This window comes from Akebia trifoliata, chromosome 10 (genome assembly GCF_017979445.1).
Source record: "Akebia trifoliata isolate Shusen 1 chromosome 10, ASM1797944v1, whole genome shotgun sequence".
In the NCBI taxonomy this organism is placed as follows: Eukaryota; Viridiplantae; Streptophyta; class Magnoliopsida; order Ranunculales; family Lardizabalaceae; genus Akebia; species Akebia trifoliata.
This window is the reverse complement of record NC_141384.1, coordinates 503,615-647,427: the sequence shown is the minus strand read 5'-3', so window position 1 is coordinate 647,427 and position 143,813 is coordinate 503,615. Positions and strand designations below refer to the sequence as shown.

At 34.1% G+C, this 143,813-nt stretch overlaps 11 protein-coding genes and 4 pseudogenes across 20 annotated transcripts in view; 8 read left to right on the top strand and 7 right to left on the bottom strand.

Moving 5' to 3' along the window:
* Nucleotides 1-2,844, top strand: part of LOC147392565 (putative polygalacturonase At1g80170) — a 3,499-nt gene extending 655 nt beyond the window's left edge. The window contains exons 4-10 of the mRNA XM_086456395.1: nt 1-100; nt 344-367; nt 564-771; nt 886-967; nt 2,050-2,158; nt 2,398-2,527; nt 2,618-2,844. The exon at nt 1-100 is cut by the window's left edge and continues 71 nt beyond it. Of these exons, the coding sequence (XP_086312521.1) occupies nt 1-100; nt 344-367; nt 564-771; nt 886-967; nt 2,050-2,158; nt 2,398-2,527; nt 2,618-2,844 (880 nt within the window). The remainder of the gene's footprint in view (nt 101-343; nt 368-563; nt 772-885; nt 968-2,049; nt 2,159-2,397; nt 2,528-2,617) is intronic.
* An 856-nt stretch (nt 2,845-3,700) lies between these two features.
* LOC147392564 (putative sugar phosphate/phosphate translocator At5g25400 pseudogene) lies at nt 3,701-5,173 on the bottom strand (annotated as a pseudogene).
* Nucleotides 5,174-11,007: 5,834 nt separating this feature from the next.
* On the top strand, nt 11,008-15,308 carry LOC147392563 (tRNA ligase 1-like; annotated as a pseudogene). Its single transcript, XR_015182232.1, has 11 exons — nt 11,008-11,039; nt 11,442-11,513; nt 11,900-11,964; nt 12,516-12,613; nt 12,732-12,803; nt 12,896-12,970; nt 13,085-13,156; nt 13,240-13,316; nt 14,226-14,306; nt 14,738-14,840; nt 14,993-15,308. The product of XR_015182232.1 is annotated as a tRNA ligase 1-like (transcript).
* Nucleotides 15,309-19,061: 3,753 nt separating this feature from the next.
* Nucleotides 19,062-27,453, bottom strand: LOC147392562 (putative polygalacturonase At3g15720). Its single transcript, XM_086456394.1, has 9 exons — nt 27,324-27,453; nt 24,590-24,724; nt 24,339-24,485; nt 22,751-22,777; nt 21,043-21,250; nt 20,852-20,933; nt 19,785-19,893; nt 19,569-19,685; nt 19,062-19,310 (listed from the first exon to the last, which is right to left on the bottom strand). Exons 1-9 carry the CDS (start codon nt 27,438-27,440, stop codon nt 19,062-19,064), a joined length of 1,191 nt encoding a protein of 396 aa, XP_086312520.1. The 5' UTR covers nt 27,441-27,453.
* Nucleotides 27,454-36,491: 9,038 nt separating this feature from the next.
* LOC147392561 (putative polygalacturonase At3g15720) lies at nt 36,492-41,249 on the bottom strand. Its single transcript, XM_086456196.1, has 9 exons — nt 41,120-41,249; nt 40,298-40,432; nt 40,007-40,153; nt 39,232-39,258; nt 38,042-38,249; nt 37,846-37,927; nt 37,212-37,320; nt 37,008-37,124; nt 36,492-36,830 (listed from the first exon to the last, which is right to left on the bottom strand). The coding sequence occupies exons 1-9, from the start codon at nt 41,234-41,236 to the stop codon at nt 36,603-36,605; spliced, it is 1,170 nt and encodes a 389-aa protein (XP_086312322.1). The 5' UTR covers nt 41,237-41,249; the 3' UTR covers nt 36,492-36,602.
* Nucleotides 41,250-49,026: 7,777 nt separating this feature from the next.
* On the bottom strand, nt 49,027-57,777 carry LOC147392560 (putative polygalacturonase At3g15720). The gene is made up of 12 exons (XM_086456195.1): nt 57,718-57,777; nt 57,554-57,612; nt 56,149-56,223; nt 54,716-54,853; nt 52,537-52,671; nt 52,285-52,431; nt 51,883-51,906; nt 51,327-51,534; nt 51,146-51,227; nt 50,491-50,599; nt 50,282-50,395; nt 49,027-49,362 (listed from the first exon to the last, which is right to left on the bottom strand). The coding sequence occupies exons 3-12, from the start codon at nt 56,155-56,157 to the stop codon at nt 49,135-49,137; spliced, it is 1,194 nt and encodes a 397-aa protein (XP_086312321.1). The 5' UTR covers nt 56,158-56,223; nt 57,554-57,612; nt 57,718-57,777; the 3' UTR covers nt 49,027-49,134.
* A 4,051-nt stretch (nt 57,778-61,828) lies between these two features.
* On the top strand, nt 61,829-66,178 carry LOC147392559 (uncharacterized). 4 transcript variants are annotated; one of them, XM_086457037.1, is made up of 8 exons: nt 61,829-62,020; nt 62,259-62,371; nt 63,813-63,884; nt 64,078-64,203; nt 64,558-64,603; nt 64,907-64,994; nt 65,383-65,440; nt 65,567-66,173. In XM_086457037.1, the coding sequence occupies exons 1-8, from the start codon at nt 61,951-61,953 to the stop codon at nt 65,615-65,617; spliced, it is 624 nt and encodes a 207-aa protein (XP_086313163.1). In that variant the 5' UTR covers nt 61,829-61,950; the 3' UTR covers nt 65,618-66,173. The 4 variants fall into 4 exon arrangements, 3 of the variants coding, with proteins under 3 accessions (XP_086313163.1, XP_086313164.1, XP_086313165.1); XR_015182419.1 differs by having other exon boundaries at nt 61,833-62,020; nt 64,078-64,127; nt 65,567-66,177; XM_086457038.1 differs by having other exon boundaries at nt 61,834-61,991; nt 65,567-66,178.
* A 3,150-nt stretch (nt 66,179-69,328) lies between these two features.
* Nucleotides 69,329-71,791, top strand: LOC147392558 (pentatricopeptide repeat-containing protein At4g21065 pseudogene; annotated as a pseudogene).
* Nucleotides 71,792-72,148: 357 nt separating this feature from the next.
* LOC147392557 (chaperone protein dnaJ 49 pseudogene) lies at nt 72,149-75,044 on the bottom strand (annotated as a pseudogene). Its single transcript, XR_015182174.1, has 3 exons — nt 74,894-75,044; nt 73,585-74,759; nt 72,149-72,501 (listed from the first exon to the last, which is right to left on the bottom strand). The product of XR_015182174.1 is annotated as a chaperone protein dnaJ 49 pseudogene (transcript).
* A 2,751-nt stretch (nt 75,045-77,795) lies between these two features.
* Nucleotides 77,796-82,224, top strand: LOC147392556 (Pentatricopeptide repeat (PPR) superfamily protein). The gene is made up of 3 exons (XM_086456388.1): nt 77,796-80,635; nt 80,721-80,800; nt 81,115-82,224. The coding sequence occupies exon 1, from the start codon at nt 77,878-77,880 to the stop codon at nt 80,365-80,367; it is 2,490 nt and encodes an 829-aa protein (XP_086312514.1). The 5' UTR covers nt 77,796-77,877; the 3' UTR covers nt 80,368-80,635; nt 80,721-80,800; nt 81,115-82,224.
* On the bottom strand, nt 81,841-83,277 carry LOC147392555 (EG45-like domain containing protein). Its single transcript, XM_086456389.1, has 3 exons — nt 83,138-83,277; nt 82,123-82,402; nt 81,841-81,980 (listed from the first exon to the last, which is right to left on the bottom strand). Exons 1-3 carry the CDS (start codon nt 83,241-83,243, stop codon nt 81,974-81,976), a joined length of 393 nt encoding a protein of 130 aa, XP_086312515.1. The 5' UTR covers nt 83,244-83,277; the 3' UTR covers nt 81,841-81,973.
* Nucleotides 83,278-94,812: 11,535 nt separating this feature from the next.
* On the top strand, nt 94,813-105,657 carry EMB1187 (Protein kinase superfamily protein). Of its 2 annotated transcripts, none has more exons than XR_015182062.1 (11): nt 94,813-95,017; nt 95,494-95,585; nt 95,979-96,085; nt 96,547-96,652; nt 97,164-97,286; nt 100,443-100,534; nt 102,214-102,298; nt 102,899-103,004; nt 103,114-103,180; nt 103,328-103,859; nt 105,155-105,247. XR_015182062.1 is itself a non-coding variant. In XM_086455767.1 (11 exons), exons 1-11 carry the CDS (start codon nt 94,884-94,886, stop codon nt 105,466-105,468), a joined length of 1,134 nt encoding a protein of 377 aa, XP_086311893.1. In that variant the 5' UTR covers nt 94,814-94,883; the 3' UTR covers nt 105,469-105,657. The 2 variants fall into 2 exon arrangements, 1 of the variants encoding a protein (XP_086311893.1); XM_086455767.1 differs by lacking the exon at nt 103,328-103,859 and adding an exon at nt 105,340-105,657 and having other exon boundaries at nt 94,814-95,017.
* A 5,363-nt stretch (nt 105,658-111,020) lies between these two features.
* On the bottom strand, nt 111,021-117,544 carry LOC147392553 (Pectin lyase-like superfamily protein). The gene is made up of 10 exons (XM_086456390.1): nt 117,470-117,544; nt 117,146-117,379; nt 116,226-116,357; nt 115,932-116,102; nt 115,818-115,838; nt 115,455-115,662; nt 114,213-114,294; nt 114,026-114,134; nt 113,824-113,940; nt 111,021-113,094 (listed from the first exon to the last, which is right to left on the bottom strand). The coding sequence occupies exons 1-10, from the start codon at nt 117,542-117,544 to the stop codon at nt 112,807-112,809; spliced, it is 1,437 nt and encodes a 478-aa protein (XP_086312516.1). The 3' UTR covers nt 111,021-112,806.
* Nucleotides 117,545-123,120: 5,576 nt separating this feature from the next.
* On the top strand, nt 123,121-124,772 carry LOC147392552 (uncharacterized). 2 transcript variants are annotated; one of them, XM_086456344.1, is made up of 3 exons: nt 123,121-123,265; nt 123,820-124,114; nt 124,527-124,766. In XM_086456344.1, the coding sequence occupies exons 2-3, from the start codon at nt 123,843-123,845 to the stop codon at nt 124,591-124,593; spliced, it is 339 nt and encodes a 112-aa protein (XP_086312470.1). In that variant the 5' UTR covers nt 123,121-123,265; nt 123,820-123,842; the 3' UTR covers nt 124,594-124,766. The 2 variants fall into 2 exon arrangements, with proteins under 2 accessions (XP_086312470.1, XP_086312471.1); XM_086456345.1 differs by having other exon boundaries at nt 123,163-123,265; nt 123,823-124,114; nt 124,527-124,772.
* Nucleotides 124,773-130,060: 5,288 nt separating this feature from the next.
* Nucleotides 130,061-135,886, top strand: LOC147392551 (pre-mRNA-processing factor 19-like). 3 transcript variants are annotated; one of them, XM_086454996.1, is made up of 10 exons: nt 132,645-132,721; nt 133,108-133,167; nt 133,348-133,586; nt 134,299-134,403; nt 134,498-134,614; nt 134,744-134,821; nt 134,902-134,998; nt 135,138-135,189; nt 135,364-135,433; nt 135,558-135,878. In XM_086454996.1, the coding sequence occupies exons 3-9, from the start codon at nt 133,515-133,517 to the stop codon at nt 135,395-135,397; spliced, it is 555 nt and encodes a 184-aa protein (XP_086311122.1). In that variant the 5' UTR covers nt 132,645-132,721; nt 133,108-133,167; nt 133,348-133,514; the 3' UTR covers nt 135,398-135,433; nt 135,558-135,878. The 3 variants fall into 3 exon arrangements, with proteins under 3 accessions (XP_086311124.1, XP_086311122.1, XP_086311123.1); XM_086454997.1 differs by having other exon boundaries at nt 132,647-132,721; nt 133,395-133,586; XM_086454998.1 differs by lacking the exons at nt 133,348-133,586; nt 134,299-134,403; nt 134,498-134,614 and adding exons at nt 130,061-130,835; nt 131,917-131,978 and having other exon boundaries at nt 132,647-132,721; nt 135,558-135,886.
* The last annotated feature ends 7,927 nt before the right edge of the window (nt 135,887-143,813 follow it).

Sequence of the window (143,813 nt, the reverse complement as noted above, 5' to 3'; positions counted from 1 at the left end):
ATTCAACAATGTTTCTGGGCTCACTGTTATTGGTCCTGGCACTATCGATGGACAAGGTTGGAATTGGTGGAACCAATCATGCAGATACAATAATAATAAGGTACTCAAAATTCTAATAAAGATTAAAACAATTCTTTCTTATGGCTAGTAATATCTGAAAAGATTGATCTGTAATGAAGATGATCATGTTATTTGTTCTTTATCAAGATTTTTAATCCAAGGTCTTGTATGAAAACTTAAAAAGAAATGTTTTTTAAGTAGAAGATTTTCAAGGTTGAGTGTACTTTAAAGTTGAAATCTTCTAATGCGGTTTTTTTTTTTTTTTTTTGTTTTAATTTTGCAGGGATGCACCACAATAGCACCAACTGTAAGTACTTAATTTACCACTTTTTACCCTTCTTCAAAAAAAAGAAAAGAAAAAAAAAAGAGTGAATTAGTATTGTTAATTATCAAATTTTGACCTTTTTGACATTTTATTTTTCGAAAGCCTAGGAATTGATATTGTTGCAGTGGATCAATTGAACTTCCATATTTTTTGATTTTTTTTTTTATAAAATCGGTAGGCAATCAAGTTCATTTCCTGCTACGATTGTACGCTCGAACGTGTGAGCTTCATCAACAGCGCCAACACTCATATCCTCATACAGGGGAGTAATCGGGTTCGTGTTGCTAATTTGAGTATCAATTCTCCTGAAACAAGCCCTAATACAGATGGTATTCATATCGATGGATCTACAAATGTGGTCATCCACGATTTAGACATAAAAAGTGGTAAATTTTTACGTTCTTTTACCTTCCAAACATTCCGAATTGTCCATATTATTCCTTAGAAATGAAAATTCAGTGTTTTGACCAATCTTATATCATATTAATTATAATTAACAGGTGATGACTGTGTTTCCATTGGAGATCATACTTCAAGAATTTTGATTCATAACATTAACTGTGGACCTGGTCATGGTGTAAGGTGGGCATATTTATATCAATAATATAGAATTTGTCTAATAGAATTATTAACACACAGTGATGAACCATGGCAAACGATTTATGTTGACATAGGTCCCTATACGTTCCCTGACGTGGCATGGGGTAGAACCACATATCTTTTTCATCGGGATACACAATTGCACTTCCCCATAAATATGTGTGGTTGTGTATCTTGCGGGAAAATAACTATGGCTTTAGCACATGCCACATCAGGGGGCTTATGGGGGTTCAGAAAATCATTATTCATGATATATATATAGGGTCCCGTTCGCCACCCTTAGTTTTACCACACACTTTAACAAACGCATTTTGTCTTACATGGGTTAGAAGTTTCGGAATGAGCTGATTTTTGGTGAGGATGATCTCTATGGTGAGGAGATCATCCTCACCAAAAATCAGCTCATTCCAAAACTTCTAACCCCATCAAAAATGGTTTACAAAAAATGGACGGTCCACAATTTTTCAACGTGTAAACATAGGGCTAAACATTTCGGAATGGGCTGATTTTTGGGGAGGATGATCTTCTAATCATAGAGATCATTCTCACCAAAAATCAGCCCATTCCAAAACTTATAACCCATGTAGGACAAAAAACGTTTGTTAAAGTGTGTGGTAAAACTTAGGGTGCTGAACATTTCCCATATATATATATATATATATATGGGTCCCGTTCAGCAACAAACATTTTGGCAAAACATTTTTCAAAACATGGGTTAGAGGTTTTGAATGGGCTGATTTTTGGTGAGGATGATCTCTATGGTGAGGAGATCATCCTCACCAAAAATCAGCCCATTCCAAAACTTCTAACCCCAGTTTACAAGTTGAAAAATCGTGGACCGTCCATTTTTTGTAAATCATTTTTGATGGGGTTAGAAGTTTTGGAATGGGCTGATTTTTGGTGATGATGATCTCCTTACCGTAGAGATCATCCTCACCAAAAATCAGCCCATTCCAAAACCTCTAACCCATGTTTTGAAAAATGTTTTGCCAAAATGTTTGTTGCTGAACATTTCCCTATATATATATATGATGGTGAGATATATATTTTTCCTCTGTGAACAGTGTTGGAAGCTTAGGTAGGGGAGGATCTTATGCACAAGTAGAGGACATCAGCGTGAACAACGTGAATTTCCATGGATCAACAAATGGAGTTCGGATCAAGACATGGCAGGTATGAACTCAACATCATCATCATAGAACTGGTTATGTTTTTACATTTTCAAGGACAAGTTCATGTTCGATATAATCATTTTTAGTTTTTCTAAGCATCTGTATCACCATTCTCATCTTTACTTGGTTCAATGTACTAATGTGGTGCTTATTGATTGCCCAATATTCAATTCTATCAATACTAGTTAAATCTTATTATATCGATAACATCCATTTTTTTTGTTTGTTTGTTATATATAGGGCGCATCTGGTTATGCTCGTAATATCACGTTTGAGAATATCAACTTCACTTCTGTAGAAAACCCGATAATCATTGATCAATATTACTGCAGCAAAGACGTTCCTGGCAGCTGCGACAAGAAGGTAACATGTATAACCCCTTACATGTACGTCGAAAAATTCTCACATAAAAGACCGAAGTATCTGAATTTGTTTTTGTTTTTTCTGAAGGGAAAGCAAGTTAGCGCAGTTCAAATAAGCAATGTGACATATAGGCATGCATTTGGCACGTCGAGCACCACTGTTGCCATTAGACTTGACTGCAGCCAATCTGTTGCCTGCACTGGAATTCTAATGGACACAATAAAACTGACTTCATCCCAAGTTGTGACATCAAACTGTATCAATGCCCAAGGAACAACTAAAGGGGTCGTCGAACCACACGTTTCATGTTTGGTTGCACAATAAATTTCAAGAGTAGCCTTTCAATGTATGTTGCGAAGAATCTGCACCATAGATGATAAGCTTATCCCCTCTCTGCAGTTATTTAAAAGAATAAAGTGACAAAATTACAAATCAAATTTATCATCTTGTTCCTTTGCATAGTAACAGTGATGCCGATAGTCGAATATTTCTTACTAGAGCAATAATGTTTCTTTGCAGAATTTCAAGTAATTATCCTTCCCTGCTCCAGCATATGAAACCCATCTTGGGCACCATCCTCTGCTTTGTGCAACTAAGAATAATATAATTTTCAAGACTTTATCGGATCTCTAAGCCGTGTTAAATAACCAAAAAAGTCCAAGAAAACCAAATCAATCCAAATCTTAAGAGAAAGATGATCAATATCCTAGAACAATATTTTTTTTCTTAGAGTTACTAATTCAAATGATACGTGATCAATCCTTACAAACACTCAATATTCATGCTTCTTTTATAGCTAAGTAACAAAATTTGATCCATCATATACAATCGAACACATCCGACATAATGGATTTTTAAGAAACTGAAATGCAAATAGTAGTGTGAGAGAACTATTTTTCATAGTCACCTACTTAAATTCTACAATGGGTCGTTACAGAAGGATTAAGTATTCTTGTTCTTGAGCTCCACCGTTGCACCATTTTGAATTCATTTTCTCGAGATCATTTGTTTTTCAAGATAATAATATTTACTCAACTCCCAACAAAACAGCTTAAGAAGATCATATATTAGACCACCATACATCATCGTTAGAGAAGCAGTCCATTGCATTATTTTTCCTATCAACGACATGAAATTAACACAATTTACAGTACAAGAAGAGAAGATAATTCGAACAAGATGAACAAACAGAGCTAAATAGATAATCATCTAAATTTCCCACAAGTGCATAATCATACAATTAAAAAGAAGCGAAGAAATCCGGATGGACTTCAGGATTCTTTCTACTAACATACCAAGAATGGAAAAATTAGCAATAGATATTAGAAAATCATACCCAAATCGAAATCTCGCCTAATTTAAACCAGCAAAATAAACTGAGACAACCCATTTCCTTTTCTCCTCCTATAGGATCCCATTCTTCCATCAAATTTTCTTTTTTTGTTCAAATTTCACCTAAAAATCCCCCTAATTCCATTCTCGGATCAAGTCTGCGAAGCAGTCTTCCCACCTAATCCCTCCCCCCCTTCTCTTTCCTCCAACAACCTCCCAGCTTCCTCATCCACCTGTAGAGTCTTCTTCTGCGCTTCCTTCGCCTTAAGCGCCTTTAATTTCACCGAATTATAATAACAAACACCCAAGAATGCAAGCCCATAACCAATCAAATTTACAGGGGTCACTGTATCTCTAATCACAGACCAAGAAAACCCAATCAGCAACCAATCCTTCACAACCCCAGCAACATTCATAGTTAACGCCGAAGTCTTCCCAACAAGCAAAAACACCGCAAGATTCAACGCAAATGCACAGAAAGAATTCGTCCCAAATATCACCCAATCAAAATTAAAACTTGTTCTCTCCTTCAACAAAGGGAATTCGACAAAAACCCATGGAACAAACAAGAACACCAAACAACACGGCGCGACATAATAAAGAGATGTAATCGGATTAAACGAAATACCCTTTGAAGTAAGCAAGATCTGAATCAAAACCAATCGAGTCGCCTCGAAAACAACCGCACTTAATTGCAGAATTACACCCCAAGAATCAAATTTTGATTCACCATAAGCAGCAATTGCGACACCAATCGAAATCGAAACCATATTCGCCATTGATTCAGCTTTAAAGGTTTCTTTCTTGAAGAGCACACTAAGGGAGTAGACAGCGACTGGCATTAGGGCTTTGAGCATTTGAATGAAGGAAACAGAGAGGTAGATATAGGCTGAGTTTGAGAACCAGAGGCTTAGGGAGTAGAGTGCTCCGATGGGTAGGACGGATGAGATATAGAGATCACGTGACATGGTGACTGGTTCGACGAGATTGAAGACTCGAACGAGGAGGAAAGCGAGGGAAGAACAGAAGGCCATGTGAATCATTGTTAGAGAGATGGGGAAAGGCCAATTGTACATCTTTTTGTCTAAAATGTATTTGTTGTAGACTATTACAGTGAAGCTTAAGAAGATCCAGATACCTACGTAGGCGTACGATAGCATGATCTTCTTCACTACGTTCTCGCTCAGAGAACCTACTTTCGCCATTTTCGTTTTCTCTGTGAAAGAAATGGAGGGGATGCGCAGGTTAAGGAGGGATAGATCTGGGGTGGGAATAATAGAAGGTGAGGTGTCGGTTGTGTCTCTGAGTTCTTCTTTGTTATGAAGAAGAAAAAAGGTCAGATGGGAAAAGACTATTGTAACCTTTAATGATGATTGACGTCTTAAATGGAAAATACTAGTTCAAACAGCATTTGATTTCAGATCGTCAAACGTTCGTAGGAGATGGAGTTCCTCTAGATTCCAATATCCACAACCTAGATCTTAGTCATCTTTGTTGAACTGCTATTGGCACCCTAACTTTTACTTATTATATCCTAATTTTTAAATTACTTATCATATTCCAAAAGTTTGGTTCAAGTTATTACCTCAACAAGACAAACCATTGAAGCACATTTCAAACAACTTCAACAGTTATCTACAATTAGGATTAAGTTGATGTAAAATCCAAAATTCAGAAATCTAAAACAATAAAAATAAAAAGAAAAAAAGTTTCTATTGACAATGCAACTTTTACTTATTTTCAACCATTGACTTATATTCTTGGGTGAATCTCTCTGTCTTGCGATGGATATGACGAAATTTTGATTTATATATACTATTGATTGTAATTTCCAAAATATGCTTTTATAATGAATTTGTTGATAAAATACTAGTGATTTTGCCTTATCAGTGATTTTATTGATAATTTATCAATAAATCCGTTAATTATAAAAATGATAAATTCATTGGTATTAAGAATTAAATTGAATAGCGTACTAAAATCAAAATTTGAACATAAGTTGTGCATGTTTTAAGAAAAATCTCTGTATTTTTTATTTTAATTTTAATTGAGGTGTATATATATATTATCGTGTGAAACTCTTGGTGGTAATCTATGACATGAGATTTATCTCCACGATTACAATTTTGTAGAGGCACATTAATTAAACCCAATAAATTAAAAATAGAAGAAAAAGGAAAGTGATTTTAATGGAATTTGTTGCAAATATTAATTACATCCTTAGATTCTTTGAATCGATTTATTAGAACTTCAATCATATTTTAAATTATGTACCTCATTCTCTTTTGTATATAAATAATCATTTAATACACCAACTGCAATAATAAATTATTAATCAATAATTATACCTATGGGCACATTATTGAAGGATCGATTTCCATCAAAACAACATGCATAGACCATGACAGATGGTCGTCGTCTCCAAAACAAAACTGAAGCCAATTTTTAATAAAAGGGTCTAGTTGATCATAAACATATATAATTCAAATTTTAGTCTGAAATACAATCTATGGCCTTAGAGCTAATTGGGCTAAGCAAGCCCATAAACACAGCTATGGCTTATGGGATATTAAATTGGAATGTGAGTTTGACATCCGAAAGAGAGATAATAATTCAAAATTCATTAGATATTATTAATAGATATTTCAATCATAATGGGACCCTTCTCGTGTATCATAGTTTTGTTACTTAGCAAAAGGTTACTAAAGTTAATTTCCCGCAGCAGGACACGTGGAGTGAGAATTAAAGCTCAGTTTTGTCGGCAATAATTTTCTGTTACAGAGAAAGAAAACTTTTAATTTGTTGCAGGACACATGGCGAGAAGTTGGTGGAGAGTCAGTTTGGATCTTGGGATCGAATAGGGGATTGGTGGGCCGGCAGAAACGATTTTGTTTGGTCCTATTGTTTGGGTGTTTGCAAGAGGAAAGGGTTCCTTGCTCGTTACATGACACGTGATGTTTTGAATTAGGGGTCTCAATGGGTCGGTTTCGGTTTTGATTCCTATGAATATTAGAACTATAACCACTATATTTTATCGGTTTTGATTCTTGTCGATTCCAGTTCCGATTTTAAAATAAGTAGAATCGAAATCGAAATCGCAAAAAATCACGGGTATCTGTCGATTCCAATTCTCCATAATAGAATGAGAAAAATTATTTCAAAATCATTATATAAAAAAATTTCTTTTAAAAAATAATATCTTATTTGTAAAATATCAACTTAATAATAATTTGTTCTACTAAAAAGAAGATTTAATGATTTTTATTTACAAAAATTAAAATTTATCTATTTTATAAGTAGTAATTTAAAAAGAAATGACCTATTTTAAGCTCAAATATTTAGTTTATATGAAATTTGAAGAACTTTATATCATATATATTAATTTTAAAATATAGGATAACTTTCAATCATATATAATGTAAAAATAAATGATAAAATAAATCGGTTCGTGGTACTCGCGAGTACCCATTGGATAGAACCTAATGGTTCTAGTTCTTATCGGTTTCGTTTTATATTAGACCGGGCTCTAATTGGTTCCAATAAAAAGGGAACCGGAGTTAGGGTTTTTAGTTTCGGTTCCGGGTAAATTTAGAAAAGACACGTGTAATCCAATAAAGGTAATTTCTTCAAAATTTTGAAGTTGGTTGCCCGCTTAAAGTGTTTTTTTTTTCCCCCTTTGCAAGAGTAGTTTGAGAGTTAAGACTTGAAATGAAAGTTGGCTTCAAATGAGGGTGGAGGCCCATCATCAAACCAACGACTGAGATGGGAAAATGTTCCTTAGAGATGTCCAATTGAAATAGATTCTTAATAAAGAAACATTGATCCCTAGGAAACCTACTCCTGTTCCTTGATGGCACTTCTGCCCTAGCCTATCGAGTCGGTTTTTCACTATTTTAAACAGTTTTTGGGTATTATCCGCCCCGATTATATATATTAGAACTATTATCAATAAGTGTCACCTATCTAAGTGGTAAGATGTGTGGAAAAGTATTTTTTACATCTAAAATTCAAATCTCTACCCATGGTTCTTTTACTCACAAACATTAAAAAGTGTGCGGGACTTCGAAAAACTATTAGGGGCGGGGATAGGTCATAAAAATCAAACCCAAGTTAGGGTCAGGACAAGCTCAGGGCAAATAAAGATAATCGGGACTGTGGATGGGTTTAATTAATCCTAGCCCAAACTCGCACCGTTGCTATATGCCTATATCTCAGTTGTATAAAACTGCAATTAACTTGGGCAGGTTGAAGAGTAAACCCAGGCTCAACCCAAGCGATATAACTCTCAACCCGACCATCAGGCCTGAGCTCACTAACTTGAGTTCAACCCAAACTTGATCTTCTAAAATAGGGTTGAGTTCGGGTTAGTGAACCTAAGTAATTTTGGAGGGTTGGACGGATTGGTTTGTTGAACATCCCTAATTTTATTTTAATCAATAAATAAATTTTATGTCTTACAAAAAATAAAACATAAAAAAAAAAAATCACTAATAAATAAAATCACATACAACACTACGTGAAAACCTCAAAATTTGACATAAAAAATTGTTGGGTATGGCCCGACAAATTTTTGAGTCCAAATTCGATGGCCACAAGACCATGAATTTCATGTTTTTTCCCATTAAACCCCGATTGGGACTCTCCTTCTCTCACTCTGTGTCGCTCTCGATCTCATCTTTCTCTGTCTTTGATCTTTTTCTATCCTTCCCTTGATCTCATCTCACCCTCTGATCGCTTGATCCACCTTTCTCTCTCTTTGTCTTTGATTTTTCAAATTGATCTCTCTGTGTCTCTGATTTGTCAAAGTGATTTTTCGATCTCTCAACATAGGAATGATGGAGAGAAGAAGCGATTAACCTCTTGGAAATTTCTCTGTTGATTTTTAAGGTGAGTTTATCTCTTTGGTTGGTGGATCCATAACACTATTTTGATTGTTGAAGATGAGATCTAGGATTTTTGATTCCACAAAATATATTAATTGTAGTCTTCTATTTCCCAAATGTGTTAATTTTGCACGATGAAACAAAATCTAAGAACAAATAAAAATTTGATTATAAATCCCAATGATTTTATAGATCTGAATATTGTTTTGGTTTATTTCCTAAATATTGTTCTACATTTTTGGGAAAACATGCTTGTGCTGCCCTTAACCAATGTTTCAGAGGTTCTTGCTGTTACAGGGGGACAAAAATATTTAATCAATGTGGGAAGAACAATCTTCATTGATTGAATATTCTTGTCCCTGATCCAATAGATATCACTTGTCAAATCAATTTCGAGCTGAAACCAAATTCATCATAGAAAGCTTTGGACTTCTTTGATATTTCCTGAAGGAACACAACACCCAGGTTAGTAATTTTTTCTCCCATAAAGGAATCGGTAGCATTAGACTTGATGGTCATTGATCAATTACTTGCCTCATTTCTCTTTAGTAGATTTCAATGTAAAATGCCTTTCTAACCAATATTTTGTTAATTCCCAATAAAGAACATAATTTCATCTATCTTAATTCCTTTTAACTTTGAAAATGCTTGGAAGATGGAATTAAGCATTATCATCTTCTCAAATATATTATTACTCCTCTCCATTGTTGTAGAGCTAGATGATCAAAAGTGGAAAATTGAATGGCTTATAATAAATAATGCACAATGATGTTCTAAGGTTATTAATTCTATTCATTAAAATATTAAAATTTTCATTAACATAGATGAAGGATTTGCAATGGAAGAAATTGCAAGGTTGAGATATTTATTAGCCTGTCTAGAATTTTCCATCATTGTAGTGCTAGGGCAACAATTGCAACATTGAACTTTTCAAATTTATGGTTCATCTTGCATCCTTGTAATGATTTCTATAGCATGTGTGGTTTGGTTATAGTTCATTCCTTTGTTCTTTGATAGTGTAAAACTTCCATTGAGGACATGTAGTTGGTGTCTACCTCCATGGCTCCATAATGGATATGATAAGCTGTGTTTTATATGTTTTGCTAAGTTGGCACGGGTCTTTATTTGGACTTTAGGGAAATATTGGTTACAAATCAGATAGATTGTTTATCTTTTATCGGCTTTGTCTTTGATGGTGGCAGTCTCAAAGTCTTCCTCAATCAAAGATTCTGTTGGTAGGGCTGCACACTACGTCATATTGCGTTTTTTGCGACATCGTAATTGCGCTAAAAATGACTGTTTAAGGCTGTCGTTAATTGCGACAGTTTTAATCTGTCGTTTAACCGTCGTTTCTACGGAATAAGTAAAAGTTGGGGTGCCAATAGCCATTCTAAAAGAGAGAGAAAAATGACTCTCTGTCTCTACGGTCTCTCGTTCACTCTCTCTCTCTCGTCTTCGACTCTCGTTCACTCCTCCTCGCTCTCGTTCACTCACTCTCTCTTTCGTCCTCGACTCTCGTTCACTCGTCCTCGCTCTCTCGTTCTCTCACACTCTATGTATGTACCTGTCTCTCGCACGCACTCTCTCTCCACAACATTTCAGATCTAGGGTTTGTGGATCCTTGTCCTTTCATTCGAATCCTTGTTGGAAATCTAACTCTGAAGATCCCCATAGCTTTGAAACCTCCTCGATCTGGCGTTCACCCTTCAAGTTCTCCATGTTTTTGCAAGATCAAACTCAAGAACTTTCCTCATAAAACGGTTACAATCCCTCTGATTCATCCGGAGACTCAGATCCTTAATGGTCAAGTTCAAATCCTATCCAAGGGAATAGAAGGCAGCCTGTGTTTACTTGCAAGTTCGGTTTCAGAAACTCCATCGACCGAAATCAGATCTCAAGGTTAGTTAGGGTTTCTTTCTGTTTCTTCATGTTTTTGTTATAATTTTTGGATTTGGAACCTTTGAAAGTGAATAAACATCTATTTCAAGTGTCAAGATTTCGATTTGATGCATTTCAAGTGGAAAATCTCTTAGATGCTATGTTTTTCAATCCAGGGCATGGTTGTTAGTTGTTACATCTGAAAAACTCAAACTAGATTTACATGTTAGTTTCTGACTTAATAATCTAATCAAAATAACTTAAAATCTTATTGTATTGTGATGATGTTCATAGGTTTTCTGTTTGATGTTTTCACTTTTCAGTATGTAATGCACAAATATTATACCTTGTGACGTCTGGTTACTTTTCAGGGCTCTGAGCAATCTGGTTCTTAATGGAGGAGGAGATCATCGCTGATTGTTTCTGGTAGTTTTCTGCTGTCAGTCAGTTTATATCAATTTCTGCTTTTATTTTTTCTTTGATTTGCCCTTAGAGATTTGGTTCCTTGAATTTTCTTTTCCTGGAAGACTTCTGCTGAGAACATTTTTCTTAAACCTGCAACCTGATGGCGGATTTCTACCTATACATCCAAACAACCTTCCCTGGTGTATCCTTGTTACCATGGTAGATATATGGTCTATCTTGTCTGATCTTGATTGCTGAGAAAGGATAAACGGGAAACTATATGAATAAAAAATATACAAAGTGACAGTGGATATTGTGGTGGTGTTTTTTTTTTTTTTTTTTTTCAGTTTTTATTCTGACCACCTTTTTCTCCAGGATGTGAGCTCAGTTATTTATTTTGTACATTTTTGTTCTTATTGATAGGCTAAGGACTGTTGACACCACTGATAAGGAGCAGAAGAAGACCTTCATGCATTCAGATCAATCAGACATTAGGTATGCTGCCCAATTACACTTCCCAAATGTCAAAGATAACTGTTTCAAAATATAGGACATTTTCATGGGTTGGTTGGATTTTCTCCATGTTCTTATTGACTTTGTTCATTTGGTTTAAATGTAGGACATTTCTCCTAATAAAGACTAATAAACTTTTGTAGTAACTAAAGTACCAAACTATAGAAGTTTGCAAAGATTTTTTAAATACTAACTATATTCTTAATATCATCCTTCACTTTTAGATTCGGAGTAATGGATTTGTGATTTTTTACTTCCAAATCCTGTTTCATGAATTTCTAGTAAGTTTTAAGGTGCATAAATTGTGCAGAAATATAGGCCCAGAGGGATGGAGATTGAGACAACGACATTTTGAGGCTGTGACATCCCTTGTTCGATCATGTCGGAAGTTCTTCCCATCAGGCGCTGCATCTGAGATATGGTCTGAGTTCAAGTAATTATTCTAACTTCAATTCTGTTTCAGGCATGAATTAGTTTGAGGTAATTTTATTGACTGGGAGTGTTTCTTACCAGTGTTTTTTACTCGATACTTAAATATGTTTGAGGTAAGTGTATAAATTGCATAAAGAATGTATTGATGTTTACTATCATTGCTTTTGGTGCATGTGAAAACTATAATATGAAATGTTTTTTAATCTGAAGTATATTTTAAGGAGGCCTTTTGTGCTTTCTTAGATATTTCCATGGTTATAGGTATGAAAAATATACGAGTAGGACTAGACAGGGTAATGGAAAATTGTGATGTCTGATCATAGATGATGTGATGTGAGTGTTATGAGATATCAAGATTACTATCCAAATGACTAAGAAGACATTATTTCTCTCTTCCCCTCCCTTCTGTCAAATTTCAAAAACATTGTGGGCATGAGATTGTTATGTTACTCAATTATTAAGAAGTTTTACTTGCTAAAATCATTTATGGGAATGTATTCTATTTAACTATTATACTAGTTATCTTATTTCCTCTGAATGCATTCATGACAGGAAAATATTGGCAGAAGGTTGCTGATGAACGCAGAAGAAAACCATATGCCATAACCCTTGCTGACAAAAATGCACCAAATGAAGAAGTCTGGAGGCAGGTAACATTTTGCTTCTCCTGTGAATTTGCATGTGTTGATTGGTACCAAAAGATTGGTGATGGCCATTTTTTTCTTTTCATCTGAGTTTCCTTCTGATGGACACTTTCTGATCATGCAGATTGAAAACATGTGTCGGAGCACAAGGGCTTCAGCTGTTCCAGTGGTTCCTAATTCTGAAGGTTCGTGCACTGTAAATATAACCTTTTGTTGTATTTAAGTTTTTCCTCAGTTGAGTATTAATTATACTTGTTTGGCTTTGTGATAATCGTTTGAAATGTGCAGAACTGAATCAAATCTGTTCTCTCTCGATTATTAGTTGTTTTCATGTTTCTTGTACTTCAGCGAGTTAATCACCCGGTATTTGCATTTGTCTTGCTGCTTTTGTGTTCAATCTAAGCAGCCACTTCTGCACACAAAATGTAGCTGATCAATTTCTAATACTTGATTTTTTGCTGCTGTACATTTTTGAAGGGAAATCTTGACAAGACATCTCCAAATGCTGGTTACGTCCTGCTAATGTTTTGCCACCTTTATGAGGGAAAGGTACGCGCCATTGCTGTTACATAGTGTGTATGCACATCCCTTAAAGCATCTTCTTTACTTTTTCTGTTTTACCCAATTTTCAGGATCGTAGAGAATTCGAGAGTGAATTGATTGAACATTTTGGAAGTCTCGTCAAGATGCCATTGCTTAAGTCTGACAGGTCAGGATCCTGTACTCTGTGTAAGATGCAAGCTCTGATTAAATGGCTATTTTTTCCAATGAGGGGTGTTTCGTAGATCAGAGAGAATGTAATTCAATTTCTTTATCATTGACTAAGAAGATGAAACATGTATCAATATGGTGGGTGTAGATGCACCAATATTGCTATAATTTCTGTTCTCTCGTATTTATGTTGGATTGTTCTCCGAACCAAAATAAAATAGTGTGTGCTTATATTTTATTGTAGACACATAATATTTTGTAATAAATTTCCTTCAAAATAAAGTTGTATTAGTAAAAAGTTGCCCCTCCCCCCAAACCCCACAAAATAAAATAAATAAAACTTATTAGATGTTAAACTCCTAATTGAAGGTGAGGTAAAAATGAATTGCTTGTCTAAACTTCTTTACTGGTGTTCTCCCGAGAAACCATAGTCTGATAGTCATCAAGACAATATAAGAGCTGCAATTGACAAAGTAAGACTTGCAGCAACCAATGAGGTATGCATGATCTTGTTTTTGTTCCTCAGTAAAACTCTGGAAATGATGATGATGAAACATGATAAAAGAGCTGGTATTTGTTGGTGCGTATAATGAGGCTTCGCTGATGGTGGCAATATTGACGGTGATGATAAGGATATATTTGTGATGTGATGATGACTATGTTATTGAATGTTATTACTGATAGTGTATACACGCATGTGTTCATGCGTGCAGAATTTTAGTTATTGCTTTCTTGAACTATTTACATGAATTTCTTTAATTATTAGCTTATTCTCCGAGGTTATTATGAACAAACCATAGAACACCATTTTACACAAGTATTTCCCCTGTTATCCACATGCAATTATTTTCTTCCTTCCTTCATTGTATATTTGTATCATTGATTATTAATTTTTTTGCATCAGCAGGAGTCCTCTACCAGGTCCTGTGAAATCTATATTAGAGGAGGGGATAAATTTGTATAAGCTTCACACAAACAGGCATGGAAGGTAGATGAAAATTTTTACGTAGTCCCTCGTGCTTATGGTTGCAAAATGGAATTTTAAGAAACAGAGTCTATGGTACTTTGGTACTTCACTATATTCAGAGTATCTTTGTCGACAAATATGATAATCACCAAAAATGTAGAAATGGTGATCTATCTTCTGGAATTTATGTCCAGACACTTCTTTTTGATTTGTTACTAGGATTGAATATATCTGGATATGGTTTTATTTAGTGTTGGTAAATGAACAAGGCAAATCAATCTAATTTATTAAACCCATAGTTTAACTGTTTGTCACTAGATACATCTGTTTACAGTACTATGTACTGACGGCTGTGTTGGTTTTCAGATTTCAACTTAATGTACGTAACAGGCCTTCCATTATGTCTTAATTGATATTTTGTATTTTTCACGTGTCCCAAATATTGATCTTAGATCGGAGCCTTCCAAAGGATCATATTCGGAAGACTGGGACAAATGGGAAAAGCGATTCCGAGAGGTTTTATCTGGAAACGCCGAGTTTCTTAATTCTATTCAGGTCAATATCTATATTTTGTTGCCTTCCTGTTTTATTTTTGTTGGAAATATTTGATTATGATGCTCGAGTATTGTAGTTTGGTCAACCGTAAGTGTTGAGGATTTATTCCAGTGCCCACAATATACTTTCACTCAACTGTGTCTCTTCTCCAGGTGCCATTTGATTGTGCTGTCGGACAAGTGTTGAAGCAGAAGTGTTGCAAAAGGTTGATGGAATAGGAATTTGATTCGAAAGAGTGGTGATACAAGTTTACCTCTAATGGATTGTATATCGGTCTAATATTTCAGAATTAGTCTTTGTGATTTTTAGTTTGAACGATTTGAAATAGGAGTAGGAGATGATTAATGATTTTTAGTTAGATTTATAAAAGTTGAAGATGAGGGGTATTTGGGTCTTTTCATATTGTTAGTTGGGGTCTAGGTCATCAATGTCAAAACATAGGAGTATCTCCAATATTCAGTAACATGTGAAGGGGGGTAAGTGTAAAATGTTTTTTTTTCTTAAAAAATACCCTATAGCGACGGTCGTTGACCGTCGCTATATCTTTATTTTACAGTCGTTTTTTCCGACTGTCTTGGACAGTCGTTTTAAAAAACCACTCCTTTTAAAACGATTCTTTTTGCGACTGTAGGGGCAGTCGTTTTTTGCGCATTATGACGTAGTGGCAGAAGATCTAGCTTTATGATGTCTCTTCCTTTATTGAAGGTGTTGTTGAAAGATCTATCTTTATGAGAACTTTTCATCGATCAAAGGTGCCGTGGTGGAGAACGGTCTGCATTTATGATGTTTTCTTCATCAAGTTTTGTTGTTTGACTTTGAAGTTTTGTCAAATAAATCGAACATTCATTTGATTATTCTTGGAGTCTACGGTGACCTCTACCTTTTTTTCTTCTTCTTTCTGATATACATTCTAGCACCAACGGAGTATGGAGTAATATCTACTCTTCCATATTAGCAAGGTAATGATACAATCTCTGCTGAATCTCAACTTGTACGCTTTGTCATCCGACCTTTTGCCTTGTTGCATGGTAGGTCAAAAAATCTCTTATAAAATATATATATTTTTTTGTTTTGGAGGGGAGATTGCACAGGGCTTTTACCTGGGTTCTCCTCTCCTCTGTTGTGTGTGTTTTGCTTCTACTTTTACTTATATTATATTTTTGAATTGTGCATCAACAAGTAATAGGTTGTTTGTGATAATAATGCTATATGAAGAATTGGCAAAGCATGATAAGCACTATTTATTTCATAAAAGGGAAAAAAAAAGTAAATTACATTCAAAACTAGTTCAGATTCATTTAATTATACATTTTTTAGATATATATTTGAACAATTTAATATTTTAATTCACATGTTTAGTACACTTGATATTCATGGTTACTACCTCAATCTTGAAGTACTTGGTTAATCCTACATATCGACTAAAGAATTTATACTTTTCAACACACTCGTCACATATACATGTTTTCTATCATTTGGTTGAGATATTTTACGTATCCTCAGCACAAACATAATCCCTTCTATTATTATATCTATTAACTAACTTCATAAGAGGCTGAAGGGTATACACTTGCAGAAACAACCAAATTGGCACTTTTTTTAAATCCTGTATAGGTGTTCTGCCAGGCATTGCCAGCTAGGCATCTTTGCTAGATTGGACTCTCGAGGGAATGCAGTATTGTATTTGTTTATTTAAATTGGGTTATTTTATTTTGCATCATTTGATTTTTGCCTCTATGAGGGATCCTAATGTCATGGTGTTCCTATGTGGATTGCGTGACTTTATTGAAGTTTTTTTCCTTTATAGTCTGATGTAGATGATGTATATTAAAAGTTCTATGTAGTTTATTTACTTGGTTTGTGCCTCCATCTCTCCGTAAAGGATGTGTCAAGCCCCACAGAAGTTTCCCAATATGTAACATGGTGCTGTCGGGTGGTATTGTTTTTTCAATTGAAGCTTTAAGTCCAGCTCAAAGGTGTTGTTGATGCACCGAAGATCCTTCTATGATATATATATATGGCATTGACAACATACATATGGAGTAACATTCATTCTTTCATTTTAAAGAGGTCCTCTCGTTCAACTCGACGAAATAAAAGACGAGGTACCTCCAATTTTTTACCCATTCATCATCACTAAACCCTTGTCCTGAAATTTTTTTTTTTTTTTTTGGGGGGGGGGGGGGAGGCGGGGGATTCTTCCTTTGAATTGGTTAAATTTTATGATTCTTTATTAGATGTTATAATGTTGATATATGCATTTTTCTGTGCACAATTGTCTTTTGCATTTCTTTTTGTGCACAGTAGTTGTGGCATTGTTTGTTTCATTTAAGAACAGGGGCACTTGGCATGATTCTTGCTTATACAAGTAGTTTAATATTATTAACTGATAAACTTAATTGTAAGCTTCAAAGATGTTTCTATATGATTCAAGAAATAGGAAAGAAAGGCGCACAAGAATGTAAATTGTTTTATTATTTTACTAACATAAATTTTGTTGTGGATAAAGTAATTAGTGAGAAGTATGTTAGGTTGGGGATTAGGATATGGTTTAAAAAAGAATCAAATGTAGGGGACCATGTACTTTGATTGTTCATTTCTTTTAACATGATTTTGGTTATGCTTGTTAATTCAATTCTTCATCCCAAAACTCTTTTCGACGAGGGAGAGGAAAGGAAGGACATTGAATGAAGTTTCTCTCGATTCCTCCTTGTATGTAGTTGGTCACTTTTATTTTTTAATTCTTCTATCTTTTCAAACCCAAGAAAATATTTCTAGTGTATTTGTGATAGATATATGACAATGTAATTTCAATAAATTTACAGCAACGAATTGTAGGAATTGAAAAATGTTCCTTTTTATTTTCCCTATAAATGTCATTCAATTAGGTCCATAGGCACTCTTGTGAAAAGGTGTTTATTGTTCTAAAGGGGAGTGGTACCCTTTTTCTTGCCTCAAGTTCGCATGTGAAATACCCCGGAAAGCCACTTGAATATCCTATCTTTTCTAATAGCACATGTCATATCCCTATTAACGACATTCATCAAGTAAACGTCAATTTTTTTAGGGCTTGGAATCTTCGATGTTAAATGTTTTAGATATTCAATCCATCTGGTACTCCGATTATGTCAAGTTTTTCAATCCTGCCCTTTTGATGTTCTTTCCATAATTATTTTCTTACACTTTCCACAATATTTTTTGGGTGTTTCTTTTTCTTCTTGTTTGATCTTTTCTAGGTTTTTGTAGCAACATGGAATGTAGGAGGAAAACCACCTCATAGGGGATTGAATCTTGACCATCTTCTTCAAGTAGAAAAAGAATCAGACATATATATTTTGGGGTTAGAATTTTTTTTCTCTCTCAAAATTCATCTATAAATTTATATATTATATTATGATTCTTTTCTCCTTTTAAAAAAAGTTATTTTTTTTTTCTCATTTGTTGATAATTTTACGTGACAAATATTTTCTTGTAGATTTTTTTTTTTTTTTTTGCAAGATGAAGTGTTGATTGCATGGTTTAGACATAAGGGCATGCTGTCGGATATATTCCTAGAGTCAAGTTCAAAGTTGTGAAGGTTTCGAGTGTGTCTCTCTTGGCTCTCTTCAAAGAGAAGAAGGAGAAGCCAAGATCTTAATTTCGTGGTAAGGTTGCCCTTCCCCATTAAATGTCCTTTTAGATGCACTTTATTTGAGGATGCTTGTAGACCTACAGGGAAGACTAAATTTTGTAAACTAGTCTAAAATTTGCAATTATTATATTGAACATTGGGTTTATTATCATTTTTTATGCAAAAACAAGCTACGGTTTCCTCTATCCAAATATTATATTTTGTTTTATGATTTTTTTTATTATTACTATTTCATTTGTTATGATTGGTGAATTAGCTAGAGAACCGTCTTATTGTTTGTTAAACCTCCATGCTTGACCATCATAGACTATGGATTTCATTTTTTTTTTTTTTGAAGCTCATCCTCCAATAAATTGACAGTTAAGGGCCATCAAAAAAAAAAATTATACAAGAAAATATTTGACAAGCATATTTGACAGGTTGGTTCGTCAAATTTTGAGAAATTTGACGGACTAAGACCATCAAATATGGGCATTTTTCACATAGTGCAACCTCCAAATCCATTATTCAGATAATATTTACACAAGCCATAAAGATTAGACTCATGATAAGACTTAGTAGAGATGCACTCGTATAAATACAGACTACAACTAGAACAGCATGAATCTGAAGGACTTCAGGCAAGGCACAATGGGATTGGCGTTCTTAGATCTTCCTTTGGCATTGATGCAACTGGAATAAGTCTTACTTCCTGGAGCTTCCGGTTGTATGTTGATCTCTTCCATAATAATGTTGGTGCAACCTACGGTTTGGCTACATTTCAGATTGATTGCGTTGTCCGTGACTGAAGTTCCATGCACTCCAATGTACGTAATGTCACTCACTTTAACCGCCGACGTCTTTACCATTGTCATCAAAGAGAAATTTGTCAGTGGATGAGATTATATCCAATGTTTAAAATCTCGTTTTGATACAACATTTTGATAAAGAAAAAAAAAATGAAACATTTCAAGACGATTCGAAACATTCCATATTTCAGGATTAACTAGTATTTCATTTCTTCTATCTTGATTGAAATCAGAATATTTTATACAAACATTTAAAAATGGCAAGAAATTTTGAATCATGAATTTATCAAAATAGTTCATTTTTCTTACATGATTTTTGCAACTGTGGTAGCCGTTACAGTAGTACTGGTCGATGATTATGGGGTTTTTGACTGCTGTAAGTTTGATTTGCTCAAATATGATCTTCTTAGCGTAACCCGAGCCCCCCTAGACACGAACAAATATCAAAGCCAATAATTATCATGTAATAATGTAAATTGTGAGGGTAATATTGCCAAGTTAAAGGGAAAAAAATTAAAATTTTACCTGCCATGTCTTGATCCGTACTCCGTTCGTCGTTCTACTGAAATTGCAATTTTTTATGTGTATGTTTTCAGCTGTTGCATAATCTCCATTGGCTCCTAAGCTTCCCACACTACAACATTAAAATTAATAATAATAAATAAAATATGACCCAATATATATATTGGCTTCAAAATGTATGATTGAGTTTAACATTTTAATTTTGTTCACTTGATTCTAAGGTTGTCAATGGATTGAATTGGACCTTATAAACTTAATGGATTGGGTCCATATCGGATAAAATTCAATTTGAAAAATATGTACAAATATTGATATTCAAATGAAACTTTGCATGGACCAAATTGTCTCACGACGCTCTGATCCCAGCTCACGTACTATTTTAATTGGTGTACAAACCAATCCTTTAAAACATGAGTCATGGTAATCTGATGCCCTCTTCTAACATGCACTCTCATCACAGAACTGTAGATCATTTGCCTCGGGATACACAAGGAAACGATTCATGATTTTACGTATTCTGAGGCAAATGATCTACAATTCTGTGATGGGAACGTAGTGGGGCGCTAGAAAATTATTATTCTAGAAACATATAATAGTCCCAAATGACGAAGAGTCAACATCATGGTGCCAAACCTTCCCAATGTGAACTCTTGGGAACAACAACTTTTACCCAAAAATGCTTGATCTAGATCTTAAGGACCTGTGTGGATACATCTTTTCATGCAAGAGTAGAAGTATAATCTCTCCGCGCAAAAGTAAAAACTTATCCAAATGTTTGCTAGTTTTCCGTAGGAGCATAGCTGTCAAGAAGCTCTCCAAATGTAGTGTAAGTTAATTGTATACAAATAAAACAGACTTTGGGCTTGATTTGATACATTAACATTCTTTTTCAACAGCAATTATCTCATGTGGTTATCCTTTTATTTTATCCCAAAAAATATTGTTGAAGAGAGTAGAAGGAAAAAAATCAATTAAGAAAATAATTTCCAAAATTTTGGTAAACTTAAATTTCTTGAGAAATTTACCGAGCGACACTTTTTTGTGCAATGTAGTTCGAAGTTGTAACAAACCTTATCCCGTGACCTGGCCCACAATTGACACGTGTAATGTTAATGTTGGAGGAGCCATCATTAATTGCAATACAGTCATCACCTACACATCAAAAGGAAGAATGAAATAAAATTACCCAATTTCATAGAGAATGAGGGAAGGATAAAATGGTGATAATGAAAATAAAGTAAGGTTAGAACCGTCAATTTACCAGTTCCAATGAAAGAATCTTCGATGTGAACGTTTGTAGATTTGGCGATATCAATGCCGTCGGTATTTGGACTGTTTTCAGGGGCTGTGATGGTAAGGTAAGAGAGCGTTGAGCCGTTGCAGTTGTTTATGGAGATGTGATTTTGTTGACTATTTATGAACTTCATTTCACTTAGATGAAGGCCGTTACATCCGTTAAATAGTAGTGCCTGGCCATATCACAACAACGTTTTCTTGAAAAAATCAACTTTTGGAAAGAAAAATAAAAACAAGGGATAGAAAAAATGATTTTTTTTTTTGTTGAAAATGTTCATCCATTTTGATTGGATTTCCAAAAATATTTGCCCGAAAAAAATAAGTAATTTTTTTTCCTAACAACAATGCTAGAGTGACTGTATGGGACACTTTGTCGACAATGAACTGATGTGGAGGTGTGCTTAGGACCATAAATATTTTTACTCGTATCAAATTGTGCTTAGTATCTGGGAAAAAAAATTTTATAATTGACCCATGTAAACATATGTAAAAAACAATGGTTTTTCGAAATATGGGTTAGAGGTTTTGGATTGAGCTGATTTTTTGTGAGGATGGTCTCTACAATAAGAAGATCATCCTCACAAAAAATCAGTTCAATCTGAAACTTCTAAATCCATCAAAAGTGGTTTACAAGTTATTGATAAAAAAAATCAGCGGTTCACATTCTAAATCACTTTTGATAGGGTTAGAAGTTTCAGATTGGACTGATATTTTTTAGGAAAATCTTCTCATCATCACAAAAAATCGACTTAATCCAAAACTTCTAACCCATATTTTAAAATTTTATTATTATTACATTATTTTTACATATGTCCCATGATCTATCCCCACATATATATATGGGGAGAGTTTGGAAACCCTAAAGAGAGCCAAACATTTTTCAAAACATGGGTTAGAAGTTTTGAAATGGGCTGATTTTTTGTGAGGATAATTTTTTTGATGAAAAAATCGTCCTCACCAAAAATCAGCTCATTCCGAAACTTCTAATCCTAATTCATAAGTTGAAGAATTGTGGATCGCTCAATTTTTGTAAATCACTTTTGATAGGGTTAGACATTTCAGAATGGTCTGATTTTTGGTGAGGATGATCTTTTCATCATAGAGATCATCCTCACAAAAAATCAATCAATTTTGAAACTTCTAACCCATGTTTTGAAAAATGTTTGGCTCTCTTTAAGGTCTCTGAATGCCACCCTATATATATATGATCCCTACCATTAAAAAAAAAATCCAACTCTTAGGATTTATACATATCCCTATGACGATTGGATCATGTATTTTTTTCATGGATGATCTGACACATGAAAGGGAATTAATTTTGCGAAATTTGGTAACTTGAATTTTAGTATAATTGAAAAGATTGCAATACCCTTACCTAATAATTGGCTCTAAAAACTTTATCAAAATTAAATAATAAAAATGATTTTCATATAGTGGAATATATCATGGGTAATATGAGTAATTAACTCATATTGAGATAAGGCTATGATGATTATGATGATGCCGACCACTGATATTAAACTTGTTAGATAGAAATGAGGAAGAAAAGTAAATAATTGATGGATGTAAAAGTCATCATTAAAGATTAGAAGAAGGGAAAGTGTATTTAAAAAAAAAAAAAGTCTTAAAAATATAAACTAGTGTTGCCTAAGTAATGGATATGATATACTTACAGTCGGACGCGGGCATCCATCTTTTCCCTGAAAATGAAAAGATGATGTTAGAATTAGCGGAAAAAAAAAATAGTAAAAAAGACTAAGTAGAATTTCAAGATAAATAATTTAAACCCTTTAAAAATGTTAATTTTATTGAAATCCTTGAGCAAGATGCTTATCGAGTTAAATAATAAAAATAATCCTGAAAAATATATTTTCTACGATGAAATTGTATAAGCCAAATGTAGAAAACAAACTCAATATTGCGAAAGATCTTATATTTTTCTAGTTAAAGAATTAACAATTCCTACTAACCCTAAATATAAATTATTCTAGTAAGTCTCCCTATCACATAATTTGGCAAATTGTGATGAGATACATTAATAGTGATTCAAAGAATCAAATGCACCTTTATATACTACACCCTGTGCTCTAACGTAATTTTTGAAGAAGCATGATAAAATCTTAAAATAATTCATGATAATATATCCTATTGTAACATGAAAGCCTTTGGAGGCCCTAAAGAGAACCAAACATTTTTCAAAACATGAGTTGGAAGTTTTGGAATTGACTGATTTTTTGTGAGAATGATCTCTATGATGAAATATCATTCTCACTAAAAATCAGCTCATTTTAAAACTTCTCCTAATTTACAAATAGAAGAATTATGGATCGTCCGATTTTTATAAATCACTTTTGAAAGGGTTAGAAGTTTCAGAATGATCTGATTTTTGGTGAGGATGATCTCCTCATCATAAAGATCACCCTCACAAAAAATCAGTCAATTCCGAAACTTCTAACCCATGTTGAAAAATATTTGACATAATGTTTGACTCTCTTTAGGGTCTCCGAACACTATATATATATATATATATATATATAGGGTCCCGTTCAGCACCCTAAGCTTTACCACACACTTTAACAAACGTGTTTTGTCTTACATGGGTTAGAAGTTTTGGAATGGCTGATTTTTGGTGAGGATGATCTCTATGGTGAGGAGATCATCCTCACCAAAAATCAGCTCATTCCAAAACTTCTAACCCCATCAAAAATGGTTTACAAAAAATGGACGGTCCACGATTTTTCAACGTGTAAACATGGGGCTAAACAATTCGGAATGGGCTGATTTTTGGGGAGGATGATCTTCTAATCATAGAGATCATCCTCACCAAAAATCAGCCCATTCCAAAACTTCTAACCCATGTAGGACAAAAAACGTTTGTTAAAGTGTGTGGTAAAACTTAGGGTGCTGAACATTTCCCATATATATATATATATATATATATATATATATATATATATAATATATATATATATATATAGATATATATATATATATATAGAGAGAGAGAGAGAGAGAGAGAGAGAGAGAGAGAGATCATTCTCACAAAAAAAAAAAAACGAGCCCATTCCAAAACTTCTAACTCATGTAGGGCAAATAGTATGGTACCGATCATTTTTCCATACGGGGCATGTTTGGCACTGAACATTTTCTTATCTATATGTATATAAATATCTTGCTTTGGTGTACCAAATACACCTTGTTACAATAGAATCTTATTCTTCGACTAATCCTGATATTAAGGAGAACATATAGTTTACTCACACAAGTTGACCACCATTCTTGACCCTGACCATTGATTAGTCCGTTGCCATCGATGGTTAACCCATTCACATACGAGAATTCAAGCCATTTAGTCTTGTTCAGTGTACTCCATGCCGAGTATATTGGTGCAACTATCGTCCCTAAAACCTGTAAACTCCAGCGTAAAATGAAATCTATTTAAATTCAATAATAAAGCGACTTATGTATATCTATCAAATTTTAGGGGAAACAGGTATTAATTAATTAATTACCCGAAAATGAACATTTGCAGATTTGCAAGGGCCTGAGAAGGTCACGGGCTTTAATAAGAACTTCTTCCTTGGTACTAAGAGGAATGCCTTTGGTGAATTTGCACCACATGTGGCTCCCCACGCTTTTAGAAAGGCCTTTAGATGAGTCATAACAGAAATATTATAGCTTAGCTTGAAGAAAACTAAAATTAAAATCATGCATATATGTACATATATACCTTCTACAAAGGTGGTTCGGATTTTCGTTGTTAAAAGAAAAGTTAAAAAGATTAATTTTCTCAGGCGATGGTGTATATACAATCAAGTTAATTAATGGATCCATTAATTCTAAGATAGAGTTTGGTCCAAATGAGAATTAGATAAGATGACTCACCGTGATTTAGCTTGTGGACTCGAGTATGCATTCTGAGTTATGATATAATAATAAAAAATATATAATAATTGAAATATTTATTCAAAATGTAAAAAAAAATTAAAGAAATATTTTTCTCATTACTAGGCAAAAAATAATTAAAAATTTAATTAAATAATAATTATCACTACAGTAAAATAGGGCTATAGCGACGGCCGTGACCATCAATAGGGGAAAATACCTTCGTAAAAGAACATATATACTAGCAACTTCTCCTCCTCTAGAGTAAACTTCCCTCTTCTAAGCCATGCACTCCCTCCCCCCACCAGCTCAAAAGAACATATATATTAAGAGATAAAGAGAACATGGTTTTAAATGATTGTTTTTTGTGTCTCTTTTCCTTTACGAATGATACAAATATGACTTAGAGTGGATGGTGAAAAGAGTAGACGAACAATGTTAAATCATTGGATGATCATAGAAGGAAGCTAAGTCCAATATCTAACATTCAAATAACTATATGGAACATGAGACTTGATTTCTCTCAGGAATTTGAAATTGAATTCAAATATGAACAAGCCATGTGATAATTAAAATCCAAGCATGTTCGATATCTTCTGAAAGTCTAACATATACCAGATTAACTTTCAATATATGAACACATCATATTCAAATAAACTAATCAAAGATGATTTGCATGGAAACTTGGCGTAAGATGAGTAGTTCCCATAATCAATTACATTGTTCTCCAACTCTAGTGTTACCCGAAACTGTTAAAACCATATGGAGATGGGATGTGGAAAATCCACTAATCTTTCACTTAATTATGATAATTTAGTTTACAGATCCTATAAGTTCTAGTACTACCCCTAACTTATCTCCCAAAGCCCAAGGATTATCCATTTCAACCATGAAATTGAATTTTTAAATATTTCTATAAAACATATAAGAAACATATTTTTCATTTCTATGAAAAAAAAAAAAAAAAAAAAGTACTAACATTTTTCATTTATATAATTTTTATAAAGTTTTCCTTTTTGGAAAACCATGTATTTGGGTTTTTTGAAATTGGATGAATCAAATATCTATAGAACAAGTCTTACTTTTAGAACTTTTTTTTGGGAAAAAAAATCAGTCTCTCTCTCTCTCTCTCTCTAGGTATTTTTGAGGATAAAAAGAAAAAAAAAATTATTTTACTTTCGAGGTTAACAACAGAGGAAGGTTTTTTCGAGGTTAAATCCTAAGGGAAGCATTAGAGCTCGATTAGGGTGTAAGATATGCTTAATTGATTGTAAATTTACATTGATTGACTATTATAAGCTAATCTCCAATTCATAACAAATCCAGAGCTCCAGCTTAATATCCATCAAAAATAAATTAATAAATAGAAATATACGGCTTGAATTAGAAAAAAATTACAGATTCTAGGGTTTCAAATCAAATAAAAATCACAAATTAAATCACTCGAATCAATAAAAAAACTAAAGAACTATGGTTTATCATGATGAGATTGAAGAAAACTAATGTTTCTTCTTAAGGACTTACAAATTTGAAATTTTGTTATAGATCTTCTATCATTATTTTCCCTTTGACTTAAATCGTTCTCAAAATCAACGAAAGAGAACGAGATCTCTCTATCGCCCATTTATTTTCTTCTTTTGGTGAAACAAAGATCAAAAATCAACTTTAAAATCGAATATGAGACATGAGTAGGGTTTTGTGAGAATGGGAGAAGACAATTTTGAAATCAACTATGATGAGTAAACGAGGATGGGAGAAGCTTTAAAATCGAAGCTTTGGAGAAATCGGTGGTGAGAGATTGATTTATAGTGAAATATTTAAGGAAACCAGAGATGAAAAATCGATTTACAATCGAAGATTAAGAGAAATAGAAGAGTTAGGATTTGAGTGAGCGTCGAGAGAGAGGAAGAGCTTTTCTTCCTTACTTCCAGAGAAACTCTTAACAAATGTGGGAAGACGAAAAAGAGATCAATTAAAAAACACGATTTAAAAGCACCATATAGCGACGGTCACATTTTTCTGTTGCTACAGAAGGATATAACAACGGTTTAAACGTGACCGTCACGTAAGTCATATGGAAGTGATTTCTTGTAGTGAATAATTGTTAGCTTTCACGATAAACTCAATTGGACGACCACCTTCTCCCTTGGGCTTACATCCATAACTCAATTGGTTGACATAATACAATGAAACTTTGAGGTGGTGGGTTTAAGTCTAACAGCTTACCTACCTAATAAAAAAAATCAGAAAGAAGAAAAAAAATTAAAAAGAGAGAAACTCTTCAATTGTATTGGCCAATTTTTGAGTTCACTCAATTGAGTTTTATACACACATGCACAGCAAAATTTGTGAAGGATTTACTTGGGAATCATCAGTTTTGCCATCTCCAACAGCTCCAAAATCAACCACGTTGTGAACTTTGTAAGCCTTGACATCTATTCCCCGACTCCACAAAGTTGGAGCTAACAATAAGATCATGAAAATGGTAACAAACTCCTGCATAAGAGTGCCAAACAGTTGGAAAGACAAGTGAGTGAGTTGAGAGAGGAAGCAGAAGATTAGCGACCATGTATCTGAAACACATTTCTTACCATCTATGAAACCAATATTGTAAATCTTTGAGGTAACTAACGTCCTTTTGTCCCTGTATTATATACAATAATAATTTACCATATTTGGTCTTTATCCAAAAACAAATGCCCGAGGTTAATTTATCCATTTCCTTACCAAAACCAAAACCAAAACTTACCAAAAACAAATGGGAACATAAATGCCATATCTTTTTTTTTTTTTAATGAAGAAGGGTAATTATTTTGGTCTTTTACATTTTTTTACCTAAAAAATTTTCACAATAAAAAAAAAAAGGATAGATTAAAAAGAAATCTTTGAGAACTATATTTTAGCCAAGCCATTAAAAATGTACAATATTGTCTGCATTCTTCTTTGGGATATTTCATCAAAGAAATCTGTTCGTTAAAACAGTTGAAACAATTTTTTTTTTTTTTAAGTACAAGATTATAAAGGTAATCTTTAAATTTATATCCAATGATAGGAATATGTCTTGATGTCTCATTATATCAAAAGTGGTTCACAAACTAACAGTAAAAAAAATAACGGTTCATATATAAATGATACAAAGACGTCACATGGATGAAAATTGATCATAATTCTCAATAGCATCAACAAATAACCTAAACAAATTTTCCCATCAAGGTAGATATTAGGATTTCTAATCACATAGGCTGAGTTATTATTAAGATTTGGATCGTGGATCTCAACAATTCATGTTCAAGTGTCAAGATCAATGATTGATAATCATTAATACAGAACGTTGTTGCAACCTATGTTTCGGCTACAATTCAGACTGATCGCTCCCCCCTTGATCAAAGTTCCATGCACTCCATGTACGTAATGTCGATAACTTTAACTGCCGATGTCTTTACATTATCATAAAAGAGCAAATCATCAGTGGATAGATGTAAATTCTTTTCTACATGTGCAAGAAAATCGTTAGAACTATTGGTTGAACATGGCATTATATACAATGTTTAAATCTCGTTTTCGTTCAATATTTTTGTTAGGGAAAAATAAACTATATTGATATATATAATCATGCGGTTCAAAGTTCCACCCCATTTACCTGCCACGTCTTGATTCTCACTCCTTTCATGTTCCGGTGAAATTGCAATTTTACATTTATCTCTTCCACTGCTGCATTAGTTCCATGGACTCCTAAGCTTCCCACATTGCAATATTAAAAATAATAATAAATAAATAAAGAATAAAATCCAATATATATATTCATTTGAAAATGTATAACCCTAAGGAGTTGGTCTAGTGGCAAGTCGAGGCTTAATAAGCTCCTCAAGAAGGGTAGGTCAAGTGTTCGAAACCCCATGAAGCGATGAATTCCTTGGGGCCACCCTCTAGGTCTGATTGATCCTCGGCTCAACTAATTGCATGAAGGACGTTTCAAGGGGGCGGTGCATGTGACCTGAGATTAATCTCATCCAAAGGGCGAGGAGACCCACGATATGCAATAATAATAATAATAATTTAAAATGTATGATTCATGAGTTAAACATTTGAATTTTGTTCATGATATAAAGATATCAATTCAATAACGAGATTGATTCTAAAGCCGTCAATGGATTGAATTGGATATGATAATAGATTGGGTCCATATCGGGTTAAATTCAATTTGGAAAATATGTATAAATATCGATAGATATTCAAACGACATTCTAATTAGGGTTGTACAAAATACTTGAAACCTGAACCAAAAAATGGGGTCGGATTCGAATTGACTCTGAATGCACTTGGATCAGATTGAAGTTCTGAATCCAGAACTGAATTGCTAAAAACCCATAATTAAAATAAAATAAAAGAAAAAGAAAAAGAAAAATAGAAAATTGAAATTGCCCCCAACCCTTAGAAACCAGACCGAACACTACGTGAAAACCGAAAATTTTGACAAGAAAATTCAACGGGATAGGACCCATGAATTTTAGAAATCAAATTTCGATGGCCCAAGGCTAACAGATATTTTTATACCCCTAGATTCAATGACTTGGAGTCATTAAATTTTTCGATCATCCATTAATTTGACAGTTTTGATTCGTTGAGAAAAAAAAAAAAAAAAAATTCAACAATGAAAAATTTGATGGAAAAAAAAAGACTTAGTCCGTCAAATTTTATGAATTCGACAGCCTTGGGACGCAAATATAGGCTTTTTTCATATTGTGGAATCGAAGTTAAACTTGGAACCAAACCGCTAAAAACCCAAAAATTCAAAACAAAATTAAAATCCCCCACCTTCATTTCTTTTTAGTTATACAATTGGAAACATAATATCTATTTTATACCAATAAATAGTTACCAATACAAAAAAGTTTTGTATCTATATAAAAAAAAACACAACTAAGTTGCTACAATTTTGTGTTATGAGGTGGAATAAATGTCCCCTCAACTGGACTTTTGTGGGTGGACAAATGTTTCCTCGACCGACACTACACCTTTTATCTTTCCTCTTCACTCCCTCTAATTTTATTAAATCTACTCTTTAACCTCACTTTATTATTTTTCATTTTTTACCTCTTAACCTCATTTGATTTTAATAATATATGTCCAATTTTATTTTATCCTGCTCTTACCCCCTTAACCCCCCAAAGAGAATTCCTGGTTTGTATTGTTAACAACAAAAGTAAGTATATATTGTAATAAATAGTTACCAAATGGAAGGAAAAACAAATCTATCTTCATATTTTATACTTTATATAATAGGCAACAATAATAAATAATTACCAATCAGGAAGATTTATTTCTATCTTTATTTTTATATTGCATAGAATAGGCAACAACAAAATAACTAATTTTCAAATGACTATTTTAATATTAACTATAAATAGTTATCAAATAGAAAAAAGGTCTATCTTTATATTTTATCGTTTATAAATAGGCAAAAGAATAATTAATTTATGGTAATAAATCATTACCAGTAAAAAATAATTACTTCTATCATTTATATTTTAAAATACTTAATATAATAGACAACAAAAGAATAACTATTTTTGGTAAAAAATTATCACCAATCAGAAAAAAATAATAAATACTGAAATAATAAAAGAAAAGTATATTTTAGAGGCTTTTTCAAATATGTGTTTTTAATGGAACCGAACCAGAAGAAAATCTGAAATTTCCAAGTTCGATTTGGTTTCGGTTTTATGTTGTGTAAAAACTAGGGGTGCAACTTGGTTTGGTTCAAACCGAGAACCGAACCAAACCAAACCAATAGCTTTGGGGTGACTTGGTTCTGTTTTGAACAAGTTGTGGTTCAGTTCTGGGTTACAATAATGGAGAACCGATCAATTTGGTTCGGTTCTTAGATCAACTTGTATATAACTGAACCAAATTGAGAACCGAACCCCTATAATTATTATGAATTATTTTAAGAGTTAGGACATACATTAGTATTTTTTGTGAATAAACTAATGACTTTTTTATGGATAGATTAGTGATTATTGTATGCAATTTTATTTTTATTATGTGTTTGTTTTTTCATTAAAAAATATTACTTACAATTTATAGAACATTGGCAATCCGAAGAATCGAACCAAATCGACTTTTGTTCGGTTTGGTTCTAATGGAATTTGGTTCAGTTCTGGTTCTCGTTTAGTGGAACCAACTTATGTCAGTTCTGTTCCAATTTGACCTCAAACCGAACCAAGTTGCACCCTTAGTAAAAACCCAGATTGAATCCGAACCCAAAAATTCAGTTCGTTCCAGGTAAACCCTAATTTACATGCCTATAACCCTCACCTTCCTAATGTCAACTCTTGGTAAAGATCTATTAGCCTTTACTCATAAAAATAAAGCTTAATTCATATCCTAAGTTAATTGTATTCAAATTGAACATATTTTGGATTTGAGTTGATCCATTGACACTCGTTAATTCAACGAATAAGCTTTGCTTTTGAAAATTGCTTGCCACGAGCAAACTCTAGTTTATATATATGGGTGGTGTTCGGGGACCCTAAAGAAAACCAAACGATGTGCCAAACATTTTTTCAATCTATTGGTTAGAAGTTTGGAATGGGCTGATTTTTTGTGAGAGTGATCTCTATGATAAAAAGATCATCCTTACCAAAAATCAGCTAATTCCGAAACGTCTAACCCCATCAAAAGTAATTTACAAAAGTAGGACAGTCCACGGTTCTTTCACTTGTAAATTAGGGTTAGAAGTTTCAGAATGAGCTGATTTTTGGTGAGAATGATCTCTTAATAATAGAAATCATCCTAACAAAAAATCAGTTAATTACAAAACTTCTAACCCCTATTTTGAAAAATGTTTGACTCTCTTTAGGGCCTTTGAACGTTTTCCTATAAATATATATTGAGGAAATGGGTTAATTATTTACTTGAACGTGAACATTAATTTGAGGATATGCAAGGGCCCGAGAAGGTCACGGGCTTCAACAAGAACATCTTCCTTGATATTACAAGTGATGGAATGTGTGAATTATCTCTACACATGGCTCCCCACGCACTTAGAAAGGCCTTTAGGTAGTCATATATAACAGAAAATATTAGGGCTTAATTCGAAGAAAACTGACATTAAAGTCATGCAAATATGTAATATTTTGTACAGAGGACATGGCAAGTATTTCCATAGTTAACAGAAAAGTAGAATAGTTCAATCCGATTTTCAAGTTCACTCATTTGAGTTTTGAGATATATATATATATATATCTATGAGTCCGGCTAGCCTGACTAAGAGTCCTTGGGCTCACCTTGTGGCATCCAAAAATAGGATCAGATGCTTCAGAGTTGTAGAGGACAAAATTCTATGAATTTAATGGAAAAACAAAATCGAGAAAAAGGTTATTTTTCACCATTGAATTTCAATTTAAGGTTTGGAGTTATGTGGAAGTTCAGTAGCCATCGTCCATTCTCAAAATCTTCGATCAAGCTCAAAACAAATTGTTTTTGGAATGAAACTTAGAGGGCTGTAGTGTTGGATTGTTGATGAGGTAATCCATTTGAGCAAAAGGACTCTTAGTAAGGCTTAAAATCTTTACTAAGTTAGTAAGGAAAATGTTTCTCTTTATCTATACACCTAAAATTTGTGAAGGGTTTGCTTGGGAATCATCAGTTTTGCCATCTCCAACAGCTCCAAAATTAACCACATTGTAAAATTTTGAGGACTTGACATCTCTTCCTCTACTCCCCACAGTTGGAGCTACGAATAAGAACATGAAAATTGTAAAAAACCCTTGCATAAAGTTGCCAAACAGTTGGAAAGACAAGTGAGTGAGTGAGAGACGAAGTCGAAGATTAGTGGCCATGCATTTAAATTTTGAAACTCATTGCTTACCATCTATGAAACCAGTGTAAATCTTCTAGGTAACATCCTTTTGTGTCCTATATTTATAATTGGAAAATCCTGGGGGACTTTGTTTTTCGTTGTGATTTTCATTGCATTGATGTGATAGCGATAGATGTGTTTCCTCGGGGTACGAGCAAAAAGCATCTACTGTTATGTGCGCAATTCCACATCAGAAATGTGAGAATCGAAGTAAATCCCAATCCCAATGTACCCCAGCATTACTCTTTATAATTTTATATACAATAACTACTTGTAAGTAGGTTATTTTCAATTAATTTACCACTTCATGAATTTAAAACCCATATTTGATATTTATAAAGTTGCGAAAAAAAAAAAAAAAAACCCTAAGATCCTAACTCTAGATTTCTCAACAAGAATGGTAAGATCCCAATAATTTCACTTTGAGACCGTAATTTCACCAAGATTATCAAAAGTTTGAGTATTAGTTCCCTTAAAATAATAATAAATTTTATTAAATCCCAAATTTATGTAGCTAATAATAATATGTTACTAATTTCAGTTTAAAAGAGCACATTCAGAAAACCAACAAAAGATGTAACAATTAATGTTACAACATGCAAGCAAAGAGGAAGCAGCCAGCCAAAGGCCAGCTGATTTGGGTGCCACGTAACCGCGCCGCGGCTCGCCAAGACCACGTGCGCGATCATCTCGAGGAATTTTCCTTGAGATTCGCACAAAAACTTCTAATTGCTTCGGTGGTTGTAACCGATTGGGTCATTCGAATCAAATCATCCGTCAAATTAACCCGATTACCCGAATACGAATATTATAAATTGGAAGGATGATTTCAGAGAAAGGAGCTCTTTTTTTTGTAATTTTTAGTTTTTATTTCTTTAATTCTCTGTAATTCTCTTTTAGGAGAGCTTTTGAGGGTAGTGAGAACATCAAGAGTGATCTATTAGGACTTTCTGTAATTCTTTTTAGAGCTATTAGAGAAGGATTAAAGTGCAGCATCATCTTCTTCATCCATCTTCTCCTTTATTTTGTTATTTTCTGTAATTACAATACTTGCAATGATTGGCTAAATTCTCATTAGAGAAGTTAAGGAAGTTAGAGCAAATTAATCCCTCTAGTGTAGATTTAGATTCTTGTTTTGCTTACATGTTTAATTCTGAAAATTCTCATCTGATTAAGGTAATCCAGCTTATAATTCTGATCCAACTTAGATAGCCATTACTTAGATAAGTTCAAGAATGGCTATGCTCTGTGAAAAATCAGAAGATAAGTTGGACAATCTCAATCATACTAGTGTTTTCATGAATATCTTTTGATTACTTTCAAGAATTTAATTGTTCCACTATCCGATTCATGAGCAATGACTTGCTCCATGGATTGAGTTATATTCAGAATCTATCTACATTATGGATTCATTGCAAAAGCTTACTTAACTTCTCTAATCTCTTTCTCTTAGATTTTCAATCTTTCTTTTCAGTTTCAATTTCATTTACAAATTAGTTGTTATTTGCTTATCTGTTTCTACTAGTCAATTCTGTTTTAAAACCAATCTGTTTCTAACTCTGTTTTAGATTTTAACTGATTAAACATTTGAATCCAAACTGTCCCTGTGGAACGAATTCGACATGTCCAAAGTCTCATTCTAATTTCTTTATCTCTGCATTTTCACAACAAGTTTTACAATCGATCAAAGAACAAAAACTTACCTAAAAAACTATGTGATTAAAATGCCATTATTCAAATTTGTTACCTAACAACTTTCCATAATAAAACAAAAGGTAATTAAAAAAAATATATATCTTTGAGAATTACATTTAACCAAGGCATTAAAAACTAAGGGTGCTACTTGATCCAGTTCAGACCGAGAACCCAATCAAACCGATAGCTTGGGGATGGTTTGGTTCGATTTGGAACAAGTTGCGGTTCAATTTTGGATTACACAAATGGAGAATTGATCAATTTAGTTCGGTTCTCGGATCAAACTTATATAGAACCGAACCTTTATGCAATAAATTTATATATATATATATATATATATATGATAATTATAATTAATTATTTTCGGAGTTAGTACATAGATTAATGACTTTTTATGGATTGATTAATGATTTATTTTATGAAAATTTATGTTTATTAATATTTATTTTTTCATTAAAAATGTTAGTTAGAATTTATAGAATATTGACAACCCATAGAGCCAAACCAAACTGACTTTAGTTCGGTTTGGGTTAATTTGGTTCCAATGGAATCGACTTGTGTCGGTTTCGTTCCAATTTGACCTCAAACCAAATCAAGTTGCACCCCTATTAAAAACATAATATAATTTGTGATCTTCTTTGGGATTTTGTAATCAAAGAAATCCGTTCTTAAAACAATTACGACACTAATTTGAATTCTAGCTGATAAATACAAGATTATTAAGGTAAATCTTCAAATTTACATCTCCTAATAAGAATAAAATTTTATGTGTCACATGGAGTCACATGATCATACATCAGGCAGGTACTCATAAATATTATAAAGCATGAAAGGAGAAAATTTTACATTAATCTGAAGTGGGTTTATGTAGATTTACCTAAATCTCAAAATGAAAAGAACCAGAGGAGGACTTACATTGTGGAAACTTGCCCCCACATGAATTTTTGAAGTCTATTAAGGATACATGAGTTATGCGACAGATGACAATGACGAATAAGAAAATCCATCACCTATTACCCCCACAAATAAGACAAATTCCTCTATCGGTTGCTCGTACAAGTGTATCGAGATAGCAAGAACACAAACTTATTATTTATATTGATTCCAAGCACAATCTTTTTTAGCTAGGGCAAGCAAGGGGTTAGTGGTCAGCGAGAATGCAGATTCAACTCTCAAAATGCATGCTTAACTAATATAGTTAAGTTTGTTGAGTTTAGTCCCACATCGGACACTCATTGCCTTGCCTCCTTATAAGCTCTTGGGCGTCTCCACTCATTGTCAATTGATTTTGAGTTGGACTCCCAAACTTATCATAGTATTGGAGTGGGCCTTTCTCTCTTCCACATACGTCACCAGGTCATATCTCCACGTGCTTTGTCATAATCCGGCCCACGTGTGCAGAGCATGTTGAGTTTAGTCCCACATCAAACATTCATTGCCTTGCCTCTCTCCTTATAAGCTCCTGAGCCTCTCCACTCATTGTCAATTGATTTTGAGTTGAAGCCCCAAACTTATCTAAGTTGGTACTAAGCACATTCTTAATTAGCTGGCCTTAATTAGTTGGACCCTAAACGAAATTTAGGAATCATAGTGAGCTCAAATCGGTCTTAATATAGACACCATCATTGGTAAGTCTAATACTTCTTTCACTAATACATAAGTTCAATCAACTGAATTAAAGTCAATTCTGACCAACGAGAAATCGGGTTTGGCTGATGGTATGGTTTTTATTATTGGTCAGAATTATGAACACGTTTTTCGATGGATAGGATTTTTGACCAATGTTAATTTAATGGACCTTAGCAAATAGGATTTGGGCTTAAAGGTTTTCATTAAAACCTAGAGTTTACCTGCCCCAGTGTCCAATACTTATGCCTCATATGTGCATTATAGGGTTAAAATTGGACCAATTCTAATTTGACTCAGCCAAGGTCTGAACAAGATCTGCAAATAGATGTTGAGAGGCACCAGTGGTCTTCCTTTTATTATAAGAACAAAGAGTACTCTCATTATAAGAATAAATAGAGATGTACTCATATAAACTAAAATTACAACTAAAACAACATGACTACCAATAGCAATTAGGACAAGCAAGGCACAATGGGATTGGTGTTCTTAGATCTTCCTTTGGCATTGATGCAGCTGGAATAAGTCTTACGTGCTGGAGGTACTGCTTGTATGTTGATATCTTCCATAATAATATTGGTGCAACCTACGGTTTGGCTACATTTCAGATTGATTGCGTTGTCCATGGCCGAAGTTCCATGCACTCCAACGTACGTAATGTCGCTCACTTTAACCGCCGACGTCTTTACCATTGTCATCAAAGAGAAATTTGTCAGTGGATGGGTACAAAAAAAAAAAATGAAACATACCATGTTTCAGGATCGATTAATATTTCATTTCTAACTTGACCAAAATCAGAATAATTTGCCAAAACATTTTAAAATGGCATGGAATTTATCAAAATATTTCGTTTTTCTTACTTGATTTGTGCAACTGTTCGAACCGTTACAGTAGTACTGGTCAATGATTATGGGATTACCGACGGCTGTAAGTGTGATTTGTTCAAATGTAATCTTCCTAGCATAACCGGAGCCCCCCTAGACAAGAAAAAACATCAAAACCAATAATTATTTATAATAATCTAAATCGTATGGATAATATTGCAAAAAAATTTAAATTTTTACCTGCCATGTCTTGATCCTTACTCCGTTCATCGTTCTAGTAAGATTGCAATTTTTTACATGTATCTCTTCTGCTGTTGCAAAAGCTCCACTGGCTCCTAAGCTTCCCACACTACAATATTAAAAATAAAACAATAAATAAACTTCAAGACCCAATATATATATATATATATATATATATATATATATATATATATATATATAAGCTTCCCACACTATAGATTGAGTTGGACATTTTAATTTTCTTCACAATATAAAGATATTGATTCTATTCTAAGGCCGTCAATGGTGGATCTGATAACTTAATGGATTGGGTCCATATTGATTCTTGTTGAAACTTCTTATGGACTAAACTGTCTCACGACGTTCTTATCCCAGCTCACACACGAAATATTTTAATGGGTGAACAATCCAATCCCATCCTTTGAAACATATGATACAGTCCCTTATGACGAAGAGCCGATGTCATGGTACCAAACCTTCCCAATATGAACTCTAGGGAAAATTGTAGAAGTCGAAAGAAAAAAAAAATTAAAAAAAATTTCAGCTAAGAAAACAATTTTCAAAATACTTTTTATTTTTTAGAAATTTATCGAACTACCCTTTTGGTGCAATGTTGTTCAAAATTGTAGCGAACCTTATACCGTGACCTGGCCCACAGTTGACACCCGTAATGTTAATGTAGGAGGAGCCAGTATTGATGGCAACACAGTCATCACCTATACACAATAATGGAGGAAGAATGAAATAAGATTTAGCCAATTTCATGGAGAATGAGAAAGGGGTAAAATGGTGAGAAAGAAAAAAAGTTAAGGGTAGAACCGTCAATTTACCAGTTCCAATGAAAGAGTCTTGGATGTGAACGTTGGTAGAACTGGAGATATCAATTCCATCTGTGTTAGGACTGTCTTGAGGTGCTGTGATGGTAAGGTGAGAGAGCGTTAAACCCTTGCAGTTACTTACAGAGACGTGGTTTTTTGGACTGTTAGTGAACTTCAGTCCACTTAGTTGAAGTCCGTTACATCCTCTTAACGATAGTGTCTGGCCATATCGCAACAATGTTCAAATTTTGGAAAGAAAAATAAAATAAAGGTAAGAAAAATAAATGATTTAAAAAAATATATAAAATATGCTTTCTTATTTTTAAAAAAATGGTAAAATATAATAATATAGCAATTAAAAAAAATTATAGCAAAACACATGTTGAAAGGTCCGACATTATCCAACTCAACTAACCTGAATTAAGTATTTCAGTTGGGTGGGATCCGAATATTAGTTTAATAAAAAAAAATGGTTTGGGTATGATTTTAACTAATAACATTCCAGCCGGATTTAGATTCGAAACCAGTTTCGAATGGCAAATTCAAATTTGGATATGGATATATTAAGATCTAATCCGAACCCAATCAATATTAAACCCTGATTGTACCTAGCTAGTATTGAAATTATTTTTGCAATTGACTCATTTAAAATGACTCTTGTTAAAAAAAATCTGATCCCAACCATTAAACACGAAATCAAACTGTCAGAACTTATATGTATCCCTATGAAGTTTGGGATCATGTATTTTTCCGTGAATGAATGATTCGACACATGGAAGGAAATTAATTTGGCAAAATTTGGTTAACCTAATTTTATAGGTAGAAGTGAAGAGATTTAAAAACTCTTATCTAATCATCGGCTCCTAGAACTTTATCGAAACTAAATAATAAAAATGATTTTCATATAGTGGCATGTATCATGGGTAATGTGAGTGATTAACTTGACAGGGTAAAATAAATTGAAGAACAAGATTCCTTCGATCAGCTCACATTTGAGATAATGATGATTATGATGTTGACGAATACGGCGACTGATAACAAACTTGTGACATAGAAATTGAGAAGAAAGAAGAGGAAAAGTCAACAATTGATGGATTAAAAAGTAATCTTCAAATATTTGAAGAAGGGAAAGTGTATTTTTGAAAAAAAAAGTCTTAAAATATAGAAAAGTGTTGCCTAAGTAATGGTTATGATATACTTACGGTGGGACGCGGGCATTGAAATTTTCCCTGAAAATGAAAAGATGATGTAAAAATTAAGGAACAAAAAGAATATATAGCATAAAAAAAAAAAGGTAGAATTTCTTGATAAATAATTTAACTCCATTTTGAAAAAGTTAATTTATTGAAATCCTTAAGAAAGATTTAAATAAATGTTTATGGAGTTAACTAATAAAAATAAATTCTATAATGAAATTATATAAGTTAAATATACAAAGAAAATGTATTAATACGTAACAAATGCTACTTACCCTAAATATATAAATTATTCTATTAAGTCTCCTATCACACAATTTGGCATATTGTGATGAGATTGCAGTGATTAAATGAATCGAATGCACCTTTATATAATGTTCCTTATGCTCTAACGAATCCTAATCGTTGAAGAAGCACGGTATAATCTTAAAATTATTCCAGATAATTCTATTGTAACATGAAAAATATATATTTCACAGGATCATAAATTATGTACCAAGTACATGGTTTTTTTTTTTTTTTTTAGGGGGGGGGGGGAGGTCAACTGACTAGCAAGAGCAAGGAGACTAGTCTCTTAGAGCACCATAGCTCGCCCTAATCCCTCGAGTACATGCAATATCTCACAAACCACACATACCAAATAAGTAAGGATAAATCCCTGAGGGTGTATAACTAACAAGGAAGGCTTGAACTGATTAAGACCAAATACATGTTATTACAATAAGATGTATCTTGTTCTCCTACTAATCCTATTATTAGGGAGAGCATATAATTTACTCACGCAAGTAGTCCACCATTCTTTACCCTGGCCATCGATTAGGCCTGTGCCATCGATCGTTAAACCATTTACATTCGAGAATTCAAGCCATTTAGCCTTGTCCAATGTACTCCATGATGAGAGCATTGGTGCAACTATACTCCCTAAAACCTGTAAACTCCAGCATAAAATGAAATCCATTTAAATTCAATAACAAAGGGACGTGCGCGCGTGCGTGTGTGTGTGTGTGTGTGTGTGTGTGTGTGTGTGTGTGTGTATCAATTTTTGGGGGAAACGAGTTAATTAATTGTTTACCTGAACATGAAGATTTGCGGACTTGCAAGGGCCTGAGAAGGTCACGGGCTTCAATAAGAACATCTTCGCTGGTATTTCAAGGAATGGATTGTTTGAAAAATCGCCACACAAGGCTCCCCACGCTTTTAGAAAGGCCTTTAGATCAGTCACAACAGAAAATATTTGAGTTTAATTTGAAGAAAACTAAAATTCAAATCATGCATATATGTACATAATTCTACGAAGTTGGCTCTTATTTTCGTTGCAAAAAGAAAAGTTAAAAAGATTAATTTTCACAAACCGTGGTGTACATAATTAAGTTAAATGAAAGATGGTAAAGAAAATCCCAAGGTGTTTGGTCCAAATGAGAATTAGCTATGATGACTCGCCATGATTTAGATCATGGACTCGAGTGTGCATGCACAGAGTAAATGTATCATGGGTAAGACTTCTTGAGTTGTTACATAATAATTAAAATTATTAAACATATAAAATTGAAAAAGTTATTTAAAAATATAAAAATTAAAGAATTTAAAGGAATTATATTATCTCAATATGGGGAAGAAACAAATTAAAAACATAATAATAACAATAATAATTGTTAGGTTACTCATCAAATTCAATTAGACGACCACCGATTCCCTTTTGCTTACACCCATAGCTCAATTGATTGACATATTGCAATGTAACTTTGACGTTATGGTTTTTAAGTCTTAAATAATATTACCCACCTAGTAAAAAAATATTAAAAAGAGAGAAACTCTTCAATCGGCTTGCCCAATTTCGAGTTCACTCAATGGAGTTTTATAGACACATGGACACCAAAATTTGTGAAGGATTTACTTGGGAATCATCAGTTTTTCCATCTCCAACAGCTCCAAAATTAACCACGTTGTAAATGTTTGAGGCCTTGACATCTATTTCCCTACTCCACACAGTTGGAGCCAAGCATAAGATCATGAAAGTAGTAAAAAGCGCCTGCATAAGAGTGCCAAACAGTTGGAAAGACAAGTGAGTGAGAGAAAAAGTAGAAGATTAGTAGCCATGCATTTGAAACACATTCTTACCATCTACGAAACCAGTGTAAGTCTTTGAGGTAACTAACCTCCTTTTGCCTCCTATATTTATATACAGTAATTATTTACTATACCTCCTAGTAATTAGGTTCATGCGCATGCTTAGCAGTTATTTTCAATTAATTTACCACCTCATATGTTTAGAAACCCATATTTGGTCTTTATGAACTTACCAATCTAAAAAAATCAAAAGTTACCAATATATATATATATATATTACCTGAGGTTGATCTATTTCGTTATAAAAATATGGGAACATAAATGCCATTTTTTTTTATTATATTGGTCTTTTTACATTTTATCACCAAAGGTAAATAAAAAAGATATCTTTGAGAAACATATTTTAGCCAAGCCATTAAAAATACAATATTGTTTGTGATCTTCTTTGAGATTTTTTCATCAAAGAAATCTGCTCATTAAAACAATTGGATTTATTTTAATTGATAAATAAAAGATTATTAAGGTCAGGGGGCGGAGCCAGGATTTTCTTGTAGTGGGAGCAAACTACAGTTAGTTGTATAGTTGAAGAATTTGAAGATGAATGGTTTTAGGGAGAAATTCAGAGATTTTTGGTTAGAAGTCAAAGGAAATGATATTTAGGTCATTTCCAATTAGTATATGAGAAGGCTGGTCAAGAGGCAATGTCATCAACAAAAACTTGAAAGGGGGGAGAGGGGAATTAGAGGGAGGTGAGGGTGTGGGGGCAAATGGGGAGAGAGAGGTGAGGGGGTGGAGACAAATGGGGCATGTAATTAGTTGAAAAATATAGGGGTGTCTCAAAGTTCTGTGGGGGCAATTGCCCCCACCAGCTCCTCGCTAACTCCGCCCCATTAAGGTAATCTTCAAATTTACATCAAATATTAGGAATAAATTTTGATGTCTCATTTTTCCATGGGGATTTGTGGGTCACATGATTGTACACCATGCAGGTACTCATAAATATGAAGCATGAAAGGCAAAAAATTTACATTAATCGGAAGTTGGTTTATATAGAGAATTACGTAAATCTAAAATTGAAGAAAACTGCAACTTATCGATTTTGATTTGGTATAAATGTAACGAGAACCATAACGTGAAAATGCCCATATTCGATGGACTAAGACGTCGAATTTTTCCTTGTCAAATTTTTTTTCAACAGGCCAAAACCGTCAAATTTCTAATGGAGGATGGGAGAAATTTTGCCTCTCTAAGCCATCAAATCTAGGGAACATCTAAATTTCAATGGCCCTGGATCATTGAAATTCGATTTCTAAAATTTGTGAGCCTTAGAGACCATGGAAATTTTCAATTTTCACGTAAGGAGCACAAACTTACTATTTACATTGCTTCCTGGGCAAGAAGGGGTTAGTGGTTAGCATGAACGAGGGTTCAAACTCTCCACAAGCATGCTTAACTAACTTAGCTATGTGGTCTCAAGCACATTCTAAATTAGAAATGGTCTAATCCAGTGGTCCAATTCCTATCCCTATCCCTATTTTGTGCGTAGGATGATCTTAAAATTGGACTGATTTTACTAATTTAACTCAACCAAGGTTTGAACAAGATCTGGAAGGTCCAACCAATTTGTTCCTGTGAAAGAAAAAAATAGTAAAGAAGACAAAAACACACAAAACACAAGGATTTACGTTGTTCAGCAATATGCCCACGTCCATGAATCAAATGAAGAACGATAACTATCTTCTGTCAAGTTTAACAATCCTAGAGACTCTATTTATAAGACCAGGAGTTGCTAAAACATGTTTATCTCCCAAAAAATAGAAACCACCAAATATAAAAAATCCTTAAGAAAATATTATATAATTGCCTTTTTCATAATCCTGAAAATTTTGGGCTAGGGACTCTGACCTCCGGCATGGGTTGCTGAGCCTTGTACCCCTGTAACGCAGTGTACCCCCAACAGAATACAAGACACTTACATAACACTCCTATATGAGCAGATTGATTTGTCCGAAAAATCTTTCAAACTCGTTCAATTTTACAGACTCATTCAGGCTTTAAAAATTGGACAGAATCAACCATTTGAATCAATTTTTGTGTTTTCTTTGGTGTAGTGAAACATTTATAAATATTTGGTCCATCAGGCATTCTAATTAACAATAGTAAATTAAATTCCTTTTTCTTATTGTTTTTAGTCTTCAAGAGTAGTTCATGTAAACTTTCCCTTCGCACCAGTTCACAATATAAATTTTGTTATGTATTCATATAGTTCATATATTACTTCCTCTTCATTACTTAGTGTCAATTTATAATTACCAGTCAACTTAAATCCAAACACCTTGAAATCTTCCAAAATTGAAATCCTTAGAGATGTGTTTTATTCTCTTGATGTTCAATCATGGTCAAAATCAAATCATTTCAATGAACTTCTCATTGGCGAAAATTGCAAAATTCTTTTCTTATTGAATAAAATTTTCTGATGATAATTAAAACTCATGATGCATGAAATTTAAAACTGTTAGAAATTTTTATTTGCTTGGGTGTGGAATTTGAGTTCAAGAGCCACTCACGGAAGAATTAATTAAAGGGTGAATTACCATTTCGTGAGCTGAAAATGAGTTGTTTACAATTCAAGCCAGCTAACTGCTCATTTTAATTATCAAAACGTGAATGATCACGTTTTCGTTAAAAGAAATTTGGAAAGGTAACGAATTCGGCAGTTTTAAAGTGATTATTTCGCAGGTTCAAAGTGACTATTTCCAATTAGTCACTTTAATCCTGTTGAATATAGTCACTTTTAAAAGCTCCAAAATCACTATCGTTCACGTTTTAGTAATTAAAATGAATAGTGAGCCAGAATCGTAAATTCATCAAAAATGTTTCTAATTATGGGGAATAACCCAATGCATTTTAATTACTTTAAATAAATATAAAATGATTGGACAATGACATATAAATCAAGTATACGCACCAATTTTAGAGCAATTATTCTATGGATTTTATTTAGAAAGTTAATTAGCATAAGTCAGCCCAACTACCACACTTGTACAGTATAAGTGCTTCTATCAATTATGCCATATAATTATGAAATCAACTGAAATTATCAAGTATAAGTAACATGCATTGCGAGACTGAAACAATCTAATCCCATATATAGATCATACCAAGATGTCACATGGGCAAAAATAGATCATAATTCTCAATACCATCAACAATGCACCTAAACATGCAATTGAGATCAGCCATTCAAATTGTCTATCTCGAAGATTTGAATCATGGATCACAACAATTCATGTTCAAATGTCAAGATCAATGATTTATAATCATTAATTTAAAAGGTTTTAAAGGTCGATCCCAACAGTCGGGTCAAAGACCAATCCAACAATTTGAATAATATCGATGTCCAAGATTAAAATTAAGAAGGCGAGGCCTCTTTAAGGAAAAAAAAAAAAAAAAAAGGCTTACTAGTAGGGCTACAGTTATTTAGAATGAAATCCCTCAGTCATGATTCATTTAAGTAGTTTAAAGAAAGAGAACACACACACACACACAAAAAAAACGAAAACAAAAAAACATAGAGATGAGGATCTCCATCAAGCAGATGGTCGAGATGCACTAGTGAACAGATTTTCATTTTATTAAATGGGTTGTGGAGTGAATTTCAATAAGTTCCAACAACAAAGAGTATTCTCATAATAAGAATAAGTAGAGATGTGCTCTCATATATAGTAATTAGGATTGCAGGCAAGGCTCAATGGGATAGGTGTTCCTAGATCTTCCATGGGCATTGATACAGCTTGAGTTAGTCTTAACTCCTGGGGTTGTTGATGCTATGTTGATTTGGTCCATAATAATGTGGTTGCTACCTATGGTTTGGTTACAATTTAGACTGATCATGTCCTCCTTGATCAAAGTTACTCGCACTCCAATGTACATAACATCACTAACGTTAACCACCGACATCTTTACATCTTCATAAAAGAGCAAATCGTCAGTAGATGGATGAAGCAATCTCGATTGAATCATTCTGAAACAATCCGAAACATTCAATGTTTTAGGGTCAATATTTTGTTCTAATCTTGATTGAAATTAGAATATTCTGTTGAGATGTTCTAAATGGCATGGAACTTTGAACCATGATTATATCAATATAGTTATTTTACGTACTTGATTTGTGCAACTGGGATCACCATTACAATAGTACTGATCAATGATAATTGGGTTATAAGTTGGATTTGCTCAAATATGATCGTTCCAGTGAAATTGCAATTTTTTACATTTATCGTATCAAATTCAATTTGAAAAATATGTATAACTATTGATATTCAAAATTGTTGAAATGTCGCTTTGATTAAACTATCTCACGAAATTATTTCTTATCCCAGCTCAGGTACTATTTCAATGGGTGAACCCAAATCTTCCCAATGTGAACTGCTATTGCCACACCAAATTTTACTAAGAAATAAAGCTTTATCCAGATCATAAGTTAGTTGTATCCATATAGAACTGATTTTGGGTTTGAGTTGGTCATTTGACATTCCTTGATCTAACTAACAAGTTTTGCTTTCGAGAGCTGCTATTTCCATGTCAAATTTTACTACAAGCACCCCAAGATGTGTGCTAATTCTTTGGTGATATTTCATATGATTTGGAGTGCTTTTAGCAAAAGTTGGTGTGGCAATAGAATCTTTATTGCTTTTTCTAAAACAATTATGTCATATAGTTCTCGTTTTACTTTATCTCAATAAAACATTATTGAAGAGGATAGTAAGAAAAAAAATCAACTAAGAAAACAATTTCCAAATTTTCCTAAACTTGATTATTTTTTAGAAATTTGCTAAACTTTATGAAGTTGCCAAAAAAAAACTGAGCTATGGTTTATCCATTCCCTAACCCTAGATTTCACTACCATAATCAAAACTAACCTAAAAAATATGGGATGAAGATGTCATTTCTTTTTCAATAAACCAGGGTTATATTGGTCTTTTAAATTTGTTACCTAACAACTTTCCATAATAAAATAAAAGGTAATTAAAAAAAAGGATAATAATGAAGTAACATTGTGAGGAACATTTATAACGTGAGATTGAGATCTTAATGAAAAATATATATGGTTATGACACACATCCATGTCAGAAATTTTCCTCACGATATCCACCACAATGTTACTCCAGTACAACAACTCTTAAAAAAATATCTTTGAGAACTATATTAAACCAAGCCATTAAAAACAAAATATCGTTTGTGATCTTCTTTGGGATTTTGTAGGTCACACGATCATACACCATGCAGGTTCATTAACATAAAGCATTTATGAAAGGGGGAAATTTACATTAATCCAAATTGGTTTTATATAGATTTTTATTTTTTTGATGGATCGGATTTTTCACCAATGGTTAGTAGGTTGAGTTGTTGGACTTGGACCTTAAAACCTAGAGTTTACTAACCCCGGCCAAGGTCCAATTCCCATTCCTTAGTCTTTGCATATGGTGTTAAAATTTGACTTCGCCAAAGTCTGAACAAGATATGCATGGTCCAAGCAATTTGTCCCATGTGAATCAGACTGATTCGATGGAAAAAACCAATTCAGACCCAATCATTGTTATAAAATCTCATCCCGATTTTTAAAATTAGTCTAAATGATGATCAAACAAATTTTAAGAATTGTCGACAACAAATTTCACAACTCTACCTCGAGATTCATGAATAAGATTGCAAATGATTTTAAATTGATTTTGATGAAAATAGAGATACAAATCTTAATGTTTTCTTCTGATTAATAATCAAGTATAAAAAATAGTAATGGTGATATGTGTAGCTTTCTTCTTTTCGTGTTTCGCACATAATCCACTGAGATGGTTGTTTTGATGATGACTTTATTGTGCTTGATTTTCTATAGAGGCTTTGTGTGGATTTCTTTTCTCTGTGTTTTGTGCTTGATCGACTGAGAATAATTCTTAACTTTCAAAAAATGACTTTAGGCTTGATATTCTCTTTAATCGGAGTCCATGTCTCTTGAAGAACTTTGCTTTATCTTTAGAGTAGGACTTGAAATCTTCTTCTTCTCTAGTGGGAGAGGTTCTGTCTTCTAAGAGAATAATAATTTAACTTTCCAATTATACCTCGACTTAAATAACTTTGATTGATTCATTTAAAGGTTAAATTCATTCAAATTCGATTTTAAAAATTATGTGGATTGTTGGTGGGCCAAACTCTTTTATTTGAGTGTAGGGCCCAATACTTAATATGTGGATCATTTCATTTTATTTAGACCGGGGGCTTTAACTGCAAAAGTCCATATCCAAATCATATGAGGTCTATCTTGATCAATGAATTATAATAAAATTGGGTAAGCCTAAATTTGATTTTAGGGACTTTTCAATAATTAAGAGAGTTGCAATGTATCTTTAAATTTTGATGCCTACAAGAACTTAACCCCCATGTTTGGATTGGCTTCGAAGAGAGCTTCTACTTCCAACAGGAGCTAGAATCCCACTTTGAGGCATTTGGTGTGCTTACTTCGAGCTTTTGCTTCAATGGCGATAAATTCCCCAAATAATCTAGAAACTCTCCACTATCAAAACAAGTACTTAAGTTTTTTGATTAGGAATCCGAGGACTCATATAAAAATGCAATACAAATCAAAATCCAACGGTGAAGATAAAATACATATCTCATTTGGATTTTGTGTTTCAATGGTAAAATTTTATTTTTCTTATTGTTTTTTCAAGCTAGTTGTCCATTTAAATTTTCCCTTTGTACCAGTATGAAGTTCACAATATTTATTATGTAGTTCATCTAATTTATAAAGTCACTTCCTCTTCATTATCTTATATCAAGTTAAATCAAGACACCTTGAAATCTTCCAAAATTGAAATCTTAAGTGAAGTGCTTCATTCTCAGAATGACCAATCATGCATGGTCAAAATCAAATTATTTCACAGAACTTCTCATTGGAGAAAATTGCAAATTTCTTATCCTTCTTGAAGGAGAATTAATATACATGTGTTGAGTGTGGGGGCTATTAGCTTTTAATTGGATAAACATCTCTATTGGGATAATCGAAAAACTAAAAAGAAAATTTATTAGATTATAAAAACCTCCAAATTGTCCTAATTGGGGAATAACCAAATGAATTTTAATTTCTAACAAAATCTAAAATAATTTGTCAAATACACATATATAGAAGGATTGAATTATATTTTAGTATAAATAAAGTAAACTCAAGAAACTTTTTTTAGTATAATCCCATATATATATAGTACCAAAATGTCACATGGGTGTAAACAGACCATCATCAATTGCCTAAAGTACTTTTTTTCCCATTTAAGATAGATATCTGGATCTCTAACCACAATGGTTTTGACGATTTATCTATTTCAAGTGTGAACTAACTTAGTTGGTAAAGTCTTTGGGTGATGATGACAGAGACTTAGGTTCAAATCCCATCAGCACCGAGTTACTGAACTCATGAAAAACATACTTACGGATCAAACAAAAAAAGTAAAATATATTTTACGCAATTTGTTAACTATATGGAGGAGGGGTGATATTATGACATAATATCTAGAATATTTTTCTATGTGGTTGTTATCAACTAATTTTGCTATTTTTCTAATTAAAAAAATACTAATTGATGCTAACCCAAAACTAAATATTCTAGACATTGTGGTTCAAAACCTTGGTAAGATGTAAAAATATTGACAGTACATCTCATCTACCATAACATGATTAGACCAGTCAACAGATTTGCATTTTATTAAATCACTAGTGAGCGAATTTATTCGAGTCTCAACAAGGATTCATCGCATAGTACATACCTATCCACATAAAAGAAATAAATATTTATGATAGGCAAGGCACATCAGGATTGGTGTCCTTAGATCTTCCATGGGCATTGATGCAACTGGAGTAAGTCTTGTTTCCTGGAACTACTGATTGTATGTTGATCTGTTCCATAAGAATGTTGGTGCAAGCTACAGATCGGCTACAGGTCAGATTGATCGCATTTTCCTTTGCCGAAGACCCATGCACCCTGATATATGTGATGTCACTCACATGAACCGCCGATGCCTTTATCATTGATTGTCGAAGAGGAAATCATCAATATTTTAATTAGATATATAAGATAGAACAACAATCATTATTAGACTAAGATACAAATTTTGCACAATAAGGAGTTATTTTTAAGAGAGCTTATATTGTCACTCTAACTTCTCTATAAAAACTGATTGATGAAATTATATAACACACCAAATGAAGATATTGATACATCTTTTATAATTAATAATTAAAATCAAAGGGAGAATTCATTTTGCCCAACAAAAAAAAAAAAAGGAATGGTTATCTCTACACCAAGCCTACCTTTGGGATGTTATAAAAGAGTTGGTGTGGTAATATAATCACTCTTTGTTAATAACATTACCTAATATTGGCTCTCTAATGAAAGAAAAAAAACAATTTTTAAAAGAAACTATACGATACATTGAGAAATTTACGAAAAATTGATCAACTTTTGACGAATTTACTATTCTAGCTCACTGTTCATTTTAATTACCAAAACTTGAATGATAACGAATTTGGAGGTTTTTAATTGTGAAATAGTCACTTCGTTCTGATTTTTTATTTTAATGAAAAGTTGATTGTTCACATTTTGGTAATTATAACAAACTGTGAGCCGGAATCGTAAATAACTCATTTTCAGCTCACGAAATAGTAATTCACCCCAATACATATCAGATGGCAATATGCTTCTTTTGGATTCTAATCATGCTCCACCAAAGGTGACCGAACGATTAAACTATACTGATCTTATCGATTAATTGGTTAAATGGATAAGCATCCTAAATGGGACATAACCATGTTAACATCATCAAAATTTTACTCCAAAAAATTAGGTTTTGCTCATCATTGAATGATATTCTTTCATTAAATTCTATCTAAAGTCATATCTATTATTGTGTGAGATATAATTATGGTTTGATTTTCTTACTTGAGATAGGTTTCTGGTTAGATCAACATAGTACTGATTAATGATGATTGGATTGTTGACCGCGATAAGTTGGATTTCCTCAAATGTGATCTTCCTAGCATACCCAGAGCCTCCCTATAAAAGAATCAACGACATATTAAATTTTATCATCACGATGAAGTAATATAAATTGTGTAGATAATATTAAATAATCAAAGAAAAAAATTTACCTCCCATGTCTTGATCCTCACTCCATTCATAGTTCTAGTGAAATTGCAATTTTTAACATGTATTTCTTCTGCTGTTGCATGAGCTCCATTTTCTCCTAAGCTTCCCACACTACAAGAAAATTTTCTCTTTTTTAATTTTTTCAAAGATCTCATATATATACCGCACGTGTCATACTCAATCAACACCCCTGACGTGATATATTCGAGAACCATAGATCTGCACTCCTCGGAATACAAAACTGCACTTTTTTACGTGGTGTAGTCATTTTATCATGATTGTCATCAGATCAAATCTTGTAGCTTATTGGACCATGTCTTTATCGGATTGATTCGGATCAAATGTCATTACTTGGATCCAGATTTGATCTGATGACAATTAGACCAGATTTAGTTTGGGTCAAATCTGATTTAAAATATAGATTTACATCATATCTTTAAACAAAATATATGACATAAACCTATATGTTTTCTCAAATGTCATTCCTTCGGGACAACGGTGGATCCATAATTATATTCTATCTAAAAAATAAATTAGACATAGAAGGCATAAAATATTTATTAAAAAAGATTAATCCACAAGTTTGCAAAAATGAACCTTTTATAAATTTACGAAATTACCCTTTTTGGAGCAATGGTTTTCAAAGTTGTAACAAACCTTATACCATGACCTGGTCCACATTGGACACGAGTAATATTAATGTAGGAGGTGCCATCATTAATTGCAACACAGTCATCACCTAAAATAAATAAATAAATAAAAGAATTCATAGGGGTAAAAAAATGTAAAATGGTGAGAAAGGAAGGAAAAGAATGTAAGGGTAGAAGCGTCAATTTACCAGTTCCAATGAAAGAGTCTTCGATTTGAATGTTGGTGGAGTCAGAAATATCAATGCCATCGGTGTTTGGACTATTTTCAGGGGCTGTGATTTGAAGGTTTGAAAGTATTGCACCATTGCAGGTGTTTATGGAGATGTGATTTCTTTGACTGTTTGCAAACTTCAATCCACTTAGTTGTAGCGAATTACAATCATGAAGTGTGAGTGCCTGGCCAAGGGTACGTGTATAACGGCACTTCAGAAAATATTTTTTTAAAAATAATTTTTCGAGGAAAATAGATTTTCTTTATATATATATCAGAGAGTTTGATTGCTCATTTAAAAATAAAATAAAAAAATCAATTTTTAGTGGTCAAGTTAGACAATGTTTTTTCGGCCTAGATGAGAAATACACAATCATTTAAATACAAATCGAACTTCTTAGAAAATCATTCCTTTAATTCTTTTCTTCTTTTTTTTCACCTTGAACCATCACGTTATGGGATACATACATATCAACTCGATCAGGATCAAAAATTAATTTTGTAAAATTTGAAGGTTTTATTTTTGTACTTACAGTAGGGCGCGTACATGTCCCACCCTGAAAATGTAAGAGAGATGATACAAAATTAGTCATTTAAAAGTCTGTAGAGAAAAATATTAAAAATCATAATGATACTAAGCCTAAATAAAATTTTCTAATAAACATCTTATTACACCACAACTTGCCGCTACGTTGTGATGTGTATCTCATGCATGTACAATGCACCACTATGAACAAATCCCAATGTTTCTATTTAGCAGTCTAACATGATTTTATTACGTTCCGTATTGATTTTAATATAATCTAAAAGATATTTCATGAGATCATGATTTTGGAGTATCTATCACAAAAGTATATTTTATTATTACAATATGATGTATCTTATTAATTTCCTGGCCAACAAATCCTAATAATGGAAGAACATAATTTACTCACACAAGAGGACCACCATTCACTACCCCGGCCATCGATTATTCCAGGACCATCGATAATTAGTCCCTTAACATGTGAGAATTCAAGCCATTTATCCTTTCTTAATGAACCCCATGTCGGAAACAAAGGCGCAATTATATCTGCTAAAACCTACAAACCCCATCATAAAGAGAAATCAATTTAAACTCAATAACAGAGAAATAATAATTATGTACTTAATCAGAATTTTCTAGGAAAAATGAGTTAGAAATGTACATGAACATGAACTCTAGAGGACTTGCAAGGACCCTTAAAGGTCACGGGATTCAACAGGAATGTCGTCCTTGGTATGTTGAGGTATCCAACTTGTGAATTATCGTCACACATGGCTCTCCAAGCTTTTAGAAAGGCCTTTAGATCAATCATAATAGAAAACATTAGATTTTATTTATAGAAGAAAACTAAAATTGAAATCTTGCATAAAAGTTCATGTGTATGGAATTATCTTATAATTGAGTATATGAGTAAGCCACCTTGTATTGGTTTACGTATTTTGTACAAAGTTTGTTATTGTATTTTCTTCAATAAATAAATAAAAGAGAGTAGTTCTTTTAAAACTTGATATTTGCTCTCGTTCGAAGGGTAGCAAACAAGTGTTTCACTTGATCTATTTCTTTTTCTCGTCATCTACCGTACACTTGTAACATTGGGGACATAATTTTCTCAATTCCAATTGACCAGATGAGTCATTATGCCTAATTTTAGTTAGGAAAATATAAACTTGACATAGAGTTTAATCCAAATGAGAATTAGATATGACGAAGCATGCTAAATGTATCAATGGGTATGATTTGTTGAGTTGTTATATATGTTGAGCTTGAGTGTTAGGATACCTCATTTATTTTATTATTTAGGATGCATTGGATATATTATGTAAGGAGTCTAGTTGTTATTTAGAGTTTTATTATTTTAGGTTTCTTTCTATTTATTAATTTAGGAGTCTATATTTCCTAAATCATTAGAGTCAAAGTCCTTTATGTATTAGAGATTATAAAACATTTCTCAATCAATAAAAATAAATTAATTAATTTCGAGGAAATTCCCCTTAAAGTGGATCAAAATTGTCTATAAGATCAAGGATCATATCATCTCATATTAGAGAATAAGATCTTAGTGCCCAAGATGGTGACTATTAAGGAGCTAAGTGAGAGATTTGATGCTTTCGAGCAACAGATTGAACAACAAAGCATAGATATTTATGAGTCGAGAGAAGAGAGGTGAGCAATCCAAACAATCCTAGAACGTTCGGTTGTTGATTGACCACCAACTCAGGAAGCATCACATGTTCTTAATATTGTGAAATAAAAAATACAAAATCAATAAGGTGGCATAACAATACAAGGTTGTCTACTAGAAGGTTGGATTTTTCAGACTGAATAGTATCAATAATTGAACAGCTTGCCCGATGAACAGATGATTTCATTGGCCTTGATTCACCTAACTGGAGATGCTACAACATGGTATCTTTGGATGACTTGTTCAAATTTGTTAATGTCATGGGCTACGGTATGTGAATTTCAAAGCATATTTGAAAAGCTTGTTAATCAGGTTATCGATTTATCAGAATCATTTTTAATTAGTTGCTTTGTCTTGGGGTTACATGATGACATACGTGTTAGAGTTTAGTTATTTAGGCCAACCTCACTAATCGAAGAATTCGACTAAGCTATCTACGAAAAAGAAATGATTAAGGTAATTTAAGAATTTTTTTTGTGCTGACTAAACCTCTTGAGCTTAGGGTACCTCCTAGACTTTCTCATATTCATTGATTTTCCTCGACAGAGCAAATGGAGCGATGATCAAAGCGTCTTTGTATTAATTGTGATGAAATATTCAAATCGGAACATCGTTGTCAGAAACCTCAACTACTCCATTTGGAGATCGATGCGGACACACTTAAGAATGAAGTTGCTATTGAAATTTTTTCAACTTCAAGACAAGTCATTTTGAAGAGGGAGTGGATGTTAGGATATGATATTTATTTTTATTATTTATTATATTTAAAATATGTAGGATATATTATTTTAGTAGTTTTGTTATTTTAGGAGTCCAGTTATTAATTAGAGTTTATTATTTTAAGTTTTTTTCTACTTATTAATTTATGAGTCTATCTTTTCCAAACCATTAGAGTCAAAGTTTTTTGTATATTGGTTAATGTTATATGTATTTCTCAACAGGAAAGATAAATTAATTAATTTCCCCCCCCCTCAGTTGATCAAAGTTGTCCATAGGATCAAGATCCTGCCATTGAGCCCACTCAATTATTAAACTAAATTGAACCAATAGTTGGCTTGGCCATTTTGTAGTTCACTCTTTGATTTTTAGGGTTTAGGGTTTAAGCATTAACTCTTAAGCACAGACATACACATATCCCAAAAAGTTGTGAAGAATTTACTTGGGAATCATCGGTTTTGCCATCTCCAACAGCTCCAAAATCATACACATTGTAAACTTTTGAGTGAATATTGAATTCCAGCTTACTGCACTTGGTTGAAGCTGCTAAGCATAAGATCATGAAAATATGAAAAAATACCTGAAAAGCAGTTGAGAAAACAATTGAGTTACAAAGAAGAAGAAGAGTGACTAAGCGGTTTGAAAAATATTTCTCACCTTCTATAAAACTCATGTAAAGAAATCTATCCCAAAACAATATATAAAAAAAGTCAAAGAGAAAGCACATAAACAAATATTTACGTGATTCCCTCAAAATTGATTCCACTATGAAGAGAAAACTCTCGATCTATTATTGATTATCTACCCTTTCACCGATTAAAGAGAAATATATATAAACACCCTTGAGAAACTTTACGAGGGTATCACAAATTAGAATGAAAGTTTGAAAATGATTAGTAGTAAATGTGGAATGATCAACGATAATAGCTCTTTATTAACCAAGATCCAATACCATCAAGCTCCAAAAACCATATTACAACCAACGCAAATATATATGTGTGCGGTAGAGGTCTTTAGAACTTGAATTTGTTGTTTTTATTTCACATATAGTGATATATATATCGTATTCTCATTTTTTAGGTTTATCCAAAATGATTTTTTACCTTTCACAACATATGTTTGCTATCTTCAAATAACTTACATAGTTTGATGGGCCATAAAATTTGTTTAATTTTATTTAAAATCCAAATTTAGTAGGTTTGGAATCTTGTAGTAGATCTAAATAAAAAAATGGGTTGAATATTGTTCGATATCCCTTGATCCGAGCCAGATACAAATTCAATCCTAATACATCATCCTAGATCCAAATAATATATTACTTTGAAAATTATAGTTTTAAGTTTTATAAAAATATCATTTTCTAATATTTTAATATAAAATGAATTCTTATAAAATTGTATAGCAATTAGGAAAGAAGTATAACAAAAAAAAAATGTTGAACGGTTCAGAATTATTCAACTCGACCCAACCCGACCCAAATCAAGCATTTTAGGTCAGGTCGGATCAAGTTTAAGTGAAAACAAAGTAATTTAAATATGATCTTATCTAGTAAGATCCAAGTTGGATTCAATCCAAATAGAAGATTTGGATTGATTTAGATATGGATATACTCAAATTTAGTCCGGATCTAAATCATTTTAAGCCCTATTATTTGACTTGGTTAATTACACGTACGGATGCCTAATCTTCTTGTCAATTTGCTTGACCTCCTCGACTTAGATGATCTTTCTTCATCTAATATCCTTGGCAATTTAGTTTTCATAAATGATTTCAAGACTGATGCAGAATAAATTCATCAAATAGAATATAAAATTTCAAGATCAATAATTGTGAAAGTATTGTTATCTAATATGAAATATAAATCAAATGGCTTACCCAATCCATTTAATTAGTAGATGAGTTTCGAACGAACAATCAACAATTGTACGTAAATTGGGATGTACAAGATTACTGCAAAAGTAGAAAACATTGAAGAGACTATAGATTAAGTCATCGGTTAAATATTATTGGAGAGAGACTAATCGAGCTGCAAATTTCATTTCAAAAATGGGCTTTAATACTTACTTGGCGGTCAGGTGGTTCTGTGATTTCAAAACTTCCAAATGAGATGAGATTTATTATTTTTTAGAGTGCTAATATTCTAACTCGAAAGTCTTCACTTGGTCTAAGGATGATTTATATGGTGAGGAGATTATCTCACCAAAAATCAGCCCATTCTGAAACTTCTAACCCCATCAAGTGTGGTTTACAAAAATAAATTGACGATTTATGGTTCTTCAACTTGTTTTGATGGGGTTAAAAGTTTTGGAATGGGCTGAGTTTTTGTGAGGATGATCTCCTCACCATAGAGATCATCCTTACAAAAAATCAGCTCATTCCAAAACTTGTAATTCATATAAGACAACAAATTGGCTATGGTGTAGAGTGCCCTTGATAATAATTGGGGTGCCGTTAATACTACCCATCAATTAGACATTAAAGTGTTGGCTTGTGATTTATATAAATAAATTTAACATTAAATTGAGTTTTAATTTTGTTTTCAAAGGGTATGTATAGTGTGTAGAAATGAATCAAAGAAATTTATTGTATCTAGTCCAAACTTAAGTTCATGAACCTAAATTAATGGACCTAAGTGCATTGACTAAGATTCATGACATTTATGTTGGTTCATAGATTTAGATTCATTCATTAATTCTAGGAAAATAAATTTAGAAATGAACGTAAGTTTAAAAGAAATTTTGGGACATACATTTAATAAAAACATGTACAATACACTTTAATTGGAAGGATTTGTGGGACATGTGTTAATTCATTGTGATACATTTCTTTAAGTTCATCTCCACCACTATATAAACCCTCTAACCCCATTAATTTTTATAACTCACTCAATTTTCTCACACCGCACAATTTTGACTTTATTTTTTGTGAGAATTTTCATTTTTCTCTATTTTTCTTTTGGACATTCTAAATAGGTAAAGTACAAGTTCCTATCAAGTAATGCAAACTTGTAGAGGAACAAGATTGAGTCTAGGCTAAGTTAAATCTTGGAGATAGTACTGTCGTATTCCCTTGCACAAACAAGAGGCTTCGACTATTTTCAAGAAATGTTTTCACGCCTCCTAGCCAAATTGTTTGATCAGAAATATAATTCTTTGTTTATTTCTTACAAAGAAATCAAATTTTGTACTCGATACACAAAGTATATATTAAATTGTTCTTAAATGTTTTAATCACCTCTTAAGTAAAAACATAATAATGTTATAAAATCCATGGCACATACCTCTTAAGAAGCAAAAGTACGTCTCTCGAAGGCAGAACTCCAATAGTTGGGACTATAAACTAGAAGAAAAGTAAGAGATTATTAATACTTGAGGAAGAAGGTGACATCATACGGATTTCTCAATGAATTTCCTTCTAGCTAGAGAAGACAGACCCAAAAATTACCTCAACATGAAAAAAGAAACAAAAGCAACAAAAATGTGTTTTTGGAAAACCCACAATGTTAGTATCAACTTTGGAGAAGAAATGAATTTACAAATAAGAGAAGAAATCTCTTGAAGAATCTAACTTATTTGGAAAAATAATTAACCACAACAGTAATCAGTCCATTTTCATTTAAATAGTTAATAAATAGGACAGGTGAGTACAATAAATGACATTCAGAAAGGTTAAGTTTTGGGAAAAAAGATTTAAAGCTAATTAAATATTTAAAAATGAAACTTAATTTTATTTTGACTCATCAAGATGAAACTTGGTTGATGTCCATTCTTTTAAGACTAATGCTGAAGTGACACAAGGAGGGACACATTTGACGTCGTGGCACGCACATAACTGTAGATGTTTTTTACTTTTATTTCGTAGAAAAGCATCTACAGTTATGTGCGCACCACCACATCAGATGTGTCCCCTTAATGCGACTCTTCTTTTAAAATGTATACTAAGTGAGTTTTACCTTAAAACTTATTCAAAAGACACCTATATCATTATTGGAGTATCTGAAAATTGTTATCATGACCTAGGTTCAAAACTTGTCTTCACCTATTAATTACAAACCTCTAATTTGTTTGCTCATAGTAAAGAAAATTTAAAAAAAAAAAAAAAAAAAAGTTTCTCCCTTCTCCCCCTATGGTTTCCAAAATTATTAGGAGTATATTACAAAATGTAAACTTGTAAGTTGTGACATGTAACACGTCAACTTTGAAGCGGTCATGCTTCAAAATTTTGGAGGAATCCACCATTTTAAGTGACAAATGTCCATTTTATCTTAAAAATAATAATGATATGGCCCTCCACATTTATTTGAGATTAAACCTTAATTTTTCAAATTGAGAATTGTCCCTTGACTTTGGTTTTTTTTTATTATAAACTAATGGAACAACAACCCCAATGCCTTCATTATCACCACCATCGTTATTACCATCACTACTATATCATTACCTTCACCATCACCGAATTCATCATCATCATCACGATTAACAACACTATCATATTTTGTCAAATTTTTGATTTTCGAATTTTTGAAATGAGACGGATAATATATATATGGGTCAGGATCAAGGGACATATGTAAAAACAATGTAACATTAATAAATTTTCAAAATATGGGTTCAAATTTTTGAATTGAGCTGATTTTTTTGTGAGGATGATCTCTATGATGGGAAGATCATCCGAAAAAAAATATATAATCAGTCCAATCTGAAACTTCTAACCCCATTAAAAGTGTTTAGAATGTGGACCGTCGATTTGTTACCAATTTTTGTCAATAATTTGTAAATCACTTTTGATGGATTTAGAAGCTTCAGATTGAGCTGATTTTTTGTGAGGATGATCTTCTCATCATAGTAACCATCCTTGCAAAAAATCAGCTCAATCCAAAACCTCTAACCCATATTTTGAAAAAGCATTGTTTTTACATATGTCCCTTGAGCCGCCCCCTACATATATATATATAAAAGGTAGCGTTCAAGGGACAACTTTTTGGCAAAACATTTTTCAAAACATGGGTCAGAGGTTTTGGAATGGGCTGATTTTTGGTGAGGAGATCATCATCACCAAAAATCAGCCCATTCCAAAACTTCTAACCCCATCAAAAATAGTTTATAAAAAATGGACAGTTCACAATTTTTCAACTTGTAAACATAGGTTAGAAGTTTTGGAATGGGCTGATTTTTGGTGAGGATGATCTCCTCACCGTAGAGATCATCCTCACCAAAAATCAGCCCATTCCAAAACCTCTAACCCATGTTTGAAAAATGTTTTGCCAAAAAGTTGGCCCTTGAACGTCACCTATATATATATATATATAATATATATATATATATATATATATATATATATATATATATATATAATATATGGGTCGGGTTCTTACGACCCCTATTACGACTCATATTGCGACGCACCGTTTTGTCTTATATGGGCAAAAATGTTTGGAATGGGCTGATTTTTTGTGAGGATGATCTCTATGGTGAGGAGATCATCCTTGCCAAAAATCAGCTCATTATTAAACTTCTAAACCGTCCAATTTTTGTTGAAAAATTATAAACTGTCCAATTTTTGTAAATCAATTTTGATGGGGTTAGAAGTTTTGGAATGGGATGATTTTTTGCCAGGATGATCCCCTCATCACAGAGATCATCCTCACAAAAAATCAGCCCATTCCAAACATTTTTGCCCATATAATACAAAATGGTGTGTCGCAATGTGAGTCGTAGTAGGGGTCGTAATAACGTTGTTCTATATATATATATGAAACATATGCCACATATTTTCCATTTATCGAATTTTTGCAATTTAAAATCGAATAGAACTCGAATTTTTCATGTGTCAAATTTTTGCCATTTTTCGAATTGCTATCAAGGGTCCCCCTTGCCCATACTAATAATAATTAAAAAAAAAAAAATTGTTAAAAATGATTTAGTATAATAAATAGGATAAGTGTGTGTTTAGTAACTAGACTATGTGTGTATCATAAATAATAGAGTACTGATAATCTGACTTAGCCACGTGGCAACTCAATCAACTTATCTGACGTGATAGGCTCGAGAATCGTAGATGAGCTCTCCTAAGGATATAGATCCCAAGGAGAGCACATCTATGGTTCTCAAGCCTGTAACGTCAAGTAAGTTGATTGAGTATGCCATGTGCTTAAGTCAGATTATCACAACTCTAAATAATAAGTAGATAGGTTATATTTCAATGATAATTTATGGTTATCGTTAACAATTCACTTTTTACCCGCAATCTCAAGTCACACAAAATCTATTTTTATTGATTAAGTAAGTATATTTAGCGGCAAATTTATACTTTTAGTGATAATAATTTAGCAAAGATTTTATTGTTGTGGCTAAAAGCATAATTTTAGTGACGATTTTAAAAAGTTATGGTTAAAACATTTAACCACATTACTTTTAGTCAGGGCTATGCGGCAATAAAAATGTCACCGATTTTTAAACATATAACCACAGTACTTGTAGTGTTTTAAACATGCATTTCACCTACTAATCACTAACTTGCTTAATTACTAAATTTCAAAACCGAGTTGGTATGGGTCCAAAAAGAAGTTTATTAGAGTCAAACTCGGTCAGATGCCATTTTTAAGGTCAAACTGATCAAATTAATGTGATACGTATCGTCTCCTATCTGATTTGATAAATAAAAAATCAATATTTTCACATTAATCCTTATCTAATTTGATTCTATTTAACTAAAATATATACAAAGTATACATCATATATTTAAATAAAAAATAAGTATACATCATTAATATATTTCAAGTAAAAGCATTATCAAATTAGGTCTCTAGCTGATCCAAAAATGGTTGATCCAAAATAAATTTAATAATTATTAGACCAGGGTCCTTAACAAAACCCAAACCCTTACCCAATCCCATAGTTATTGGAGAGAATTAATGTTTTACAGAAGAGAAGATATAATATGTATTAATTTGATATAAAGATTTTAGAGTATTATAGGTATTTAATATTTTAAAAGACGTGGGTCTCACTTTAAATTTAAAACTGTGTAAGTAACAAACTTTAAAAAATAGAGAATTTTTTTTTAATAAAAATGAAATATTGGGTCCGTCTACTAAATATGTGTTTGGTAACATTTCTAGAATGGAGGTGGTCCATCTTTAAAATTCTAACTTCAGAAGTTCTATTTTTGTTTGTTTTGTTTCGGATTTCAGATTTCAAACTTCAAAATCAAAATTCAATAGATGAAACTTCTAAAATCTGATTTTTAATTTTTAGACTTTAGAAATTTTACCTAACATAGCCTAAGTGTGTGTTTGGTAACACTTTTGAAGTCTGAATAGAGGTGATTCACCTTTAAAATTCAGTCTTCAGAAGTTTTATTTCTATTTGTTTTGTTTCAAATTTCTGACTTGAAATTTAAAAGTTTCGAACCAGTAATGGGGGATGCTAGTGAAACTTCTGAAGTTTGATTTCTAATTTCTAGACTTTTCAAAAGTTTTGCTAAACATAGTCAAATCTCACATTATAACAATTTCTGGTGTTTTAAAACATAATTTTGATGTGCCAATAGAATTACTCTGCTATTTTCCAATTGAAAGTTTGAAACTTCTAAGTCATGCATTTACAGAGAGACTTAATGCGGCAAAAAGAGGAGAAACAGCAAAAGCGAACCTAAGAGGAGAATTTTTTTAAGAAAATAATGGTAGAGATTATAGACTCCATTAGATCTCTTCAGATCAGGCAAGTTCTCACACAGGCCATTACTATTGGTTCGTAATTCTTAAATCCTTTTATCTTCATCTATGGGTTTTCATGTCTTATTTGAAATCGTTTCAGATTCTCAATTTTAGCTGCAAAACAATTGTTTTTTCTTTTTTTAATGATATGGGTTTTTGTAAAAACAAAATTTTGAAGAACACCTGCTTAAAAATAAAAAAAAAGTGGGTCGATTTGATTTGATTCAATCAATGTAATTTCTTGTTACAAAATGAAAATTGTTGTATTCAGGTATGATTGTTACATCAGCACTGATTATATGGAAAGGATTGATGTGTATTACTGGTAGTGAATCACCTGTTGTAGTTGTTCTTACTGGAAGCATGGAACCTGCTTTCAAGAGGGTGAGTTGCTGATTTAGAACTCATGCTTCAATTATTTGTTACACATAGAGAAATAAATGCATCAAGGTTTGAAAATTTTGAGCTAAATCACCAAAATTTTGGGATTCCCCTTGGTTTCGGATTACCCGAATTTTGACCAATTTGGGACTTGTCTCATTTAAAATTTAGCAAAACTTTGAAATTACATATTGGTTTCATTTCTTCAATTATTTGTTATTCATAGAGAAATATATGCATCAAATTTGAAATTTTTGAGCTAAATTACCAAAATTTTGGGATTCCTCTTGGTTTTGGATTGTCTGAATTTAAACCAATTTGGGTCTTGTCTCATTTAAAATTTTGGCAAAACTTTGAAATTACATGGTGATTTCGGTTTCCACCTATAAAAGATAAAGTTTTGAAAGTAATTGTCGTCCTCTGCTCCTTATCCCAAGTATTGGCATTGGCAACATGAATTGTATTTCACCATTTGAATCATTTGTCAAGTTGTGGGGCTTCATATTTTCTCTAAACAATTCCATCCATGTAGTTTCCGACCTTACTCATGGTCTTTTAGAGCCTTTGACTTGCACCAACGTGCTCCTTCTCGCTAGCACTGTTATTGGTTTTCAATGTACATAACCTTATCATGTTAATCGACTTGCCTTTATTTCATTTCCTATTGGGGCTATTTTAAGTTTCCACAAATGTACTATTGTGATTGTCTTTTCCTAGTCTTCTCACTCATCCATTTCGACATCCCCAGATCTTATTGTCATTATCACAATCATCGAAGTCTTATTCAAAGAATTTGGGTTCGGCTGAATAAATCATGTTCCTCCATTCGAGGTCAAAGCCACGTTTCTATTAATTCTAGTGTTCATGTCCAACCCCTCAATACCTTAATCTATATTCTTTTTGGTATTCATTCGCACTTTTTGAACCTTCAACCTGGACATTCTTTCTAACTAGGGATATATTTGGTTTTCATTGTACATGAACAAACCATCTCAATCTACTTTTAATAAAAGAGAGAGAGAGAGGCTTTATTTGACTTTTTATGCAACTTCTATTAAATTTTTAAAGACGTTGTTTTAGAAAGATGGAGGCTTTCACATTATACTGCCGTCAGGTTTATGCTTCACTCATTAACTCAAAGAGCCAAAATCCTCTCATGTTTCTTGCAATATTGTCCTCATTTTAGTATTTGTACTTCATATTTTTGAGTTAATTAGTGTGGTAGCCCTTGACTTACCTTCATATCATGCATCTTTTCTTAGATTTGCACTGTGTATATATAACATAACTGAAAAAAGTTCCATTACAATACAACATTACTTGAGATGTTTTCAATAATTGTTTTGAGTAGCGGTACTCAAGTAGACCTTCATATTTCGTGCTCCTTATCACACTAACCACACTTTTATGTACAATAACTATATAACATTTATTGGCCTTGCAGGGTGATATTTTGTTCTTACACATGAGTAAGGACCCTATTCGAACTGGGGAAATTGTTGTGTTCAATATTGATGTACGTACTGTATTATACTGTTAATACTTGCATTTATCTATTTTTAATAGTTTTCTTTTATTTTTATTTGTTTTGTGAACATTGTCAAGCTTGTTCTTGCATTGATTTTCTTTCATTTGAAAAGACTATTCTTGTAGTTCTTTTCATCCCGTTAGTAGATGCGCTGAAATTGCTAACATATCTTTTCTTCAACTTATTTTGTCTCAGGGACGTCCCATTCCCATTGTTCATCGTGTCATTGAGGTTGTTATTCTGGCCAAACCTTTTTCGTATTCATTCAATTCCGTGGAATAATAGAAGCAAACTTAGAATTTCACTGGTATGACTAACGTGCTTAATAAATATAAACATGATCTAAAGCTTTGTGTGTGTGTGTGCAGGCGTGCCTGGGTGCGTGTGTGTGTGTGTGTTACCAATTAATCTGGGAAAATAGAGCCCTAAAATAAAATATTGTCCTATTTTCTTTATATGGTGTTAAGCATGAGTGTTCAACCCCTATAATGGTTCCCATACCAAACTGTCTTTTTCTTCGTTCTTTTACAAGTTTATAGTGAACTGACAAGTTGTTATTCAATTCTTAATACTATATCAGACCATTTTTACCGATCTTTTTTTGTTTATGAAGACTGCGTACTATTTTATTTGTCTATTAATCAGGTCGTTTCTTTCATAGGTTCATGAACGACGGGATACTGGTGAAGTTGATGTTCTCACCAAAGGTACTAGATATTTAGATTTAACAAAATTATGGAATCATTAAGGTTACAATTGTTGTTTTATTTTCTTGATAGATAGGGATTGTATTGTGTCAATTGTTTCGAGTGTTTTATAGCCATTCATCTATTTTTTACTCCCCTGTTGACCTTTCAAAAAAAAAAAAAAATCTATTTTTTACTCATCAGAAATAAAGAAAGGAATCGTTTAATATTGACCTACTTTTCCTCAAAATTTTTTTTAATGATTTGCTACAATTACCATGATGGCAGATATTCATATCTTTGCTACCTTTCTTCTTTCTTCAGGGGATCGTAATCCTGTTGACGATAGAGGCTTGTATGCACATCATCAGCTCTGGCTTCAGCGGCACCATATCATGGGGAGAGTGATAGGGTAAGAACCTCTAGCATTTATCCTCGAGTTTGGCTTTGAAGCGGCTGGGCCACTTTGAAATTATGGATGAACCCTCCTCATAACATGACACATGATTTTTTTATATTTATCTCACGCCCCTACTCTTTCACTAATATTTGAGATATCTCCTTGGATACTACACGTGTAACATAAGGGAGAGGGTTCTACTGAAATTTTAAAGCGGGATGGGCACTTCAAAGTTTTTTTCCATTTATCCTCTCTGTTTTGTTCACTTGCATCCATACACGAAGGACACCCATTTTCCAAAACTTGTCATGTTCTCAAGATCTCACTCACCCCATAAACACTTTTACCATATTACAGATCCCATTTCTTAATCTGCATTCTATTGGTAATTCTTGTGCAGATTCTTACCATATGTTGGTTGGGTAACCATTATCATGACTGAAAAGCCAATCATCAAGGTATACTTCTTTCAAATGTCTAATATTTGAATTAAGATCTACAAAACAACCACTAAAAAGAAAAAAAAAGTTAGTGTAGTGGGTGCTTCTCTTACAACTAAATTTTCTTTGGTGTTCTTCTTGCAGTACATTCTTGTTGGTGCTTTGGGGTTGTTTGTTGTGACTTCGAAAGAGTGATTCTAGTGTTGAGGTGTGGTCAACATACACGACATTCTTTCATATTTACCAGCTGACACTATAAACGCCGTCCCATTTTGTTTCTTCTTCCATACTTCATACATTTGATGCAAATATTAGCTCTGAAAGAAAAGAATAAATTCTATAAGAATGAAAATGTTTAGTAGCTCACTTATAAGAAAAATTAAAAAACGTTATACTAACTCAGGAATAGGTTATTTATAGCTTCTTGATTTGTCTACTTTCTTCTCATTGAGTTTCTTCACCTTAACCAGGCATGATTATCGAGTTTTCTATGAAAGAGGAGTAATTTTGTGGACCACTTGTTGTAGAAATTGAAATTTTGGTTTTTCAGCGAATGTACTTTGTGTTGGGGCAGTAATTCAGCTTCTTGACTTGTACCAATTGTAGCTGGTTTCGCTTCTACAATTTGGGAAAATAATTAAAATTAGCGAAAGAAAAAATATTCAGTTTCCTTGAACTCCATTTGATTAAATGTGTAAATTTTTCTCAAATTCTTCAAGAAAAGCAGCCCCAATACTTGAATTCATACGTTGAGCAACTAATTTGAGTTATTAGTTATATAAATTATGCTTTCCGTTAACAAAGATAATTGCCAAGATGGATAGATGAATAAATCAACTAAGAAAGATAAAATTATGAATAAATTTACTCAAGAAAATTTAAGTGTAACCGCAATGAGCAATAAATTAAGATGAAGTTCATTGAAATTTCTTGGGCACATTCAACAAATGCTGGTTACAATCCTAATAAGAATGCATAAGTTCAAAGTTCTAAAAGAACAAGATGAAGATCCAAACGATCGTGAAGGAAATTGGGAGATGAACATCTATATAATAAAATACAATGGTAGGTCTCATTCTAATATAATTTTGTTGGGATAAAGATTGAGACAAATGAGTGAGATCCACACAATCCTACTTTATTATCATTCATCTTCTCCTCCCTTTTACTTTATTGTCTTTTCTCTCATTTTCTTTTTTTTAATGGAGTCGTGATAATTTGACTACCTCATGTGGCAAACTCAATCGACTATTTGACGTGACAAGTTCAAGAATTGTAGATCTGCGCTCCAAGGGATACACGGTTCCCTCAAGATACATTTTTTTATGGGGAAGTGCAGCCATGTATCCCGAGGAATGCAGATCTACGATTCCCTAATTTGTCACGTCAGGGTAGTCAATTGAGTTTGCCATGTGGGGTAGTCAGATTATCATGATTCTATTCAACAATACCCTCTAATTTTACTATCTTTCCCTCTTTTACCCTTAAAGATTTTTTAATGATACCCCCTCCAACTTTATTATTTTTTCTCTTTACCCTCTTTAACCTCAAGGAGCACACCACAAAACTCTAGTACTTTTAATCATAGTCACCAAGTCAGAATACAAGTTTAAAACGTCAACTTTGGAGAAAACGAGAAAAAAAATAAAGATAAATATAAAACATAAAAATAAATATTATAATTTATAATAATAAAAAAGGTAATCATATAATATATTAGATTTATTCTAAGCTTCCAATATATTTTTAAGTAAAAAATAAAAATAACATGTTTCCACACCATGGTTTTTAAACTCGTCTGAGACCGAGACGTATCGCCCGAGTTAACTCGGTATTGGAGTTGAACGAGACCAATTCACAAAGTCATTTTTTGACCGAGTTTTATGACTCACGTTCATTTTTTTGAGTTGTCTCACGAGACGTCTCAAACGTATTGGAAAACTTGTCTGAGACGACTCAGTATTGGGCCTAGACAAGACGAGACGCAAAATCAAGTTTAAAACCATGTTCCACACATAATTATCCATTCTATTATGCTAAAAAAATTTTACCGTCAACTAATATTTTGAGTCGAATAAGGCACTATTGAAAAGATTTTAAAAAAATCATAACATCAAGACACTATTATCAAATCTCATATTAAATAGTTTTTATGAATCAAATCACGAAACAACCATAAGGCTATGAAAATAAATCATAGACGTACAAGAATGAGGTTTTATTATTTTAAAAAACATGTTTAAAGCGTAAAAAACAAGTTTAAAAATGTAACGTATTTGTTTGTGATCATGATGGAAGAGCGCAATCATGGTGATATCCATTACTAACTATTTTAATCTAATTAAAAAAATTAAAAATTTTAGATTTAATAGAATATGCTCTAATATTAATATATAAAAACCACCCAAGTAATTCCATCCATTTATATGGTTGAGACCCTCCCCTTACATTTTTATCATAAATATTATTTTGGAAAGTAAAATAGGAAAAGAAAGGGATGAATGGAACTAAGTTTAATATAAGAAGAAAAAAGAAATTAAAACTTAATAGAAATGGAGTTTAATTTGGTGCCAACCTAGAAAATTAGTTATCACACATCTTAAGAAGAACTGCCCACAAAAAGAAAATTTTTGGATTTACTCTTTATGTTTTTTAATATAGAATTACACTTTTGAGTACGGGTGCAACTTGGTCCGGTTCAAATCGAGAATCGAACCAAATCAATAGTTTTGGACCGGTTTGGTTTGGAACAAGTTGCGATTCGATTCTAGATTGCGATAATGAAGAACCAATCAATTTAGTTCGATTCTCAGATCAAGCTTGTATAGAACGAATTCTTATGCAATAAATAAATATATATGTATATAATAATTATTATGAATTATTTTAAGAGTTAGGACATAGATTAGTGATCTTTTATGAATAAACTAATGACTTTTTATAAATAGATTTGTGATTTATTGTATGAAATTTTATTTTTATTTTATGTTTGTTTTTTCATTAAAATAATATTACTTAAAATTTATAGAATATTGGCAATCCGTAGAATCTAACCGAACCAAATCAACTTTAATTCAATTTGGGTAGGTTTGATTCCAACAGAATTTGGTTCAGTTCTGATTCTTATTTAGTGAAATCGACTTATGTCGGTTTGATTCCAATTTGACCTCAAACTGAACCAAATTACACCCTTACTTTTGAGAGCATTAGAAAGTTAGCTTGGGTTGTCACACTAGACTTCTCATCCATTGACTTTAAGGGTCTCCATGATTGCGTACTAAAATTAGTGGAAAAATGGATTTCTTGAGAAAATGTGATTTGTGGGTGTATAATCTTAGGCCTTTTTACGAAAATCATTTTTCTTGGGAATTCATATTTTTATTCTTGGTGGAAAATATTTACCCACCCAATCTCTTAGGAAAATGAATTTTTTTTTATTTTATTCTCTCAAGATGACCCCTACCCAACCAACTCTTATTCCTATTTTCCTAACTGCAATCATACACTTTGGATCAGACTCTTATTGGATTGAGATTTTATCGGAACTTAATATTATAATCCAAATCTGATCAAGAAACAATCAAGTGGGATCCAAATTGGGCCAAATCCAAATTTTATATACAAAATCTAAATAAACTTCATACATCTCAATATATATAATTTATATACTTTCTAACATATTATCGGATCGGAAATGATTGATCCAGATTCGATCCAATAAGATATTGGACCAAACCCTTATCGGATCAGATTCTTAATGGAATCCTAAACATCAATCTAGACCTGAAGTTATCGGATTGGGTTTCAGGTTTGACCCGATCCATTGACAACCCTAGAATTCAACCTCATTTTGTGTTATTAGCTTAGGGCTGTTAATGGACGAGATTTAGATTGAATTGATACTCGTCCAAAAAGAAATTTACTAGAGCCAAACTCCAGCAGATGTTGGCCAACCAATCAGACCTGGCCATGTCAGCAGTCCATAGAGAAAGAAAACCTCAACTGCAGTGAAGAGATGTCAAGTGTAACTCCAGAAAAGAAAACCTTTCCCCAATATCTCCTAAACTCCTTTCACAACTTTCCCATTTCATTGGAATAGGATGCAGTTTCCCTCCAAAACAAGATTCATTCACTCTTTCAAAAAAACTACTACTACTGTGTCTGGAGTGGCATCACTTAATCCCACACTACATGAAACATCATCTTCACTGATCAACAAAAGAGCAGTAGAACAGAACTGCTTAGCTCTCTTACAAATCTGCAACTCTCTCCCCAAACTCACCCAAATTCATGCCCACCTCCTCAAATCTGGTCTCCAAAACAACCCATTAGTCCTCACAAAATTCTCTTCAACGTCATCCGATCTCAACTCCATTGATTATGCTACATCCATCATATTCTCCAACGACGCCATCACTCACCTCTACGATTCATTCCTTTTCAACACTATAATTCGAGCTTACGCTCAAACGAACAACTCAAAACACAATGCCATCTCTTCTTACAATTTCATGCTTCGCTCAGCCATCTTGCCCAATAAATTCACCTTCCCTTTCCTCCTCAAGGCTTCCGCCGGCCTTCTAGACTTGAATTTGGGCAAACAAGTTCATGGGTCTGTTGTAAAATTTGGGTTCGATACTGATCTTTATGTTCAGAATACAATGGTTCACATGTATTCGTGTTGCGTTGGGGGAATTGACTTTGGGCGCAAGGTTTTTGATGGAATGCCTAAGTCGAACCCAGTTTCTTGGAGTGCAATGATTGGAGGGTATGCTCGTTTGGGCCGGTCTATTGATGCGGTTGTACTGTTTAGGGATATGCAGATTGCTGGGGTTCGGGGGGATGAAATTACAATGGTTTCCGTTCTTTCTGCTTGTGCTGATTTGGGTGCGCTTGAGCTCGGGAAATGGATTGAGTTTTATATCGAAAAGGAGGAAATTTCAAAAACGGTTGAGCTTTGTAATGCACTTATAGATATGTTTGCTAAGTGTGGTGATGTTGACGAAGCGGTGAGAGTGTTTCGAAATATGAATGACAAAACAATTGTGTCTTGGACTTCGGTGATCGTGGGTCAAGCAATGCACGGTCGGGGTTCAGAAGCCGTTGCTTTCTTTGAAGAGATGAAGAAAGTTGGGGTTGTCCCAGATGATGTTGCCTTCATAGGGTTGCTTTCGGCGTGTAGCCATGCTGGCTTGGTCGAAGATGGTTGTCGTTATTTTAATTCTATGGAAAGCAAGTTTGGCCTTGTGCCAAAGATAGAGCACTATGGGTGCATGGTGGATATGTTTAGCAGAGCAGGACTTGTGAAAAAGGCACTAGAATTTGTTCGAGAGATGCCGATTGAGCCCAATCCAGTAATTTGGCGTACCTTGATTAATGTTTGTCGTGCCCATGGTGAGCTTGAGATAAGTGAGAGTATCACAAAACGACTTATCGGAGATGAGCCCACACATGGGTCAAACTATGTTTTGTTGTCAAACATTTATGCAAATATGTTTCGATGGGAGAAGAAATCAAAGATAAGAGAAGTGATGGAAAAGAAGGGAATAAGAAAGGTCCCAGGGTGCACGATGATTGAACTTAATAACAAAATTTATGAGTTCGTCGCAGGAGATAGAACACATGATCAGTACAAAGAGATCTACAAAATGGTGGATGAAATGGGGAGGGAGATGAAGAGGGCAGGATACGTTCCAACGACATCTGAAGTTTTATTGGATATTGATGAAGAAGATAAGGAAGATGCATTGAATAGGCATAGTGAGAAGTTGGCTATTGCATTTGCTCTTCTAAATTCACCTCCGGGAACTCCTATTCGTATTGTCAAGAACTTACGTGTTTGTAGTGATTGTCACTCTGCCACTAAGTTCATCTCCAAGGTTTATGATAGAAAAATAATTGTCAGGGATCGGAGTCGATTTCACCATTTTAAAGACGGGTTGTGTTCATGCAAAGATTTTTGGTGATAAACTAATGACTTTGCCGCTAAATTGCATCTCTTGAACAGATTCAATCAAATGAAGGATGTCCTCAAGGGTGTTTGAGAGCAGATCCATTTGACGGAAAGGGTAAATATGTTTTGAAGGGTTATCTTCCATTTCTTGAATAACTGTGTTACATTAGGAGGGAGAACAATATTGCTATCACAACCAGAGCGCCTAAGTTCATTCAGCTTGCACTAGGGACTTACCTCTCTCTGTATGTCTCTCTTATCTTCAACCTCAAGTCAAAAACACTTGATTTTTCGACTCAGAATACCATTGATTTCTAGAGACTGAAATGAGGTGGTTTGTTTACATGGGTTGCAGATGAAGATTGTTTTGTACAGATTGAAAATGAGGAGTGAAGATGAATGGGCTTCCAAAAAAAAGGGTGGGGGGGATTTTTTGAGGTTGAAGATAAGGGTTTCTGATACTGTATTCTTGGGTTTTAGAAAGAAAAAAAAAAAATCACGATATTTGGAAATCCAATAAGATAACCAGATTCAAATTCGGAATTTGAATCTGAATATCCATTGAATTCAAATTTGGATATCGCGACTTTCTTTTCAGATTCAAATACAAATATTGGAATATCCAATTCAATTAGTATCCATTGACAGGCCTACTGGCGTACCACTGCACATACAACACACAAGTTACGATTTTCTCTGGTCATGCTACCAGAAGTGAACATTCACTGGAATTTCTAGGAGATCATGCCCATGAAAATTTAACAAAAAACATCTGATCACCCTGGCCAGGAACCAATTCACACACAAGATTTATACCTCGAAGCATAATTGGTTACGATACATAACAAAGAAGATAGAATAGAAATTAGGTTGTCATGGGGGAAATTTTTAGTTTTTTAGGATCTGTAAACAACCGAAATTCAGTATACTGGAAACTTAAGATTTACAAAAATGATTCTAACAATTATGATCACAACATGTATCGTAAAGCATAACAAGTTTGTGGACCCAAGAAAATGTGAAGGTATCAGATTTAAAACAAAAATCTCCACGATTGAAACTGTTTGTTTGCTAAAATCTCTTCAATTTCCTCGGCTGTTGAAATAGTAATAGTGCATCGGCTGATCTGCACAATACAAAATTCACTTATACACTAAGAATACAAACACAGGAAATATTTGCTTGGTAAACGAATATTTCATTATTGGTAACTAGAATTGTAATACTACGAATATAACGACTTGAAAACAAAACAAAAAGTCACCCATCAAGAAATGTAGAAAATGCACAAATATCACTTCATCAGCAACACCTCGTCCCAAAGATTTGGGATCGGCTAAATGAATCATGTCCCCACATCCCATTCTGTCCGGAATCATATCTCCACAATATTACTTACAATGAAAATTATATTATGCTTTAAACATAGAACCAAAGATGTTTAAAACTATAAAGGACTCCAATAAAATATAAAAAATGGTTGATTCCTAAATTATTATGGCACAAATCGTTTAACCTTGTAAATTGAATATAAGCCGATTAAATTTAAAAGTATTGTACTCAGGAAATAAAACAGGCATTTGCATGATATTGTCTTCAACCAACCACTTGAAACATGTTTGTTTTTTGTTTTCTATCAGTAATATACTGATATTTCACTCTTCTTTTTTATGATAAGCATCCATTAGCATTCTATTTATTGAAACTAGAAGGTGGCATGTGCAAACACACATTTCACTGAACGGCTTATTTGAACTTTAAAATATTAATTAAAGGGTGATTGTGGAGATTACATAGTAAAAAGGATATTTTTGTAATTTTGAAAACTAACTACCGTGATTTTACGGACATGGGATTGCAATTTTCTTTCATTTTGACCAAAATAAGCCTCTAATTATATTATGTTTAAATGTTAAGGTGGGGATATTTTTGGAATCCAAACTTGGTGTCAAACCACTTCTACTCCACCCTCTCTCATTATAATAGTAAAGATGAATAGGAATTAGCAACATTTTTTTTTATTTTTATTTTTTGATAGGTGAATTAACAACATTATAGCTTTGCACAAGAATCATTATCCTTATAAGTAGAGAAAGTTCAAACCACAATGCATAAGTACACTCGACAAGTGCATAAACTGTCATTTCATGATTAAAAGCATACAATTATTATCATTTAGAAAGCGAAAAACAAAGAAGAATAACCTCACCTTGAGTTCAGACTTCACGCCACTGTCTCAAATTGTTTTAACCTGTCACAGTGTGGAGTCTCATGTGAGATGCCCCACTGCCTCCGCTGCAACTCCACCCGACAATTCTGTGTAAGAATCGAAATGTAGTCTCTCTCAACTAATCCTTCAAGCTTGATTCTCTCCGGACTATTATAAGGGTATTCTTGATCAAATTTTGCTGTCCAGACATAATAATTGACACCCCTTTGGGTTGTGAAACGATACTCATATGGGTAAGATCTTGAAAAAGCATAAATGGGCTGAGAGGATGGAGGGAAGCTTGGAAGGAAGTTTAACAGGAGCACAAGAAGAACAGGCAAGAATTGAACAAAAGCACGGAAATTCGAATTGCCAGATCCTTGATGACCCGTTCGAACACTTGGTCCCATTCCTGTGCCAAAAGTAAATCCGCGGAATTGGGTGGTCGCCCGAGGCGCACCACCAAAGAAAAAATTCCTGAAAATCTCCTCTGCATCAATGTCGGCCTCGTAAAAACCGTTGAAACTTTGTGGTCTCCTCCTAGCAGTAGCTCTCTCATAAACAACCTCTTCAGACCCAAGAAGATCGTACCTTTTCTTACTTTCTTCGTCACTGAGGCACTGAAACGCTTTCGAAACAGCCTTAAATGCTTCATCGGCACCAGGCGAGTTGTTCTTATCGGGGTGAACTTTCAAAGACAGTTTACGGTACGCCTTCCTCACATCTTCAACAGAACAACTTCTTTCTAACCCCAAAATCTCATAATAATCCTTTTTCTTCCTAATCTGTCTAACAATTGAGATCTGTTCCTCTGTGTAAGTCTTTAGTGGAGATGACGAAGACCCACTTGAAGGGGCTCTACGCCTAAGAGGAGGAATACCTAAGGGGTCATTCGACGAGGACGATTCATCCCAAGGACTACCGGTTGGTGCGGTTGAATCTGAAGCCGTAGGATTGCTAGATTCTCCTTGTAATTTTGATAAGAGATCTTCAATTGGGAGATTTGGGTCAAGGCGACGCGCTTTTGAGATAAATTTTAGGGCACGGTTGCGATCGCCGAGTTCTAGGGCTTCTTGTCCAATTTTCAAGCATTTTATAGCCTCATCTTTGTTTCCGTCCATTGCTGGGATTCGAATTTCGAACAAGAACAGAAACCCCAGAAAGATTATAGCAGACTGCAACAATTCCAAATATATATCTAGGTTTAGTTTTCGAATTGTTTGATTTTGGTCTCAGAAAAATGGAATTTAATTTGAATAATTAATTGCGTAAATTTATAAATTAAACCCCAAATCGAAATCTTACTTACAGAGAAAGTAGAATTAGAATTTAGACGCTCGATTGGTTTAGGGTTTCTTGTTTTCTTCTTCTTCGAAATTTATCTGCGAGGCCGCCTTGTCGCGTTTGGTCTCCACATCTGACTTCCAACCCAAATAGAGAGGGAAGGTTGTTGACATATATAAAGAAGGGTAAATTACACTTTGACCTCCTGTAGTTTGGCGTAATTCCATTTTAACCCCCAAAGGTTTTGATAACTGTACTTACCTTCCCTATAATTATCCAAGGGATTGACTTACGCCTCCCGTCAAAATGCCGTCAACGTTACTGTTAGGTTCCTTTAATAAATACCAATTTAAAAATTTTTTAAATATTTTTCATTTTATAAATAAAATATGCCTTGAGAAAAAATGGGTTCAATGAATGCGGACAGGGGCATTTTATTTTTTATTTATAAAACTGTTTTTTATTAAAATAATATAAAATAAGTGTGTAAAATAGTAAAATAACATCTGAATTTTAAATGAAAGGGGAGGTAAGAGCAATTATCAAAACATTAGGGGGTTAAAATGAAATTATGAAAAATTATAAGGGGTCAAAGTATAATTTACCTTTTAAAGAATGAGTCGTGATAAACGGAGCACTCCCCTCTGGAACACGCCCACACTATCGTGGCATGCACTGGAACAATAAGATTCTCTTTCTTGGGATACACAATTGCACATATTTATGTGGATGTACAATTGTGTATCTCGAGAGAAAAATCTATGATTCTAGCCTATGCCAAAAATCACAACTCATATATAAATGACAAAATTTACTCTTTTAAAGGGATAAAATTTTGATGATGAATTATTATGCCATGTGGAAATTCTTTAGATGATGATTGTTTTCGTATTGATGGATTTTTTTTTCTTAATTGGATCTCAATATTAGGATCCTAATCCAATCTAAAATAAAATTCCATGGGTCCTAATCCAATCCAAGATTATTATTCCCTAAGAGGGGATTGGAACTCAAGACCTCCACTTTTGGAGATATGTTTGACGCCATCTCATCTCGATCCAATAAGGGATTCGAATTCAAGACCTTCGCTTCTTGAGATGTGGTCTTGGTTATCCATTTCGAAACATCTATTAATAGCTTAAGAAAATTTTGTTTATGAAGCAGAAGGCAAAAATGAGCTTTTCTTTTTGCCTTTGGGGGAAGACTAAACTCTTTATTTACTTACTAACTGTAAATGTGTTTTTTCACTCTACTTAGGGATCTCCCTTGAAAGCTCTTAGTTCAGTAGGCGATCTGCAACAAGACTACTCCGATGATTAAGTTAGAATTAGTGCCATGTTAATAAAAAATTCTCAAAGAAGATTTTTTCTAACCTTTTACATGAGTTGCAACTTGGTATTTATAGGGGTTCTGATTGATGGATTTTTCAAGATATTCTCAGTGATTTCTCTTAAAGTTGTTGCACCTACTCCCTGATTTGACAATTGCAGGAATTGCTATAACTGTCCTAATAGGTCTGAGGCAATTGCAACCTATTTGTCAAGCTGTGAGCTATCACATTTGTCCTATCAATGATAGCACTATCAAGCCTATCATGTCAGTCATAAGTGATCCAATCTGTACTTTAAGCTCGATATATTTTCCATTTAACTCGGTGGGTTGGTAATTATTTATGTTGGTTGCCATGTGTCAATAGCTCCAAAAATTACTTTCTACACCAACCATTTCTTAATTTATGTCAAACAATTAAATTATTTCTTCCCCATTCTCTCTTTTTCATTAATTCTTCTTTCTTCTACTTCTCTCTACTCTTTTTAGTTTTAGTTTTTTTCTTTTTTAGTGTAATTTTATTGAAAGTTTAATGGCATTTGGATGTTTTGTATACTACAACATTAATTCAATAATGTATTTATCTTGCAAATTATTTAAATAGTATTTTGTTGGACCTTTGTACAAGCTTTGTAACTATATATTTAGCATAATTTTTATTTATTTATATCATATTATTGGTCTCAACTTAATGATCATAGCATGGAACAGATGTGGGTGCGTGCAAATGACAGGAGTGGGAACTGCAATATCAAGAATATTTTAGGGTTAGGGTATGGAGCATCTTTCAAACATTATATATTTCAAATATATATAATGGGTAACATTCAACAGTCAAAATTGGGAACCAAAGTAAGTTTCGAAATAGACTAATTTATTGGCTCTTGAACTTAATATCAATTTTTTTTATTTTTTATGATGGGGGTATCTGAACTTACATTTGACTAACGAGATCAAAAGAGCCAGGGCCAGAGCCAAGGTATATGGCTCCCTCCCTTGGGCATTTGCAATGCCTACACATCACACTTGTCGAATAAGTGAGGATGCACCCTCGCAGGTGGCCCATACTGGGTATCAAACTTATAACATACATATTCTCATCACTTACAAGATCCAAAATTGCCATTGAACTTCCCCCTAAAGGTTCAAATATCAATTTCATTATTGTATACTTTATGTTATTTTTTTATATCCATCACAAATATTTAAAGAATCGCGATAATTTGACTACCTCATGTGGCAAACTCAATCAACTATTTCGAGGTGATAAATTTGGGAATCATAGATTTGTGTTCCTCGCGAAACACGACTGCACTTCCCCATTAAAAAATGTATCTCGAGGGATGTGTATCTGGATGAGTGCAGATCTACCATTCCCGAATTTGTCATTTCAGTAGTCGGTTGAGTATGCCACGTGGGTAGTCAGTTTATCACGACTCATATTTAAAAGACTTAAAATTAATTAGTTTATATTTTATATAAAATTCTGTCTTAATTATTAAAACTCGGAAACCGAGATGACTCGCCCTAATCGTGTCGAGTAGGGACCAAATTTACCGCTAAATTTGTTCGAAGGTTTTAAAGTGTAATAAGTTTGGCGGTTATTTCTTCAAGAGATGAAGCTAAAGTTCGTAGCAAACCAAATTTACAGATGAAGAGATTGGTTTAATTTCTTCACTGATGTCGAAAACACTTCTCTCTCGTATCAAACCTCTTAACAGACCCAAACGTCAATCTACTCTTAACCTCTCTCCCGAAACTCAAATCAAGAAACTCTTAAACGACGTCTCAGAAATCCTTAGAAGAGATGAACAATGGGAAGAAACCCTAGAAACCCGATTCTCCGAAGAAGAAATCGTTGTCTCAGATGTAGTTCCTCTTGTGCTTGACAAAATTCGCGATGTCGAATTGGGTCTAAAGTTCTTCGATTGGGTTTCTAGGAGACCATGGTCTTCTCCAGATTCTCAAGCTTATTCTTCTCTTATAAAGGTTTTAGCTTTATCGAAAAGGTTTCTAGAGATTGAAACCGTATTGGAGAATATGAGAATTGAAGAAAAATCTCCTACCCATGAAGCTCTTGATGTTTTAATTAGAGTTTATTCTGAATTTGGATCGATTGATAAAGCTTTGGAATTTTACTCGGTTGTAGTTAATGCTCATTGTTCTTTTCCAAGTCTTTTCGCATGTAATTCATTGCTTAATGCACTTATAAAGCATAATCGAGCTGTAATTGCACGTCCCGTGTATGATGAAATGCTTCAGAGAGATGATGGTGAGGGAAATTTTATAGATAATTATAGTACTTGTATAATGTTGAGAGGTTTGTGTAGAGAAGGAAAGGTTGATGAAGGTAGAAAGCTGATTGAGGATAGGTGGGGAAAGGGTTGCGTTCCAAATATAGTGTTCTACAATACTCTAATTGATGGTTATTGCAAGAAAGGCGAGGTTCAACATGCTTATGGGCTTTTTCGGGAATTGAAATTGAAGAGTTTTGTACCTACATTGGTGACTTATGGAACTATGGTTAATGGGTTCTGCAAGGAAGGAAATTTTGAGGTGATTGATAGGCTTTTAGAAGAAATGGAGACACGGGGTTTAACTGTTAATGTGAAAATTTACAATAATCTTATCGATACTCTATGTAAGAATGGTACTGTGGTTAAAGCAATGGAGACTTTTAGGAGAATGGTTGGCAGAGATGTTGAGCCGGATATTAAAACATATAACACTCTGATTTGTGGTTCATGTAGAGAGGGGAAGGTTAAGGAGGCCGATGAGTTTCTACGGCAGGCAGTGAAGAGGGGCTTGTTGCCAAATAAATTTACTTACACCCCTTTAATCCTTGCATATCACCGGAATGGGGAGTTCGTTAAGGCCTCACATTTACTCATCGAAATGATGGAAAAAGGGCATAAACCTGACTTGGTAACTTATGGAGCTCTTGTCCATGGGCTTGTCGTTGCGGGTGAGGTTAATGTTGCCTTGACGATCCGTGAAAAAATGGTAGACTGGGGAGTGTTTCCTGATGCAGGTATTTACAATGTTTTGATGAGTGGGCTTTGCAAGAAAGGGATGTTTCCTACTGCAAAGCAGCTACTTGTGGAGATGCTCGATCAGAGAATATCACCTGATACATTTGTGTACGCCACAATGGTTGATGGGTTTGTGAGAAATGGTGATCTTGGTGAAGCGAAGAAGCTATTTGAGCTCATGGTAAAAAAGGGTATAGATCCCGAAGTTGTTGGCTATAATGCTATGATCAAGGGCTATTGTAAGTTTGGAATGATGGAGGATGCTGTCTCGTGCATTGATAGAATGTTAAAGCAACGACTTTGTCCTGATGAGTTCACCTACTCGACAATTATAGATGGGTTTATAAAACAAAATGATATGGATGGGGCATTAAGGGTATTCAATGATATGTTGAAACGGAAGTGCAAGCCAAATGTTATTACTTATTCTTCTCTGATCAATGGGTTTTGCCGAAAGGGAGATTCTGATAGAGCCCAAGAGCTGTTCCAAGAGATGAAATCTTGTGGTTTGGTTCCTAATGTTGTCACATATAGTATTCTTATTGGAAACTTTTGTCGGGAGGGGAAACTTACAAAGGTTGCCTTGTTTTTTGAAGAAATGCTTATTCATATGTGTGCTCCTAATGATGTCACCTACCATTATTTGATAAATGGGTTGACGAATAACATACCTAATCTTGTTTCCATGGAAGGATATGGGCTTCACGAAAATGGGAAGTTTATGATCTTGGATGTCTTCAAGAGGATGATCTTGGATGGGTGGGATCCAAGGATGGCATCCTATAATGCTATCCTTATTTGCCTTTGCCAACATAGAATGCTCAAAACTGTCTTTGAATTGAGAGATAAAATGATGGGAAAGGGCTGCCTACCAGATTCTGTTACTTTTGTTGCCTTGCTTCACGGTATTTGCATGGAAGGGAGAGCAAGGGAATGGAAAAACTTCTTCTCTTTCAATCTTGATCAAAAGGAACTCCAAGTTTCTCTGAGATATTCAGTGCTATTAGATCAGTATTTACATCGAGGAATTATTTCCGACGCTTCAAGGATTTTGCGATTTTTGGTTGAGGATGATAAATCTCAGATCCATGAACAAAATAACCGGGAAATGAATGATCTCAGGTTCTCGGTGATTTGAGTATGTGAAGGTCTCAAGCTTTCTGTTTTTTAAGCTGTTTTGTAATCTCATTTGGTCAATCCGACCACTGATTGGGTGTTGCGAGGAGATATGGTGCAATGGAGAATTCAATATACCATGTATCTTGTGATGCCTCATAATGTGCATAATTATGAGTCCGTAGGGAAAGGCTATCCATGTTGCATAGCAATGGGAAAGCCATAACGGAGAGAGGGTGTTCCCCATGTTGGTCTATGTTGATCACCATAATCATGAGGCATAAATTATGGTAGGCAAAGGCTTTCTCATTATTCTTGGATATGAACATTTTTATGTGATTATAGGTTGATATCAGTTTATTGTTCTTGGTGCAGGTTTCTCAATGTCAATTGATTGATTGAGTGCAAGTGATACAAATACATGTGCAATTATCTGTAATGTACAATCAAAACAAGTAAGCAATCTGGTTACTCTATACAAATACAGAATGGAGTTTATTTTGAGTGATTTTGGAGACGCCATATTCCTACTGGCCCACATGTATTGAAGGGGGGCTCCCAATGTGGGTAGAATGTGGGTATTTTTTTGTAAATTTGGAATGCCCTTCAATACACGTGGACCACTAGGAATATGGGATCTCCAAAATTGCACTCAGTTGATTGCTAAGGTTATGTAGTATTGGAATGTTTTGTGCTTTCGTTTTTCTTTTCCTACTCTATTGTAATGAAAATGGAATTGGGGTTCTAACTTTGGTCTTTCATGGCCCAGGACACAGAAAAAAAAAGAGTGTTTCATGAGATTAGAGCTCTCCTTGTCATCAGCCTCATGGAACGATCGAAGCATTCCGTCATTTTAAACATCATTATCTAACTATTTGCTAGTCAGCCTGGCATGTACCATGCACACACATGTATTAGATTTACAGAAAGTCAACATAAAATATATTGAAATTCTTTCTTTTGAGTTCATCCTCAAATTCTAAATGTACTATTACATGTTAATAAATTTAGCTAACATCGATGAAGGTACTTTGATGAGTGAAAAGACTAAGAAAGATAAAATTAGAAATGAGTGCTTTTTTGAAAACATAGGAGTTGCCACAATAGGATATAAATTAAGTGTTTTTTTTATTGAGATGGTTTGGTCATGTTCAACTATTCAAGGAAAGCCGATTACAGCCCCAAACGATATGGTTCAAACTTTTCAAATAAGTCATGTTGACTTCTGGCCTGATGTTTGTTGAATAAATGAGAAATTAGTCCATTTTGTTTTGTATGGGTATGAGTTTGGTACTTGACCAGCCAAAGTAAGTATGTTTGCCAGATCTTGGGAGATAATAATGGGCTAGCTTAACATTGATGGGTAAAATCGGTGATCTGTATCTTTAGAGCTACTAACAATTTCTCTCAGAAACAAAGGGCGTGCAGACTGTAGTCTTTAATCACGAACTTTTAGCAATAAAGTGCTGAAGGATTATTTTTTCCCAGAGATTATGTGATTGGCAACACAAACAGACAAGAAACTGAAGGTATAAATCGCCCTATTCAATGCATTTAATAGTCATACATGGAAACAAAAAATGCAATATAACAAGGCTTGCAACATGCACGGAAAAGCTTGCAGCATATCAGATCCTACAAACATCAGAGAAGTTAAGATCAGTAAGGTCAATGCAATATTTATGTCCTGATATAGTAAAGTAGACATGTGTGAGTGTAATATTTATTTATGCTTGAATGTGCACGCAAGAAAGTGAAAGAGGGAACGGTTGATTACTGAGCATATTCGATGTTGATTTTGGTATCGGGAATCCTCGAGATTGTGTCAAAAGCTTTGTTTGATAGGACTAGAGTCGCTGGGCATGGATTGCTCCGGCAGACATCCACAACCTCTACTATTATGGATCCACCTTTGCATGGTCGCTTGTGGCCACTGATGCACCGCATGCGATACCTCCGACCACACGCCGCTCCATTGTCCCATAAACCATTGCTCGCAGCAACAAACATACCACCTTCCGGAAATTGTTCTTGGCTGTTTCCATTGCATCTGGTTGCTGCATTAAAGAGAGGAGGCAAAAAAAAAAGGTGAATCAGCTTAATCCAATACTTCAATGCACAGTAAACGTTACTTTGCATTTTACTCATAATTTCTTCATCTCAACTCATATTGAATCCTTCTCTCTCTGGCACATGTGACCCATTGATTCATCGATGTTCAACATTCAATTAGTGGGCCATCTTTAGGATGGAGCGTACCCGTAAAGAAGAACTGAAAGCAACCAAAATTTATAGAAGTTCTAAGAGTCTATAGAGGGTCTGTACGTCAGTTGGTTAGGTTCCTCCTATCAATTTTACTTTGGTCTGTCTGGACCAAGAGGTATTCAACAAATTGAATGTTGTGGACTGGCTAGTGGAATTTTGTGGGCTATGTAGTTGGTTGACGGAAGGTGAGATGATTCTCCTGTATCGGGAAAATTTAGTATGTTGATGTACTATGTGGGACCTGCTTGAGTGGGGCTCAGTGTTGATTAGCATGTGTACCATGTGTTTGTTAGACCTTAGTTTCAATGTATGTCAGACCTTGAGCTAATTGTAGTGTTTGGACGAGTGGGCATTCAGAATCATCCTCATGTCACGCGCGCACACACACACACAGCTTAGTTACAGTAACTACCCCTTTAACTGACTTATTCATTTTCTACTTAGTGAAGTATAATAAAATCAAACCACTACCACTATCTAATGAAACACAATTCGGATGGAGTTGGAAGGGTATATATCCTACATACGTAGGTACGGAGGATCATAAGATGTAGCTGTTCCTACATCGCCCACAACAATACGAACATAAAAACATAGCCATCCCATAACTAAAATTGCTAAATTGAACCTCATTTTTGGTATCTGAATTCACAATTAAGAGGATTTTGATGGTTTGATCTGTCCGAGGGGCACCCCCACTTCCATGTATTTATACTTGCTAGAGAACCAAGCATGCAAAAAAACAATGACCAACATGGGTAGGTGGCTTGTAAGTGCTATGGTGACATAAGCCACCAAGGCAAATTGATAAACCAAAATTTTGAATGATTCAACAACCACATGAACAATCACTACCACACAAATTAACGTAGGATATCCTCTTATCTACCTTGTGATGAACATCGCAATTAAAGTATGTTTTTTTTTCAACTGAGATCTTATCAAAAATCTTTTTACATGAATGGTTGTGGCTACTGTTAGACTTGATGTCATCTCTAACTCTTTTAAGTATTTTTTATATTTTTTGATAACCATTTAACTTTTTTAAGTATAGAAGAGAGGTTTGAAGGATTACGGAAACTAAAATTCTTCTTCCACTATTATATAGTTTTCAGTTTATATATAAAAGTGCCTCATAAACCGTGTGGAGACTTTATTAAAGTTCTGCACATGGATAGTAAGTATATCAACTTTGCCCATCTCATTGTGGTTCAAGTATAGGAGTGTTGGTTACCCAACTCCTCTTCTAGTTTTTTTTGCCATGTGGCACTCTTTTGGTGGCCTACAAATCAGTAATCAGCTTGATTGATGATTTTTAGTTGTTGGATTTGAGCCTATTTTCATATTAAGGGACCATATTGGCTCTCACTTTGTAAAGTAGGAGAGGCCCACTGATAGTTCAATTTTGAGGAGTGGACAATAGTCTCTTATAATAAATAAATGGGTACCCTGTAGATACCATGTTTGAGTTTCATTGGATGGCTTTCCATCCTACTAAAATACAAAAAAGAAGCAGCATAGGTGGCATTCTATTTTGGTCTATTCTAAGCAGCCCAATTTAATAATCATGCTTTATGAGATAGTGGTGCTGAAAGTCTCGTAGTGCTTAATAGATTATTCCCATACAGATCTGAGATACCCACTTTTAATTGACTGAGGTCGTGTTTGAAAAGGGAAAATTTTGGTTTATATAAGGAATGAGGTTATCCCAATGGTAATCATTAAATGTTTTTTGTGGTTATAGCTCTAGTTTCATGAAATGATAGAAGCATTTTGTCATTTTGTACTTTATTGACGTCCACTGTACTTGTCAGCTTGGCATGTATATTGTACACACGTGGATTAAATTTGCAAAAAAAGTTATTAAATTAAAATAAATTTATATCATTTTCTTTTGAGTTTGTCATCAAATTCGATATGTACCACTACATGTTAATGTATTGAATGTAGCATAGATGAGGATGCTGAGATGGATGAGCAGAAATACTAAAATAGATAATGTTAGAAATCATGTGGACGGTGGCTGTAGGGAAGGTTTTGACAATGGATAATCCGATGCGTCAGGGTTACATTAGTGCTAACTTTTGTACTTAATGCAAGATGGTTGGGGAGTCAATTTATCACATCTTCCTTCATTGCATATTTGCGGGCGCGGTTTGATGGTTTGTGTTGAATTTGTTTGAGGTGTATGCTTGCCTTCCGTCCTCAATCTTGGATTGTCTCTTGGTCCTAGTTGGGTGCATGTTTTCCAATCGCTAAGAGATGGCTTTGGACCATTTCAGTATTTGTGGTGCTTTGGGGAATCTGGTTAGAGAGGAACAGTCCCACTTTCAAGGGAGGTTAAAGAGCATGAGGTGCATCTTGTGTTTTTGTCCATTTTGTGTTTTGTGTTTTTCTGGAGTAAGGTCTTCAAGGAGTTCGAGGGTGTATTCTTTGAAGATTTCTTAGGTTGTTGGAGTGGGTTGGTGAAATTAATTGTAATTAGCACATTTGTATTTTGTTTGTGGCTGGGTTGGTCATCTTTAGTAGCTTTGCCTTTTAATTGGAATTTTACTTACCAATATATATATATATAGGAATAATCCCTACAGGCATTAAACTAAGTGAAAATCGATTGAGATGGGTTTGGTCACGTTCAATGAAAACTGATTATAACTCCAATTAGAAGGAATGTACAAGTTGAAGGTTCTAAAAGAGTGAGAGTAAGTCGTATATGAACACATTTCCAATACAAGAGGACATGGCCTCAGATAGAATTGAATGGAAGAACAAGATTTGTTCATCCAACCCCAAATATTTAGGATATTGATTCGATGATGTTTAATGAGGGGAATACCTGTGTGTGGGTGTAGAGCATGATTGAAGTATAGAATACTTATTACTCTATAGATCTTTCTCTTCATCCTTATATTCAGGGACAAATCCATGGAATGGTGAGCGATCATATAAGGAATTCGCAGTTTCAACCCATGGTCTGCCCAGAAATGTTATTTTGTTTTAGTTGCAGTATCCCTTTGTATGTGTTTGTGCAAATTTATTAATCATCATGTCTGCCATTTGATTTATTTTATGCGATTCATGTTGTTATGTTTTGCCTTTGAAATGAATAAATGGATTTTCTGCATTATATGAAACAATAAACATAAATTAATGTCAGATGACTCCAAACACATTCTATATAGCTCAAACTTTTCTTGCATATAAGGCTTCTTGACTTTTAGCCAAAGTGTACATTTACCAGATCTTGGAGTCATTTGGCTACTTTAACATCGATGGAATGAATTGGTAATTTGTACTCAGAAACTTAGAGCATGCACGTTGGAAATTGTACTTGAAGGAATATTTTTCTAAGGCCATGTGATTGCCACCACAAACAGAGAAGAAGAAGAAAAAAGTATCAATCTTCCAATTCAATGGACTTAATCAATTTACATGGAAACGAAAAAAAAAAAAAAGGTATTATCGGCTTGCCACATGGTTTCAGATCCTGCAAACATCAAAGAAGTCGAGGTCAGCAAGAATTATACACCATTTGTATCAATCTATGTTCTTATATATGTTTAGTAGACATGTATGTGTGCATTTATTTTGCATGAATGTTCATGAAGGAGATTGAAAGAGGGAAGAATTGATTACTGAGCATATTCGATGTTGATTTTGGCGTTAGGAAACCTTGAGATGGCATCGAACGCTTTGTTTGATAGGACTAAGTCCCAGAACATGGATTAGTCTTACAAACATCTACAACCTCTACTATTATGGATCCATCCTTGCATGGTCGTTTGAGGCCACTGATGCACCGTACGCGATATCTCCGACCACATGCCGCTCCATTGTCCCATATGCCATTGCTTGCAGCAGCAAACATGCCGCCTTCCGGAAATTGGTCTTGGCTGTTGCCGTTACATCTTGTTGCTGCATTAAATAGAGAAAAAAAAAGGTCAGTCTACCAAATCCTATACTTTAATACGCAGTAGAAATTTTGGATATTAGTGGTAATTTCTTTATCTTAACTCTCAATTCATATTGAACCCTCCTCTGATATGTAATTGTGATAAATTGATTCATCGATCTTCACCATTTTTTTAGTGGGCCATCTTTAGGATGAGATATAGCCCATAAACTGGAATTGGGGTCAACAGATTGAATGTTGTGGGTTGATGACTTGGTCGACATATGTGGGATCTGATTAGTTGGTTGACCAAAGGAGATATTTTCTCTGTATCGTGAAAATTTGGTGTGACCCATTTGATGTGGGGCTTTTGATCGCTGTAAAGCCTTTTTTTTTTTTTTGTGTGGGTGAGTGGGTGGTCCAATCCACACTTGTTCACTTCCAATAAGTGCCTGGTCAACTACCTCATCATCGTTATGAATTCGAATGGAAAATGGGCGGGAAAAGAATTTGCCTTAGAAAATGCAATTTTCGGGCGTATGACCCTAGGGGGGAAAATGTTTTCCCACCTCACCCCCGAGAAAACGATTTTCTCACCTCCTAGTGTTATTCCCTAACTGAGTACTACCCCTCATCCCAAAACTAAAAACAACTGTCCTTTTGACATTTTCTTAGGTGCAATCAAATGGTGGTATTCATTTTCCCATAGAAACAAATTCCGTGAAATCATACAAACCTTAACTGACCAAATCATTAACTACTTAGCAAAATATACTCAACTCAATAACTACTAATGAAACAAAACTAGGAGAGTCGGAAGGGTATGTATCCTACGTACGTAGGTAGGGAGGGTCGTATGACATAGCCGTCCCGACATCTCCAAAAACAACAAGAACACCAAAACACAGCCATCCCACAACAAGAATTGCTAGGCTGAACCTCATTTTTGGGTATCTGGATTCACAACTTGAGGTACTTTGATGGTTTGATCTGTCTGAGGGGACACCCCACTAGTTTGTAATTTATACTAAATAATCAAACATGAAAGAAATGTGACCCACATGGGTGGGCGGCTTCATAGTGCTATGGTGACATGAGCCACCAACTCAAACTGATAAACTATACTTTGGAATGATTCAACAACCACATAAACTTAGGAGATATCATCTTATCTGTAATTTGATGAACATTCCACCTAGGAGGATCTAATTGTGATGCTAGAGATATTTGTGATGAGTGCAAAAAATGATTCAATCACCCAGTTGTTGATCCTTCTTCTGAAGCCCAAGTCCCATGAGCGACAAAACATAAATGTTATATAGGACTTTTATGTAATTAAATATTATAACATGGATATATTTATAGTTTTAACAATATTATCTCATAATATTATACAAACTGAAAGTTAAAAAAAAGAGTTGTGATAATGACGTCCCTCTCTGACATACACCCCCATCACAGAACTGTAGATCTTTTGCCTCAGGATACATAAGAAAAAGATTTAGGGTTATGTATATCATCCCAAAGCAAATGATCCGCGCATCTGTGAGGGGGGGGGGGGGGGGGGGGGGGGGGGAGAGGGGTGTCAAAAAATCATTAAAAAAAAAAAAGGAATCACAACACATCCCTGTAAGGTTTATGCCTTAGTCAAGATACACCAAAATAGTGTGTCTCCATTAATGGAGAAAGAGTCTTTCCTTTCATTCCCAAGGGATTTTTTGAGAGCCTCACATTGAAAAGAGATTTAAGAAGTAAGCACATTGAAAACATTATCCAACATAGATATGAGATGTTTCACACAATGTCTTAATTTAATATCTAGTTTATGTTTAAAGCTAAAGATTGTTTAACAGTAAATAAAGAAATTCTGTAAAATAAATAAAAATTGCATACAACATATAACTTTCAATTACTTGCAAAATATTAGTGGATTTATAAGTTATAGTGGTGTTGAACTAAACAATGTAGTACATGGAGGGAGGAGCACACCCAATGTTGTTAAATAGCATATGCGATCATGTGCGATCAGCACGTATTATTCGCATATGCAATTTCGCACATCGCATATGCGGTGGCATATGTTGTAAAACAATAAAAAATCCTAACCGTTGGACAGTAAGTCATCCCATATGCCATCACATATGTTGCAAAAAAAAACATTTATGACCGATGGACAATATGCCATGGCATACAAAAAAACGGCATCCCAGATTTGTCAAATAACATAAATTTAGATTTTTGAAATAACATATGCAATCACATATGTGACCGCATTTGACAACACTGAGCACACCCACCCTCTTTGGAAAAATATTTTGACATTATCAAAATAAAGGTGACACTGCCATGCATGTTAGGATGGGCACTGGAACATCTCACCATGCACATATATCTGAACCTCTTTAGGGAAACTGGAATGAAAATGAAAATAGGTTTCCCATAGTTTTTGTCCAATAAGATTTGTGGGTTGCTATGAAATCCTTCTTAAAAATTATATGTCCACTAGAGGGGTACCTATTACCTATTTTGGGTTTATTTAGGGAAGAGCTAGTGAAGGAATGTTTACAAAAAGGCACTGAGCTCATTCACGCAATTTCAAATTCTCTTTTCAACCAAAGAAATTAATACTATAAAGTTAATATATAAGATAGTTCAAAATGATTTTTGGGGATAAGCACACTAATTAGAAGATGAAGAACGATTGTTTTTTCTTATTTTGTTTATGGGGCAAAATCCTCTTTTTTGCTTTTGTAATCGAGGTTCTAACATTGACTTTTTCTTGGGTCGATGTAGAAAATCACTGGCTAATATTTGTATTAATTGAATTATTAAGGAAATTTTTTTGTGGAAGTCAAGGTGGCTGAAGGTAGTTAACGACGCTTTTATTATATTAATTTTGAGAAGATTTATATAGAAATTTTAGAAGATAAAACTTGTTGGTCTGAAATGATTTCTACATTGAATCATGGATGAGATCAATGGGATAACATGGACTCACCTCTTTCACAACCCATGAAACTGAGAATGTTGAATGACCAACTTTAATAGATCAAAATACCTCAGTTAGTTTATTTTCATTTAAAATTATTTTTCAATTTCAATTTATATATTTTCATAGTTAAATATGTTCGACAAAATCACTTATGGAAAGATGTTTAGGATGCTCCGTTACAAAAAGAACAAAGTGGTTTTATTTAAGTTCATCTATACTTTACCATCTATTTGTAATATTGGACAATCCAATGGTACATTAAGTTCTCTATTAAAATTTTCACCAAAAAAATAAAAATAAAAATAAAAATAAATCATTTAGTTATTAATGAGAACTTGGAAAGTCAGCTTAAAATCAGAAGATCTAAAAAATATTAATCAAATTTGTACTCAAGGATGATCATAGGGTGTTGAAGAGCACCTGAAATGGCGTGTCCTTTATCAAAATTTTTTTTATATTGATCTATGCCACTTACCTTTGTTTGGCCTTCGATTTCTGCAATTTGGAAGTATTGTGCTCGAGCAATAGTCCCACATTGCATGGCGACCATGACCTTGGGCTATTTAGAAACCTACGGCCATCCTCACCTTATAAGCTGGTTTTTTGAGGATTAGTTAGGCCCATAGGATTCTACATGGTATCAGAGAGGATAACCACAAATATGTAGGAGACACGTGTACTTACACGTGGGAGGGAGTGTGAGTGATAGTCCTACATTGCCCAGGTATCATGACCTTGGTATATATATAAACTTAAGGCCCATGGGTTTTACAGTGTTGACAAGTTTTAATTCTATGTGACAAGTTTTGTTTTGGTGGTTTGCCTAATACTTTGACCGACAATCGTATAATCTATTGGAGTATTATTTTGGTTGATTTTTGTTCTATTTGTAAAGCCAATGGAGAAATGGTTAATCATCTCTTGATCCATTGTAATTTTGCTATTTCACTTCCGTTTTCAACCATTATAGACCGATATTTTTTTTAAATAAGAAAACGGTTCTTCAGCCATTAGTCTCTTTTATTATTTATATTGGGCTTATTGAAAAGAAATAAAATAGCCATATCTTTGATGGAAGGGTGTGTGATCTTCATCAGGTCATTCTTATTCATATATTATTATTTTTTATACAAGTACTCAAAGACTTTAAAAATGCGTGGTAACCATCTTGACATGTAGTCCCATAGATGAAACTATTCTCATGTAACAAAATGGAATTAAAGTTCTTGAACTTATTTAAATCAATATGTTAAAGTAATTCACATATGAACGATACCACACAGAGACATGAGATCCTAGGCAATATCTGATCCTAACACGAATCTAATCCCAAGCACATATGTAATCTTTAACACACATTTGATCTAATCCCTAGTACGTGACTGATCTCGAGTACATATTTAATCCCTAGAACATTTTTTTTTAAATTTAAGCACAACTTTCAACATTAAAATGAGATGCATACAAAATGTTATTAGATTGATGGGATATCATATGTCACAATTCTTTATTTCTCTACTTTGTGTTAGTGATCTAATACACCTACACATTAGACTCAAATGGTTACTTAAATGTGATGGACACATCTTTTAAAGTACTTAAGTGTTTCTCAACTATCTAACTCATTATACACATAGTCCATCCATATGGTGACACTAATCTCCAAGGCTTACCTATAAGCATACACTTCAAAAATTGAAGAGGGAGTTGGACCCCCCTCAATCTTTTTTTGTTCTCTTCATCATTCATTTTTCTTAAGAAAATATTAGAATACAATTTTCATTCATTTTTTTTTTTCATTAGAGTACTAACTTGATCATCAAAGCATCCTTGTAGGCACTTCATCGGGGTCCTAAATTGTCTAAGAAGAACATTAGAATCTGATCATTTCATAAGAGAAAAAGATCGAAATCAGATTATCTTGCCTAAGAAGAAGACTAGAGTCCAACTATCTCACAAGAGAAAAATGACCCATCTCACCAACTTTTGGCATGCATCTCGAGGAAGGATATTCATTTTCAAAGTTAATCCCAAAATAGCCTTACAAAGATTTTATTTTTGGTTAAAAACTTTCTTTCCAACAAGTGGAACATTTGTAAGGAAAGGGAATAGATTTGAGATTTCAATGACTAGTTTTGACTTCGTTGGTTCTTCTTTAGGTTGTATATCTTCTATTTATAAGAAAAAAAATATTGCTGATAGGGAAAGAATCATGAAAAAAATACATCTCAACCATTAAAATACAAAATTTGATTATCGGGATGAATATGTGTATCCCAAGATATGCCACACACATCCTTATGATAAATCCTAATAATTGCATTTTGTATTTTAATCGTCAAGATTTCATGTCATTTGTCACAAGTCAATGGTCCACAACCTTTGATAGTATCAAGATAAATTGATTTTGATGGTAACGAGATTTCATATGATCAAAACTGTACGAGTGTTAGGTGTAGTGACCAGGGCCTCCCTCTAAAAAGGGAGTGCTCTTGACTTTGAGTTCAAGATCTCTCGTTGGCCATCCACAATGATTTATCTTGTCTTACGTGAAATGTGTGGTTTGTAAGGGTATTGCACGTACCTAAAAGATTTTTAGGCACGACATGGTGTTTTAAGAGGTTAGTTGCATTGCCCCTAGTTCGGACTATGGTTAGGACGTAGGACACTTTATCATAAAAAAATAAAAATAATAAAAGAGTAGAAAAGTAAAGAATCATTTTCTCCCATATACATTTTATAGTCCCCAGCACAAAAATAAATTGGGTGATCGGTTCAACACATGTTTTTGTCTCCTTGCAATAAAAATAAGTCACCAAAGGTGTCTGTTTAGAAAGTCGTAAGATCTACAATTATAAAAATAATCAAAAGACCCTCTTTATGACTCCAATGTTTATATTATATTACCACACATCTCGATATTATATGTAATAATATAATTTAATCTTATATCTTGCATCGTAACCGTTTGATCTCTTATGAATATATAATGCTGCTTACAGTCAAAAAGGAGATATTTGTTTAACATCCCACGTGGCTTCATCCAACAACTGCCACCTGTTGAGTTGATCCCATTGGGGGACAAGTCATAGACTTTTATTTCCCCATCTTTCGTCATTAATTTGACTTTTCTCTAATTTTCCAGCTGGAATCAGTAGTTTTGACGTTTGACTTTTGACTTTTGATTATCTTAAAAAAAAAGTTGAATAGATCGTTCACATGTGCCTTCACACCGACACATGTGTGGTGGATTAGATCACACTTTGAATAGAACCATCAATGGATTGGATCGAAATTTCAAACCATTGAAAATTGAATCAATGATATGGGTTATCCAATTTGATAATCTATTGGATTGGTTCTAGATCAATCATGCTCTGATTCAATAAATATAAAAAATCATATAACTTTTATTATATATTTTATCTTAATATATGAAAGTTATTTATATATCAAATAGATTTTTCATCTAATAAGAATCCAATTCAATTCTTATTGAATTGATTCCAAACACGATCAATTCTCAACAGATGATAATAGTAAACCAATCCACTTCCATATTATCTTCTGCAAGCCCGTTGAATTCATCATGTGACATCTGAAAACATGATCTAATGTCATTAGGATGTAGATGACAAAATTTTATAAACGTCACAAGAAAAAAAATTCTTAATAGAGAGTTAATTTCATCATTAATTTTAGGAGTATTAAAAATGATGGGTCAAGGCTTTTTTTTTTATATGAATAATTTTTAAAGTCATGATAATCTGACATTTTCATAAAAAAATCATAGATTATTTTTCTTGAGTTACATAAGAAAAATATTTATGATTCTACATATCTCAAGACAAATGATCTATGATCCTGTGATGGAGGTGTCAAAAAATTATTATTTTATTTTTTAATGTATGTATTTTTATGAAATATAAACAAATATTGTGTTGGATTGCGAATTGAGCTCACCGACACTTTTAGTAAGGTTTAAAATCTTAGAAAGTTTTTTTCTATTATCTTTTGGTATATTGATTTGATTTATATGATTTTATCGTGATTAATTTGACTTTCGAGTCTGATCCGATCCAGTGATACATCCACTAATTAGCTCAAAAATTCATCAAAAAAGTTATTCTCCTTCGCTGGCAATTTTAGTTACAAAGACAAATATATAATAATTGTGCCGTGTTGTGCTGGCCCATTCTTTGCCCCAGAATCCATGCAAAGTCTTTTTTGTTTGTGTGACAATGATCATGATGAGCGACACGTGTGCCATTATAATATGAAGAATAAGATATTTTCTACGGTCAAGATGCGTAAAAATCTCCTCATCAAATTCTTACGGCACATATTTCCACCAACCTAAAGGGAATCCTTACGGGAAACTTCAATGGCTTCTTGTCTTTACTTCACTGGCAGTACATTCAATACTTTTTTTTATCCAATGAAAATAAGACACGTGTTATGTAAACGTTTGGGGTGGTTTAGATGTACAACACTCCACGTTTTGGTTAATATTTCAGATACCCCTGTGCTGTGTGTACAAACTGATGATATACTCCTTGACCTCAGTCTTCACTGAAAGACCAGCATAAAATTATCTAAAATACCTTGATCGTCAAACTTTAACAAAACAAAAAAATTTCCTTGATTTTCTCTCCAAAGTCGATTATTTTCAACCTCTAAGCTAAAAATTTTTACACTCACCTTCAACCTTAAGATCTATCACCCTCAACCTTTAAATCCTCTTTAACAAAATATAATTTTTAAGAAGTGGAAGATTATGAAATTTTTAGGGTAAAATAAATTCAGGGTTTTCTTTAAAATGTTTAAGTCAATGATTGAAGATGAGATTCAATAGTTTAAAAAACTTGAAAAATAATGGATTTTTGGGAGAAAATAATGATTTTTTTTAGATAAATAAAAGTGTGAGGAGTATCTGACTCTCCCTCTTACATACTCTCTCCAATGTGACATGGGCTAGAACTATAATTTTTTTCGGAATACACACATCATTACAAATATGTGTTATTGTGTATCTCAAGGAAATCTATGGTTCTAGCACATGTCACATCAGGGGTTGTATGTCATGTGGGTTGTCAAAAAATCATTATTAAAAAAAAAAAAAAAAAAAAAAGTAATTTTTACCTGGAGGTTGGCCATGTGGGTATTTAGGTCATTTTGATTTAGTCTTCTTTAGTACACTGAGGTCAAGGGGCATGGAGATGGATGTGTCTGCCATTTTACTTAAAGATTGAGTGCATATCTGTCCTTCCAATCATTTTTTATTATTATTTTAATTTCCTGTATTTCTGCGAGAGCTTCGCTTGCTTTGTTCTATTTGGTTCAAGAGAGAAGAAGAAGAAGAACAACAACAACAATAACAAAGGAAATTATGGGAGCACAGCACATCTGGGACGACATGGAAATTGCAGAAGAAGCTCGACATAATTGCATTTCAGACAAACCTTCTTCATCTCTCACTCTCGATATCTCTCTCCCTATCCCTCAATTGAAACCACATATCATGTTTGTTACACCTCCCTCTCTCCCCTTCTTTTCCACTCTAACTTTTTTGGATTTTTTTTTTTGGGTTTGGTTTGATGTTTTATCTTATCTGTTATTAGGGTTTTTGTTTTGCTCTCTGGAATCTAATAACATTTTGCTCAAATATCTGATTTTAAATGTTATTTTATACTTTAATTTGGGGTTCTCTAGTCTTATAGCTTTGTTTTAGTTCCTTCTTCAATAATTATTTCTTGTTAAATTGGGGTTTTGTTTCGATTTTGGTATTGTTCTTGTTTGAGCATCAAAATCATGTATTTGTTGCAATTTTGTACTTATTTAGCTTTAATGGATAGAAAAAAAATTCTTGTTTTTTTTCCTCTATTTATTTTGAAATGAAATCAATTTTTTTAGGTGTCTCAAATTCATTTTAGCTATTGTTTCTTTGATCTCTTTATGTTTATATTACGGAATGAATGAATTTTCTTTGAATTTTACAGTAATTTGTGCAAGGATCTATTCAAGAAATGGTCGCAATTGGATGATTCGAGCTTTTCGGTTGATACGGTTTCTGGCGGTGTCACCAATCTCCGTAAGTATACCATTTGGTGTATCGATGATTTAGATATGGTGTGTTAATCTTGCCATTGAAGTTTGATGAAAAAGAAACTTTGTTCTCTAACAACACCATTGTGATGCAAAGTTCTTGATTTTCTAAAAGAAAAGAAAAAAAATGATAAGTAGCTCTTGGTTAATTGTGATTCTATTTTATTCTTTAGAACCTAGTTCATAAAATCCGGATATCATAGTTTGTTCTTAACCATGCTTTTCATTTTGGATGAAAAAATAGAGGTGATCATGCTAGACACCCATTTGTCTTTTTTTTTTCCCAGTTGATTTGGAGATATTCATGAACATTTGAATTGCTTAAACTTCATGTACTCCCTTGAAGAAGAATGTAATAGTTTATCGTTCATCCTTACAGTGTTGAAGGTATCAGTGAGAGAAACCAATTGGAATGATGTTTTCCTAACAGTTCGATTGTATGGCCCAAATACTGAATATCTGATCGATCGTGAGCGGGAATTGAAGGTGAGTCACAGAGATGCATTTTTAGTTGAAATTGAAAAATATACCTTTAGATTTTGTAAGTTTCAACTATATATGCTGTTACTTGCTTAGTAGAAATTACATATCGAGGACTATGTATTTAGATGGGATAGTCTTTGTAACTAGTAGGATCTCATTTTGTCTTTCCTGTTTTTTTGCTTTTCGGCTTGGGGGCTTTCTCAGCCTCCTTTGTATTGTTTTTCTCCTCTTGATATTTTATAAAATCTTATACTTATCAAAAAAGAAAAAGAAATTACCTATCGATCCATTCAAGGTCTTCCTTTTAATTGTTTGTTTCTTAGATGCCCGTTTGGATATTCTCAGGACTGTGAAGTTCAATTCTGTTTATAGCCTTGATATCATTGACATATTTCCTTTTCATCTTTATTGATGACTTTTGGTTTTATGTCACATGTTAAATTACTTACAATTCAGTTTTCTAGGCCATTGGATATCTCTCAGCTGCGGGATTTGGTGCTGAATTGCTTGGAGTATTTGGGAATGGCATGGTGCAATCTTTCATCCATGCCCGTACACTTTCTCCAGAAGGTAAGTACCCATAGAAACTCTATATGTAAGTGACGCTAATGATGGAATTTCTATAAGGATTAATAATAAGAACTTGACTTTGATAGCCCGATAAGTTTGGTTCTACATTCCAACTATAGGTTGTAGTTGATTTATCCTATGCTTAGAGCTTCCTTGTGATCATTTGCGGGCACTAGATGTATTCATAAAGGACAAGATTAAATTAATACAGTTATCAAATCAGTTAATTTTAAATATTTCATTGAATAAATCATTTATTTTAATTTATTCATATAACATTATCCAGATGCGATCAAGCTACTGCACTTCCTTATTTATTTGAGAATCAATGGCATTTCCTTGTAAAGTTAAGGTTCATCTTATTTTGTGCAGTAGAAATGCTTAACTCTTATAAATATTCACCCTCACTTGAAGTTACAATTTTGTCTACTTTCCTACGAGTGAGGTGCTCAGTGGATCTTTGACTACCTGCATCCTGTTTCTTTTGACATGATCATGTTTTCGCTTACAGACATGAGAAAGCCGAAGCTGGCTGCTGAAATTGCAAGGCAACTTCATAAATTCCATCAGGTTGAAGTTCAAGGCTCTAGAGAACCACAATTGTGGAATGATTTATTCAAGTTCTTCAAGAAAGGTCCTTCACTTGTTAATGTTGATTTATTATGTCATATTGGTGCATATCATGTTTGTTGTCTCTACTTGGAAACATAGTCACCACATTGGGTTTTGGGAATAAGTCGGCAAGCGAAAATTGGAAAAAAACTGGCAAAATTCAGGAAAAAGGCTAGGGTTAGGGCTGTGTAATTGTTCATACTTTATGGTGTTTTCATATCATGTTATCACATCTCGGTGAAAGGAAAATTGGAAAAACCCGACAAGATTCAGGAAAAAATGGGCTGGAGTTAGGGATATGTAAGTGTTCCTGCTAAGTTGGTGTTTCCATATAACATTTTACGATCTCCTACAATAATAAATCACTAAACCATATATAGATGTCATCCATACATCCACAAAAAAGTAACTACAAATTCACAATATATTCACGGTTTATATTGTTTAAAGTATAAAAAAGATTACAATCATAAAATCAAGTTACGAATAAAAATCATCAAATTCAATGTTATCTTATTTTCATCCTCATTCTCTAACGCTTCATTTCTCAAACGTAAATGATGACTTCTTTGTAATGTTTTAATGATGAAGTTCACGATTTTTTAAAAATCACAATTGAATTGGTGAAGAAAAAAAACATTTAATTATGTCTTTTTCAATAAAGCTCCATTTTTTTTTTTTTTTGATAAGTGTAATATATTGATAAAAGAGGAACAAAGTATAAGGAGGCCGAGATAGCCTCTAAAAGAGCAACAAAACAAAGAAAAGTAAAAAAGCCAATGATCACATAAAGAATTCCATAAAAAACAAAGTCGTCAAAAGTAGTCCCTGCAAACTCTATGTTTTGCTTTGACCAAAGGTACAACATACCCATGATCTTCAGGAAACCGTCGTGAGAGCTTCTCATCTTATTATTGAACACCTTGTTATTTCTCTCGGTCCACACCTCCCAAGCAATAGCCGAGGGAAGCAAAACCCAAAGGAATTTTTTTCTGGCGGAGAAGGCATTATTGTCCCACTCTTCTAGCAACGAGGAGAACTTACGAGGAAAGACCCAGTTAATACGGAGTAGACCAAGGAAAATTAATCAAATATTATGAGAGTAAGAGCAATGAATTAAAATATGGTCAACAGATTCCCCATCCCTCAAGCAAAGAAGACAACAATTTAGAGTGATCCAATCCCAAGCAATCAAGTTATCCATTGTAAGAATCCTTCCAAGGGATACCAACCAAAAAAATAAGCAGATTTTAGAGGGAACTAATTTTGACCAAATGAGGCCTAGAAGGGTCGCTCAGTAAAAGGGATGAACCACCTATGAAAGGACCTGATAGAGAATCTCAAATCCTTAGCCTTTGTCCATTTTCGTTTCTCCTGTTCGCTTTCGTTGAGATGGAATGAATGCAAGAGATTAAGGAAAGATGTCACCTCTATTAACTCCCAATCATTAAAGTTTCTCTTGAACCCCAGGTCCCAGGTAAAGCTGGACTTGTTGTGAATCACACATTGCTGGATTGAGCGGTTCTTTTTCAAAGAACAGGCATACAAGAACGGAAATTGAATTGTCAGAGGTGATGTACTGCACCAACTATCCTCCCAGAATCTGATTTTGTCCCCCGTACCCGTTTTGAATCTAATCCCTCTCTCGAAATCCTCACTCACTTTTAGAATCCCCTTCCAATACCATACCCATACGAGCCTTTAGCCTCACCACTATACCAGCGTAGTCTCTTCTCCCCGTACTTAGCCATAATGACCGTCCTCCATAGACTACCCCTTTCCTTGCCGAACCTCTAAAGTCATTTTCATAAAAGCGCTCTATTAGCTAGTCTAAGACCCCTAATCCCCAACCCTCCGTTCTTCTTGGCATGCAAATAACCTTCCATCTGACCAAGTGGTACTTCCTCTTACCATTTTTATCATTTCACAGAAAATTTCTCATAAGCCTTTCCAATCTGCTTTCAACGGACCTAGGAAGTGTGAACAGGGAGAGAAAGTAAACTGGGATACTCTTCAAGATGCTTTTGATCAAAGTAACTTTTCTTCCTTTAGAAAGATAATTGGCCTTCCACGTGCTCAACTTTTTCTCCAATTTTTCAATCACCCCTTCCTAAATTTAGATACTATTGTAAGGTGCTCCTAACGGTAAGCCCAGATAAGATGTAGGTAAAGTATCATATTGACAACCCAAAGTTGCGGTCATCAAATGTATATTATTCATATCTCCTACTCCAAACAACTTACTCTTCTGTAGGTTGATGTGTAATCCTGAAATAGCCTCAAAGCAACATAGTAAAACATGCAGTACCCTCACCTGATCCCTCGAATGTTCCAGGAAAACCAGTGTATCGTCTGCAAATCGTAAGTGTGAGATCAATGGACCGTCATTCACCCTAAACCCCGAAAGCTTACCTAACTCGACTGCTCTTCTAAACAGTCTACCCAGGACTTCTGCTACTATGAGGAACAAAAATGGAGATAACGGGTCCCCTTGCCTCAACCCTCTCGAATCCCTAAAAAAATCAGTTGGACTCCCGTTAACAAGAATCGAATAAGACACTGTTGTAACACATCTCATAATCCAAATGATCCACTTCACTCCAAAACCCACCCTCCCTGTCATATATTCTAAGAAATTCCAACTCACATGATCATAAGCCTTCTGTAAATCTATTTTCCCAATCATCCCCTCTTTCTTATCTTTAATCCTCGAATCAAGACATTCATTGGCCATCAAAACTCCATCAAGAATTTGTCTCCCCCTAATTAAGGCCTCTTGCTCGTCTTCAATAAGCTTAGGGAGAACTACTTTTAAACGTGAAGCTAGCACTTTAGATATAATCTTGTTCACCGAACTCACCAAGCTAATGGGTCTGAAATCTCCTAGCTTATCTGCCCCTGTTCTCTTGGGGATCAAGGCCACAAAAGTACTATTAAAACTATAATCCAGACACTTCTTATCTTGCAACTCTTTGATGACTATACTAAAAAACAATACAAATAAGTTTCTAAGTTCCAATTCCTTTGTGTTGGTAACTTGTGGATTACTCGGTTTGACACATTGCAAAGCAACTTTGAGGTCATGAGTTCAAGTCCAGCTTACCCATAAAAAATAAAAATAAAAACCATTGACATACTACATATCTGACATTTTTCTTGTTGGCACTTTATTTTGCAGCTTCTGCTCTTAAATTTGATGATAGTAAGAAGCAGAAAATCTATGAGATGATTTCCTTAGAAGAAGTTCGTGACGCATTTACTCAGATCAAGGTATTCTCTTCTGGTGATGAATTTCAGTTACTCATAGTTAATGTTTGCTGCCATCCATTTCTGTTCTCATTATAAAAAAGGAGAGCAGTTATGTGAGGTCAGACTCAGAGGAGGGTTTTAATGGACCGTCCTTTCTATACACTGGCACATAGCATGAAGGGTTAGGACTCGCTTCCCTATGGGTCCACCATCCTATTATTCGCTTTGTTACAAACACGAAAAATATGGAAAACAGTCCATGTTTTTGTTAGATGTCAAAGTTGTTCATTCTATAACAGAGGGGTTTAACTTAGATAATGTTCTTTCTGTGACCATTAATTGGGACCATGTCCACCTTGGATATTGTGTCACCTGTATGAGGGAGGGACCTTCTTTGCATCCTCCCATGCCGATCCAAGTCTTCCATTTGTCATCATCATCATCATCAAAGTCTTGTCCCAAGTTCCAATCATTAGCAGTCAGTCACACAAATTCTGTCCCGCCATTTTATTCCATCTACGGGCATACTTTCCATTAAACTATGCATTTCTAGAGAGTTTCATTTCATGAAAATAAGAATGAATTTTTATTTTGTATAAGTACCTGTGAGGTTGTGACACTAAATCAAATATAGTTGTTTGTATATTATATGTGAGCTGTGACCATGCAGTTCATACCAGGAGTTTTAAATGATGATATACCATTAATCATTTTTTCAACTTTTATCAAATGCTCCTAATCTGTGGGCAATTTCATTATACTCTGATTTTCTAATTTCCATACGTCCTTTAAAGATTCTCTTTCTCCCATCTCTTTAAATCATAGAACGAAGAATAAATTTAAAGTTTTCTTTTCAAACTTACCTCCCTCAAAATTGATAGACATGCGTCTTTATATTCAGAAAAAAAAATGAGTTGCCTCCCTTTATTCTTGACTTTGATGAGTTTATCTGAAACAATGAAACCACCTTTATTATTATTTTTCAAATCTTATTTACTGATAATGGTGTAAGAGCTGTACACAAATCTAAGGTTGAGAATTTGGATTTTCTAGGCCCTTTTGGACCTCCTAACCAAACTCAAATGCCATATAAATTCTGGAAAATTATCAAGCCTACGATCCAGCTCACTTTCAGCCCATTCCAAAACCCGCTGCAGTTGTCAAACAATGCCCAAAGTTCAGCCTATTAACAAGAATTTCAGGATATTCAAACTAGGATTATGTTAATTTTTTTTAGTAAATTACTTCTTTTATTATTTGTGTCATCTTTTGGACTTACTATTTATAGTGCATTATCCTTTGACTACTTTTTGTAATTCCAAAGTTGGGTTTAGTAGTTAAGAGTCTTGTTAGTCAAGTTTCCATTTTAGGTTGTTGGGAGTTAGGACCTTAATCGTTGCTTAATTAGTCAGTTGGTGGAATTAGGAGCTCGTATCTTACAAATTAGTTTTTTAATGGACATGACTCTATGAATAATTATAATCTATTTATTTTTTGGAATGATAGAATAGAGAATGAAAAATGAAGAATGTGGGTTGTCATGATTAACTTGTATGCTGGTTTCTCATCATCTACTCATTATCCCAACTTTCATTTGGAATTATAATTGTAGTCGGTTATTTGAAATCCTATCTTGTGTTTATAAGTTTTGAAGTGCTTGAGTTCCATTTAAGGAGAAATAACTTGTGATTTTTCAACAGGATGTAACAGACCTCCTTAATGCTCCTGTGGTGTTTTCTCACAATGATTTACTCTCTGGAAACTTGATGCTTAGTGATGATGAGGGTAAGTACTTTATTTTCTCCGATAAATGCGCTTCCATTTGTAGGTTTTGGTAGAAATTCTAATACATCTACAATTTTACTATTACAGTTTGAAGTAGCTTGATTGCCCTGAATATTTCTTCCACCTCACTCTATTCCATGTGCCTATCTTGCAATTGTTCAATGGTTCCTTTCTGGGAGAAAATTAATAATAAAAAATCAATCTGATAGAATGATAATAATTTTGGAACTATTGTGTTCTTTTGGATGGTCAGGAAAACGTAAGGCGAAAGGATCAGAAAAGTTCAAAATATGGAATAAATTGTTAGGCTTCGCTTGTTGGGTCAATTGTAGTGTTGGAGATGTCTTAGGTGGGACCCATTGAAGGGTGGTCCCTCCACATGTGCTCCCCATGAATTGATATGGCTTTAGCCTGTCCTTATGATTCATCTTGATTGGCACTTGGATTTCCTCCATTAAACAAATATGGAATGCATCACAAATCACTCTCTATCAAAAGAAAAATGTCCTGAATAAATCTGTTCTTTGAGCATCGTGGTTATCATACTGGCTTTTATATTAATATCTTCTGTTTCTGGCTTCTATGTCAATGTACTTCCAGAAAAACTCTACTTCATTGATTTTGAGTACGGGTCATACAGCTACAGAGGCTATGATATTGGGAATCACTTCAACGAATATGCAGGCCTCGAGTGTGACTACAGCTTGTAGGCTTCTTTTTCTACATCCTGTTTCCTTAATTCGTCTCACATGAATTAATAAATTTTTTCTTCAAAAATTAAATTCCTGACCATTGGATCTGTGGTTTCAATGCAGATTCCCAGATAAGGATGCACAATATCATTTCTTTAGGCATTATTTGCAACCTGACAAACCTCAAGAGGTATGCAAGCATTATGGTTATTACGTCTTAGTAACACAGTCTGTTTATGTTTTGTTATCTGGATGTTGAAATCACAAATGCTGCCACTGAATCACTGATCAGAGATTGGCTGTAGTTTATGCTGACTAAATTTGGGAATTACTGAAGGGATAATCTGTAGTCTGTCATCTATCCTGCTATTGATGCGAGATGCAAATCAAGCCAGAAGTCATGTGAGTTCCAATGGATTGCTGCCTCAAGATAGAGTTGAATCATGAAGGGTGAAAATAAAATTCATGTTGCTAGCTCCAATATTTGGGATAAGGATAGACGATGATGATGATGATGAATGCAGTCTACAAATAGGATAGATGTAATTGCAATGGTCCCATCTATGAATTCATCATAAAAGATATTTGGATTCATTCCACTCTTCTGCATCCATTTCACAAATAGTGCAGATAGGCTAGAAAAAAGGAGATTGATTGGATCAATCAGGAGGAAGAGGCCAAGGTTTGGTGTGAAGGTCCCCTTGGTGGAGCATCAAATTGTTGGTACCTCCTCATTGCATGTTTGCCACACTTTACCATCTGATCACCGTTAAATGGCATTGACGAGTGAGGCTTCCTAGCTGCTAATGCAATGCATTGATTCACCATTTTGGTTTTTCGTTCAGACTCAACACACTCCCTCCACAAGAGTTAGTACTCATTATTAGATTTCGAACGTGAATTTATTACTTATTGTCATTGAGCACAATAGGGTGGTGCTATGCTTGTCATGAACGAGGCCCCTGTTTAGAGTTTTTTGAAATATCTTGCTAGTGATGTTCTTAAATATATATATATATAAAGTAGTGGTCTTAGGTTCTGCAATTGGATTCTTCAAACGTATGAACCTTACCATGTACATGGCTTGCAACAACATTGACAGAGATATGGTTCAGCCGAACCTCAAGAACAACAACAACAACAACAAAGCCTTATCCCGAAAGATTCAGGGTTGGCTAAAAGAATCATGTTCCTCCATTCCATTTTATCCAGAGCCATCTTTTGTTTTTGAAAGTGAGTTTGTATGTGCTTTCACGAACTCCATTCATGTTTTTTTGGATCTTCCCCTTGCTTTTTAGGACCTTCAACTTGAATATTTCTTGTAACTGGGGCTGTAATCGACCTTTGTTGAACATGCCCAAACCATCTCAGTTGACTTTCTCTTAGTTTATCACGTATTGGCTCCATTTTCCTGGAAACATTCATTTCCAATTTATCTTTTCACTCATGCATCTCAACATCATCATCTCTATATGCTCAATTGATTAAAATGATGGTTCTTGACTGCTCAACATCAGCTTCATAAATCATAATTGGTCTTACTACTATCTTATAAATTTTTCCTTATAATTTGATTGGTAGGTGTTTGTCACACAGCTCTCCAAAAGAGTACCTTCACTTTAACCACCCAGCTTTTATTCTATGGGAAACATCCTTCACGTATCAATGTGTTCCTTTACCTAAAGTCATAGAGATTGGGCAAGTCTCAAGACCCCAAAGATTTAAGGAGTGAGCAAGTCCCACACCTGGCCTATTACGACGCCCAATCCTGCTCACCCAGTTAATTCTATTCTCTCTTGAGGTGGGAAAGTGCCTGATGCTTCTCCATGTTTAGAACCCTCTTTTCCTTAATGCCTTGCCAAGTGCCGGTTAGCTGGTAGCACTGGCTTGCCGCTTAGTTCACTTTGGTTGCAATGAGTGTCTCCTTTAAGTGCATATCTCAATAAATAATAAAATGAGGGTTTGAACTCATTGTAGGAGTTGATCAAATACTAGCTCAGAACAGCCATGCAGCATCTGTGTGGGAGTTATAACTATCTTGCTAAAAATGGATTTTGTTGTTCATATGTTGAGGTGTAGTAAGTTTCTGTATGTTGTATTGATTTAAACCACGTGCTCTACCATTTTATGACATATATGCACAATCCATTTGTTTGATCTCTAGGTGTCTGATGAAGATCTTGAAGCTCTCTATGTTGAGGCAAATACTTACAAGTTAGCATCACACCTGTATTGGGCTTTATGGGGGTTGATCCAGGTAATCTTTTACTCCTAATCTCTGCAAGTTAAGTCAAGAAAGGGAGCCATAACATCTATTCTGAAGTTCATCTCTTTCATTCTACCGTGTAGGCAAACATGTCTCCAATTGATTTTGATTACCTCGGATACTTCTTCTTGCGATTCAACGAATACAAAAAACAGAAGGAGCAGAGTTTCTCACTCGCACGATCATTCCTCTCAGGATCTAGGACTAGTTGAAGTCTCCATGCTGCTACCTGCTTTTCCTTCCTCTGCATGTTGTGAACTAGTTGGAAAAGCTTCTTTAGATTTTTTCTAGTTTTCTATACTTGTAAACTATTCTTTTGTATCCATTATTCACATGTAGCAAATTGGACAGGAATTCAAAATAATTTGTTTTGGTGATGTATTCACATGTACCACTAGATATATTTGTTTTCCTTGTATTTTCTGATAGACAATGTAGTAGATCAATTCAAGTGATGTCTTTTGCTTGTCCAAACATGCTATCGACGTTTGAATCTCATGAATGAAAATTTGTAACTCTATTAGGAAGTTTGTATTTGCTTAGTTGATACTATAATATAAAAGTGTTTGGGTCCCGAGAAGGTGAGCTAGAGCTGACAGGAAGCCCTCGTGCGTGTCATGTTGGGCTCAGTGAATCTAGCTGAGCTATACAACTCGAAGTCTGGTCTCACCAATGTAGGAAGATTGCTCGGCCCTGTTGAAGGGCCGATAGTGAGGATTTATCACACACACAAAATTTATTTATTTTCTTCAGATGAGTTCCACAGATCCCAAAAGTTTCCAACACAAACTAAAGATAACATTGCTTAACAATATTTGTCATCAGCGTCAAGTCTTACACCCTCATAATCAAAAGTCTTGATATGAGAAGCCATCTTCAGTATCTGTTCATCAACTTCAAAACCACGGTAATCTGTCAAAATAAGGTCTTCCAACTCTCTGCAACCGCACAATAAAGTCATCAAGCTCTCTTTGGACATAAAACTGGGGCTTAGATTCAAGTACTTGAGCTTAGGGAGGAAATATGCGATGACGAATGCGTCTTCATGGAGAAAGTTACCAGTCCTCTTGAGCCCAACAAATTTCTTACAGTTAACACTGATTTTTTAAGGATTGCCATGAAGCAGGATTGCATTTCACAAATATGTAGATGTTCGAGACATTCGAGTTGGTGCAAGTCTTAAAACATTGTTCTCCACCTCATCGCCATTTGTGAAGTTTGGGATAAGGTTGTGATTTCTTAAAACAATTAGAGGCAAACCAATGGTTTTCAACGATGGGCATCTGCATCAACTTACCAAGTAGTTAGAAAGCAATCGAAAAATTGATTATCATGTTTGATTACTGACTTGTGGGATTTGCGTGAATATCGTGTTTGAAGATCCGTACAGTCTTGGAACTTGTTCATAATATACAAAGCAGCGTCCCTAAAGATCAATCCATTATAATATTTGCAACTTTATACAAATAGGATATACAAACACTTAAAATTTTTATCAGAACTTAAAACTTTGTGGAATGTTAGTATTTTTCACAATCATATTTCTTTTGTAAATGCTTTTAAAATGAAAGCTTATTTACTTTCTTAAGAATAAATATATTAATGGGAAGCGTTTGGAGGCCCTAAAGAAAGCTAAACATTGTGCCAAACATTTTTCAAAATATAAGTTAAAATTTTTGGAATGGGCTGATTTTTTATGAGGATGATCTTTATGTTGAGGAGATCATCCTTACAAAAAATCAGCTCAATCTGAAACTTTTAACCCTAGTATACAAGTTGAAGAATCATGGACTGTCCATTATTTGTAAACTACTCTTAATAGGGTTAAAAAGTTATGAATGGGCTGATTCCCCCCCCCCCCCAACACACACACGGGTCCGTTACCCATCCTAAGCTTTACCCTACACTTTAACAAACGTGTTTTGTCCTACATGAGCTAGAAGTTTTGGAATGAGCTGAATTTTGGTGAGGATGATCTTCTTACCGTAGAGATCATCCTCACCAAAAATCAACCCATTCCAAAACCTTTAACCCATGTTTTGAAAAATGTTTTGCCAAAATGTTTGTTGTTGAACGGGACCCATATATATATATCTATATGGGTCCATATCCGTGGCCAACAGTTTGGCAAACATTTTGGCAAACACTTTTTCAAAACATGGGTTAGAGGTCTTGGAATGGGCTGGTTTTTGGTGAGGATGATCTCTACGGTGAGGAGATCATCCTCACCAAAAATCAGCTCATTCCAAAACTTCTAGCCCCATTTTACAAGTTGAAAAATCGTGAACCGTCCATTTTTTGTAAACCATTTTTGATGAGGTTAGAAGTTTTGGAATGGGCTGATTTTTGGTGATGATGATCTCTTCACCATAGAGATCATCCTCACCAAAAATCAGCCCATTCCAAGACCTCTAACCCATGTTTTGAAAAATGTGTTTGCCAAAATGTTTGCCAAACTGTTGGCCATTGAACGCTACTCTATATATATATATATATAAAACTTATTATCATTATTCAATACTGTTTTTGAAATATTATAAAGAAATCTCAAAATATTATTTATAAATATATTATTCAATTAATAAAGACAACAAAACACACCCTTACTTTCTGTAATAGAAGACAAGAAATAAAATAAATTGAAAGATTATTTATGAAATAAAGATGGTAATAGAGGAGGCTAACGTGGCCTTGACTGCTGAATGAAGTCTCCTTTTAAAATTTCCACTTATTCTGAAAGGACTAAGTTTTACCACTGATCATCACCTCAAAGAATGAATGAATTGTATTCATGTGGGACTCACAGCAACAAACATTTTGACAAACATTTTGGCAAAACATTTTTCAAAACATGGGTTAGAGGTTTTGGAATGGGCTGATTTTTCGTGATGATGATCTCTACGGTGAGGAGATCATCCTCACCAAAAATCAGCCCATTCCAAAACTCCTAACCCCATCCACCAAAAATCAGCCCATTCCAAAACTCCTAATCCCATCAAAAATGATTTACAAAAAATGGACGATCCACAATTTTTCAACTTGTAAACTGGGGCTAGAAGGTTTGGAATGGGCTGATTTTTGGTGATGATGATCTCCTCACCGTAGAGATAATCCTCACCAAAAATCAGCCCATTCCAAGACCTCTAACCCATGTTTTGTAAAATGTTTTGCCAAAATGTTTGTTGCTGAACGGGATCCTATATATATATCTCAAAGACTATATAAAATGCTTTTCATGGGCTAATATTAAAAATACATGTTTATAAACACAATTTACTTAACTATATAAGAAAAAAAAATTCTATCATAATAATATTATAGATTATTCATATAATAAAATAAAATGGTAGGTTCCACTTTAACTACAATTATGAGGTATAAATATCCACTAAATTGTTTTTGTCTTTTGTCTTATCTCCCTTTTTAATTTTATTGTATTTTCTCTTCTTTCCCCTTTTGGATAATCTCTCTCTAATTTTCTTATATTTTCTCTTTTACCCTTAGAGAGAATGCACATGTCATAGACATGGGCAAATTCTATTCTATATAATAAAATAGAATAGTAGATCTCACTCTGCTATAATTTAACGGGGGTATAAATGTTTCACTCCAATTACAATGGAGTGGAGTCACATTATCCCACTTTATTATTTTTTATGTACAATCTCTTTAATTTTATTGTCTTTTCTCCTATTCCCTTTTAATAATATTCCTTTTAATTTTACTATTTTACCTCTTTTACTCTTTATCGGGACGAGGATACCTAGTTAATTAATATAATAAATCTTAAGTTCATAACTGAATAACCAGTTCATACTGGTCAACCCATCTGAGTATTCAAAATAATTAAAGAATTCGGATAATGAACTCAGTAGAGAAAGATAATCTCACTCATTTGATACATAAGTGAGGTAAGTCAAGGAACATTGAACAGGTAGAAGTAGCTCCTCAACAGATCCATGGCTACAATTGACTATGAATTTGAGAAAGCCAGTGAAGCTGAAATTTTCTACTCTGTATTCGATTTTGAATTTCCCAACAAAATGACTCCATGGCCCAAAATTTACCCAAGAAATGTCTACAACTCGCCAACACCGACAGTGTATGGAAGCTTGGTCTTGGTGCTTGGGGAAGATGATGGTGTGACCATTTTATCGATGACGTGTAGGATTATGAACTAAGACTTATGATTATGATCTTTTTATATTTTAAACAATATGAACCTTGAATATGTTGTAGTCAATTTTAACTACAAATCGGGACCATCGCTTTGATGATGTCATTGGGTTAATTGTCTTTTCTCACTAAACCCACGATTTACCTTATTATGATAATCTAATATGTATTTGATAATATAATATGAGAACACTACTTAATAAAACAAATACATAATCCTAAACCTAACTCTTTTTTTTTTTTTTTTTTTCTCGATTTTTAAATAAATTTCTTTATGGGTTTGTTCGCGAATCCTGATTTGATGACCATGATCCTATATACCTAGACATTAACATAGTAAGATTTTAAGCCTTACCAAGGGTTGTTTTGCTCAAATGGATTACCACGTCAACAACACCACATCCCTCTAAGTTTCGTTGAAAAACTCAGATCCAAAATAAAATAAAATAAATTAAGAAAAAAATTCTTTTGAGCTTGATCCAAAATTTTAAAAATGGATGGTTACCAAACTTTTGCACAACTCTCAAATTTAAAATTGATATTCAACTGTGAAAAACAAATTTTTTTTTTTTGAAATTTTGTCCTCTACGACCCTGAAGCATTGGATCATGTTTTCGGATGCCACAAGGTGAGCCCACAGACCCCTAGTAAGGCTAATCAGACTCATAAAAAATTGCTTTTATAAATAAGTTGTTCTTTTAAATTGTAAATATCCCTAATGCAAATATGATGAAATACCCCTTTTGTCCCCCTCTTACAAATTTTAAAAGAGAAAATTACCATATCAGTGAAAAATGTGATCCGGTAAACATTTTGAAAATTTTATTTCGAGATCTCTTGTCAATGAGTTGGTAAATTTCTCTTAAAATAGTATTAGATGCTCAATGGTGTTGTTTAACCGGCACGCCAAGAGCATTAGAAGGTGATAGCTGAGATTGCACGCCAAGAGCATTAGAAGGTGATAGCTGAGATTGATTGCAAAAAAATTCAGTTGAGCATCGTCTGCAGCTAGCGAAGCATTAACGAAGCTCGCGTGACATCTCCCAAATAGCAATCACAGTCGTGCTAGAGTTAATTTTTTTTTTATAGAAAACAATAAAATAAAAAAATAAAAATATCATTAGAGATCGATTATATCTCATTTGATCTAATCTTAATTTTAAATTAATCCAATCCTATCTTCTTAACATAAAATGATCTATCATAGTCGACCTTATTACAATATAATTTTTGCTCACCCTCATCATTGAAGGAAAGCTTCAATCTACTAGATGCCATACATACATGAAGGTGATATATGAGGAGAAGGGTATTATAGTCCCCTAGCTAGCATCTTTTCATAATTCTCCATTGATTCGAGCCATTGGATCTGAAGTTGCTTTCTAAATCTCTTGATGAAGGCCTTAGCACATTCATTTATATCTTCTTCTTTGCTTTGTACCCTCTTTGCATCATCTATTGATTTGTTATCTTCGACTACATTCAACTTCTGATCCTTGGGAGGATCTTCTTCTGCACTATCATGGAGAGGAGACATTGAGCTTCTATTCATTCTCTTCTTCTAAATTTGATTGCTAAAGCTTCTATGTTTGTGTTTTATTTTTTTATTGCAATAAGTGTAAGTAAAAGTTAGGCATTCTTTGAGTGAATTTGAAGGGTCCCATTTGACACGCTGTGCTTAACTACTCATTGGGCCGACACGCACTTCCCGATGTGCACGTGTCGGTTTCTTAATCCATAAGTTGTTGAAATGATATTCAAACCAAGGAAGCAAAATATAAGAAATCTTTCCTTATCAAGATATTGACCATTTGCATGTTTTATGTGTCCTTTGTTATTAAAATGTTATATTGTAGCAAGAGATGTGTAAGGGTATGGGCGATCCCATAATTTTAAATTTGCAATTATGGGAAATCTGTGGGAACATCAATGAGAAATAATAAGATCAGATTTTGGCAGAAAACAGATAAGAGTCAAGGAGAGAGTAAGCCTCAAATTTTCTTGTTTTGTGAGAAAAGAGTTTCCCAATTCTAATATTAAAGTTAATTTCATGACAAGTTATCAAACAAACAAGGAAAAATAACAATCAAAGCGCACGACACGCTTTATTATTTGAATAATTTAGAAATTGGAAAACTCTTTGATTGAAAGATTATGTTTAGCTTTGATCGAAAATCAACATCTCTAACTGTTGATGAATTAATAGTGAAATTTTGATATAATTCAAAGTTGCAAAAAACTTAAATTACTAAATCAAAATTTAAGTAAAATCAAATTTTTATCATTAAATCATTAACAAAATACAACATTGACTTTCATTAAGGGGGTAGATCTAATTTCTTAGGGGTATTATTATATTTCCATTATTATTATGGTAATTTATAAATACCTGTCCATGTTTTGTTAAATATTTTAGATACTCATATGTTATGCTCTCTTGACCTTGATTTACTCTAATAGACTAATAAAGAAAATGACTTAAATACCCTTATTTTCAACATCTACTAAAAAAATCCTTGCCTTTTCACCCCTAAATCTGCCATCTTTAAGTTCTTCAACCTCTGGCAATTTATATTGGATAGTTCAACCTCTTTTTCAATCCAGTCGCTTCCAACCTCATGACCTTATCCTCTTGTAGAAAACCCTAAAATTTTCTACCCAAAACTCTCTAGTCTTCTACTTCTCCAAAAATCACATCTTTTTCTTGAAGTTTGAAGTAGATAGAATCTTACAATTGGAGATGAAGGGAAAATGTAAGACAAGAGGTTAAAGATGATTGGTTTTGGGAAGAAAATTTAGGATTTTTGACAAGAGGCTGAAGACAAAGGCATTTAAGCCATTTTTTAAATTCGTTTATTAGAGCAGGTAGTCGTCAATTTCAAAACAGAGGGTTTATCTCAAATATTCACCAAATTTTTTAGGATTACGAAAAGGGGCTAATATGTAATGTTTTTCTTAAGGGTACTTACATCATTTGCTCTTATATATATATACTTAATTGTAAAACCTGTACTACGGGTAGAATAAGTGACTTAGTTTTTTCTGAGGAAGGAAGAGAGGTTGTAAACCCTTTTTTTTCACAGTTAAGAATGGAATCTCCTTGCAACCATGGACATAGGCAATCTTGCTGAAGCACGTAAATCTTATGTTTTTTGCTTGTTTGTAATTTTTTTTGTTTTTTTTTTGTTTTTTGGGTGATTCCTATCATGGGTTTTCAACAGCAACCATAAGGGTTTATGCCTCAATGGGGGGAGAAAATGTTGGTTTGCAAATTGAAGGGAAAAAAAAAAAAATCCATGGTTAGATGCACATATATATCAAATTTAAGTGTGAGCTGTAAATTTAAATAATTAAATATAGAGAAACAAAGAGTCTTATCTTGAAATGGAATGATGGGTATTGCTGGGGAGAGCCTTCTGTTCAATGAAGCTTTCACTGGATGAGAAACAAGGAGGGGGATATACTAAACCAAAACTGGAACCCTTGGCTTGCCAACAAAACGCGGTTGTAATTCCTCCAGAACTCGATAATAGTTGAACATCTTCTATATATATTCCTTCACATGGGAAGCTGTCACTGCAAGAGAATCTTATCGCTTCCTCCGTAGCTGAAGTTCCTTTGATGCTCCTGAAGGAAATATCGTCCACCTTAACAGCCGAAGTCTGCATTGCATTGGATGATTAATGTTAGTAACTAGTACATTAGTACATTTTCCCTAAGCTGCTATTGGCACCCCAACTTTTACTTATTACACCCCAATTAAAAGTAGAGAAAATAAGTGAAAGATTGAGAATAAGTAAAAATTAGGGTGCCAACAGAAGCTGTCTTATTTTATAATTAGATTACTATTTTTTGGGGTTTAAGATTTTATATGAGCTTAATCATAATTGTAAACAACTACTGAAATTGTTTGAACGAGTGTTAAATGTTCTATAATGTTGAGATTATCATTTGAGCCAAACCTTTTTTTATTTTTTATTTTTTATGATGGGTGTCCGAACTTACTTCCGACTAGGGGGACTAGAAGAGCCAGGGCCGGAGCCAAGGCATATGGCTCCCTCCCCTAGGCACATGCAACACCCGCACATCACACACACCGGGTAAGTGAGGTGCACCCTCGTGGGTGGCCCCGAGGAAATACTGCTCACACTGGGTATCAAACTCACAACCTACGGACTCTCACCGCTTATTGGATCCGAAATTGCCGTTGAGCCACCCCTTCAGGGTTCATTTGAGCCAAACCTTGGTAATGTTTGAAGAGTGCGTTTTAATCTTTAATTCAGGTGTGATAATATTTTAAGATATTGGGGTGTACTAAGTAAAAATTGGGCTGTCAATAGCAGCTCTCAAAAATAAAAAATAAAAGTGGGCAGAAAATGTGAACTTAATACCTGGTTTGGACATAGTTGCTGGGAGTCACAATAGTATTGGTCAATAATTATCGGGTTCGATACATTTTCCATTAGCACATTTTGGAATGTTATATGTTCGGCATAACCAGAACCTCCCTATAAGAAATGAATAAATATAGAAGGATTTAGTAAACTATGGATTTGATCCATAATCGTATAGGAGAATAGTTAAAAAGATTACCTGCCATGTCTTGATCCTCACTCCATTCTCGGTATTGGATAGAAAGACTCCGTCAACCAACACATCAGATACTTGAGACCATGTATTTGATTTTCCCAAACTTCCAATACTATTGGATATATGATGGAATCAGGTTCTATGTTAAGATACTTCAGATGTTCAATAAATGACATTCAAGCCATATTACCTTATACCATGGCCAGCCTTGCATGAAACACGTCTGATTCGGATCATAGATGAATTGCTGACTATAGAGATGCAGTCATCTCCTATAATGAGTTGAAGGAGAATTTAGACAAAAAAGAGAGATGAGAGGAGTGGAGGGATGTATAATTAGAATTCAGAAATCAAGTCTTTAGCAGAATTCCATTCAAGGACGAAACGAAGTCTGACTTGGCTCAAAATCCCTCCAAGTACCAAAAAAAAAAATTCAAGTTTACCGAGTTTAAAAAGCTGTTAAATTTTGATTTTTTTTGGAATAAGATATCCCATGTAACAACAGCACGTTACTTTAGGTTATTTTTCAGAATCGATAAGTATCAACTCAGATACATGGGACATATCCAGATACCCATTCTAATACGTCACCCTTTGTTTTAATTTTTTATATACAAAGAGGCTGGTTTGTTCCATCCTCCATACACTATTTTATTAAGTTGTTATATTATTATGACATTTGTTTGATAGTCTTCACTCTTATAGACCTAATTATATTTACAAAGCTAGTGGATAGCTCTATGGTATTTGGATATATATATACATTTTAAATCTGACATCCAAATATGAACATATATGTGTATATCTGAGTTCGGGGTGTTGGAGAGGCGTTGGGGTAGGCAAATTGAGTCTGAGTTTAGGCTATGATATAATTTTCTCAAATAGAAAAAGTAGAGTGAGTACTCAATGAACTTCAAGTTGTCTAGCGTCTGAGTTTAGTTTCGACTTTGAATTTTGAACCTTCAAATTTTAACCAACTTTTTTTAATGACAGTCAAAATCCTAGATAGTATTAAATGTTGCTGACGCTGAACTATAAATGACATGGAGAATTCCATTACAACTAACGTCCAATTACTAAAACCCAACAACAGAAAAATCATGACTCTAAAGGTTAATTCTTGGAATAAAGATTACGAAAATAAAGACATACCCCCTCATTTTCATTGTAATATGCTTTTGATCAGTGATCCTTGATAACAATTATTATAGTACAACTGCAAGAAAGCTAGATCAATAAAACCCACTTCTCAACTCACCCCTAACCAAAAGAAAACAAAGAACACATGAAAAATAAAATTATAATATTGCATCTTAAATGTACACAGATTATTCAGATGGAACTGGATTGAATTTTGACTAATTTTTAATTTATGCTTTAACAATTTGTTAACCGGAATATTAACATCGGAAAGAGAGTGAGAGCTGCGAACCTGTTTTAATTATAACATCATTGACCTCAACCTTAGTGGATGCACTAATGTGAATTCCATCAGTATTAGGACTAGCAATGGGTGCAATAACTTTGAGATGAGATGCCTTGACCCGAGCACAGTTAGTGAACGCCATGTGCATTTGTTGACTATTAAGCACCATCAAGTTCCTCACTTTCAAGTTCTTGCATCTATGAAAAGTAATAGCCTGTACCAACATTATCTTTATTTGTCAAAAGTACAAAAACCATAGTGAAGATTTAATATCTACGACTCTTAGGTTCGCAAGACGAAATCGAGATAATAAATCAAATAAAATCAAAGAAATTAATAGGCTTTCTCAAAGGATGAAGCAGAACTAACCGTTGGAGCATGTCGACATGGCTGCAACAATAAATTTATGCCAAAAATCAGACTACGATAGATAAACATCTTAAAAATAAAACTGTAAAAAATTCCAAGGCCAGATGTCTTTACGTTTGATGTGTTGACCTTGCAGGACCTTCTCCACCATTCCTCTCCCATGCCATTGATCACCCCTCCTCCTTCCACGCTGAAGTGCTTCAGCCCATGAAAATATAGCCATTTTCGTGGATTTAAACCATCCCACACACCAGGGTCACTGGGTGCAACAATAGTACCAGAAATCTAAAGAAGTAAACAAGAGCGCTATTAACTTTACAATCATGATCAAACATGTAAAAGGAGGTAAATTTATCCACCAAAAGTGGGAATCAAAGAGGCCATGAGTAATTCAACACTAAAACATACCCTCAAAGTCACCTTCGATCGACAAGGCCCAGCCAAATCAATTGGTCCAATCAAATAAGTGTTTCCAGCAGGAATCTCAATTTTTGATCTTGATGATAAAGAACAAGCTTCTTCCCAAGCATCTTTGAAAGCCTAAATTAAGGGATTAAAACTATCAAATCTAGAGATGGTTAAAAGATGTAGCTCTAGACAGAGTGGAATGGAGTAAGAAGATTCGCTTAATCAACCCCAAATCTTTGGAATAAGGCTTTGAGGATGACGATCTACCATAAATGCAACTCACAATCTTTGAATCTAACCATTTTCAATAAATTTCTTAAATGGGTGAGATGTTTTTCTCGTTAGCATCAAATTCTTATGGAAAGGCTTTAGATGACCTTGACATGAAAATAGCTCATGGGCATTATACCTTCTCATCTACCATGAATGAAAATGGGATTTGTTGTACCACAATATATAGAATTGATTTAAATTCGACCTTTGAACATCTAAAAATATAAACTTAAAAAAAAAAACGGAGGGGGGAGGGGGCTTCCTTTATTTGATGGGAATTTCTCATCCAAAATAGATTTTTTTTAAAGCCATTGTCAACCTACATTGAATTTCAACAGAGCGGACTGAAATTTCCTCATCAAATTAAATAATGAGCCTTCTTCATTTACCTTGAAATCCCAAATATGGGTATGAAATCTCTTCACTTATCACACAATTATTAATTAAAAACATGGGTTGTCTTTATTCCGCTTGAATTTCCAGATATGGGTGCGAAATATTCTATTTTGAAAAAAAAAAAAATATGGTACACTGGTTTCATTTACAGGATCAAATAATGAAACTAAGCTATCAATTTCATAACGAGAAACAAAAATTCAACCAAGAGAAATGGAGAAAAAGATATTCAAATCGTTTTGATTGTATACCTGTGTGTCGTCGTTGGAACCATCTCCTTTGGCTCCAAAATCGTTCAAAGAAATAACCTTTTTGGAGCTAAATCGGTTTCTAAGTCCCTGAAACCGAGGGAGCTGAATCAGAGGCTCAAAAATGTCCCCATTTGTGAGATTAACAAGAGAAATAGATAGATTAGAGAAATAAGAGGAGCTGTGTAAGTCCAAGAAGAAAAAGTTCTCAACTTTGCCATGTTTTGTGCAGAGACACTAAAAAAAAATGGGGATTTCTGGTGGGTTCATGTGACAAGGACCTCAAGAAGCACGCAAGTCAAACATGGTTCTGTTACAGGCATCAACCATGGCGTTAGTACTCGAATGAGTCATCTCGGTCTGCAGGAAGTGCTTTTGGATGTAGACAAGCTGTGGTAGCATTAGATTTCATGAAAAATAGCTTTTGTAGATAAGTTCAAAAGTTATTATCATGTCATTATGAGAATCTCTATTGGCACACCTTATAGACAAAAATATTGGGTTAAGAGTTTATATGGCTTCTATTCATCTGTTGTCACGGGGATTTGTGAGGTCTGAGATTTTGAACTCATGGGCACTAGGATCACAATTCTCTGGAAATTAACCTATTTTTTTTTATAAGTAAAACATTTTATTTAGATTTTGAACTCATGGGCACTAAGGTCGAGTTGACGACAAAACAAAACAACTCATGGGCACACTACTCCGAAGAGATAGAACATGCCCGATCCCATCTATAACTGAAATCTTCGAAGAAAATCTCGAAAACTTTTTAAACACTTTGCACCTTATGAATTACAAACGTAAAAGTGAGACAATAATATCATGTGTTAATCATTTTTTTCCTTCAAAGATCTGACGATTCCTCTCCCATCAGATGCCTCAATAAATTGCAAAAGGAAGAAGGCTCCACATAATTTTCTTTGAATCCACCCACATATAGCCAAAGATAACCAGCCAACAATGATAAGAAGTATTGTTGGGCTGAAGGGCATCAAGTGGTTATTATTAATCGTTCTGCAAATTCTACTAATTTTCCTCTATCGAAATCCATTAAGACTATGCATCCATCTTTGTTATGGAAAAGTGTACAAACCCAGATAAGGTACCAAGGCCTGCTGTCTACAGGAAAACCACTGTATCAACAAAACAAAAAAAAAAAAAAAGTGTACATACTTCTCAAAGTATACTTGCCTTCCCGTTAGAGAAAAATGTATTTATATAGGTTTGTGACATTGGGCCATAATCTAAGGTTGAAGTGGTTTGTGATACCTTAGTAAATCATTGGAAAATTGTGAATTTATTCATATAGGATCTGATTTTTTTTTTTTTTTTTGATTTAATCGAACTGAGTTATCCAAGCTTCCTAGAGCACTTAACTAATCCTTAGAACACATGTAGTTTCCTCACACACACACACACATCAGATACCTCCACTTCTAAGGCGTGGCCTGGGCCTGATTTTCTTGGAGAGTGGGTAAATAATATTTTAGAAATGCTATGGCATCCAACTTTTACTTATTACACCCCAATTAAAAATAAAGAAAATAAATAGATGATTGAGAATAAATAAAAGTTGGGTGCCAATAAAACTCTATTTAGTTTTCTTTTTTTTTTTTTTTTTCTCGGAGGAAGGGGAGTTAAGATTTTATTTGAACCTACTTATATTTGTATATGTAAAACTACTGAAATTTTTTGAACCTGTGCTACAATGTTTTTTAATGTTGAAATAATAATTTGAGTCAAACCTTTGTAATGTTTGAATGGTATATTTTAATCTTAGGGGTGTGATAAATAATTTAAAAAATTGGGTGTAAGAAGTAAATGTGGAGTGCCAACAATAGCTCTCCAACTTTTATATCCCTAATTCAATGAAAAGGAGCTTCTCACCAACAAGAAAATTTAAAGTGGCAGAGTAGAAGTGGTTCGACACTAAGATTTGAATGGTCATAAATGCCCTCACTTTTATATTTAAAATTAAAAAAAATCAAAGTCATTTTGAAAAAAATAAATAAAGAAAATTGCAACCCACTATCCTGTGATTAGTTGTCAAAATTACAAACACATCTTTTTTACTATGTAATATTCAAAAATATTTTAAACAATATTTTAAGTGTCATGTTGGAATGATTTCAAGCTGGAACTTCATATCGCACCTCTTGACGTGAAAATGGATAGTAACCATATATGCTTTTTCACTCGTATCTTGATGAAAAGCATCTATGTTTTGCATACACTTTCACGTCAAGAAGTGTGGTATGAGATCATTTCAGCATTATTCATATTTTAAATTACAAATAAACCTTTTTGACACATGCATTTGCATGCCACATTCTAGTTATTAATAGAAAAAAACGAATTAAACATATATAAAAGAGTCGTGATAATATGACTCCCTTTTGACAAACGCCCCGATCACAGAACCGTAAATCATTTGTCTTGGGATACACAAAATCATAAATCTTTTTCTTGTGTATCCCAAGGCATTTGATCTATAGTTCTATGATGGGGGCATAGGGGAGCGTCATATTATCACGGTTCTATATAAATTGGGCATGTACCTTGCATCGTTTCTAATACTTATTTAATCACTGAAAAACACAATCCAATCAATCCAAACTTATCGATGGGTTGATATTCTCGATATTCACATTTTCTATTTGTCTCCCTTGCAAATTCTTTACATTCTGAACCAATTAAAATAATAATTTATTATGAAAAAGGTTAATGGATTGTATACATCAAGTCGTGAAAATTGATGTTTCGAACGCCTTATTCCTCTTAACTGTTTTTCATGGTTATGACCGTTAGGATTTGAGATGTGAAAGTATAAGAAGAAAGAGACATAATCTCTCCTCTAAACAATCTAAACCTTAAGAATGAGAGGATGAAAGAACATTCATTTTGGCTGATAAGGATGGTGATTGAATTCTTACTTATCCAATGCCCACGTGAACTTCGATTCTAACTGCCACATCAGCAAGTGTGAGCCATTTAAATGGCCAAGTCATGGAATATTCCTAAATCTTTATCCAACTTGATTTCTTAGATCAGTTTTGCTTCATATGGGACCACAGGTGTAGAATAGGCACGTGTATAAGCATAAAAATGCTTTAGTGCTGACATGATGTCCCGACATTGTGAAGCCTGGGCACACACCATTTACTATGAATCTTAATTGAGTCATGCTGGAGTGACCTCAAGATTGAATCTCATATCGCACATCTTGAAGTGAAAGTGGATAGGAACCATAGATGCTTTTTGCCTCGTATCTTGAGGAAGAGCATCTATGATTCTTATACACTTTTACGTCAGGGTGTGCGATGTAAAGTCCAATCTTGAGGTCACTTCAGAGTTAGTCATCTCAATTATTGGGAAATAGCCATGTAGAAGGTGAAAAAAGCAATTCTCTATGGATTTGCATAAGGGAGAATAAATTCTAGGTTGATTTTGACTAGTCTTCAAAGTGTTGAGCCTAACCCAAATGCACCAAAACTATATGAGCCTGAATTCCCCCTTAGAATTGGAAACTACTTAGGGGAGGCATACTTGACAAATGGGAATCTAGAGGCTGTAAGAATAACTCATGCACATGTGCATGTGTTCCTCATCTCATTTTGAGTGGATGGTACCTTTAACTCGCTTTCCATAGGGTGATTTGGAATAGTTACATGCAAGGTCTAAAATATCGCACATCTCAATCTAATGTTTCAGTCGGAAGAAAAATAAAAAATATTTAATTTGATGGAAATATTCCGAGACAAAAATTGAAACATTGATTCAAAAATGTTTTGGGACAAACATTTCATTTTGGTCTTGATCAAAATTTGAATATTTGAACGAAACATTACAAAACTTTGAACCAAGGTTCATGCACGTTTATGCACATTGCTAATCTTGTGCATGTATATGCGTGAATTTGTGTGCGCGCGCCAAAGAGTTAACGTTTAAACATAATGGAATATGCTAATCATTTTTTATTATTGATTGAAGAGAATTTTTGAAACCCTTACTTTAGCAAACTAATCAAAGTTGACCGGTATGGGTGTAATCAAGAACTTTATTCAAAAGCTGGATACCATTACACGAACCTAGTAGGTTTATGTTAGGGTTTATATCAATCCAAAATGGAAGAAAATACTAATCAAAACACGTTTGGGTTGTGTATGATATTCTTATGAAAAAAGTTTTCTTAGAAAAAATCAATTTTCTGTGAAAATATTATGGGTAAATTTGTTTTAACCTTTTGCGAAATAGACGAAATTAGGGTCCCTTCCCCTCTCTCTCTCCCGTGAAATGCAAGATTAGGTGTGCCCCCTTGGAATTTTGTTGACCCAATCAAAATGTTATCTAAACCGTTTCTCTATTAATCGAGATTGTTAATGGTTTAAAATACTCTCAAATATATGAAATGTCAAAAACAACTTTACTCACTTAAGGGATCGATCGATTAACTTTGTCATTCATCTCTTGTTCACTATTCTTTACTGTTGAAACGAAAGGACGACGAAATCTTAAATCCTTTGAAGCTTTTCTCTTCAATATCAAGTGTAAATGAGTTGATTCTAAACACTTTTTCATCGTTCAACTTGAGGGTAACCTAATGCTTCGTATCTCCACATTCAAAATACTCAAACAACTGGTTAAGTTAATAAGAAATAGAAATTAGTGAGAAAAAAAAAAAAGCCTTTCGTAAATATATATGTTAGTATTATCACCCCCAGGTAGAATCGATATTTTATTTTCATCATTTTTTCACACAAAATAAAGCTAATGAGTTCACAAAAGTCCAAGTAACTCACATGAGCTATCTCACTGACACCTATTGTATCAAAAGTCGTGTCTTAAAGATGATCAAATGAAAATATAATTCATTAATAGTAAACTCGCTTCTTAAATGGTGGAGCTACTAAACAAAGATTGAAAACCCTTTTCTCAATATCAAACTCAATTGAATCATTAGATTAAGCATAGTCAAATGATGGGAAACCCTAGTTCACCTTCATCATCTTACAGAAGATGAACTTCTGGTTTTGGGTTCAATCCAATGGTAAAGATAATTCTTTTTTTTTTTTTTCTTCTTCATGGGAGAAGTATAATAAAGACAGTTTTTGTAGATTCACAACTATAAGGGTATTTTCGGTATTCAAAAAATATGATTTCATCAAAATAAACGTTGTTAACGGACATAATGATTCAATGAAAATCCAGGGTGATAGGAGGGGGGACCTAATTTCGCCTATTTCACAGGGGATCTTACCAATAAAATACCCAAACATTTAAGAGAAAATGTTTGCCTGCGTTTGATTGCACTTGGAAATTAACAAACTAAATGTGACTTAGATTTTAGTCTCGAGGGGTGAGGTAATGGTGAGAGGAAAAAGTGAGAATTTTATTGGCCTTGGGGTCAGGTCAAAGGAAGTAAAACTAAATATATGCAAATCAATTTCCCGAAAAACAATTTTCCATGGACTTTTTAAAGTAATTATACAAACCCATTATAATTTATGGATTACTAATTGACACTAAACCCATATATAAAAAAAAAATGGGATTACTATTGATATGCATGATACATGTCTCCTGCGGCTTGTGTCCATGTGTGTGTGCGTGTGTTTGTGCGATTGAGAGTACCCATTACCATAAACCAGGGATTGTTCCCCACACTCGGCTGCGAGAAGAATGATACAGACCAATTTTCCTAGGGAATCTCAAGGAATATATTCTCATCTCAATCATCCGTGACCTTTGACACTAGAAAATAGATGAAGAGAATAAATGCCCAAAGTAAAAAAGAGACTTTTTTTTTTTTTTCCAATTTGCTTGATTTCTCCCTTTAATTCCAATTCAGGTTTTCTTCGTCTCTTTTTCATCTTTTAGACTTGTATGATTCCATTGTTCAAAGAAAGTCAGAATAAGAAACATAAGAAGAAAAAAATATATACATTCACGGCCCCCACCAGCTACATCACAGCCTGATTCTTGACGCCTTTGCTGAGTATATAAACCAACCCAACTCACATTCAAAATACCATTCAACTTTCAACAATCTCTTCTACTACTACTACTACTACTACTACTACTACTCAGCTTTTCTCTCTACCCTTCCTTCATCTCCTTGAGGTAAGGTCCTTCAATATCCTTAGGATGGAAAAATAGCTTTCTTCGGAAAATACAATATGCATGTGTATGATTGAGCATTTTCATAGCAAAATCATTTCCCTAGGAAATCAATTTCCTCACCCAATCCCCCAGGAAAATTATATTCTCATCTCCTGATGTTATTCTATCATATAATTACCTCACCTAGCTTATTAGTTTTCTCAAGGAATCCATTTCCCATGACCAGTTTTTCGTAGGAATCATTTTACATTGAAAATGTTTTTCTTGCAATCATAGACCCTTAGTTTCTTACCTATTTGTGTAGTTACAGGTCTCAAAACCCATATTCTAAGTAATCTTTTTCGCCAAAATGAGTAAAATTGCAGATGAGTTGGCCCTCATCTCCAAGTAGTTAAAATTCTCACTAATTCAAGAAGATAAGCATCTTCTTTGGTGCAGTTTTTTCTTAGGCCAATATATATATACATGACTCCCACAGAATACTTGAGATTTATTTTAGTTTAATTTTTTTTCCTTTGTTCTCTCTCTCTCTCTCTCTCTCTTTATTCTTGTAGAAGTTAAAGAGACAGTCTAGAAGATGAGCAGGCCAGGAGACTGGAATTGCAAGAATTGCAAGTATTTTAACTTCGGCTGGAGGGAGTCATGTCAAATATGTGGTGAAAGAGAGAAAGCTGATCCATCCAACATTACTGGCGGCCCAGTCGCCCTCCCTGGTGATTGGTACTGCACAGCTAGTAATTGTGGTGCCCATAACTTTGCAAATCGGTCGAATTGCTACAGTTGCAGTGCAATGAAGGAAGGGTATGCAGGCTTTCCCGGATGGAAAGTTGGTGATTGGGTTTGCACCAGGTAATCAAATTTCTTTCTTGCTTATTATGTATTTTTTAAAAGAAATTAGTCCACATGAATTGATATTTTACTGTGGATAAAATTTATGTATATTAAAAAATGAGGGTATGGAACATGCAGACCTAAGCCTTGTTTTTTTGTTCCCCACATGTCTAATCTGATTTGTTTAAAAAAAATAAAAAACTAAATTAGGTTGACTTAATGATCTTGTCTTCCAAGAAATTCTAAGATGAATGAAATTAATTTGAGGATCAAGATTCATGTTACGAAGTCGTAACGACCTGACGTAATCCTTGTTCTTGTGGGCTTGGGACCAACAATGTATTGTAAATTCTTAGATATACAAGTATGAAACTAAGACAATTGTTGTGGTAATATTAGGTTATTAATTTATTGTGTTTTGGTTGAACAGGTGCAATGTGCACAACTATGCAAGCAGGAGGGAATGTTTCAAGTGCAACTCACCAAGAGACTTCTAAACAAGAGAGAGGGAGAGAGCAGCTTCGCCTAACTAGTACAACCATGTAGTCTTGTGGTGGTTGTGGTTTCAATCCACACTCACTTGTGTCTTTGGTGTGTGTCTCTTAAGAGTAAGAGAGATCCTAGCATTTTGTTAAACCTCTCTTTTATTAGTAATAATAATAAAGAAAAGATTAAAATAAATTGGTTTTGTTCTCTTTGAATTGTTCTAATAAACCCTATAATTACATCCTTTTGTGGCCAAATATCATTGTGATATCTTCAAAGAGAGAGAAAATGCTGTTCATGGTATGGGATCCTATTGTGCTTTTTCCTCTGGATAGGGGTAGTAATTGTGTGCATATAATTTGATGGAAGTAAGGGTAATGTTGTAAGAATAAAATATTTAGTGTGAACCACTCAAAAATGTCACCAATAAATGATAAAATTGATTCATTGACGCAATCGAATCAGGGACCAGCTATAAAACTTATTCATAGTTTTAAAACTCGTCGAGTCAATTAGATTTTAAGGTGAGTCAGCCCAAAACTTGACAGAGCCAACTCTACAAGTCATCTGAATCAGTACAACAAAATTGATCTAGGGTTCGATTATATATGGTCCAATCAATTTGACAAATTTTTTGTTCAATCATTTGTTCGACTTTAGAACATTGGGTTATAATGCCAAACATCATAGCGAGCAATCAAAAGGCACAATTTTGTGGGGAGGAATTTTCGATTATGCCTTTTAGTTTTATTATGAGCTTGAATAAGAAAAGTTGTACACATCTCAAAGGCACCTAAATAATTATAACTTGCTCACGGGCCACCCTTTTAGAACTTTAAGATCATTGGCACTTGAATTATTAGATTTTAGATTCATAAAATATCTAAGGTATATTTCTTTTCCCATAGAGAGAAGTTGAAGCAGATAACAATAATTCCTTCAAAGTATCAATTCCCCTAAAAGATAACATGTTATTGAGATGGGAACCAGATCCAAAGTGAGTCAAATCCACCTTTGCTCTTTCTCTATTTTCATTTTCTTATTAGAATGTCATTTATAAGGCGAAGTCAAATTAAATTTTTCCTTAGTTATGGAGTTCATGTACAAGAACTAAGAAGCCAAATGGGACTTATTACTTGAGTGCAGATTCCTAGATATACTAATGTATAAGATGATGATTTAGAAAAGAAAAAAAAAATGTATTTCATGTGGTTCAACTAAGTCTATTTCCATGGAAAAAAGATGAGAGAAACAAACTCTCTCAAAATCCAAATTCCATATTTTCCCTTAAATCAGATGTACTTATGACCCCAATGTTGGGTATTTGATGAACAGTAATAAGTTGGACCTTAATTCAAGACATCTAAGAAATATTTGAGCAAGACCGAGAGATTAGCCCATCATCCTTTGACCCCCTAATTCCATATAATTTGAAATATATAGTAACAAAATTGAGAGAGATTTTGTAGTTTTCTCTTCAATGCTACGTACTTCCTTTCATATCGGTTGATCCCTCTCATGGTTTGAGAATCATTCTTTGCCAATAGATATGCATGATTGCCTTACATCATTCAAGGAAGGGCTGGACTATCTACACCCATTGTTTTGCTCGTTTCACCCACTTACAGCTTTCTCCCACCTTCACTACCGAATCTCAGTTTCCTTCTCAAACTCCTCCTTCTCCTTCTCCTTCATCTTCGTCTTCTTCTTCTTCTTTGAACCTACATAAGTTTCAATTAGGATTTTGTGGTTCAAGAAGCAATACCCTTAGAATTTGTAAAATAGTTACAAATAGATTAGCATTAATGATCGTGGAAACCTCCAATCCTAATATAATAGTTGTTAGAAAATCTAGGTACCGAAAAAAAAAATCAAACAAAACCTCATTCTGTAAGTCAGTACCGAATTCGCCAATCAGTAAGTTCCTATCGAGTCCTTTTAGGTGGATTCAGTAGGATCCTACTGAGTTACAATGTAAATTTTCAGAAGCTTCCTACTGAACAGAATCTTCCTACCAAACGAAAAATTAGTCTTTTTTTAAGTGGGTGTGACAAGAAATTTTGTGATTTATTGGAAAAAGGGGTGAACGAGCAAAAAAAGTGGGTGTATATAGTCCATGCCTATAAGGAATTCTGGGTGAAAATATAAATGATTTATTATTGACTCAACCTTGCTTTTAAGTTTTAACGCACACAATTGCAATCCCTGCTCTGTCAGTTCACACGGTTGGTCTATTGTTGTTTGGGGCATGCTATTTCATCTTTGAGATTATTTTATGAGGAATCGGGACAAGAATCGGTTTCGTGCACTGCCCTTAGATCAATTGACTGAGGAGAGGAAGTCAGGACCAAGGTCTGTTCCATATCTCAAGGTGTTGTGCCATTGTAGGTTGTTGGGGTTTCATGATTTCTACAATACCTTTATATTTAATGTGAGTACCATTTTAAAAATCGCAAACCAACTTACCGAATAAAAGTAGATTGTAATTCTAAAACTGTAAAATAAATAAGAAAGAAGAAAGAACAGACATATATGAGTAAATATGATTAGTTGCAATAAAATAACTAGCCAAGATTATAAGTTTATGGATGCCTTACATGTATCACAAGATTACCTCAAGAAAGGAACTCGTATCACTAATAATTGAATAATAGTTATCTTTATGAGAGTCTTCTGATTTTTCTAAGTTTTTTTTATGATCTATTGTGCCTGTTGGAGATTACTTCTGATGGATTATGGGACCCCCATTTTGGAAATATTCAGAAATTTCTGCCCAAAGTCATCCACTTGAGGATGATGCATAAAGAACTTCAGAAATAGAAATTTGTTCTCTCTCACAATCATAAGAAGTGTTGGACTTCTTATATATATATTTATAGATTACAATCTGCTTTATGGATAAGGTAAGATGAGTATCCTAATCTGAGGTAACTACAAATTATTACACGAATATAAAAAAACAGATCAGATTCTGTTAATGAATCGGTTTCGAGTATGTTGCAGATTGGTTAAGAGTTTGTTGCACGTTGGACTCTTCCTTATCTCCAGCATCACGTGTGAGAATAGTACGAGCAAACTTCCCTTGTTAAGGATGATATCATTGACATAAAGAAGCAAGATAATCACACATTGAGAATTATGAAGTGTGAACAATGATGGATCATGTATGCTGCAGTGAAACCCGAAATGAAGTAGATATTGACTAAAGCGGTCGAACCAAGCTCTATGAGCCTGTTTGAGGTCATAAATAGCACGTCGAAGTTTGCAAACATAATGTGGTTTGACAGGTTCAATGAGCTGGTTGTTCCATAAACACAGGCTCTGTTAGAAAACCATGAAGGAAGGCATTCTTGACGTCTAATTGCCTGATATTCCATCTTGGTAAAGGCCATGGAGAGGAAAAGACGAATAGTCTGTGGTTTAATAACCGGACTAAAGGTTTCATCAAAATCAACACTAGGTACTTGATAAAAATCCTTAGCAACAAGATGAGCCTTGAGCTTTTCCAAACTGCCATCAGATTTTAATTTGGTTTTAAAAACCCAATGACAACTTACAACATTCATATCATGCAGTCGTGGTTCCAAGTCCCATGTCGAGTTATCATGCAAAGCATGTATTTTCTCATGCATGGCCAAGAACCATCTTGAATGTGTAATTGCAAACTCAATGGTGGTTGGCTCAACTGGAATTGAGGATGAAGAGGAATGAAGAAGACCAACACGAGCCTTTCCTCAAGTCTTCATATAGTGCGTGTTAACCCTGAAATGACGATTAGGATCCTTGGGTTGAATGATGGTTGGACGTTTTTAAAGTAAAGGCCTACAAGTCTCAGGAGTGATTGCAGTAGAATCTTGTGGTACAGCGTCCATTATAGGTCCAGGATCAATAGCAAATCGATTTTCATAACATGGACTTGATGTAGAAGGGGGTGATAGTATTGCGGTCATAGTGTCTTGTAGGCATGAGATGTTCGTCACGGAACCTCAATGCTACATTATTTGGAATCGCTACCATTCTTTTTTAGAAATGGGGTACGAATGGGCACTTAAAATGATTTCAAAATTGGATTTATCATTTTATTAACTCATACATGAAAAGACATGGTCTACCTAAGATCTAAGTAGGGAGGTTCAATTAAAGGATTGGGAAGGTGTTAGGCATTCCATCCTCTCTACAAAAAGTGATTTACCTTGAAACTTGTCCATTTTTTTGAAAAACTTAAGAAAGTTAAAAACTCATGTTTAGAGATGGTGTGTGCAATAAGTGAAAATGTTATTTTAAAAAGGGGTTTTGATGTTAATATGAGACATTAGGGACATTTTATGTAAAAAGATAACCCATATAATTTACATTATTTTTATGAGTAGGAATGTTGGTTTAGGCTTTTCAAAGATATTCCATGATGAAGTTCCCTTAATGCCACAACCTTAATGCATGTATGCAAGGCTAAAAACTCAGTGTTTCAATCCCAACAAAAGGGTGATACATTTCTTCATCATTGTCAAGCATATGTGAGTTGGTGTATAGTGTACAATATGATGCATAAGATATACTATACGGGAAAGAAAACTTCAACTCCCACCCTTTCAATCGAACTAAAGTCCATCCTATCGGATGTAAGAGAGGGTGTGCATTACATCCTAAAGACTTTCTAAAACATAAAATAAATAGATGGTTGGGAGTAAAAGATGCAAATGCTTGAAAATAAAAATCTAATCTACACCCACCTTATCCCTTGATTTTTTTTAATGATGTTGAGTTTTAAAAAAAGTAACTTAAATGTTGAAAATTTTAGTTGAGATAGAAGGTTAAAGAAGATGAAGGTTGTTGGTTAATAATAAAAAAATGGATAGGATTTCTTGAGTTGAGGGTTGAGTTGAGAGAGGGTTAGAGAGGTAGAGTAAGGATTTTGGTAGAGTTTTAGATTGAAAGATGGAAGCTTAAGAGCATGAGAGTTGGGGGTTGAAGGTTGAGAGATTGATATAATTTCTTGAGTTGAAAGTTGGCTTGAGATAAGGTTGGAGAGGCATAGTAGAGTTTTAAGCTGAAGGATGGGGAGTTGAGAGCATGAAGGTTGAGAGATTGATAAAAGCTCTTGAGTTAAAAGTTAGGTTAAGAGAGGGTTAAAAAGGTAGAGTAAAGATTTTGGTAGAGTTTTAGGTTAAGAGACAGGGGCTTGAGAGTATGAATTGTTAGTAGAAAATGAGGTAATTTATAGAGTTTTGAAGAACTTTTAGTGGTAAAATGTTCTAATTCTAAAAAAAACAATGGACATAAGATTTAAGTTATTTATTTTTGGATTTTTCATTTTTATGAAGGTAAATATAGAATTTGTGAGAAGAAATCCTAAAAGTATTTTTGATCTTTGATATTTTTATAAATAGAAGTGAAAGAACAAAATGATTATTGGGAATGTAAGTAGGGGAGTGAATGTGTAAAAGTGATGTGGTAAGTAAAAAATAGACCTTACACTACGTCAAAAAAGCTAAAATTCGTTATTAATATGACGTTAAATTCGGCGGCCCAAGTCACACGTTTATTTGGGCGGCCTAAAACCCGCATTTAAGCCCAATAAGTTAATTCGACGGGCTAAGCCCAACGAACCACCATACTGTTTTTTTTAACAAAATAAAAAATTGAGAATTTTCTTCAAAAGCTCACTGTCACTGGAGCCATCGGAGAAGACGAACGAGAACTCCATTCGAATTTTCATCGAAAACTCACTGGAGCCATTGGAGAACGCGATCGAAAACTCACATTCGATCTCCTCTTTCATCGAAAATTAACATTTGATCCCCTCTTTCATCGAAAACTCACTGGAGCCATTGGAGAACACGATCGAAAACTCACTTTCGATCTCCTCTTTTATCGAAAAGTCACATTCGATCTCCTGTTTCGATCGAAAACTCACAAATCCCTGTTTCGATCTCCTGTTTCATCGAAAACTCACAGATCCCTATTTCAATCTCCTGTTTCGATCAAAAACTCACAAAACCCTCAATCTCCCATTCGATTTTCTTTCTCAAGGAAAATGAGAATTTCTTCTCAATCTCCTGTTTCAATCGAAAACTCACAAAGCCATCAATATTGAAGCACGATTGATCAAATCAGACATTCGACAGCACCAAACGATCTCTCACTCTCACTCTACGCCTTTGTCTTCAATCGCTCCCTAAATTCAACTTCTGGTTCTTTTCAATCATACTGAGTTTTAGAAGAAGAAATTCATGATGAATGGATTCACTCCAAGGTCAGTCACAATTCTCTTTTTATATGGATTTTTTTTCTTGGTTTGTGTGATTGGATGGACTTCAGTTGAATTGGATTGTAAATTTCTGGTTGTTATTGGTTAGAATTCCAAATTCATGTTGAGTGATTCTCTTGAAAACTTATTATTTGTTTATTTGGATCAGAATTCAGAAGCAAGGATCAAGATATGTTGTATTGGTTGTGAATTTTCATGTTTTTTTTTGTTCTTTTGTTATATGTTCATCAAATGGTTCATACAGAGATTAGTTAGAATAAACTAGTGGTGTTTGTTAATTTTGGTTTTAATTATAAAATAGGTTCTAAATATTTTGGATTTTCTCTTTTTTCCCTTTGTCATGGATGTTTTGGGGTTGAAATTGTTTTTTTATTATTATCAAATTGGACAATATGGTTGTATTCTTCTGTTAAAGATGACTACTTTTCAGGTTGAATTGTGGCTGCAAATTTCAAAATTCAGTTAATTTGTTTCTGAAACTGAGCACCACAATGTCCTTTATATAGTTGTCTTTGATGTTTGAATCTTGGGAATTTCTTATTAGATAGGTGTATCAATCGTGGAATTCAACCTGTTCCAGTCCTATTTTGTGGATAAAATTTGTTTATATATGTTAAGCTGATGGCCAATTTTGGTTCCTCTTTTTTTCTTGATCTTGGATGAGATGTGAGGAGTATAGAAGAATCTTGTCATTTGAATTGACTAATGACTTTGAGTTTCCTCATGTTTGTTATTAAAACCTTGTTTTTTGAATGGGTTATTTTATAATAAAATACATAGGTAGTGAATGAGTTGTTCCTAAAACTAAAATGATGGATCAGTAAGTCAAACACCAAAATTAGACTTCACCCCTTAAACCAAACTAAGTTAATCCCAATACCAAGTCCAACCGTCATTGACTAATGTGAAAGGGTTTAATGTGGACCCCCTTCTCTCTGTCAATCTTTCTATTATTAAAGTTACTTTTTTTTTGCTAGGCTAAGACTTACTGTATGTGCTGGTTTTTATCAGCTTGCATTCCACGTGAAGTTGATATCTGCTTATACCTTTCAAATAAACATTTCAGAGCATTTTCTAGCTGAGTTGACAAAGCAAGTTCTGTCTGACCTGGAAGCAAGCAAATACCAAGTTTGATCATTGCATTGTGTTCTTGATTTCTTCTTATGCTTCTGTTTCTTCCTTGTGTTGTATTATTTTATACAGATTTGTTTTAATGGAATATTCAATGCTTCTAGAATGTTTCAAGATGTTTAGTTATGTTTCATAATATTTTAGATTGGTTTGGAATGTTTCTGTTGAGACAATTTTGATTTTCTCCTTATCGAAGCGTTGCCTCAAAACGAGATTTTAAACCACGGTTGTATACATGAATGAATGTTTTGGACTTCTGAATCCATTGACACCCGCCCTAGCTATGTTTTGGCTTGATTCAAATTTCTAGCTATGCAAAGCACTTACTAGCTTGAAATTTGTCTGTCTAAAGGTGAGTTGTTGGAAGTTACAACTTTTATGACCTTTCTTTTATTAGAAGTGATTGCTGACACGGACTCAAGATGAATGTTTGTCTTTACTTTTGGCAGTTGGACCTTAAGCATACCGCATCAAACTCATTCTGTTCTTCCCTCCTGACCTGAACATTTCTTCCATCTGATGTACATTAATTAGTAAGAGATGCTGCAAGTACTATTGATCTCTTTGTTATCATTTCTAAATAGATTATGTTAGCCATCTAAATTATACCATTGCTAGCTTCTACCTGATGGCATGCTTACTAATATCCGGTATTTCCTTTATAGGGATATCAAATGAGCAAATATACTTGTAGACCCAATGGACAGGTTAAATTGGCAGATTTTGGGATGGCAAAGCATGTAAGCATTCACATATGTATTCTTTTTTACATGCAATCAATATGTACTCTACATGTTTGGGTGAACTGCTGTAACTGGTCCTTAAAAGCCAAGGTCAAGATTAGGTTCGTGAAGAATACTGAAATGGAAATTACTTTGAACTGTTTTACAATTTCCTTTAGTATCCTCTTAACCGATTTTATACTCTCTCTTATGGATTAATCTACAATGGCATATCTGTCACAGAACAGATTATATTTTTTCCATTAAAATTATGTTCATTGAAGTGCCAACTTGGCCAAGTTGGTAGAGACATGTGGAATGTTGCTCTTATGTCTTTAAGTTTGAGTATTACGAGCTAATAACTTGGTTTGTGTTGAATCTCGACCTCTGCTTCATATTTGCAGATTACTGGTCAATCGTGTCCGTTATCATTCAAGGGAAGTCCTTACTGGATGGCACCTGAGGTCAGAATGTTTTCTTATCATGCTCTTGCATTCTGGTTCTGAATACTCTTTTCTGTTTTATTTCTAATTTGCATCGTTAGAATGGTTCAAGATCTATGGTATGATTAGATCTACTCATACACAACACAACTTATTTGTATTTCAACTACATTGTTGGTGTTTGCTTTCAATCCTTAAAAGGCTAAATTTCTGCATGCACTTTCAATACACTCAACAATTGTACAAAGTCAGCGACTCTATGGAGCAAGGAGTAATCCACCAAACTCTTGAAGCACAGAAGCTCTCATCTGATGAGAGGGAGAAGCAAGCTGAGTTGCAAGGACTTCTTTATGTAGTATGTTGACCAGATGATGGGTCTCTTCTTGAGGGTCTTCGCTTGCAGAAGTGCCACAGTTCATGAGGAGGCCAGTCAAACAAAGGTAGTTCTTGCTTTTCCTTCCCACTTTTGTTATTAACTGCTAGTTAGGAATATTGTTGGAAAAATGAATTAGTATAAAGAAACAATGGGTAATGTCCCCAGGGGTTTACACTATAATAATTGCAGATTTTTCTTTTGCATTAGTGTATGTTTTCTTGTTTCTCATATCAAAAGTAAACAAAAGAATCTGACATGACAGATTTTTCTTTACAAGGTTTTGTTTTTCTCCTTGGAGACAAAACATTGGATGGAGGAGTTTGACGAGTTGTAGAATCTGAATTGTGATTGTTATTCATGAGGAGATACTGAATTGTATTATTGAATTGTGTTATTTTAAATTAGTTCTTGGGTCATGAGCTCCTATTAAGTATTCTCGGGTTATTATTTTGTTGGTGTAAACTTTATAGAGTTCAAAGGTGTTTTCTTCAAAGATTTTGTCTTTAGATGGGAGTTGTTGTGTTCGAGTTAATTCTTGTTTATTGTTGCGAGGTAGGTCACTCCGACTGCCTATGTACATTCTCTTTTCTTTTAATTAAATTTATACTTGTAATAAATAAATGAAAACTCTCAAGTTTCTCCCTGGATTTGTCCCTTTATAAGTTGAGTAGATTGCATATACTGAATTGTATTATACCATTTTCGATCATGTTATTTTAAATTAGCAATGTTTCTACTTGTTTTTTGATTGGAAACATGTCTATTAATTATGTCAGGTGCAAGCTGTTACAATCCATGCCACCCAAAAGTATTTGGTGTCTGCTTCACTTGACAATACTTGGTGCTTTTATGATCTTTCTTCTGAGTTGTGCCTTACTCAGGTTTCTCTCTCTCTCTCTCTCTCCCCCCCCCCCCCTCCTTCCTCTTTTTTTTCTCTTTTGTGTGTTCCAAATTGAATAATTAACTGCTTTGCAGGTTGGGAATGCTTCAGGGGTAGATGGTAATACATCAGCTGTTTTTCATCCTGATGGTCTTATTCTTGGAACTGATACTTCAGAGGCTCTTGTTAAAATTTGGGATATAAAAAGTCAGGTATCAATGTTATTTCTTTTTGGGAACTGAATACTGATCAGTTCATTATTCCAGCATTTCTTTTACTTCATTGTTTTTATATTACTTCATCTTTGGCTTTGAAGCTTATTTAATGATTTTGGTTTGAAGTTGAATGTTGCCAAGTTTGATGGGCATATTGGGCCAGTAACTGCTATATCTTTCTCGGAAAATGGTTACTTCCTCGCGGTACATGTATCTAAACCCTAAAAACTGTAAAGAAGAGCATGTCATGCCACGTTCTAATGTTCTGTATCTCAATTGAACAGACTGCAGCTCATGATGGTCTTAAGCTGTGGGATCTACGTAAATTGAGGAACTTCCAGACCCTTACTCCCTATGATTCAAACACACCAACTAATTCTGGTATCTAATTTTCTTCATCAACTGATTTTTTTTATGGCCATGAGTAAATCTTTATTTGTGTTCTTTTCCTGAATGTATGGTATTAGGCTAGTTCAACAAGAACAATACATAATGCATGATCTTGTTTCTGGATTTGCAGTGGAATTTGATCATAGTGGAAGTTATCTTGCAACTGCGGGCTCAGACATAAGGTCGGTAATCCAATAAATCCCAGAGAATCGGAATTCAATTTAGAATTGTAGTACACACCAATCTTTGACTACACTTGATGTATAAATATGCTTACAAATGTAGTTATTTTAACACACTATTTTGTAGAATACTTGGAATCTCGCAGTCTCATTAAAGTAATTTAATTACTGCAGAATTTACCAAGTTGCCAATGTCAAAGCAGAATGAAAATGTATCAAAACTTTCCCAATTTGTCAGGCACAGGTATTGTACAGGAAACATTCCTTCCTTATATGCTTAAATGTATCATTAGTGCTGTGAAATTATTAATGATCTTTGATTGGTGCAGTTTTTGAGATTTGGGTATTGTACTTTGTGCCGAATGCAGGCAAAGCAACGTGTGTGAAATTTGGCGCAGATGCAAAATATATGGCAGTAGGGTCAATGGACCAAAACCTCCGCATATTTGGCCTGCCTGGGAAAAATCTGTATTTGAATAGTTATTGATAGAACAAACTCAAATATTTTCCCTTCTAATATGATTTTGCAAGACAACTGTTTTTGGGTTCTGATTTGGTCCATGCCAACCCAATCTCGTTGTTTCACTAGTGATTGATAGAATCAATTTTCAATTTTGTTGATTGTTAAAAACATATTCATATTAACCCATTTATGTCATCAAACAAACATGAGTATTTCATGGAAAATCATTGTTTTTATATAGGTATAATATACAGAGATTTGAAATGTGAAAATGTATTACTCCAGCGAGTTCTAGTTGGGGACCTAATATATTTTTTTAAAAGAATACCCTATAACGACGGTCGGAGACCATAGCTAAAGGCTTAATATATGTTTAATAAAATACTCTATAGTGATGGCCAATAGCGGCTGTCGCTATAAGTCCATATACGTGGCTGTTGCTGTATGTATTTGCGACGGCTTTTTCCTCTATAGCGACGGTCTCCGACCGTCGCTATATCCCTAAATTCTATGGTTTTAAACCGTCGAATATTTTTTCGACAAGGTATAATTCGACGGTCAAGACTGTCGAATGATCCCATAATTCGACGGTTTTGGACCGTCGAATTTTGAAAATTTTCACGTAGTGTTAGTTCATTTGTAAATAACTCATAAAGTAAGGGTGAAAGTATATTTTTGAAATAGATTTATAGGAGAATTCCATGCATGTATTTGAAGATTCTCACATTTTGGGGGTAGGATTGGAAGTTATCCCAACTTTAAGGATTTTTACCAAAGATCGAAGTGTCTTTTTGGTTTGTCCCCACTTTTTGAGAATGGCATTCTTGATATTTTTTTAAGGGAGCTGACTCTCCAATTAGGTTGGAGCATTAGGCATTGAGGCTTATGAGAGATCAATATGTGTCCCATCTAGGGGAGATGTAAGACAATAGGCTTAGAATCGACTTAATATGGACTTAGAATGAGATTTTGATTTTGAACTTGAGTTATAGGCTTAAGATGGTTTAGGTTTGGATATTTGGACTAGGGTTGAATGTGGATTTGATATTGGGTCAAGATATGGATAATAAAAAATGGGTTTGGATTAAAGAGCATGTATGAACTTGAGTCGGTTTATTGATTTGGATCGATGGGTTAAACAATATGAAATGATCCATGTGTGCATGTATGCATGAACAAATGTGTCATTAATCTCTTAATTAAAATTAACTTGAGAAAATTTTGACCTTTTCTAATAGGTTCATGCAAATTGGGGTGTCTACATGTCTTCCATAGAAGAAGATGATGCACCTGAAGAGACGGTTTTGGCGGGCAAGTTTGTAGAAACAACTATTAATGGAGTTGATGCTCCTGATGAGGCATGATTAGTGAGATCATAATTATATTCTTTTTTATTTTTATTTTTTGAAATGTCAACAGATCATAAGTACATTCATTGTTGGAGTAGTTGTCTTGTTCCATAGGAGAAAGTACACATGGAGCAACAATAGATCGTGCATCATCATCAGAAGGTGTGGCTCTAGTGTAGAGATCATTGGCCCATTCAGAGAAAGTTGAGAAAATAACATGTTCCCCCTATAAAGAATCACCACTCGTATTCATAGAATTATTAGAGAAAGGGAGAGTAATTTCATCAAATATGACATGCCTTGAAATAGACTCTTTCTGTCTCGGGAAAGAGACATGTATCCTTTGTGAAAATACTATACCCAATGAAAACACATGGAAGAGATTTTGGGGAAAATTTATTTCTTCCGCATTCTCGCAAGTATGGATAACAAAGACATCGAAACACACGGAAAGATGTGTAATCTGGGTTCTTTCCAAATAAAAGCTTAAATGGTGAATCCATGTTCAACTTTCGAGATGGCAATCATTGATTAGAAAAACAGTTGTATGAAAAGCCTCTACCCAATATTTCTTAGAAAGACCACCATGAAAGAGCATTGATAGTCCTAGCTCAACAATATTTCTATGTCTGCGTTCAACAACACCATTCTGCTCGGGTGTTTTAGGACAAGAAAGTTGTCTCACAATGCCATTATCAAGTAGTAGTTGAAGAAATTCAATTTTCTCAAACTTACCACCCCAATCACATTGAAATATTTTTATCTTTGCAAGAAATTGAATTTCAATCATATTCTTAAAATTAATAAAGCTCTCAAGGAAGTCAGACTTCTGCTTCAAAGGAAACATCCAAGTGCATCGTGAACAGTCATCCACAAACAATAGATAGTAATGAAAACCTTGAACAGAAGGAATAGGTGCATTACCCCAGAGATCACAATGTATTTTATAAAATAACTTGTCTGAGCGAACAGGAATAGTAACAAAAGGAAGTTTACTACTTTTTTCAAGCTGACAGCTAGAATAAATTGAACCACTCCTATTCCATTCAGTAACTGAAATAAAATTCTTAGAGTTTAGAAGATAGACCACTTTTGACTATGGATGACCTAACCGTTGATGTCAAACATCTTCAGAAGTTTTCCTTTATCTTGATGAATGAAGCGCATTATTTGTTATGTTCCTGTCTAAAGTATACAGTCCACCATCTCTAGGTCCTTTCGCCAAAATTCTGTCGACTGTTTGTCCTTGATCACAAATCCATCAGAAGTAAATTCAAAAGAATATGAATAATCATCACTGTAGACACCTTATTTTTGCATCCGCCTGATTAATCAAGTCGTCAACCCGATCGCAAAGGTTCTCAATAATGGATGTCTATTCCAATGCTTTATTTTGTTACCAGATATGTTTCAGAAATCCGGATGAGGTATCTCGAACTGACAAAACTTAGAAACCATGCTACACTAGGAAAATACGACCCTAGAAATATAGAAATCATCATCTTGCAAACCAAAAAGAAGCTTTACAATAAAAATCACTAAAAATGACTAAATTACCAAAATACCCCTAACATCAAAACAACCCTAGAGCCTGCATTACGCTTAGGAAAATCCACTCAAACACATAAAACAACAAATCGAAACCAAGTAAACCACTTCGTCAATTTTCACAAAATTTGACAAAATTATGAAAATACCCCTCATAAAGTTCACAATCATTTCATACCAAAAAATTTCATAAATGATAAAAACCAACATTTTCATTGAATTCCTTACAAAAAACTGATTCCAAAATATCCTGGAACATTGAAAAATGACTTAAAACGTAAAAAATCCTCTCCGAGAGCAAAATGGTAATTTCATAATTTTAATAATTAAAATTTTCGAAATTAATAAATAAATCATTAAATAATGTAAAGTGAAACATTAATAAAATTAATTTTAAAATTTGAACAAAAAAATCGATCAATCAGGCTTTCAGGCAAAATTGTTGATGGTTCGCAAGATATTTCTTTAAGGACTCCTCCATTTGGGGGTCCAAAGAATTAAAGATATAATAAAGGGGGATTCTCCAAAAATTTAAAGTCAAGATATTAAATTCAATCAAATAAGACTAAAGTCAAAATTAAAGTCAATTAAGTAAGACTAAAGTTAAGTATTGAAGTCAATCTCATAAGACTAAAGTCAAAATCCTAAACTAATCAAGTCAATCTCATAACACTAAAATCAAAATCCTAAATGAAAACCCTAATCTAAACTAATCAAGTCAATCTCATAAGACTAAAGTCAAAACCCTAAAGACTAAGTCCATCTCATGAGACCAAAGTCTAAACCTTAATTGAAACCCTAAAAAGAAACCACAATCAAACCCTAATGCTTTTAAAAACTTCATAAATAGGAGCCTCCACACCCTATTTTCGTATCAAAGAAAAATCCTATGAAAATTAGGTGAAGAAGCCTCCACAACCTCTCCAAAACCTTAATTTTGGAGCCTCAACTCCTTACCTAACACCCCTGCTTTGATTTTAGCCTAAAAAACACCCAAAAATCTCTTAAAAACATCCCAAAAATCCACAACAAATTCGAAGCACCCAGATCCAAGAAGGAGATACCTTACCTCGAAGATCAGAAATCAGATCCGGATATAGAACGAAGTAAGGAATACGGTGCAAGGAGCCGTTTTCACAATATCTGAGGGAATAACACTTTTGCAGATCGAAGGTAAGCTTTTTTCATTATCTTTTAATCCAGGTTTGTCATTAGCGATGTAGATTTATTTGGGATAAGTAGAGACCGGCAATGGCCGGGCGGAGTTGGTGCCTAACACCTTCCAACCCCGTAACATGATCCCCGGATTCAGATTTTCTGTAGTAGATTAGTTCATTATCCGTTTTAGAGTCAGTTTGGTTCCTAGACCATAATAACTAGGTGGCGACTCCCAAATCTCAAGGGTCAAAAGCGGATCTGCGCACCTCGCGGATCGAGACCGCTTTCAATCACTCATTTGACTAACTGAGTGCAAGTTTTTGGTAATACTAGGTACAACAAGAACATTCTCCAATTTCAGTTTTCCATACAAAGTTGCAACATTAGCACTACCAATATGAGTTATAGGCAAAGCATTATCATTTCCAATAAGAATTTTATCTGACCCAATATAAGGAGATAGAGAGTGAAGTATACCTGAATTGTTCATCATGTGGGATGTGGCACCTGTATCAGGGATCCATTCTGGATCATATGGATCAGTGATTGACATAGCAGCCAGAGCTTGGGGTATTTCTTCAGCTTGGTATGCATGGTTGAAGTGATGCCAACACCGAAGGACATCATGCCCAGGCTTCTTGCAAATTTGGCATAGAGGAAGATCAGTGCGTGGGGATGAATTCCCTTGGTTTAAGCTATGAACACCCCTTTTGTAATTGTCTTAGATTGAATATTTTGTTTCCTTTGACTTGCTTGAGTGAATCCACGCCCTTGAGAATTAAATAATGAAACCCCTTGTTCTTTCCAATTTTTGCTTCCCTTGTTAGATTTATTTTTCCTTTGGCCTATACAGGCTTGAGAATCAGATGTGGCTGATCGTGCTGCATTATTAATTTATTATTGTACGATGTTCCAAAGCAAGAAGGGAAGCAGAAAATTGAGAGAATGGAGGGAGTGGAGGTCGTGCCATGATAGCATCAGCAAAGCTATCAAACCTTGGCCCACAACCATTAATGGTCCAAAACACTTTGTTCCTATCAGAGACAGGTTTTTGCATAGTAGATAATTCATCGCAAATGGTTTTGACAGATTTCAAGTATTCTATATAACACTTTGGTTACTTTTCAAATAGTTTGGAGTTGACGAATCAGTCCGAGCTCTCTCTCTCTCTCTCTTGAGAGGCTCCTGCAAAAGTGTCTTCAAGACATAACCAGATCTTTCTCGCTTTATGAATCCATGAACCTCTTCTGTTAAGGTTTCAGTAGAGATCAAGCTTTTCAGTAATCGATTGTCTTTTCGGCAATTCACGTAGGCAGGATTTATTTCTTCCTTGCCATTGGTTGTGAGAAACTATTGAGGTTCCTTCACCTCAGCAGAAATATGATCAAGTAGGTTAACATCCTCGATCAATGGAAGAATTTGATCCTTCCGAGCCAGCCAAATAGTTCTTCTCATCTCAGTGAGCTTTGCTGTCACCATAGAAGTAATCTGTGCAACAATAGCTATTGTTAATGACGCCATTAGGAGAGAGTTGATCTGAAGGGAGATTAATCACACTCAAACGTGGAGGGCTCTGATACCATAAAGAATTTCAGAAATAGAAACTTTTTCTCTCTCACAATTGTAAGAGGTGTTGGAGTTTGTATATATATATTTATAGATTACAATCTGCTTTATGGATAAGGTAAAATGAGTATCCTAATCTGAGGTAACTACAATCCTAATCTGATTTAACTACCAAATATTACATGAATATGAAAAAATAGATTAAATTCTGTTAATGGATCGGTTTCGAGTATGTTGCGGACTGGTTAAGAGTTTGTTGCACATTGGATTCCTCCTAATCTCCAGCATCACGTGCTTCTTTGATATATGCCGATGTTATTTTTGGACTATAGACTCCAATGAATATTCTTTCGGGTAAAAAAAATTCTTTAAAGTTTTAAATATTTATAAATTTACCCTTTACTTGTAATTTTTGGAGAATGATTCTCCAAAGTTCCCATGTGTACATGTAAATCATATAACCATTGAAGACAACCCCAAGGGGTTAGCCTAGCGGAAAGCTGAATCTTGATAAGCTCCTCAAAAAGCATGAGTCAAGTGTTTGAAACCCCACGAATTCCTTGGTGCCACCCTCTGGGGTCGGATTGACCCTCGACTCAACCAGTTTCACATGACCGTGGGATTAGTCTCACCCGAAGGTGGGGATACCCACAATATATATATATATGGCGTTCTTTTGACAAAATCCTAGACAACATTTTAGACAAAGCATTTTATCTTATATGGGCTAAAAATTTTGGAATAGGCTGATTGTTTTTGTGAGAATGATCTATCGACTATAGAGATCATCTTCACAAAAAAAAACATTCCATTTCGAAACTTTTTAATCATATAAGACAAAACTGTGTCTTAAATGTTGACTAGCATATATATATATATATATATAAGGAAATGTTCAGCACCCTAAGTTTTACCACACACTTTAACAAACGTTTTTTGTCCTACATGGGTTAGAAGTTTTGGAATGGGCTGATTTTTGGTGAGGATGATCTCTATGATTAGAAGATCATCCTCCCCAAAAATCAGCCCATTCCGAAATGTTTAGCCCCATGTTTACACGTTGAAAAATCGTGGACCGTCTATTTTTTGTAAATCATTTTTGATGGGGTTAAAAGTTTTGGAATGAGCTGATTTTTGGTGAGGATGATCTCCTCACCATAGAGATCATCCTCACCAAAAATCAGCCCATTCCAAAATTTCTAACCCATGTAAGACAAAACACGTTTGTTAAAGTGTGTGGTAAAACTTAGGGTGCTGAACGGGACCCATATATATATATAGGGTCAAGTTCAAGGGCCATGTGAGAAAACATGTAAGAAAACTTTCGGCGGTAAATAAAATTTTAAAATATGGGTTAGAAATTTTAGATTGAGCTGATTTTTTGTGAGGATGATCTCTATGATGGGAAGATCATCCAAAAAAAAAAAAAAAAAATCAGCCCAATCTGAAACTTCTAACCCCATTAAAAGTGATTTAGAATGTGGACCGTCGATTTTTTTTCAATTTTTATCACTAATTTGTAAATCACTTTTGATGGATTTAGAGGTTTCTGATTGAGCTGATTTTTTGTGAGGATGATCTTCTCATCATAGTGACCATCCTTGCAAAAAATCAGCTCAATCCAAAACCTCTAACCCTTATTTTGAAAAACGAAAGTTTTCTTACATGTTTTCTCACATGGCCCTTGAACCTGACCCATATATATATAGGGTGGCGTTCAAGGGCCAACTTTTTAGCAAACTTTTTGGCAAAACATTTTTCAAAACATGGGTTAGAGGTTTTGGAATGGGCTGATTTTTGGTGAGGATGATCTCTACGGTGAGGAGATCATCCTCACAAAAAATCAGCCCATTCCAAAACTTCTAACCCATGTTTACAAGTTGAAAAATCGTGGACCGTCCAATTTTTATAAAATGATTTTGATGTGGTTAGAAGTTTTGGAATGGGCTGATTTTTGGTGATGATGATCTCCTCACCGTAGAGATCATCCTCACCAAAAATCAGCCCATTCCAAAACCTCTAACCCATGTTTTGAAAAATGTTTTGCCAAAAAGTTTGCTAAAAAGTTGGCCCTTGAACGCCCCCCATATATATATATTTATATATATGGGTCCCGTTCAGCAACAAACATTTTGGCAAAACATTTTTCAAAACATGGGTTAGAGGTTTTGGAATGGACTGATTTTTGGTGAGGGTGATCTCTACAGTGAGGAGATCATCCTCACCAAAAATCAGCTCATTCCAAAACTTCTAGCCCCATGTTTACAAGTTGAAAAATTGTGGACCATCCATTTTTTGTAAACCATTTTTGATGGGGTTAGAAGTTTTGGAATGGGCTGATTTTTGGTGATGATGATCTCTATGATTAGAAGATCATCCTCCCCAAAAATCAGCCCATTCCGAAATGTTTAGCCCCATGTTTACAAGTTGAAAAATCGTGGACCGTCCATTTTTTGTAAATCATTTTTGATGGGGTTAGAAGTTTTGGAATGAGCTGATTTTTGGTGAGGATGATCTCCTCACCATAGAGATCATCCTCA

Coding starts and splice junctions, on each gene's coding strand:
- LOC147392562 (XM_086456394.1), bottom strand. CDS start 27,440: ATGATCTTATTGTTAGCTCCAACTTTGTGGAGTCGGGGAATAGATGTC. Junction 24,486..24,589: donor CTGCAAATGTTCATTTTCGG/GTAATTAATTAA, acceptor TGGAGTTTACAG/GTTTTAGGGACGATAGTTGC. Junction 19,894..20,851: donor GGGCCAGGTCACGGGATAAG/GTTTGTTACAAC, acceptor TTAATGTTGTAG/TGTGGGAAGCTTAGGAGCCA.
- LOC147392561 (XM_086456196.1), bottom strand. CDS start 41,236: ATGATCTTATGCTTGGCTCCAACTGTGTGGAGTAGGGAAATAGATGTC. Junction 40,433..41,119: donor GAAAAACTGATGATTCCCAA/GTAAATCCTTCA, acceptor ACTGATCTAAAG/GCCTTTCTAAAAGCGTGGGG. Junction 36,831..37,007: donor CGAACAGTTGCACAAATCAA/GTAAGAAAAACG, acceptor ACAATGGTAAAG/ACGTCGGCGGTTAAAGTGAG.
- LOC147392560 (XM_086456195.1), bottom strand. Junction 52,672..54,715: donor GCAAAACCGATGATTCCCAA/GTAAATTCTTCA, acceptor ATTGATCTAAAG/GCCTTTCTAAAAGCTTGGAG. Junction 51,535..51,882: donor GGACATGTACGCGCCCTACT/GTAAGTACAAAA, acceptor ACCCTTGGCCAG/GCACTCACACTTCATGATTG.
- LOC147392559 (XM_086457037.1), top strand. CDS start 61,951: ATGGTAGAGATTATAGACTCCATTAGATCTCTTCAGATCAGGCAAGTT. Junction 62,372..63,812: donor TGGAACCTGCTTTCAAGAGG/GTGAGTTGCTGA, acceptor TTGGCCTTGCAG/GGTGATATTTTGTTCTTACA. Junction 64,995..65,382: donor ATCATGGGGAGAGTGATAGG/GTAAGAACCTCT, acceptor ATTCTTGTGCAG/ATTCTTACCATATGTTGGTT.
- LOC147392556 (XM_086456388.1), top strand. CDS start 77,878: ATGTCGAAAACACTTCTCTCTCGTATCAAACCTCTTAACAGACCCAAA.
- LOC147392555 (XM_086456389.1), bottom strand. CDS start 83,243: ATGAGGTTCAATTTAGCAATTTTAGTTATGGGATGGCTATGTTTTTAT. Junction 82,403..83,137: donor TTATGATCCTCCGTACCTAC/GTATGTAGGATA, acceptor TCTTTAATGCAG/CAACCAGATGCAATGGAAAC.
- EMB1187 (XM_086455767.1), top strand. CDS start 94,884: ATGGGAGCACAGCACATCTGGGACGACATGGAAATTGCAGAAGAAGCT. Junction 95,586..95,978: donor TGGCGGTGTCACCAATCTCC/GTAAGTATACCA, acceptor TCATCCTTACAG/TGTTGAAGGTATCAGTGAGA. Junction 100,535..102,213: donor ACGCATTTACTCAGATCAAG/GTATTCTCTTCT, acceptor ATTTTTCAACAG/GATGTAACAGACCTCCTTAA.
- LOC147392553 (XM_086456390.1), bottom strand. CDS start 117,544: ATGCTACCACAGCTTGTCTACATCCAAAAGCACTTCCTGCAGACCGAG. Junction 114,135..114,212: donor AAGGCTGGCCATGGTATAAG/GTAATATGGCTT, acceptor TATATCCAATAG/TATTGGAAGTTTGGGAAAAT. Junction 113,941..114,025: donor TGAGGATCAAGACATGGCAG/GTAATCTTTTTA, acceptor CATTTCTTATAG/GGAGGTTCTGGTTATGCCGA.
- LOC147392552 (XM_086456345.1), top strand. CDS start 123,843: ATGAGCAGGCCAGGAGACTGGAATTGCAAGAATTGCAAGTATTTTAAC. Junction 124,115..124,526: donor GGTGATTGGGTTTGCACCAG/GTAATCAAATTT, acceptor TTGGTTGAACAG/GTGCAATGTGCACAACTATG.
- LOC147392551 (XM_086454996.1), top strand. CDS start 133,515: ATGATGGGTCTCTTCTTGAGGGTCTTCGCTTGCAGAAGTGCCACAGTT. Junction 133,587..134,298: donor AGGAGGCCAGTCAAACAAAG/GTAGTTCTTGCT, acceptor TAATTATGTCAG/GTGCAAGCTGTTACAATCCA. Junction 135,190..135,363: donor ACTGCGGGCTCAGACATAAG/GTCGGTAATCCA, acceptor TAATTACTGCAG/AATTTACCAAGTTGCCAATG.